The sequence below is a fragment of the Megalobrama amblycephala genome, linkage group LG14 (assembly GCF_018812025.1).
Source record: "Megalobrama amblycephala isolate DHTTF-2021 linkage group LG14, ASM1881202v1, whole genome shotgun sequence".
NCBI classification, from domain to species: domain Eukaryota; kingdom Metazoa; phylum Chordata; class Actinopteri; order Cypriniformes; family Xenocyprididae; genus Megalobrama; species Megalobrama amblycephala.
Window position 1 is genome coordinate 4345277 of NC_063057.1, and position 121896 is coordinate 4467172.

A 121896-nucleotide genomic window follows, 5' to 3' on the forward strand; every position below is an offset into this window, starting at 1 on the left:
ATCCAGAATAGTGCTGAAACGATTAGTCGATATTATCAACATTAAATAAAAAAATTGTTGACAAGTATTTTTGATCTCATATGACCTATATGAAGGGCCTGCAGTAACGCGGTTTGACCAGTGGGGCGCTGTAGCGCAATACTGTAATGCAGCTCTCCCGGACCCAGTCCAATAGAAGAAGACACGGCGCTTCGGAGTGCATAGTACAAAGTACGATGTCGAACCTGTAAAATGTGGGAGTTTAACATAACAAACATAACGTTTAGCATAACTACAAAAACTGCTGTCATGCAGGGCCACCAACTCTCATTCAAACTCACTGTTCTCACGCCACACGTCCATTTTCTCTCGCAGTGAAAGATACATAGAGCAAAGAGGACAGACAACACCCCGACAGACAAGACAGATCAGGTTACTTTTGATATAAAACAAAGTCTCAGCTTTTAAATTCTGTCAATTTTACTACAGGATTCAAACAATAACGTACATGTGGTTTTGGCTCTCTTTAATGTGACAGATCGCTGTAGCGCCTCAAGTCAAGCGGCACGTGAACCTGTTATCTCTTCCTCTTTTTTTGCTATTACAGCACGAAATAAACATGAATGAACATCAAAAAGTATGTTGAAAGATACAGTACAACTTACTGAAATTAAGCCATCTCTAATGTTATCACTTAATCAGAGTGAGTCAACCGCAGAAAGACGTCAATTAAACAGCTTGCAAATGTTACATTTACCTCAGGAAAGCCTTTCAATGACTATAAACTCTAAAATAGAAGAAAGAGAGAATTTAGAGAGGAACTATTACATATTCATATTTTTACTCTTATTAAAAAGTTATTACAATTCTCAGATTATATAAAAACACATTGTAACACTTGGACTGTTGATTACGGAAGAGGATTAGGGCCAAGCAATAATAAAAAAAAATAAAACCATCTCGAGATTAAAGTTGTTCAATTTCGAGAAAAAAACTCAATAAATTTCAAGAAAAAAGTCGAAATAAAATGTTGAGAATAAACTCATTAAATTACGAATTTGTTCTCATAATTTAACAACTTTTTTCTCATAATTTAATGAGTTTATTCTCAACATTTTATCTTGACTTTTTTCTCGAAATTTAACGATTTTTTTCTCGTAATTTAATGTTTATTCTCAACATTTTATCTCGACTTTTTTCTCGAAATGTAACGACTTTTTTCTCATAATTTAACGAATTTGTTCTCATAATTTAACGACTTTTTTCTCATAATTTAATGAGTTTATTCTCAACATTTTATCTCGACTTTTTTCTCGAAATTTAACGATTTTTTTCTCGTAATTTAATGAGTTTATTCTCAACATTTTATCTCGACTTTTTTCTCGAAATTTAACAGCTTTTTTCTCATAATTTAACGAATTTGTTCTCATAATTTAACGACTTTTTTCTCATAATTTAATGAGTTTATTCTCAACATTTTATTTCGACTTTTTTCTCGAAATTTAACGACTTTTTTCTCATAATTTAACGAATTTGTTCTCATAATTTAATGACTTTTTTCTCATAATTTAATGAGTTTATTCTCAACATTTTATTTCGACTTTTTTCTCGAAATTTAACTAGTTTTTTCTCGAAATTGAACAACTTTAATCTCGAGATGGTTTTAGTTTTTTATTATTGCTTGGCCCTAATCCTCTTCCGTAATCAACAGTCCAAGTGTTGCAGTCTCATATGTAGTTGATGACTGCTGTGGAGGAAAGGAAACATGAAGGTTTATTCAGTTGGCTCAAAATTCATTAAAAACACTTTCAAAAGCTGAAGTGAGTTTCTTGTTTTATTTATTAAAGTATAGCTCAATATTTTAACTAATTGCTAAAGTGGAATAATCAAACAAAGCATACTGCTTAACCAGTGTAATAATCAGGTCGATTAATCGTTCTAATAACCATTCGATTAATCGATTCTCAAAATAATCGTTTGTTGCAGCCCTAATCCAGAATCGTGCAGCTCTAGTACATGATATATGAAGCTTCAGTTCAGTTAATTTATTTATAAATCACTACTAAAACAACAGAGCATTGACCAAAGTGCTTAACAATAAAGAAATTCTTCATAAAGAAAAGAAAATCTATATAAATAACATCATTAACTTATGAAATAAAGTTATAGGCATAGTTAAAAATGACAGATCACAGATTCATTAAATTTGTGCCTGTGCACTGACAATAAAATCACTTTGACAGTGTCTATTATTTCTTTAAAATAATATAAAATTAAATAAACAATCAGCTGCAGAACTATCAGTGAAAAAAGTGGGCTATACACTTATGACCACTAGATGGCCACACCGTATTGAAAAGCTTAAAGTAATGAACCTTTTGCAATATAGTTGAGTATGCTTTGGCAGGTTTTTAATTTTGTGCCCCAGATTGGGAACACATATACCCGTTTCTTCATATTCTCCATCCGGCACTGTAGACAGCTAGCTATTGAAAATAAATAACACATTTGATTGATGCAGAATCTTGCAAGAATATCTGTTTTAGACCAATTACGTCCAGTGATGGGAAAATCCTACACTCAAGATTTATTGAATTATTTCACGCTGTCTTGTTATTTGGTGTGAAATTTAGTTGGGTGGCGTGAGAGTGCGAGACCAAATATGTGAGAGTTGGCAACCCTGATCTGTGAGATATACAGTGTCTATTATCACCGATAATGAACTTCTCAGTTTTCTGTTCTGCAGACTCTCTTCATTGTGACGCTGCTCTCTAGTGACACCTGGAATATGAACCAGCAGCAGGTGAGTGATCCTATGATCTTTTCTTGTCTACATTAAATGTGTGTACTTTACAAGTTACTGTTCCAGGTAACCCTGTGCAGAAAGACTGATCTGTAGTTGTATTCCTGTCCAGTTTGTTTTTGCCCAGTATCAAGAGACAGAAACACAGAGGCCATAACCTCAACTTCAATAGCATGGATTCATTGACACTGAATGATAATATATTTAGTAATAATGTTTTTACATTGTACAGCTTTAGAAATATTTTTTCTATGTGTAATGTGTTTATTCAATGTCAGTCACTCATTTATCTTTGTAGTGCACATGATCATTAGATCAAGTTCATCCTGATTATCCAGCTCTATAGCATATTTGTCAACTTACATGTATTAATATGAGTTTCCTAGTTAAAAATTGGACATGAGTATTTACCACTGGGAAGCTCAGAGATAATTTTGATACCCAAGTTGCTGAGTTGGACGAGCCATAAACGTTAAACATGATGGAGGGGTGAACGATTGCTGCTGTGACTGATAGTCTTTATTAGTTTTTTCCGTAACAGCCACATCTCCTTGTCTTGCTGTTAAAGTAGTGCATATTTACATATATGAATAGTCATTTGAAGCATATTGTATGTTTTATACACAGCAAAAACAGCCTATATTTGACTGAAATTCCTAGATAGTGCGGTGAATGTTTATATGGTTGCCAAAAAATAGGCAAGAATATTTGTCCTCCATGACTCCTGTTCTTTCTGACAGCAAAGCACTTGAATGCGACAAGCTTGTAATCACGACATGAGAAATGGGAAGTAGGAAATTTTTGATAGCATGTGAAGGCAGCATAAATATTATTATTTAAACTAGCTTTTATATTCTGACATTTTTGGTATACAATATGAAGTAATGTGTGTGTCTGTATCCTACAGAATAAGGGATGTTTGGACACCCAGTCATCAGAAGCAGAGCTGTAGGAAGTGTGGACAGACATTGACTGTAATGATGGACTTCTGCTGATGGACAGGTAAGGCTTGTAATGTGTGTTTTTGGCTTGTAAATGTGTAGGTTACTATAATTTTCTTTTTGAGGGGTGGTCCCTTTGAAAAGCAAATGATGGTAACCTAAGTAGGTGGGGAAGGGACGGGGGATGAAAATTTTTATACAGCTAATTTTTTCTTTTTCAGACAGAAAAGTATAACCCCTGTCGGACATCGTACCGGGGCTCGGGGGGGGGGACCCGACTCATCCCCGCCCCTTCACACTCACTCATATCGCTGAGATCTGGCTGGGATCGAACCAGCAACCTCTGAACCCGTGAGGCAGCGCTCTTAACCTGTGAGCCACAGATCTCATGTCTGAACATGTGCAGGAACTTATATTTCACTGTTTCCTGACCTGTGATTTACAATAAACTACTTCAAGTTCTCTGGTGTGTATTTGTCCTGATTGAGGTGGGATTTGAACCCAAGCCTCCATTACAGTCTCACCACCAGAGAACGTGTGTTTAGTCACTCACACCACTGTGACTTTCACACTGAATGCAGGTGTTTGGCCCACTTTATTGGAACTAATGCCAACAATTTAATGATAGCAATAGTAGGATTTGAACCCAAGCCTCCGTCACAGTCTCACCACCAGAGAACGTGTGTTTAGCCACTTGTGCCACTGTGAGTTTCACATTGAGCTCTGGCATTTGGGCCATTTTGTTGGATATAATGCCAACAATTTAATATAGGCAATAGTGGGGTTTGAACCCAAGCCTCCGTCACAGTCTCACCACCAGAGAACGTGTGTTTAGCCACTTGTGCCACTGTGACTTTCACACTGAGCTCTGGCATTTGGGCCATTTTGTTGGAAATAATGTCAACAATTTCACATAAGCAATAGTGGGATTTGATCTCAGGACGTTCTCATACAATCAGCAGTTAATCGTCCACTGAGCCACTGAGCCTGTGACGATCATGAGAAGTTATTCATGGATTTAATTATCATTAGCACTTTTTTATGTGTAATGCAGATGGTGTATTTGTGTTCTTGGCTTTGTCAGATTTTACTGGCTCAAGAACATGAATCACTTCATAATTTCCACCACATTATCTGAGTGAAATGAGTGACTGTATGTAAATATAATGTACACACACTCATGGGAATTTTCATTAAGATCTTTATTCATTCTTTACATGTCAAACTCAAACTGAAACACACACATGACTAGTAAACAGCATTTATTTATTCAGGTAAATAGATTTGATATGAATTAGAAACACAGAGATCATCACACCTGCCTGGAAGTTTCTAGTAAAGCTGAAGACCTTGATTAGCTGCTGCAGGTGTTTGTAATGAGGTTGGAGCTAAACTCAGGAAAGTGGATCACCAGGAACAGGATTAGACAGACAGTCCTGCTTTATTTCTTTTCTTCATATATGAATGCAGATATACTTATCGTCCACAAGGGGGAGACACTCTGATCTCAGAGGACACTTGTATTTTCAGGAAATCATGCGTTTCTATGGATATTTGTCATTTAATTAAATAAAGAAATAAAGAAATAAATAAGAAAGCCAGAATATTTAGCATAGTCCGATGGCTATATGTTTCTTTCAGTAAGTTAGATTTAATAAGTTCATGCTATAGTTTTCTGTTCATTCTCTCATACTGCTGTGGTTCATGCAGATGCACTTATTGTCCACAAGACGGCGCTGAAACACTGATCTGAAACTTTGAAATGTACGTGCCTGTTATATTAATGAGTAAAACACTGCTTTTAAACATTAAATGTTTAGTCGTTATATCATTAACTGTGAACAAACGTGATAAATATCACTTAAAACAGATAAAAACAAATATATTTGACACAAATACAAACTAAATGAATCTCAGCTCTTTCGTCTCGTGTGTTGTGTTTACGCTCGAGGCCTGTGACTTTCAGCAGATCATTTTATCTGTCTTACCCCATCAGATGAGAGCTGATCTGACTCAGATCCTGACAAAACATTGATTAGTTTTCAAATATATGAAAATTAAACTTCAGCTCTCTCACCCAGACCACAAATTCACTCGCCCAGAACACTAGCTTGACACTACAGCACTGAAATCAGTGACAGAAACTCGAGCGCAGTTTACCATCCGCTCCACTAGGGGGCGCGAGCGTGTTTCACTGTCAGCGCGACACCTTTGGGTCCTTGACAACAACGACGCTTGATGACAGTCGCTACGACACGTGCAGATGACAGCTATTATCACACAACTGCACATATTCCAGCAAATAAACCGACTCACAGCGCGATAAAATGCGGGAATCGAGTGTCATTAACTCCTCGGTAAGTAACTTTACACATAAACTGAATTTCTCTAGTAATGATCCTTGTTTAGTTTGATTGTGTTTGTACTGAAACATGGTTCTGTTGATGTCACAGCAGGGCTTGTCAGGTTCATTTTCTCAGTGTCTTTAAACTCAATCTTGTTGTTTAAATGCTGCTTGTTATTATATGAAGGCAGTCGCGTCTTCTGTGAAAGTTTCTCAGTTTGTTTACATGCTGTTCTCTCACTGAACTCACACTCACACCTTCAGAAGAACAGATGAATTGTAGTTGTTGCGTTTCCTTTATAATCTTTGAATGAATCGCCATCTGATATTCATATTATAAGGCAGAATAATAAGGAATTGTGTTTTTATCATTGCTGTTGTAGTCTTACTGAAGAATAATCTACTGGATTGATGTTTGTTATTAGAGTCAGTTGGAGTGTGAAGCTCTGATGTTCTGCTGCTTCATGCTTTAGTAGAGCTGCAGTGTTCAATATTTTATACTTGTTTAACTGGCAGTATTTTAATCTTAGATTTATGAGCTATTATTTCGACTTTAAAATCTGATGTTTTAGATATGCAGTATGGAGTAATGTGTGTGTTTATTATGTGTTTCTCTACAGAATAAGGGATGTTTGGACACCCAGTCATCAGAAGCAGAGCTGTAGGAAGTGTGGACAGACATTGACTGTAATGATGGACTTCTGCTGATGGACAGGTAAGGCTTGTAATGTGTGTTTTTGGCTTGTAAATGTGTAGGTTACTATCATTTTCTTTTTGAGGGGTCATCCCTTTGAAAAGCAAATGATGGTAATCTAAGTAGGTGGGGAAGGGATGGGGGATGAAAATTTTTATACAGCTAATTTTCTTTTTCAGACAGAAAAGTATAACCCCTGCTGGACATCTTACCGGGGCTCGGGGGGGGGACCCGACTCATCCCCGCCCCTTCACGCTCACACCATTCACTCATATCGCTGAGATCTGGCTGGGATTGAACCAGCAACCTCTGAACCCCTGAGGCAGCGCTCTTAACCTGTGAGCCACAGATCTCATGTCTGAACATGTGCAGGAACTTATATTTCACTGTTTCCTGACCTGTGATTTACAATAAACTAGTTCAAGTTCTCTGGTGTGTGTTTGTCCTGATTGAGGTGGGATTTGAACCCAAGCCTCCATCGCAGTCTCACCACCAGAGAACGTGTGTTTAGTCACTCACACCACTGTGACTTTCACACTGAGTGCTGGTGTTTGGGCCATTTTGTTGGAAATAATGCCAACAATTTAATGTTAGCAGTAGTGGGATTTGAACCCAAGTCTCCATCGCGGTCTCATCACCAGAGAACGTGTGTTTAGCCACTTGCGCCACTGTGACTTTCACTCTGAATTCTGGCATTTGGCCCACTTTATTGGAACTAATGCCAACAATTTAATGATAGTAATAGTGGGATTTGAACCCAAGCCTCTGTCACAGTCTCACCACCAGAGAACGTGTTTAGCCACTGTGAGTTTCACACTGAGCGTTGGCGTTTGGGCCTCTTTGTTGGATATAATGCCAACAATTTAATATAGGCAATAGTGGGGTTTGAACCCAAACCTCCGTCACAGTCTCGTCACCAGAGAACATGTGTTTAGCCACTTGTGCCACTGTGACTTTCACACTGAGTGCTGGTGTTTGGGCCATTTTGTTGGAAATAATGCCAACAATTTCACATAAGCAATAGTGGGATTTGATCTCAGGTCGTTCTCATACAATCAGCAGTTAATCGTCCACTGAGCCACTGAGCCTGTGACAATCATGAGAAGTTATTCATAGATTTAATTACCTTTAGCACTTTTTTTATGTGTAATGCAGATGGTGTATTTGTGTTCTTGGCTTTGTCAGATTTTACTGGCTCAAGAACATGAATCACTTCATAATTTCCACCACATTATCTGAGTGAAATGAGTGACTGTATGTAAATATAATGTACACACACTCATGGGAATTTTCATTAAGATCTTTATTCATTCTTTACATGTCAAACTCAAACTGAAACACACACATGACTAGTAAACAGCATTTATTTATTCAGGTAAATAGATTTGATATGAATTAGAAACACAGAGATCATCACACCTGCCTGGAAGTTTCTAGTAAAGCTGAAGACCTTGATTAGCTGCTTCAGGTGTTTGTAATGAGGTTGGAGCTAAACTCAGGAAAGTGGATCACCAGGAGCAGGATTGGACAGACAGTCCTGCTTTATTTCTTTTCTTCATATATGAATGCAGGTACACTTATCGTCCACAAGGCGGCGCTGACACTGATCTGATCTCATGTGTGTGCCTGTTATATTAATGAGTAAAAACACCATTAAATGTTTTAGCAGATACATAATTGGTTTAACTGTGAACGATAAACATCACTTAAAGACAAAAACAAATGAACCTGACACAGACAAACGGATCTTTTGTCATGCGTATTTTGTTTATGCTTGAGGCCAGTGCCTTTCAGCAGATCTGTCTTACCCATCAGATGAGAGCTGATCTGACTCAGATCCTGGGAAAATCATTAGTTTTCAAAAATATGAGAATTAACTTTCTCACGTATGTCTGGCCACAAAGTTGACTTGACCAGAACACATTTAGGTAGGTTAGCTTGACACTACAATGCATGCAGCGGACAAATGCGACCTCCAGAGGGTGCAGCCTTCGAAAAGAGACACAGATACTGACATCAAATGTGTTTTCTGAAAAGGTTGGAGCTAAACTCAGGAAGGTGGACCTCAAGGAGCAGGAAGACCTTTCATGTCATTAAACATTTGTGCCTCCAGAGGGATGATCCACATAACCCTGGTGTGTCCATTACTGCATTTGCAAGGATCTTCCTTATCCTCAAACTCAAAGGAAATATATTTGATGCTATGGTTTATTCAAACTCAAAGGAATCATAGACTGTGCTGTGTATTATGTGGTAATGTGAGTGCTGATTGGCTGTGGCAGACGAATATTTAATTAGCTGTCTATTTGAGATGTTTATGAAACGTATATATTTATTTGTAGTTAATATGGGTTGATGTTTTTGAAAGATGGATATAGTTATTTGTAGTTAATATGGGTTAAAGTTCTGTTTAGTGTTGATTATGTGGGTCTAGTGGGTTTAGTGTTACCCTTGTGGAGAAACAGTGTTCCTTTGAACTACCTGTGACTTGCTTCAAGCAGTGTGTTTTGTCTTGGGTTTTAATTGATCAGATTTTAGGTTACTATTTTACTCTCTTTTAATTTGTCAATGTTCGGTGTTACCAAATGCTTTCAATTAAAAGTAGCTAAAACTGGTAGCTAAATGTCAGTACATGATGTCGTAATGACAATGATGATATAGATCATCATTGATTTATATAAATATGAAGATAAATCAGTGGGCAAAATAAGAATCTAGATAAGGTTTGTCCAAGAAGTTGCTAGATTTGCCCTTAAACTTTTGAAAAAAGTGTCAAAAGGGGCGGGGAAGTCACTAACTCTAATGACAAAATTGCTAAATTGGCAACACTGTCCATGTTGAAGACAGAAAATGTTAAAATTTCCAAAAGCAAACTGACCAAATGAAGCTCAGTGACTTAAGCCATAAAAGCTTGTGGATTATATACATGGTGCCCTGGTTCAGATTCTGCCTTTGCTTAACTTTAAGTTCTTGATATAATCAATGTTATAGCTTAATTTCAAAGATAAATGACCAACCAGGTTCAGTGGCTCAGGTGATAAAACATTGTGTGTTAATCATGGAGACCTGAGTTCAAATCCCTCTATTGCTAACATTAAATTGTTGGCATTAGCTTCAACAAAGTGGCCCAAACGCCAGTACTCAATGTGAAAGTCACAGTGGCACAAGTGGCTAAACACACGTTCTCTGGTGATGAGGCTGCTATAGAGACTTGGGTTCAAAGCCCACTATTGCTATCATTAAATTGTTGGCATTATATCCAACAAAGTGGGCCAAACACCTGCATTCAGTGTAAAAGTCACAGTGGTGTGAGTGACTAAACACACGTTCTCTGGTGACGAGACTGTGACGGAGGCTTGGGTTCAAACCCCACTATTGCCTATATTAAATTGTTGGCATTATATCCAACAAAGTGGCCCAAACGCCAGCACTCAGTGTGAAACTCACAGTGGCACAAGTGGCTAAACACACGTTCTCTGGTGGTGAGACTGCGATGGAGACTTGGGTTCAAATCCCACTATTACTATCATTAAATTGTTGGCATTAGTTCCAATAAAGTGGGCCAAATGCCAGAATTCAGTGTGAAAGTCACAGTGGTGTGAGTGACTAAACACACGTTCTCTGGTGGTGAGACTGTAATGGAGGCTTGGGTTCAAATCCCACCTCAATCAGGACAAACACACACCAGAGAACTTGAACTAGTTTATTGTAAATCACAGGTAAGGAAACAGTGAAATATAAGTTCCTGCACATGTTCAGACATGAGATCTGTGGCTCACAGGTTAAGAGCGCTGCCTCAGGGGTTCAGAGGTTGCTGGTTCGATCCCAGCCAGATCTCAGCGATATGAGTGAATGGTGTGAGCGTGAAGGGGCGGGGATGAGTTGGGTCCCCCCCCGAGCCCCAGTACGATGTCCAGCAGGGGTTATACTTTTCTGTCTGAAAAAGAAAATTAGCTGTATAAAAATTTTCATCCCCCGTCCCTTCCCCACCTACTTAGATTACCATCATTTGCTTTTCAAAGGGACCACCCCTCAAAAAGAAAATGATAATAACCTACACATTTACAAGCAAAAAACACACATTACAAGCCTTACCTGTCCATCAGCAGAAGTCCATCATTACAGTCAATGTCTGTCCACACTTCCTACAGCTCTGCTTCTGATGACTGGGTGTCCAAACATCCCTTATTCTGTAGAGAAACACATAATAAACACACACATTACTCCATATTGCATATCTAAAACATCAGATTTTAAAGTCGAAATAATAGCTCATAAATCTAAGATTAAAATACTGCCAGTTAAACAAGTATAAAATATTGAACACTGCAGCTCTACTAAAGCATGAAGCAGCAGAACATCAGAGCTTCACACTCCAACTGACTCTAATAACAAACATCAATCCAGTAGATTATTCTTCAGTAAGACTACAACAACAGCAATGACAAAAACACCATTCCTTATTATTCTGCCTTATAATATGAATATCAGATGGCGATTCATTCAAAGATTATAAAGGAAACGCAACAACTACAATTCATCTGTTCTTCTGAAGGTGTGAGTGTGAGTTCAGTGAGAGAACAGCATGTAAACAAACTGAGACACTTTCACAGAAGACGCGACTGCCTTCATATAATAACAAGCAGCATTTAAACAACAAGATTGAGTTTAAAGACACTGAGAAAATGAACCTGACAAGCCCTGCTGTGACATCAACAGAACCATGTTTCAGTACAAACACAATCAAACTAAACAAGAATCATTACTAGAGAAATTCAGTTTATGTGTAAAGTTACTTACCGAGGAGTTAATGACACTCGATTCCCGCATTTTATCGCACTGTGAGTCGGTTTATTTGCTGGAATATGTGCAGTTGTGTGATAATAGCTGTCATCTGCACGTGTCGTAGCGACTGTCATCAAGCGTCGTTGTTGTCAAGGACCCAAAGGTGTCGCGCTGACAGTGAAACACGCTCGCGCCCCCTAGTGGAGCGGATGGTAAACTGCGCTCGAGTTTCTGTCACTTATTTCAGTGCTGTAGTGTCAAGCTAGTGTTCTGGGCGAGTGAATTTGTGGTCTGGGTGAGAGAGCTGAAGTTTAATTTTCATATATTTGAAAACTAATCAATGTTTTGCCAGGATCTGAGTCAGATCAGCTCTCATCTGATGGGGTAAGACAGATAAAATGATCTGCTGAAAGTCACAGGCCTCGAGCGTAAACACAACACACGAGACGAAAGAGCTGAGATTAATTTAGTTTGTATTTGTGTCAAATATATTTGTTTTTATCTGTTTTAAGTGATATTTATCACGTTTGTTCACAGTTAATGATATAACGACTAAACATTTAATGTTTAAAAGCAGTGTTTTACTCATTAATATAACAGACACGTACATTTCAAAGTTTCAGATCAGTGTTTCAGCGCCGTCTTGTGGACAATAAGTGCATCTGCATGAACCACAGCGGTATGAAAGAATGAACAGAAAACTATAGCATGAACTTATTAAATCTAACTTACTGAAAGAAACATATAGCCATCGGACTATGCTAAATATTCTGGCTTTCTTATTTATTTATTTCTTTATTTATTTCTTTATTTCTTTATTTAATTAAATGACAAATATCCATAGAAACGCATGATTTCCTGAAAATACAAGTGTCCTCTGAGATCAGAGTGTCTCCCCCTTGTGGACGATAAGTGTATCTGCATTCATATATGAAGAAAAGAAATAAAGCAGGACTGTCTGTCTAATCCTGTTCCTGGTGATCCACTTTCCTGAGTTTAGCTCCAACCTCATTACAAACACCTGCAGCAGCTAATCAAGGTCTTCAGCTTTACTAGAAACTTCCAGGCAGGTGTGATGATCTCTGTGTTTCTAATTCATATCAAATCTATTTACCTGAATAAATAAATGCTGTTTACTAGTCATGTGTGTGTTTCAGTTTGAGTTTGACATGTAAAGAATGAATAAAGATCTTAATGAAAATTCCCATGAGTGTGTGTACATTATATTTACATACAGTCACTCATTTCACTCAGATAATGTGGTGGAAATTATGAAGTGATTCATGTTCTTGAGCCAGTAAAATCTGACAAAGCCAAGAACACAAATACACCATCTGCATTACACATAAAAAAGTGCTAAAGATAATTAAATCCATGAATAACTTCTCATGATCGTCACAGGCTCAGTGGCTCAGTGGACGATTAACTGCTGATTGTATGAGAACGTCCTGAGATCAAATCCCACTATTGCTTATGTGAAATTGTTGGCATTATTTCCAACAAAATGGCCCAAATGCCAAAGCTCAGTGTGAAAGTCACAGTGGTGTGAGTGAATAAACACATGTTCTCTGGTGGTGAGACTGTGACGGAGACTTGGGTTCAAACCCCACTATTGCCTATATTAAATTGTTGGCATTATATCCAACAAAGTGGCCCAAACGCCAACGCTCAATGTGAAACTCACAGTGGCACAAGTGGCTAAACACACGTTCTCTGGTGGTGAGACTGTGACAGAGGCTTGGGTTCAAATCCTACTATTGCTATCATTAAATTGTTGGCATTAGTTCCAATAAAGTGGGCCAAACACCTGCATTCAGTGTGAAAGTCACAGTGGTGTGAGTGACTAAACACATGTTCTCTGGTGGTGAGACTATAATGGAGGCTTGGGTTCAAATCCCACCTCAATCAGGACAAACACACACCAGAGAACTTGAACTAGTTTATTGTAAATCACAGGTAAGGAAACAGTGAAATATAAGTTCCTGCACATGTTCAGACATGAGATCTGTGGCTCACAGGTTAAGAGCGCTGCCTCACGGGTTCAGAGGTTGCTGGTTCGATCCCAGCCAGATCTCAGCGATATGAGTGAATGGTGTGAGCGTGAAGGGGCGGGGATGAGTCGGGTCCCCCCCCCGAGCCCCGGTACGATGTCCAGCAAGGGTTATACTTTTCTGCCTGAAAAAGAAAAATTAGCTGTATAAAAATTTTCATCCCCCGTCCCTTCCCCACCTACTTAGGTTACCATCATTTGCTTTTCAAAGGGACCACCCCTCAAAAAGAAAATGATAGTAACCTACACATTTACAAGCCAAAAACACACATTACAAGCCTTACCTGTCCATCAGCAGAAGTCCATCATTACAGTCAATGTCTGTCCACACTTCCTACAGCTCTGCTTCTGATGACTGGGTGTCCAAACATCCCTTATTCTGTAGAGAAACACATAATAAACACACACATTACTCCATATCTATATCTAAAACATCTGATTTTAAAGTCGAAATAATAGCTCATAAATCTAAGATTAAAATACTGCCAGTTAAACAAGTATAAAATATTGAACACTGCAGCTCTACTAAAGCATGAAGCAGCAGAACATCAGAGCTTCACACTCCAACTGACTCTAATAACAAACATCAATCCAGTAGATTATTCTTCAGTAAGACTACAACAACAGCAATGACAAAAAAACCATTCCTTATTATTCTGCCTTATAATATGAATATCAGATGGCGATTCATTCAAAGATTATAAAGGAAACGCAACAACTACAATTCATCTGTTCTTCTGAAGGTGTGAGTGTGAGTTCAGTGAGAGAACAGCATGTAAACAAACTGAGAAACTTTCACAGAAGACGCGACTGCCTTCATATAATAACAAGCAGCATTTAAACAACAAGATTGAGTTTAAAGACACTGAGAAAATGAACCTGACAAACCCTGCTGTGACATCAACAGAACCATGTTTCAGTACAAACACAATCAAACTAAACAAGAATCATTACTAGAGAAATTCAGTTTATGTGTAAAGTTACTTACCGAGGAGTTAATGACACTCGATTCCCGCATTTTATCGCACTGTGAGTCGGTTTATTTGCTGGAATATGTGCAGTTGTGTGATAATAGCTGTCATCTGCACGTGTCGAAGCGACTGTCATCAAGCATCATTGTTGTCAAGGACCCAAAGGTGTCGCGCTGACAGTGAAACACGCTCGCGCCCCCTAGTGGAGCGGATGGTAAACTGCGCTCGAGTTTCTGTCACTGATTTCAGTGAGACTCTTCAAAATCACTGGGCAGCTTTCTTGTGTCTCGAGCTAAGTTCCATGCCATGTACTTTATTCTGTATATTTATTGGAGAAAAGAGTAGAAATTTCTTGTACACATGAGTTTATTACAGAACATTACTTTTGACTTATCATATAAAGGGATATAGTGGATCCTTCATACCAAGATATGCTCTTTTTTAACACTAAACTTCATGATACTGAAACTCCTCATTTTTTGTTCTAAGCCCTGAGACTGAAACCTCCAAGACATTAAAAAGCCAAGCTTTGGCCAATGAGAGAAACATTCTGCACATTAATCCATTTGCTAAAGTTGTGAGATGCAGGTTTGCATCCAAGCACTAAGCTGAAGCACAGAAACACTGCCTGCACATAAGGAGGTCAGAGAGCAGCATTTTAGCCATCAATTTTCAGATCTTTGGCCACCAGCATCGCTGTGACAGGGTGCAGTGCTCCACGGTGCTCCTTAAAAGTCTTCACTGCCTCGTCGCTGTACTTGCAGAAGTTGTAAACTTCCCTAAAAAAGAGAGAGAGAGAGAGAGAGAGAGAGAGAAGGAGGTCAGAAAGTGCACACTAAGACTTTGAAATGGTCTTGAAGAGCTCTGGACCATTAAAAACAGAAGTTTGTTGGGTCAAAGTCAATAAAATGTTTGGTTGCTCACGGCAGCAAGGAAATTACAAAACTCTCTGTAACATCCTGTTCATTTTTTTTCCTTTTGCTCCATTTTCAACAAGTGGCCCCATTAAATGTTGTTGCTGTTATTGGTCCAATCATAGATTGCTCAGAACAAGTTAATGAGTTTACTTAAAGAGCGGGCGAGTGAATTTCATTCTGCCCTGTTCGGTAGCCATCTTCAGCGCCAGGGGAACGGCTTCCTCCCAATGTGCCCTCACACAGACACGCAACCACCTGCATAAACAAACAATTTAACATGAAACACTGAAAAACTGTACATAATAATCAGATAATTCAAAGAAACAGGTCGGCTGCTTACCTGAAGCGAACCTCTGCATTTTTAACACTGTTCAGCTGGTAGACCTCCTGCATCTTCTTCACATGGGACAGAGGAAGGGGCTCCTGATACAGACAATACATGGAGGAAACAGACAGACGCATTTCAAAAAATTCTGCTTTCTGTTCCTCTATGTCTTTTGATCTGAAGTGCTGAATGTGTTTGATTTGGTGCAGCATTATTTAAGTCTGCATCATATATATATATATACATGATTTTCACAGGATATATGCATGCATATATTCAAGTACATAATGTATTAGTATATGTATATATGTATAATATATGTAATATATGTATATGTATATTAACTTAATAAATATTATAAGAAAATGTGAAGGATTTTAATCCTGCAGCAAAATTACAAAATCAGCAATGTTTTGAGAGCTGCAGTGTTAACTCTTGGCTTACATAAAGTAGTTTTGGCACATTAAACTGGAAGAGGAGAAAGTATTTTGTGTGTAACCCTCCCAACAGTACCTCATGCACATTTGGGTAGGTTTGTGAGGACATTAGTCACCCCAAACTATTTCACCTTTAAAAGGACAACAGTGACTTCATTTACCAGTAAATTACAACAGGAAGTTGCCAAAAAAACATTTATATATTTATCTTATGTCTCAAAAACATAACTGCTAGGTCAAAAATATAGTCGACAGCATATAAATGCAAAGCAATTTGCACGACTTTTTAAAATTAATTTTGTTCATCAGCCATAATTTCCTGTGAGGGTCAGATAACAGCAGATCACAATATTTCTGTGGGACGTCTATCTGCATATGCCGAGAATTATTATTTCTCAGTTTTTCTGTATATGTGACTTACAGACTCTTGAAGTATCATAGTTTTTATTCATATATTTTAGGCGTATTATTGTCAGGGAGGATACTGTCAAGCTTAACAACCCCATCACTAGAAATAAGATAGAAAATTATTTTTTAATCCATAAGTATGGGTACTTATTTCATTGCTGACATATATTGTCTACTTTCCTACACTACAAGAGGAGCAGTGGCCATTTTGTGCAAAAAACCTTAACTCCGTCACATATCTATATATTTCATTGTTTCGGGGTTGAAATTTTTGTGACAGGGTTGAGTTTTTCACCTCATTTTTGAATAATTTTAATAATAATAATAATAATAATACAAATGGTTTTGGTAAGATATACTTAATATGAGAGACAGACAAAATTATAAACATAAAATTGAAGGCAATAGCTCCCTTCAAACCTGTTGCAGTCTTTAACTATTCTCAACTATTCTTTTGGGGAAAAAATAGGGAAGACGATTAAAAATGAAGGCATTTCTTGATTGTTATGAGGGACACATGAGCTGTAGGTAGATGTTTGTTTTGTGTAAAATCCGTTTTGTCCGTTTTTAAATCTGAGAAGGAAAAAAAAATGAAAAAAATAAAAGGTCCTTAATGTCTGAGGTGGAAAAATATGATTTGTTGGAGTTTGTTTGATGCGTGTTAATCATATGTAGTTTAAAAATAAAAATCCAGGATGAAATATCACCAAACCTCAGGAATTACCAATTAATTGTTTGAATTTTGTAATAAAATTGACAGAATTTAAGTTGAGACTTTGTTTTATATTAAAAGTCACCTGCTTGTCTGTTGGTCTCTTTGCTTCATGATTTTTCATTGCGTGGGAAAATGGATGTGTGGTGTGAGAGTGTGACAAAAAATTTGTCAGTTGCGTGACTCACACTGAATGCGTGAGAGTTGGCAGCCCTGGAAATGAAAAACACTTCTAATGAAGGAAACACTTGGTAGTGATACGTTTAAAAAGTCTATATATGGTAGATCTATCAATGATAATGTCAAGTGGGTTGTGAAGTGGTCTGAAACTCTTGATAAAAGATTTTTTTTAATAACATAGTGGTTTGTAGTGCAAGATTGCCCAAATGATGGTATTTCAAGCAAATTGCACCCGAACCACACATCTTCACACACACATGCATTACAAGGCGAGGAGGTACCTGGCACTGGCTGAAAATGTATGGATGTTTCTTCCCAGCAGTCTGTTTGGGGGGTCAGCCACTGCAGAGCTCTGGCACTAGGAGACGTCTCATATTCAATCTCCACAATCACGTGCTGCCCACTAAAACACACAGATAATTGCAGTACAACTTAAAATAGTCAAAATTTTTCAACCCCCTTAACCTGCAAGACATTTTGCTGCTGAGAACAAAATTTTATGAAAACAATTAATCAAAGGTAAGCTATTACACAAAGTGTTTTTAATACACATTTGAGTGATTCTGAGAATGTAAAGTTGATGAAAAATGAAAAAAATAAAACTGCTCTAAACATTCATGTACAAAATGATTCAACCCCCAAAAGTCAAATTTTGTGCAGAATCTTTTATTCTTTATAACACTGAACTGCCTTGAGCTTAATAATGACACTATTGGCTTGTTAGAGCCGCTTTTCAGGAGAATTTGAATTTGTTACTATTGTGAAGCTGCTTTGAAACAGTCTGTATTATACACCGATCAGGCATAACTTTATGACCACCGACAGGTAAAGTGAATAGCACTGATTCTCTTCATCACGGCACCTGTTAGTGGCTGGGATATATATCATTTAATGCAAGTCAATGGCTACCATCACTTTGAGAGAGAAAAAAAACATACACAGGCAAAAAAATTAATACAAAACAGATATTTTTCAGAAACAAAAAGGCACATGCATTTGGAATGGCATGAGTTTATGAAAATTTTGGTTGGATATTTCGAAGTCTAAAGATTGCTAAAGAGATAGTACACCAAAAAAAATAAAACCATCCCATAATTTACTCACCCTCAAGCCATCCTAGGTGTATATGTCTTTCTTCTTTCAGCCAAACACACATTTTTGGGAGCGCAACCCCTTTGTTGAGGATATTAATATTCATCCCTTTAATGAGGATATATTCATATTATCTATTAACAATTATTATATATAGTTTATAGAAATAAAGGACCCCACAAAGTCAAAGATTCTGTATCCTTCGTACTTTGTGAAGTCATCTGGGGTCACTCAAAGATTAGGTATTTGAGTTAATGATTTCGCTAAGTAGGCCTCAAGTACCACTTTTAGTGTGTAACCATTATAAAAACTACTGGAATCACTGAACTCTAGCGGCTGAGGGTGTTTGTACACTTTAACAAAAACCCTTGATGTCTGTCGTCAGCAAGGCCGTTGTATGTATAGGTATGGTGGATGTTTGTAATGACATGTCCAGGAGCTTGTTTACGTTTGTTATGGTTTCGTCCTCCACTAGGTGGCAAATAATGAACAGACATTTTAAATCTCAGCGTGTGAACATCTCAAGTGGACAGATTCAGCACTCACCAAATATGCCATACAGCATCAGTAAAAAAAACACCAAAACAGATTCGTGCTAAAGAATTTAAAGAAGCGGTTAAGAGACTGGTAGTGTGTGTGTGTGTGTGTGTTTTGAAGGATCAGATATCAGGAAGGTTGGCTATCGTGAGTGGCTCAAACGGAGGGCTTTGAAGTGCCCTCAGGACAATGGACAGGCTAGTGCAGATTTTATTGCTTCTGGATATCTAAAACATTTACAGTAAAATGTTCTTTTTGAGGAATGTACTTACAGGTGTCACACGACACCCAGTTCTTGCACTTTATCGCAGTTTGTTTTCGGTTTTGTTTGCAGACTGGTTGTTTTCCCTGTTGATAAAAACAGCATATGCTGGTTAGGTTAGTCATGAGCTGGTTTAAGCTGGTCCAGTTGGAGCTAGTTGCTTAGGACCAGTTTAGGACCAGCACTTGACCAGCTTAAACCAGCTCATGACCAGCTAAGGACCAGCATAAACCAGCTCAAACCAGCTTCCATGGTTCAAAACATACCTAACCATCATATGCTGTTTTTTTCAACAGGGATATGACATTAAATGCCTGTCACTTAGCTGTCAACTGCAGGATCTGTACTTTCATGCCACTGTGATCAAGCGTCATTGTTCAGCATAGATGTGTAAAATACATAGACACCTCATTGGCCGCTGGATTGTATCTGGGGGTGCGTCTCAATCAGCTCCCTAGTTCAGTAGTCAGGGCACTGGTCAGGGAATCAGCCACATTCATTTTCATGATATACTGATTCACGACCTAGGGAGCTAGGGAGCTGATTGAGACGCAGGGAAAGTCCCTTTAAGACAGACAAGTCATTTCACTCGGCGGCCATCTTTGAAACGCCTCTCGGGCATCCTGGGCATCATGCAATCTCTTTGAATGGGGAAACAAAATTCTCCAAAACTGTTCGCCAACCTTACGATTAAATTTCATATTTGAAATCACTAATGAAATCTAACAACAACCGGCTCATAAATTTAGTTTGTAAATGCTCGAATCATGACAAAAAAACTATTTTTCAGGCTGGATCAAGCTAATGCGCATGCGCAGACCTAAATGCGCGTCTCTTCGGAGGCGCGAGTCTGACTGTTTCTATAGAAACCGGTGATTCTAACCGTGAGTTCACACCGCCGCCGGCGAGAGCGTCAACAGTCGCCTTGGCCGCCCTGCCAACAACGCTGTACTGTTCGTTCAAACCGCCGCCGACGGGTCAAAGTAAATGACAAGTCGCGTCAACCAATCGGAAGCCTCTCAAGCGAGGACCTCTACATTCCAATTGGTTGCCGCCGAACCGCGTCATAGCTCATTACCATAAAGTTAACCTGATTTCAACTCTCCTCGACGCTCTCACCGTCCAAGACGCGCCGCGCCGCTCTCGCCGGAGCTCGCCGCCGGCTCTCATTGAAAATGAATGATTAGCGTCACTTTGACGCTCTCGCCGCCGGCGGTGTGAACACACACTAACGGCCGCTGAAGTGACGCGATGACTTTACCAGCAGTCGGCGATTGGGTCTTAATTAGAAGGCGGGACTTATTCCGCCATATTGCGCGTTACACTTTCTCCCATTCAAAACAATACGAGTGGCACATCTTGTGTTATTCTATAGTCTTTGGTTGTATGTCAACAGCGCCACCATATTAGTCTGGGCAATTTGCCATAACTCTAATAAGGCCCTGTCCCAAATTGCACCCTAAACACTTGCGGTCTTCCTATGAGTCTGCACTTTCTACAAAAGTGTGCATTGAGGGTGTATATCAACTGCAAAGGGGGTGCTCACAAGCAACCTTTTGAAACCTAAAATGACAAATGGGGTGCTCTACAGTCTCATGGACTTAACGCACCACCAACGAACAGGGCAGCCATTGTAAGTCCACAAGACCGTAAGTGCATATAAAGGCTGTGTCCCAATTCAAAGGCTGCATCCTCTGTAGGACTTGAATTGCAAAAGCGACGCCTTCGAAGGCCTTGAAGTTCAGACTGAGAGTTGTTAAATGGGATGGTATAACCTACGGAGGACTGTTCTTGTCGCCTAGCAATTGTGACATCTGCTGTTGTCGAGCTGCAGTAACGTTTGTACAGGACTTTTTTTTCTTATATTATTTTTACATTTGTATCATTAGGTTATATACATTAGATTATTAAAAGTGTAATTCGGCAATTTCTCTCAAAAAAAAAAAATCCTGTCGTCACCAACTCGTTCACAATATTGGCTGTTCCAACTCCAGAGAGAATAAGGTCAATTCTGTGGGCGGCAAAGCATTTTCAGGTTGGCCGCACTCAGCACCACATTGCTCTCCTGAGACTCTTGGGGAAGCTCACCGCAGCATCAACAGTAGTACAACTGGGACTGTTGTGGCTCAGACCATTCCAACAATGGCTCATTCAAAAACGTACGAGACAAATGCACAAAAATCAAGAGTCACACATCATTGCATGCAAGCCTTAACACCTTGGTCAAAGGAGTTTTTCCTCAGAGGAGTACCACTGGGACCTCCACCTGCACGGTGGGAGGTCAAACGGATGGCTGCATGTTTGGCAACATCCTGGGCAGCGTTTAGAGGAGTGTTGCTTTCTGAAATTTGTGCTGCAATAACTTGGGGTTCAGCCTGCACATTTTCACATTTCTGCAGATTGAATGTGACTCCCTTGCCAGTGGTGTGCGCTGCAGTGCTTTCTGCTTGCACAAATGTTTTGCAAAGGGGCTCCATGTGACTGCATAAGCATTCATCTTCCACTAGTGCTTTCAGCACTGCATCTGGCAGTCTGGAGCGAAAGGAAATAGAAGCCTGGTTACGAACATAACTGTGGTTCTATGACTAAGTGGAAGACCGCCAGAGTCTCTGTTCACTCGGCATCTAGAGATCGAGTTGACGTGTTGTTATAGCTGAAGACACATCATGAGTATTGAGAAGCACTCCCAATTGAAAAGCACTCCCAATGGTCTTGTAGACTAAAGGGGTATGCGGACATTGCGCCAATTTGTAAGTCCACAAGAGCACATGAAGTGTGCCATTTGGGACAGGGCCTTTAGCTTCAACTTTAGTTAACTGCACCTGAAACAACTAATCAAGGTCTTCAGGATTGTTGGACTAAATCATTTCAGAATATGTATTTGATGTCAGCATCTTGTTTATCATTTGTTCCACCAAGGATTCCTTATAAGACACAAAATAAACCAAGAATCCCCTGAAGAATTGTTAAAAAAGGCTACCTTATTGAAATGTGCAACCTGAAAGACAGTTTCAAAAGAAAAACATATGCATGTTGAGCTTATGTACATATGACATACATACGTTTAGGTGCCATGCGCCTTATTCAGCATCAACACGATTTTTATTGGAGAAAAGAGTAGAAATTTCTTGTACACATGAGTTTATTACAGAACATTACTTTTGACTTATCATATAAAGGGATATAGTGGATCCTTCATACCAAGATATGCTCTTTTTTAACACTAAACTTCATGATACTGAAACTCCTCGTTTTTTGTTCTAAGCCCTGAGACTGAAACCTCCAAGACATTAAAAAGCCAAGCTTTGGCCAATGAGAGAAACATTCTGCACATTAATCCATTTGCTAAAGTTGTGAGATGCAGGTTTGCATCCAAGCACTAAGCTGAAGCACAGAAACACTGCCTGCACATAAGGAGGTCAGAGAGCAGCATTTTAGCCATCAATTTTCAGATCTTTGGCCACCAGCATCGCTGTGACAGGGTGCAGTGCTCCACGGTGCTCCTTAAAAGTCTTCACTGCCTCGTCGCTGTACTTGGAGAAGTTGTAAACTTCCCTAAAAAAGAGAGAAAGAGAGAGAGAAGGAGGTCAGAAAGTGCACACTAAGACTTTGAAATGGTCTTGAAGAGCTCTGGACCATTAAAAACAGAAGTTTGTTGGGTCAAAGTCAATAAAATGTTTGGTTGCTCACGGCAGCAAGGAAATTACAAAACTCTCTGTAACATCCTGTTCATTTTTTTTCCTTTTGCTCCATTTTCAACAAGTGGCCCCATTAAATGTTGTTGCTGTTATTGGTCCAATCATAGATTGCTCAGAACAAGTTAATGAGTTTACTTAAAGAGCGGGCGAGTGAATTTCATTCTGCCCTGTTCGGTAGCCATCTTCAGCGCCAGGGGAACGGCTTCCTCCCAATGTGCCCTCACACAGACACGCAACCACCTGCATAAACAAACAATTTAACATGAAACACTGAAAAACTGTACATAATAATCAGATAATTCAAAGAAACAGGTCGGCTGCTTACCTGAAGCGAACCTCTGCATTTTTAACACTGTTCAGCTGGTAGACCTCCTGCATCTTCTTCACATGGGACAGAGGAAGGGGCTCCTGATACAGGCAATACATGGAGGAAACAGACAGACGCATTTCAAAAAATTCTGCTTTCTGTTCCTCTATGTCTTTTGATCTGAAGTGCTGAATGTGTTTGATTTGGTGCAGCATTATATAAGTCTGCATTAACATACTGGGACATTATAGACTAAATTAGATCTTTAAAATGTAATTAAAAAACTTAATGAAAATTATATATATATATATATATATATATATATATATATATATATATATATATATATATATATATATATATATATATATATATATATATATATATATAAATATAATGCACGGGGTATGAGTTTCGTCTCGGTGCTCTTTGGAAAAGAATCTGGGTGTTGTAGTGAGTTACAGGAATATGTTTGAGCAGTTTCAGTGCTCTTTAGATTCATAAAGATAATGGATAAGCTTGGACAGATATTGCAGACAGACACAGACATATTTGCTAATAGTTAGTATCTGGCGGTCATGCGTTACATAACTTCGTGTTAACTGCAGTACAAGGTGACTAGAGGACCGGAGTTATATTTTTAAGCAAATCTGTGAAAAGTGAACATAATTTGATACATGGGCTAATTTCTGTATAATAAAAAAATGCTGAAATAAAAATTACGATGAATAGAAATAAAAAAAAGATAATTTATTAAATTTATAATTAAAAATAGTTAAGTAAATAATTTAAAAAATCTATTAAAATTAAACAATTATATATATATATATATATATATATATATATATATATATATATATATATATATATATATATATATACACAGTACAGTCCAAAAGTTTGGAACCACTAAGATTTTTAATGTTTTTAAAAGAAGTTTCGTCTGCTCACCAAGGCTACATTTATTAAATTAAAAATACAGTAAAAAACAGTAATATTGTGAAATATTATTACAATTTAAAATAACTGTGTACTATTTAAATATATTTGACAAAGTAATTTATTCGTGTGATGCAAAGCTGAATTTTCAGCATCGTTACTCCAGTCTTCAGTGTCACATGATCCTTCAGAAATCATTCTAATATGCTGATTTGCTGCTCAATAAACATTTATGATTATTTTCAATGTTGAAAACAGTTGTGTACTTTTTTTTTTCAGGATTCCTTGATGAATAGAAAGTTCAAAAGAACAGCATTTATCTGAAATACAAAGCTTCTGTAGCATTATACACTACCGTTCAAAAGTTTGGGGTCAGTAAGAATTTTTATTTTTATTTTTTTGAAAAGAAATTAAAGAAATGAATACTTTTATTCAGCAAGGATGCATTAAATCAATCAAAAGTGGCAGTAAAGACATTTATAATGTTACAAAAGATTAGATTTCAGATAAACACTGTTCTTTTGAACTTTCTATTCATCAAATAATCCTGAAAAAAAAATATTGTACACAAATATTTTGTACAACTGTACACAATAAATGTTTCTTGAGCAGCAGATCAGCATATTAGAATGATTTCTGAAGGATCATGTGACACTGAAGACTGGAGTAATGATGCTGAAAATTCAGCTTTGCATCACAGGAATAAATTACTTTGTGAAATATATTCAAATAGAAAACAGTTATTTTAAATTGTAATAATATTTCACAATATTACTGTTTTTACTGTATGTTTAATTAAATAAATGTAGCCTTGGTGAGCAGATTTTAAACATTAAAAATCTTAGTGGTTCCAAACTTTTGGACTGTACTGTATATATATGTATATATATATATATATATATATATATATATATATATATATATATATATATATATATATATATATATATATATATATATATATATATATATATATATATATATATATATATATATATATATATATAATGCACGGGGTATGAGTTTCGTCTCGGTGCTCTTTGGGTGCAAGGGATAGTTCAACTCGTAAAATTAAGAATGGTCCAAGGCGCTTGAATCTTATAGAGAAGTTGTTTAAAATGTTTTATTTTATCATGGCTAAATATTATAACAGGTGACAAGTGCACAGTCTGCACACCTACACTTTGCGGCTGATTTTGCCTTCATCAGGATGTGAGTAACAAACACCTCTCACCCTGACAGAGGCAAAATCAGCCGCAACAAGTAGGTGTGCAGACTGCACTTGTTACCCGTTTTAATATTTATCTATTGCTATGCAGTCTATAAATATATAAACAGACACATTTCAAAACCTACTTCTGCTTTTTGTTCCTCTATGTCTAATATGATATGAAGTGCTGAATGTGTTTGATTTGGCACAGCATTACTCAAGTCTGCATCAACAGATTGGGGAATTACAGACTAAATTAGATCTTTGAAACGTAATTAAATAATTAAAAATAAATATTTTATATTTTATATATTTAAATATATAAAAATAAATTAAAAATGTGAAATGTGAACTGTTGTTGCTTGTGCAAAAGTCACCAAGTGCTATTGCTATGCAGTGTATATATATATATATATATATATATATATATATATATATATATATATATATATATATATATATATATACACACACACGTTTACATAAAAAAATGCGAACAAACTCACAAACCCAAGACAAAACAGGCCAAACAAGATATTGTGGTCCCGAGATATGATCAGGTACCTACACCAATGGGATTTTTCACCCGTTTTAACTTATTTAGTACCTCTTGGAGCAACAAAGCCATAAACTCAATGAGCTGAGGAGAGTTTAATTGTTTCACATCTGCCTCAGTGAAACTCGTAAGATCCCCTTCTTTTGCCTAAAAATGCATAAACATACAGAGAAAGAGGAAGAGAGGGGTTAGTCTTAAACTCTGTAATTTAGAAAAAGCTTGAAAACTGTGAAAGGCTTGTAGTTTAAAGGTAAGGTAGGCAATGTTTTTCATAAACACTTTTTGTTATACTGGTTGAAACTCTCTTCACATCCTGATAATCAATAATAGAAGTGGTCAATATATATATAAAGTACCTGCGGAAGTCTCAGGACCATAAACGCAATGACAGGATGTCCTACCTGCCGGTCAACATGTATTTCCATACCCCCAAAACAACGAGCTTATGCTGCGTTTACGCCAGAACTACTGTAATTACACAATGGCAACCCATGACGTTCTACTCGGAGCTGTTCATGTCCTCAGAATTATGTGTTTTATTGGAAACACCATCAACACCAAAATTACTGAAAACACACTGAAGGGAGGGTGATTCTCATACTTTCAAAGCTAGCTTGCTATTGCTAACCTCTCTGAAGTTGCCTACCCTACCTTTAACTGGAGAAAGACTCACCTTCACCCATTTCTGGCACAGAGCAGTGCAGGCATCGGCCATAGTGGTGTCATACCTGTGCACAAAAGAGGCCAAGTTCAATTCAAATCGCACACACAAACATGTCAGGTTTGCATGTTTTCCATATTCTAATAGACAATGATTCAAACTGATTTCTGGCATTGCTATCCATGTGGGGATATTTTGTCCCAACAACATAGGGAATAGCTGAACGACACACACACACACACGTGTGCTCCAGTGCTCACTGTGGTTTGACGGGAGGCATTCCTGGAGTGTGCATCCATGCATTCCAGTCCACTTTATTCAAGATGTCCACCTGACAAAGAGACAGATAGATACATTTACACAGTACATGGAGCACAAAACAATTTACTGTATTGATAGTACATTATATTTGATTTTCACAGGATATTAGTTTGATTTCATCATGAATGGTTCCAAATGATGAGATCAAATCATTTTTTTTACAAAAATGATGCATGTATATGTATATTCAAGTACATAATGTATTAGTTCTCACCTTGTCTTTGAAGTAAGTGAACAGATAGTTCTTCCATTCCTCTGTGGTTACACTGCCATAGGCAAACAGCTGAATGTAGGACTTTACGAATCCCATGAAGACCTCTATAATAATATTATTTTTAATATTATTATTTTATTATAATATTATTTTTTTATTACTGGTTGTGTATAATGAACCTTTATAATAATTTAATAAAGATTACAATAAAATGTGAAGGATTTCAATTCTGCAGCAGAATTACAAAAACAGCAATGTTTTGAAAGCCGCAGTGTTAACTCTCGGCACATTAAACTGGAAGAGGAGAAAGTATTTTGTGTGTGTACCTGGACCTCCCAACAGTTCCTCCAGATGATAAAGCAGAGCGAATCCTTTCTCATAAGGCACAGAGGAGAAGGCTTCATCCGTGTCCACTTCATGCAGATTTGGGACCAGGTTTGTGAGGACATTAGTCGCCCCAAACTGTTTCACCTTCAAAACGATACAACAGTGACTTACTTTACCAGTAAATTGCAACAGGAAGTTGCCAGACAGACTTTTTTTTTCTTTTTCACACATTTTGTTCATCAGCCATAATTTCCTGTGAGGGTCAGATAACAGCAGATCTAATATTTCTGTGGGATGTCTATCTGCATATGCCGAGAACATTTTTTCTGTATGTGTGACTTACAGACTCTTGAAGTTCTTTCCATCCTCCGATGCCTTTGAACTGCCTGAGCTGTTCACTCTCCATACACCTGGCAATCATTCTCTCAATATACACCGTATGACCCTCGTTCAACCTGCAGAGAGTTACAGATTAAAGGGTCATATGTTATAGAAAACAAGATCTAGCCATTTTGAAATAAATTAAATTGTCCAATCATTACAACCAAAAGAACATCATGGGAGGTGGAGCCTTGTGTGCCTATTTTGCATATTCTAATCTGCATATTCAGTGAAAGCTCAATGTGTTGGACTGACCAGAAATGCTCCCAGGTCTTATTGGTCACCAGGTTCCCAGTCCAACTGTGGGAAATCTCATGAGCGATGACCTGCAGCAAAACCATAAGCACAGAGGATATTCAGACAAGTAGTTTCGAACAAATCCTCATTAAAATGGTTTTAATCACTTTTTGTAAATGCACACAACTGACTTACGCCAGCGAGGGACCTGTCTCCAGCCTGAAAAAGAGCACAAGAATACAACTGATGTCACAAAAAAAACTTTTATAACATTATAAAATGTTTTTACTGTCATTTTTCATTGTAATTGCTGAATAATTATTAAAAATATCTTACTGGCACAAACTTTTGAACAATGGTTTATACAATATTTATTTTTTTATACGAACGTTTTTTTTTTACAAGATGTAATATAAGTCTAAGGTGTCCCCTGAATGTGTCTGTGAAGTTTCAGCTCAAAATACTCCATAGATTTTTTTTAATTAACTGCCTATTTTGGGGCATAATTAGAAATGCACCGATTCAGGCTGCGGCCCCTTTAATTGCTCGTGCTCTCCGCCCCCTCCCGAGCTCTCGACTCTATCATTGCATAAACAAAGTTCACACAGCTAATATAACCTTCAAAATGGATCTTTACAAAGTGTTTGTCATGCATGCGGCATGCATGCTTCGGATCATGTGAATATAGTATTTATTTTGATGTTTACATTTGATTCTGAATGAATTTGAGGCTGTGCTCCGTGGCTAACGGCTAATGCTACACTGTTGGAGAGATTTATAAAGAATGAACTTGTGTTTATGAATTATACAGAGTGCAAGTGTTTAATAATGAAAATAACGACGGCTCGTCTCAGTAAGAAACGATGGTAACTTTAACCACATTTAACAGCACATTACCAACACGCTAACGAAACATTTAGAAAGACAATTCACAAATATCACTAAAAATATCATGTTATCATGAATCATGTCAGTTATTATCGCTCCATCTGCCATTTTTCGCTATTGTCCTTGCTTGCTTACCTAGTCTGATGATTCAGCTGTGCACATCCAGACGTTAATACTGGCTGCCCTTGTGTAATGCCTTGAACATAGGTTGGCATATGCAAATATTGGGGGCGTACATATTAATGAGCCCGACTGTTACGTAACAGTCGGTGTTATGTTAAGATTCGCCTGTTTTTCGGAGGTATTTTAAACAAATGAGATTTACATAAGAAGGAGGAAACAATGGAGTTTGAGACTCACTGTATGTCATTTCCATGTACTGAACTCTTGTTATTTCACTATGCCAAGGTAAATTCAATTTTTAATTCTAGGGCACCTTTAATACATTTCTCTCTGTTTTATAAACTTCTTGTGCAGACAAAGTAGAAGTGGACACCATGCAGCATCCTTATAGACTGTGGATGACAACCTGTGACATTCAGTTTGTGAATGTGGCATTGCATGTCTGTGTGAATGCATCTATCTACAGAAGTCTAGAGAGGTATAAGTGCATACAGTATGAAGGGGAATGATACAGACCAGTACAGTGGGGGTGACAAATGTGAGGCAGGGATTCTCCATGCCCCCATACGGAAAAGATGGAGGCAGCACCAGGACATCATACTGGCCCCACACATACGGTCCTGCTAGACTCTCAGCCGTCTTCAACATGGTCTCAGTCTAATGAAGCAAAAGAGTAAAGAGTGTTATCTTCATTGTGTGTTAGCCACATCACATAGCAAAAAATAATAAGCCGGAAATGAATGTGGTCATGTAAACACAGGTGCAGTGAGTGATTTCTGAGAAATATGAAATTAACCCAGACCCCCCCCCCCCCCCTTAATTTCTCCACCCCCAAAATGCATGAACATGCAATGCAAGAGTGGATGACTCTTCATCACAGCTGAAGCGAAGCAAAATAATGCTTCATGAAAAATAAAGTGACAAGAAAGAACAAAAAAAGTGAACATACAGTACACAAGAGTATACTAGCAAGAGTTTGTTGTTAGTCGCCAGCAGCTCCTACAACAACAGCATAATTTGGTTCTGTGAAACAACAAAACCAATGTTACTCACATATGGAGCAGAAACAACACAACCTCTGCATCCATTTCCAGGCCTTCCCTCTCAGGTCTCTCTAGCGCTGGAAAGCTTTCCTAATATTAACGTGGGTCCTAAAGCTCTTGCTTGATCATAACCCTTCTTTTTCCAATGATATTCCTCTGATCTTTTCTCTTTTGTAATGTCTCTCAGCCATTTCTCTTTCTACAGTCTTTCTTCAAACCTCCATCTCTCCTCCCCCATAATGAGTGGATACGCCCCCTACTGCTGACTGGCTACAAGTGTGTTGTGGTGCTCGGTCTCATCCACTTTCAAAGTTTCTCAGAAATTGCTTACTGCACCTTTAACCCATTTTGTTTATTGGAGTAAATTCATAAATGGCTTAAAAGGATTAGTTCACCCAAAGATTAAAATTCTGTCACTAATTACTCACCCTCATGTCGTTCCAAACCCGTAAGACCTTCGTTCATCTTCGGAACACAAATTAAGATATTTAGGCATCTGACTCGTCCATGGAAATTATGAAGTCTTTAGTACCTTTCTGGACCTTGAAAGTGGTGGTTAAATTGCTGTCTACGGAGGAGTCAGAGAGCTCTCGGATTTCATCAAAAATATCTTAATTTGTGTTCCGAAAATGAATGAAAGTCTTACAGGTGTGGAACGACATGAGGGTGAGTAATTTTTTTGAGTGAACTAACCCTTTAAGCATAGACTGATCAACACCACGAGATTACCTCGATTTCAGCCAGCATGTAAACACATTAACCTGCATTCTGTCAGCTTATTGAAGTGCGCATGTGATATGTAACAGGAAGACGGCCTTACTGCGGATTTAGGTGCAACCAGATAGCATCTCAAACTCTGAATCCCAAAAAATGTTAGTATGAGCAGCCAAAGTAGAAGTGGTTCAGTCAAAATACTGCTTATTTAACCTCACATCTCACACAACAAATAGTGTACTCACTCTCAGATACACAAATAATTAGATTTACCAGGTTATACATTTAATAAAGTCCTGTGAACGCAGTTTTACCTGCCTTTCTGTGTCATTGGTTTGCATGTAAACCAGAAAAATGAGTTATCAGCATATTGGTATGCATGTAAACATGCTCAACGTGTTTATCACAATCTCCCTATGTGCTGAAAACTCAGTCTAGCACATGGGTGTCCAAACTCGGTCCTGGAGGGCCAGTGTCCTGGAGAGTTTAGCTCCAACTTGCCTCAATGCACCTGTCTGGAAGTTTCTAGTATGCCTAGCAAGACCTTGATTAGCTGTTCAGGTGTGTTTAATTGGGGTTGGAGCACTCCAGGAGCAGGATTGGACACCTCTGGTCTAGCACATCAAAACCGAATCTTCATCTCACCTCTGAAAACTCAAACGTTGCCTCTTCCACATACTCCTTCTCAGACCAAACTCTGGACCGGGGACCGATTTCCCTGAAAGCCACAAGCAATGATTATTTACACCTGATATGGAAGGCATGCACATAAAATGTAAAAACAGAGAAGTTATGAATATGAGAAAATAATGTGTGATTTCTGTAAGCCACAGGCTGGTGTGATGTTCTTCTCACTTCTCAAAAATGAAACATTCATTTGCCACATTGCAAATGGCCATATTCAAGTCATCTTATAATGTAGATCAAGGTTTACTACACCAAATTCCACCCTTTTATGGCCCTTAAAATTGTACCTTGCTGTACCTTTAATACATCTTTATGTAAATGGCCTCTTATGATTGGCTAACCTCTTTGGATGTGAAATAAGTAACAATAGTCACAACTAAATGCTGAGCACTGAATATGTAAACGTGGTGGTCATATGCAAATAGAAGCATGGTTGTGACATCAGGAAGAGCAAAAGGAAAAGGATCACCTGCTTTCCAAAGCGCCAACCACAAGGGCAATGAGGTAAGATGGCATAGGGACCTGCAAGAAAGAAAAACTGATATATATTTTGTGACGTACTTTCATTTGGAAACCAACTCTCCATTGAAGAAAAGGAAGAGACACTGACCGGCTGTCTGAAGCGATAGATGACTCGGCTGCTGTCGCTCGGATCCGGTTCCTGACCATCACGCAATGCACTCATCAAAGCCACCAGCTCTTTGGGGACAGACACCTGAGGCACAGTACAATATACCCAGTGTTACCGGCAGAACAACTGTGGATTTTAATTAGTATGATTTTCCTTTCAGTTTAGCACTTAGTACTTTGAGCTATTCGTGTATGTTACCTGGGCATAGTAAGTGTGCTTCACTGATGGAGTGTCCTGACAAGGCACCATGGTCCTACAGTGAGTGGCCTGATTTGAATAGAAACAGAGTACATAAAAATGGAAAACAAGCAAACAATGGTTTAAAACTGAAAATTTGTGATTGCGGTGAATGTTTCTGGAATAGAACCCCAAATAAGGGGAAATCCCATGTAGTTTACTTATAAACTGACAACCAAAACCATAAAATATCATATGAAAAGTCTGGAATGTTTTAGGACTAAAATTTAATTAAAACAATGATATTTTAGTATCACTGAGCTACTATTATAATATTTAGATTTTATGTTTATATTTTCCATTTTCAAAGTTTTAGTGATATTAATGTGCGTAGTTTTTATTCATTTTTGTTTCAGTTTTAGTTTTATGTTTTTATTTTATTACAAGTAACAATTATTTTTGATGGTTTTAGTTTTAGTTTTTCAAAACTAATCAAACAGCAGTGATAAGTTTAAAACATTATCATTATCTACCAATGATAGTGTCAGATGGATTGTGAAATGAAGTAGCTCTTGATATACTGATAAGCTGGGGAAGAAGAAGCACGCTTTGTGGTTTGTATGGCAAGACTGCACAAATGATAATATTTCAAGGAAACAGACTACTTGCACTGAGCTTTGAGACACACTTATGTTTTGAAATAGAACTTATTTCAACTAGTTGACCAAACGCCAATCACCCGACCAAAGCGGATCTGAGAAAGCAGCAGCTGGTAAACATACATACATACTATATATGATTATTTCACCACAGGTTGAAAAAAAACTAGTGACCACTATGCAGAAGCAGTAGAAGTTTTAACATTAAGTGACATGGCATCTGATGCACAGAAGCCAATGGCACATGTTTTGCTTAGTGCTTAGTGACACATCCGGTGACACATCCATCTTCACTGGCATGTGTCAGTGCATATAGGCATGTGTCACTTAAAGCTTGTGGCAGTGGATAGTGGCATGTACCACTGACACCGTCGTGAAACATGTCGCTGAACGTTGTGACTGTAAACCTTTATTTTTGCATGGTGCTGCATGCATGCCGATAAGTGTCAGTGTGGCTTTAATATTTAAATTCCTTCCAAAAAGAGTAAAAAAAAAATAAAAAAAAATGGAAAATGGAAAATCTTGAAAATTTTTGAAAATTTTGAATATTTTTGAAAATCATGTTACTTATCCAAAATAGATTACATTTTATATAACTTAAATCTTCTTTATTTATACAAGTACAAAAAAGTGCTCAGTGCATTTTAATTAGTTAGTTACATTTGCTTATACCGACACCTACCAAAGTGTGTGCAGCACCATGCAAAAATAAAGGTTTACATTAACGGATGTGACTGGTAATGCATTATTTGCAGTGACTCATGATAGATTTGTCTTTCCTAGAATTAGCAGTTTGCCACTTGCGTGATAAACTACATAGCACTGGTTTTACAAAACATGCATCTATTATGCCCCTTTTCACAAGATGTAATATAAGTCTCTGCTGTCCCCAGAATGTGTCTGCAAAGTTTCAGCTCAAAATACCCCACAGATCATTAATATAGCTTGTCAAATTTTCCACTATTTGGGTGTGAGCAAAAACACGCCGTTTTTGTGTGTGTCCCTTTAAATGAAAATGAGCTGCTGCTCCCGGCCCACTTTCCAAAAGAGGGTGGAGCTTTAACAGCTCGCGCTTCGGTTGCTCAACAACAACAAAGCTAGAGAATCTCACGCAGCCAAAATGAGGATTGTCAGTAACGGTGTTCAGCCTTACATTGTTCAACTGGAGATTATAGCACTTAAACAAGGAAAAAGTCAGATTTTTATGATACGTTTATTTATTTGTATTAAATATTTTAATCACTATTATACTATTATACTATACTATTATATTTCATTATCAATCATTTCACTGTATGTAATTTACATGTTTATGCCAAAATTATTAATTAATATTACAGGTGACTAGAGCTCTCATTCTCCTCTATACTGTGTGCATTATTGTTTAAGATTAATTAAATATTTAACTGTTGTAATACTAAATATTTAATACATTTATTTAAGGCACGTACCGTGCATTCATTCATTCTACTATTTTAAAGCAGAACTAAGTAACTTTTTTTACCTTCATAAATAGTTTTCTAAGTCCTTACGATGGTTAATTGACTTGTAGTGGTGTGTTTGAGGCGAGCACTAACCCCCTCTGGCACGTCTACGCCAGAATACAGCACTTGCAACTTGAGCTGCACCGACCCGAAACAATCTCGCCTCATGTTCACGTTCACGGGAGAGTGACAAAATGCTTTACGGTAATTCAAAAACAATGTATATATTATGACTTTATTAGACAATTTCGAAAATTACCCACCTCCATCGAGTGTACTTTATTTGCAAATTACCCACCTCCTCTTTCTTGTACTATATTTGCAAAACTACTGCGCCGGTGAGCGTTGTAGTCGTTGTAGTCCAGAGCTGCGCTTGAAGTATTTACGACAGTGTGATTCGCTGAAGGAAACTGTAGGGGGAGCTTCGCAAATCTTACTTAGTTCTGCTTTAAAAGACTGGAATAAGAGTGCCAACGTGTGCAGCAATCCTTTTTATCGGTCAAACTCAACAGGTTTGAAATATGATCAGTAAGAGCAAAACACTGTTAAATGAGAATACGAGCACTAGACTGCTGCAGGTTAATGGGAAATATATTTCATTATTATTCAGAATGCACAGCTGGAAAGAAAATATGTTTATAGGAAAATTTTAGCAGGCTCAAGTTAATTCATGTTGACGCAGAAAACAGGATTCATTGTTGTAATCAAATGACAGCCACAAAATAATAATATGCGTTCAGAGTAACTGTCTGAACACGCTGAAACTCCCGAGTATGCGGAAGTAGTTGTGTGGTTCAGGTGCTACATGCACATCTTCACACACACATGCAGGGTTTTTGTGGAAAGATGAGAGAGGGCAAGGAGGTACCTGGCACTGGCTGAAAATGTATGGATGTTTCTTCCCAGCAGTCTGTTTGGGGGTCAGCCACTGCAGAGCTCTGGCACTAGGAGACGTCTCATATTCAATCTCCACAATCACGTGCTGCCCACTAAAACACACAGATAATTGCAATACAACTTAAAATGAAGATGAAAAACTTTGTGCTGAAATTAATAGGGCTGTCAAAGTTAATATGATAACATTTAAGAATATTTATATACATTTAAAGCCATTAAAAACACTAACTGACTGCAGGAAAATTGCTGCAGGCTAATTGCAAATATATATATATATATAAAACTGACATTTAAACTGAATGCACAATTAATTCTTGCATTTTTTTTGTAGTAATATAATTTAATTTACTTAAAAATTAAATAATTCAATATTTCTTTCCTTTAAGGAAAATAGATTTTGTCATATTTAGCTCACAACTTTGTTCACAAAGTATAGCATGCATTTGTATGCATGTTTAAAGCAGCATATATGTTGGCAGTGAATCACATATCAGAAACAACTTAAATGTTTGAGAAAGAAAAAAACAAACAAACAGGAATCTCTTAGTACAGAACAAGTTTGTGGCTTTACCGGGACAGTTCAAAAGGCAGGGTGATCTCCAAAGGGGATCCTTTAAATTTATGCTTAGTCCCCAATGCAAATTGTGCAGCCTGGCCATTTGCAGAAACCTTAAAGATCTTCAGGTCATTTGAGTCCAGAGTCTAGAAAGAAAGAGAGGGAGAGAGAACACAGGATATATGCCTTTATCCGTTAGAAAAATATGACATTTAATGAAATAATGACACAAACTGTCCATTTACTGTCTGCTAACACAACACCTGAATATTATACCTGTATATTATGTTTCTGTAAACTATATGCTTTCAACAAACAGGCATGCTTTAAGGCATTTGATAGCAGATAGTATATTGTGCATGTCTCATCTTGAAAATCATTTATGTCATATTTGTTTGAACTGCACACCAGTGAAACTCAAAGCAGTTAAGCAAGTTTATATTTATCTCAAATCTTCTGACAAGTTGCACCAGGTAAAAAGTCGATCAGTGTGATCTGACAGCTCCTGAAATCAAAGTTCAGGTCAGGTGCAGTAAACCAGGTACACAGTCCGTGACTAATACAACTCATTATCGATGATGATGAGATATATTTGACATAATTGGCAATATATGACAAATCAAAGCAGCATATGCGCATGCATTTACAGAAGATGATGGTTGAATGAACGTATCAAATACATAAAACAAGAAACTTTGAATGCAAGTTATCAGGTTACGTTACGGATATCATCATTATTGTATCAAGTTCAGGTAAATATGTAACCTAGTCCTGATCCACAGCTGAAACTACTGTTACTGCATGACAGGCAGTTTTAACGACTAACATCTATTTTTAAATGACTGGTATCACTAAATCAGTAGCAACTAGCATCTTTTTCGGTTAGACTAGTAAAAATCTATTATATAATCCACTTAATCAGAATGAATCAAAGCATCAAATCGTGAAAGCATACAGCACACTGAATCTTCCTCATGCAGATGTGTGTCTGTGACCTGTAGTGATTAAGTCAAGCAAACACAATGACAGATTTGATGGATAAAATGAAAACTGTACCAGAGAAGAGAATTTATCCTCCAGAACTTCCACAGTCAGGGCGACTTTGCCTTTGAGCACATGCCTGTCAAAGTCAACATGGTAAGTGAGATTTAAGTGCTTGGTAGAGCACTTGGAGATGGAAGAGAACGAGCTGGGGTCTGACACTGGAGTCATGGTTGAGACAGAGAACAGTCAGCTCGCGCTGCGAAAGGATTTTAACCCACACACAGTCACGTGACACCGGCGGGCTAAGCGGCATTATTGGAGTTGTAGTTTTATATCCTTCTCTGCAAGAACGATGAATTACTGTCCTCTAGCGGCTGAGGGTGTTTGTACAACAAAAAACATTGATGTCTGTCGTCAGCAGGGCCGGAACCGGTGTAATGTATACTTATGGTGGATCATTTAAAAAGATTTTTAAAAGAATGGTGAATCTGAAAAAGAAAAAAGAAAATCTTTTAATAAAGAAAATTATATTTTCTAGATCATAATGCCGTTCTATATAATAATAATAATAATTATTATTATTATTATCTCAACATTTAGGGCACAATATGTAGGCTACAATGCTGTTTTATCATATTAGATGCATTTGTGTGTTGAAAGTTGTTATAATGCTACTCTGAGCGTTTGCTCGGTGGCTACTATAAGACACTTGACATTTGACTTGACATTTGATATTCAACAGTATTCTTGACATTTATTCAACAGTGCTTTGATCTGCCTGCATTGACACTATTCTTTAAGAGCTGCTGTGCAGCAAAAATTATGTACCAGTTATCAATGTAAAGCTGCTTTGACACAATCTGCATTGTAAAAAGCGCTATATAAATAAAGGTGACTTGACTTGACACTTGTTGCACACTTCAACTAGATCGATATTAGTCGGTAAAACATGGTAGGCCTACTTGCGGTAAATCAAGAAAACAAGATTTAAACAATAAGACTTACTGTGTTGAGCTATATAACATGATTCGTTTTCAAACAGTTGTTCCCTTGTCTAATAAAACACATAATATATTAAAGCGTCTTTGGTGTTTCCATGCTTTTTACAAAATAAAAACAAAGGTAACGCGGGTATGATGTCATGTCCTCATTAAAATTGCTTATTTCTGTGGATTTAAATATTCTTGGAAGCATTTGGGATAATGTAAGTACACAAGTAAAAATAGGCTAACGTTATTCTAGTGGTTGTTTGGATATTTTAAAGGTGGTAAAGAGGATGTTTTGTTTTATACATTTTTGCAATATTACTTGAAACTGTGTTTAGTAAGTGATAAAAGACTATTTATTAGGTGCACTGAAAGGAATATTATTAATATACATCATCTGTGCACGAGGTAGGGCCTTAAAAACATCAGCCAATCGTTTACGCGATCATCGCGTAAACGATTGGCCCTCAGGCTTGTCAATCACTGCCATTGTGAGAGACGTGCGCGGATTGGCCCTCTGGCTTGTCAATCACTGCCATGACGTTCCTTGTGAGAGACGCGCGGCTGCGCGCTCTAGTAACTTTCCACACTACATGCGCCGCATGCAATGTTTTTGTCAGGAGACAGGAGTAACAACTGCAGATTATGAGGTGAGTCCGACATAATGAATCCACTAAGTGTGTGCGCGGCTTAACGATTGTAAGGCCGATTATGAATGTAAATTGATACTTATGACTGATCGCGCTCAAACGCGTCCAGTCAGAGCCAGTTGCGTTCAGTCTGTGATTACAGTCGGTGTTCAAATTCCATGTGAAAGTATATAAATCTGCTTCAGGAGCAGGAAACTATCGCTGTATGTTGAGCACAGTCAGAATGTTTTAGCAAGTCGTAAAATGTGTATCATTTCAAACGCTCATTTCAAAAACTCAGTCGACGAAAACATCCTCTATACCACCTTTAATGCAAAAATCTTACATATTGTGCCTTTAATTTTAACTCAAAGATTTTTTTTTTTTTTTTTTATGAAAATAGAACAATTTACAAACAGAGCATAAGACAGTGCAATGCAAAGTGTGACATTAATTAGTAACAGGAGATCTGAAAATAAAATCATAATATTTTAAGCATGTTAATGACTTTTTAACAATTTCAGAGAAGATATAAAACAATCAAATTCCACTAAAAATACCTTAAACATTGGGGATGAATTTAAGCATTTTTGTTTATGTATATAAAATTTTGCCAGCAATATGAGTAAATTAACAATGCATTCAAGACCTTTGTTAACATTGTTTTCCACAATAATATCCTTTAAAGAAAAACAGTATTTATCCTTTACTAGATTAAAAATAAATTCTGCCATTTCCTTCCAAAAATGTTGGGTAATTTTACAATCAAAAAATAAATGTGTTAACACTTCTTTCTCATGCAGCCAAAAATCATCAATATCAGAGTATCTTGAAATTATTTATTTAATAGGGTAGATGGTATGCACAATTTTAAAATGTATTTCTTTAGTTTTGTTATTGATACATTATTAAAAGGGGGTTAACCAGCAGCCTTCCAATTAATATGATCAATAATAGAGTTCCAAAAGAATTTTCCTCTTTTTATTTTGTTTTTGGAAAATGGTATAAATATGTTTGTTCTTGCATTTTTTAATCAATCAGTTCAATACCATTTAAAATTAATTTTGGTTTTGTCAATATTGTAGAGTTATAATGAATATGACTTTTAACAAGATGAACAAGAATAAGAGGAATAATTTTAACTCAAAGATCGGCTGCCGTCAGTTTTTGTAATGACGTGTACATGCGCTTGTTGTAATGTCTTCATCCTCCACTAGATGGCAGATAATGAACAGATATTTTAAAAACAGGGTACTTGCTAAGATCATAATTGATTTCATATGCCCCTTAAATTGTGTGAACATCTCAAGTGGACAGATTTAGGCCTATTGACTAATATCAGCACTCAACTAAATTAAAGATACAGCATCAGATGAATGGTGCTAAAGACAGAATTTAAAGAAGAGGTTAAACGACTCTGTGTGTGTGCGTGTGCGTGTGCGTGTGTGTGCGTGTGCGTGTGCGTGTGCGTGTGCGTGTGTGTGTGTGTGTGTGTGTGTGTGTGTGTTGAAGAATCCGGCTTCCTGTCAGTGAATATCCCTCCAGGAAATCGGAAGATGGTTCCACCCCCTTGTGGAGCCCCATGCCACTCATTTACTTAGAGAGAGAGAGAGATTTATTTGTTGTACAGAGATATACTGTATACTTTTATATGCACTTTATACATTTTACATGTTACATTTTTTTATTTGCACTGTTGTTACTTGTATTGAAGTATTGAATATGATGCTGCGTTGCATGTCTTTTGTATATGCTAATAAAGCATACTTGACAAGTGATATTTATTTATTTATTTATGTTGTGGTTTGTCCCCATCTCTGTTTCCAAGAAAGTATGTTAATACAAACAAAATATATGCAAAAAAAGTAGATATTTGTGGGGAAATAACCTTAAATTGCCTTTTCAAGGAGCTTTGCATAAGGCTGACAGTACAACTTGTAACTGTTCTGCAGACATAATCATATCCCCAGTACATATTAAAAGGTATTAAGATGGCACAATGTAAATTATTACCACTTTAACACGTTTTTGTTTGACAGTATGTTTAAAATGTATACTTGAAAATCACCATTTCAAAAGGGAAAAGCAACCCATTTCATAGAATGACCTATATATTCTCTTTAAGAATATTTTTTCCAGATTCCAGATTTAGTTATGAGGAAATTTTCTAGCAATTTGATCCCCGCACGTCAGAATCACACACACACACACACACACACACACACACACACACACACACACACACACACACACACACACACACACCAACACACACACACAAAATGTGTGTGGAGGAAGGAACACGGGCTCCTCCCGGCGGGTCCCGGGCAGGAAGAGGGTGACGTCAGTGTGCTCCTCTCGCAGCAGATTCAGGTTACAGTACACTGCTTGTGCGCGCGTCCGCAGCCGCGTGCGCGTGTGTGTGCTCGTGTTCTTGAATATCGGATGGTGGCTGGAGGAGGAAAAGCGTGTTTACACAGACGGGCCGAGCGCCTGGGGAATAGCGCACGGCGAGAGGAAGTGAGCCGGCTCGCTGTCTGCCTGCACCAACTTCCTGCTCAGAGAGAGAGAGCGAGAGAGAGAGAAAGAGAGAGAGAGAAAACAGTCGGGATCCCATTACAGTCCGACTGAGAGCTGCCGAGACGGCCGACAGCATGGAAAAACAGCGCATTATACGGAATTCTTTTTAATAAAGTGAAAAAGGACCCGACCATTAAGCACAGGTATGTGAATAATCCATCCAAACTATCTGAATGTGTTAAAAATGTTTACAAATGTGTAATTACCTCACAATAACAATAAAAGGAAGAAAGCTTCCAAAGTACAGGACTGAAACTTGATATCCTCAAAAAAAGAATGAACCTATCCAAATGAAGGAGCTGTTTGAAATGTTCAGAAGTGATGTTTAAGACTTTAATGTATACAACCGAAAGACTTTTCTGTACTAAAACCAACGAATCTCTTCTATCAATAATAGACACTTCAAGTGTCCACCGTTCCCGTTACTTACGCGCAATTTACGCACCGTTTACGCACGACTGTTGAAAGTTTGAATACCTGTTGAGCTCACGAGTTCGTGATGTATAATTTAAACATTTGAAAGCAGGGCTGTTAGAAAGGGCTGAAATGTGGCTCCTGGCGCTTTAAACGCACTAGTAGAGTTTCTGGTTTGTCTGGAAACAGCAGCAGACTAATTGCCATGCGCTTCCGGATTGAAACTGGCAGCAGACAGCATCTTGAAAATGAGTCATTGGGGCAAACAAAGAAACTTCAGTTCAGCCCTATAGAGCTGATGTTACCCCTACATCTGGATACGCTGGGGATGATCGATGTTTGTGACCGAGAAAAAAGTCTTTGGACACGTACTGTAAGTCACTCTTACGTGAATGGAGTAGCAGATGATGCTAGAGCTTTCCTAAATCAAGGTGTGCTCAAGTTCACCGCTTATGAACATGTTCATCTATGACGACCAGAAAGTGTCCAGATACTGATACTTCTAAAAATGATGTTTTTGCTTTAATAATGTGCTTGTGTCATCTTCCTTTAAAACAAATGTCACTTTCGAGGCCGTTTCCTTCTGTTTTGGAGTTTTGGACACCGTCACTGTCACACTGTGTGTAAAGTTCCTCCTATCTACTTCCTGTATGGTTAGATTGGTTGGAGAGATTTGCACTTATGCAGGTTTTGGTGTCACCAATTAGCATTTAAAAACAAGTTCTGTGTATTTCGTTATTTTTTTAGCTTTAATGTTTCTGTATTTTCCCTGAAATATTCTAAAAGAGGAACCATCATCATTTCGATCAAACAGCCAATTAGATTCAATGCAGTAAACAAACCCTTTCTGATATTTTGCTATCAAATGCGGTGCCGTTTGAAGCATCCACGCTCCACTGTTTGGACACAGACACACATTCTCAGATCAGTCTGCGTAATTTCAAGATCTGCAGCTCTCTCTGGAGAAATGTGGTCGTGGAGAGAAGTCCTTCATGGCTCTCTTTTCTCCCTCTCTTCAGTAGGAGCTCCCTGAATTTTCCACTGCAGTCTGTGTGCGCAGGAAGAGCGCACATTTAGTCATGGCGAAGTAATGTCTGCGCACACCAACTAATCTCATTACGAGTTTCCGCTGGCGCTACAGTGGAGGGGTTTGTGAGCACGACGGCAAGTTTGGTGTTTAAAAGCTGTCTAGGGGCCATTCAAAACACTGTGCTTGGGGTTTTGGGTCCAGACGGTCTGTTGCATGAGTCTTGAAGGCTGTGAGCGTGTCACTTTGTGCTGGAGAGCACACCTTCTCCTCCCATACACACATACACACACCGGCAATGTGTGAAAGTTTAAAAAACAGCTTCATCAGGCATTATATGTTGCCTGATAAGCCACTTAACGTACTAGACTGCTGCTTTCTTTTTCGGACACACTCTGTGTAAAGTCTACAGTCATGTTCCTCCTTTCTACTTCCTGTATGGTTAGATGGTTTGGATAGATTTGATGTTTTTTTTTCTTGGTGTTTTAAATTGACTCTTTGAACTTAAGTGCTGTAAGAAGTGAACGATCTGTGGTGTTGAGAAAAGATTATTGCTTGATGCAGATATCATTTTCAGCCATCTGAGAGAAAAAAAAGTCTGGCTGTTTTTCGTAGTACATTTTGAAAAAATTACTTTGCAACGTAATATTGAGTAAGGTGAGTGTAAATATAAACTCAGCAGAAGTTGCAACAGTCCTTTCTTCCCTATTGCGACGTATATAAGAGTGAAACGCCTTTTTGAACAAGAAAAAATGTCGGACGGGAGTTGATTTTGTCCATTGGGAGTCGATTGGATGGTTGTGGTTCGCTATTGGTCGATCTCATGTGAGTGACAGGTTGTCCCGCCCCGTAAACACGTCATCAATTTTGATTTCATGGTGACTTTAATCAACTTGCAATTCGGATGTAGCTGCATTTAAAATGATAAAAATAAGTAGAATTTAAATTAACAATGAATATACATGAACACTAAACAGGTTTCGGAAAGTAACTCAAATCAATGGATAATCTTTGAGTAGAAATTGAACTGGTTGCATAAACTGCTTAGACTAGTCTTAAAAGTTAGTCATCTAATTTTTTTCTTCAAGAATAACCCTAACTATTTAAAATAATTTATATAATATTGGTCTAATTTGAATCAGAATAGTGTCTAACTGCTAGTTGGTCAAACTAGTTAAGACATCTTAAAGGTGCCTAGATTGTTTTTTTACAAGATGTAATATAAGTCCTAGGTGTCCCCTGAATGTGTCTGTGAAGTTTCAGCTCAAAATACCCCATAGATTGTTTTTTATTAATTTTTTTAGCTGCCTATTTTGGGGCATCATTAACTATGCACTGATTTTTTCAGCGCGCCGCCCCTTTAAGAGATGCGCTCTCTCTGCCCCACGAGCTCTCGACTATATATACATCGCATAAACAAAGTTCACACAGCTAATATAACCCTCAAATGGATCTTTACAAGATGTTCGTCATGCATGCTGTATGCATGCTTCGAATTATGTGAGTAAAGTATTTATTTAGATGGTTACGTTTGATTCTGTGTGAGTTTGAGGCTATGCTCTGTGGCTAAAGCTAACATTACACACTGTTGGAGAGATTTATAAAGAATGAAGTTGTGTTTATGCATTATACAGACTGCACGCGTTTAAAAATGAAAATAGCAACGACTCTCGTCTCCGTGAATACAGTAAGAAACGATGGTAACTTTAACCTCATTTAACAGTATATTAGCAACATGCTAATGAAACATTTAGAAAGACAATTTACAAATATCACTAAAAATATCATGATATCATGGATCATGTCAGTTATTATTGCTCCATCTGCCATTTTTCGCTGTTGTTCTTGCTTGCTTACCTTGTCTGTGCACAGATCCAGCCGTTAATACTGCCTTTCCTTGTGTAATGCATCGAATGGGCTGGCATTATGCAAATATTGGGGTCATACATATTAATGATCCCGACTGTTACGTAACAGTCTGTGTTATGTTGAGATCCGAGTGTTTTCCGGAAGTCTTTCAAACAAATGAGATTTACATAAGAAAGAGGAAGCAATGGGGTTTGAAACTCAATGTATGTCTTTTCCATGTACTGAACTCTTGTTATTCAACTATGCCAAGATAAATTCAATTTTTCATTCGAGGGCACCTTTAACATAAAGGCTAAGTTTATGCAAAAAAAAAAAAGTGAATAATTATTATAAATTAATAATTCCCCAGTGGATTACGGGAATTCTGCATTGTAAAGATAAGTAGGTTTTACTCTTTTAAATTTGTTCTACTTTGAAATGAATACATGAGAGATTATAAATAAATCAAACAAGTGAATATTTGAGTAGAATTGAGTACAAATTACTATTTTTTTAGTTCAGATTATTAATTGCAGATAATAATGAATCTTCTCTGCTGTATTTACTTCCCAACAAAATAATTTTTTTCCAGTGTGATGTCCTATGGCATGAAGTCAAAATGAGAGAGCTTGTCTGGGGTATCTAAGCATTTAATGTAGTAAAACAGTGTGTTTTCTTACTGATGTTTAGGCCCAGATAGTATCTTTGGACTTTTTTCACATTTTCTGCACTATTTGATAGGAAAAATTGTCATGTGTGTAAATGTCTAAGGCCGCATTTACACACCAATTTTGATTTTTTTGACTATATGCGACAACCAGCTTACACCTTCTTTTAAAAGTGACCCATATCCGATATCTGCATTTACACTATAATTTTAGCGAAACAACCCAAGATAGATGTACTGACCCGGAAAAGCTTAGGCCGAAAAGGAAGTAAAATGATTTGCAATGGACGCAGATGAAATGATAATAAAAGCTTTGCTTTAAGCACCATCTTTAAAGGTCAGCAAAACATTGAGTTGAGCTCTCGTCCTCCATTGCGCCATTGAAAAGAGTCATGTGATCGTGGTTGGTGTCCACCTGAGTTGACGTCATTCGCCACTGTTGCTTTTCAATACAACATACGACTCGCATTGATGGGAATATCCAGTCTGTCCACTTACATGGCAGATGCAAATGCACATATCCGGTTTATTTCCACATATGCATGAGGCCTGAAACCAATCTGAGAATATCGGAATCCATGTGTTTTTTCCTGCTTACACGTTTGTGGGTCATATCCGATCTGTGCCACATTGGAGGAAAAAAAAGTGGAAATTGGTTCACCTGAACCATGTAATAATGTAAACACAGCCTAAAAAGTACTACTCTTAGGGTACGTTTACACAACAACAATGTACTAAAAGCAGAAAAGTTTTTACTTTGCGTTTTTCGCATACAGTCAACAATGTTGTCAAAACGATCCCCGTTCACATGGATCCGCGAAAACTACTAAAAACGCTGTATTGTGCTGCCAGGCCAGTAGATGGCGATGTCACTTTGTAAACAAACACTACACGCCGTGATACACGTATGCATGACCCCACCGTTTCACAAATTCACTTTCAGGCCCCTAATAAGCCATCGTTGTGTAAATTAATGAGCAAAATGCATAAAAAAGGTCTCCATTTTTAGTTGGAATTGGTGTCGTTATTGTTAAAATATCTCATAAACAAACATGACTGGCATGGGGATGTGTAGAAGTTTGTGAAAGAATCCATGTGGAGTAATGCCTCACCAAGTAACTGTAAAAACAATGTATGATTCATTTATTTCATGAAATGTGTTAAAACAGCCTTAAAGCCAATGACCATGAAGCTGATGCATGCCAGACAGCGGCGTAACAACAGAGCCAAGGCGGTGCAGACAATCTATGTTTGAGTGTGTTTTTTTGTTTAGCGCACACTGTCTATTATTTATTTGTGTGTCATGGGGTCTCTCATCCTCTCTACATGCCTAAATGCAATTTTGTATCAAACTGTCTTTGAAAATGTTTTGCTAAGGATTCAAACTTTACTTCTGCATGGTTTATTTCATTGCTGACATTGCAAGACAATAAAGAGACAAAAACTCCAGATTTGCACATGCAAATCACATTTGTACACAGCAGCGGTGCTTAAAAGGGAGACATTTTTTCCCCTCTTGCAATAATCTAACAATGACTTTTACAGCCACGTTCCATGCAGGCACTTCTCCAAATGGCCAAGAGCTTTTGAAATCAGCTTCTTGTGTTTATTCCCTTTGATTAGGGAAGTAAATCTTGGAATCCATGAGTCTGTTCTTCAGGCTCTCGCATGCAATATGTCAGTCTATAGACGTCCATATGGGCGAGAACTTTGTGCCAGCACGAAAAGAGAAGAGGAAACCTCCCATTCGTGCCTTGTGTCCGTGTGGTCCCCTCGTTCCTGTGTTTGCTCCCCGCAGCAGGAATTCCTACCTTTCAGTTCGGGATCGGCATTCCCAGGAAGACGCCCTTCAAAGGAGAATTGAAGGAAGTCCTGATATAGACAGTTTTACGGTCGTTTAACGCAGATGCTCCGCTCAGAGGATGCTGGAGCAGGAAATGGTTGCATTTCGCTTCTTTGGGGGTTTGGAAAAAAATAAATGGGTGACAGTGTGTGGCGTACGGTGAGCTTTTATGTTGTGCCCAAGTGTGGAGTACGAGATCTAACTGTAAATTGCTGTATGTATAATGAGATCTGTCTCACATATGTAGAAGAGTAATGAATGAGTGTGTGTGTTTCTTTTTGGTTCAGACCAAGAGAACCGACCTACAAGTGTGAACACACCCTAAGTGGTTTAGGTTTCATTTTAGCCTGTCCTGTTTGCTACTTTAGGCTCGATATTCAATCAATTCCTTGATGACTTCCAGAGCCGTCTGTCTGATGAGCAAAAACCAGGGTGAAAGTTTAATCTTGTGTGTCTTTGTCAAAACTATGACAAAGACTTTCCCAAAATAAGGCAGTCTGCAACCAGGGAGTTCCTCTTGGCCAATAAAACATGCTCCGTGTCAGAGCTATCCACACTAGTGAGCGAGCCAGCATCGTTTCTCCATCTAGCGCGCCGTCTCGTCCGTTCCCTCCATCCATCGTGCCGTCTTGGGAGAGTGCTGGCTCAGACAGCAGGAAGGCCGCAGTAAACGCCAACCCGCCCTGTTTGACTGACTTACAGTTACCAAAGGGTATGATGTAACGCTACTTAAAACCGAGGAGTGTGTATAAACGTTTGTGTACACTCTCTCTTGTGCACACACACATTTGACAGCTTTGAATTCTAGTCAAACTGGTTTCCGACGGTTGTCAGACCTCAACCTGAGGTCATTTCTGTCACTCCACCCAGGTCTTCCTGCACTCTATCCGTCTCCTGCACTTAAAATATGAAAAAATAAAAAATAAGCAGACACTCTATTCTACAATATAATAAGTTTATGCAGGGTGTCTTAAATGGATATTTCACCTAAAAATGAAAAGTCTGTGGTCACTTACTCACCCTCATGTTGTTCTAAAGCCAGTTAACTTTCTTTCCTCTGTGAAACACAAAAGGAAAAAATTCATATAATGAAAGCATAAAACACTAATGTTTATGTCTGTTGACATAATATTAAAGGTTACAGTTAACAACAGAGCCCAAACTAATACATTTAGTTGCTATTTATTTTTAGATATAATCATCAACACTCAAATAAAAAAACATGTAAAGTGCACATAAGGCAATTTAAAAATTCATTTTTGAAATATAATCATTTACACAGTTACTGTCATAACTTGTTTTCATGACAAATATATTTAACCATTAAATAATTAACACATTACTAACAAGTAAATATAATATGTTGACTAAATATATATATATATATATATATATATATATATATATATATATATATATACAGTCCAAAAGTTTAGAACCACTAAGATTTTTAATGTTTTTAAAAGAAGTTTCGTCTGCTCACCAAGGCTACATTTATTTAATTAAAAATACAGTAAAAAACAGTAATATTGTGAAATATTATTACAATTTAAAATAACTGTGTACTATTTAAATATATTTGACAAAGTAATTTATTCCTGTAATGCAAAGCTGAATTTTCAGCATCGTTACTCCAGTCTTCAGTGTCACATGATCCTTCAGAAATCATTCTAATATGCTGATTTGCTGCTCAATAAACATTTATGATTATTTTCAATGTTGAAAACAGTTGTGTACTTTTTTTTTTCAGGATTCCTTGATGAATAGAAAGTTCAAAAGAACAGCATTTATCTGAAATACAAAGCTTCTGTAGCATTATACACTACCGTTCAAAAGTTTGGGGTCAGTAAGAATTTTTATTTTTATTTTTTTGAAAAGAAATTAAAGAAATGAATACTTTTATTCAGCAAGGATGCATTAAATCAATCAGAAGTGGCAGTAAAGACATTTATAATGTTACAAAAGATTAGATTTCAGATAAACACTGTTCTTTTGAACTTTCTATTCATCAAATAATCCTGAAAAAAAATATTGTACACAAATATTTTGTACAACTGTACACATTAAATGTTTCTTGAGCAGCAGATCAGCATATTAGAATGATTTCTGAAGGATCATGTGACACTGAAGACTGGAGTAATGATGCTGAAAATTCAGCTTTGCATCACAGGAATAAATTACTTTGTGAAATATATTCAAATAGAAAACAGTTATTTTAAATTGTAATAATATTTCACAATATTACTGTTTTTACTGTATTTTTAATTAAATAAATGTAGCCTTGGTGAGCAGACGAAACTTCTTTTAAAAACATTAAAAATCTTAGTGGTTCCAAACTTTTGGACTGTACTGTGTATATATATATATATATATATATATATATATATATATATATATATATATATATAATGAATATATTCAATATATCCTAATAAATACATAAGCTAATATAGTGCATATATTTAGTGAAATGCTCCCCTCTATAGTTGTATGCTGTGGACACTAAATGACTTACCTGAGGTAAATGTAATGCTGCGTGAGATATTCTCAAGCTGTTTTATTGATGTTTTTCCACGGTTGAAACACCGGTTGAGAGATTACACCCATATCTAGATAATCTGTTCTTCTTCTGCACTTTTTCCTGTTGTGGCAGTTAGCATATAGTGTTGCATTACCACACGCGCCCCCTTCTGGATTGGAGTGTGGATCACCTGTGACTGTCTGTATTCGTTGTCTAACTGCATGAACCGAACCGTAATGTCCGTACCGTATGGTTCAGGAGGAATACATGTACCGTTACATATATATATATATATATATATATATATATATATATATATATATATATATATACACATACATATATATATATATATATACATACATATATATATACATACATACATATATACATATATATATATACATACATATATACATATATATATACATACATATATACATACATATATACATATATACATACATATATACATATATACATATATACATATATACATATATATATATATATATATATATATATATATATATATATATATATACACACATATATGTTTCAGCCTATTGTCAAAGTGTACATGTTTCATAATGGATATATAGTTCTTTATATTTCCCAAAATGTAACCAGGGATGAAGAGCAAAAGGTTATGAGAGTACAATAAGGTTAAGTGTGTGGCTTAATGGCATGACGACAGCGGTCACAGGAAACGGCCTGAGCAAGATTTAAACTTCCTGTACTGTTGGGCTTTTAACATTGAACCACTTTGCCTTCCTGATGGAGTTAATCCCAGACCACATGCATGAAGGAACTCACTCCTGTTGACTAGAAAATCCTTATCTTACACCCAATGGATCCACTTCCATATTGACTGCAACTTTGTTGTCTAAATCAGAGTGCGCTGGGAAAAAAAGTATAATTTTTCTTTTTGAAATATCAGTGATCTGAGATGTCTAGTGGAGGACAATTTAAAAATCATGTTGTCCAAACTATAAATGTCACAACTCTGCACGTGTCTAAGGTTTCTTGAAGGAATGTGAGCAGATATCTTTATGCACATCCTGTTTTGTGAGATCGCAGCTTCCTGTCTGTGTCCAACCACAGCACCAAAGTATAAAGAGCACTTCTAGGTCTTATTCTGCTCTGAAACCCATTCACAAAAACTGGACGATCTAACCTTCCTTATTGAGTATGTGAATCTTTGCATGTCGGACTACTTTTGTCAGTATTAAGGTCTGATAATGACGGTTTGGGTGATTGTTCACTGACAATAATATATAGGGAAGTGTTTGACTTCGTGGTTTTTTCCTATGTTATTCAGGATGAGTCAGTATTTTGATAAAACAGAACTCATACATTAGTGTTTAAAAGTTTAATTTTTTTATGTTTTGAAAGAAGTCTCTTCTGCTCACCACGGCTAATCAAAAATACAGTTATAACTGTAATATTATGAAATATGAATACAATTTAAGCCGTTTTCTATTTTAATGTTTAATGTTAAACTGTAATTTATTCCTGTCATGCAAAACTGATTTTTTTTAGCATCATTACTCCACTCTTCAGTGTCACATGATCCTTCAGAAATCATTCTAATATGCTGATATGCTGCTTGAGAAACATTCTTATTATTATCAATGTTGAAAACAGTTGTGTTGCTTAATTTTGTGTAAACCGTGATGCATTTTTTTCAGTCTTTATTGTAACTTTTGATCAATTTAATACATCCTTGGTGAATAAAAGTGTTTTAAACAATGGACTGAACCCAAACTTTTGAACAGTAGTGTAAATGATAGAACTGGATTTTCATTTTTGGGTGACCTATAACTAAAAATTCCCTTAAAAATGCTTGATGTAGGTTTTCACTCTGGGTTTGGGATGTTTGAACCATTTTGTGCCCCTTTAACCCCCTTATCTCTACCTGGTCCCTTTAATCCATGTTATAAACAGGGTCTTGTGGACAAACTCCATGTTTGCCTTGTTAGTAATCTCTGTTCGCAAGTGGGTGTATCTGCCAGCCTTTGAGCGGACACCTCCATCCCAAAGAGGGACGGTCGATGCTGGAACACGTTGCTTGTTTGCGAGCCGTTCCTGTGTCAGTCTTTCTGGCTGATAGCCCTTTGTTGTTTATGAGCCTGTGCGTTAATGTACAACAGAACAGGAAATGCTTGCAGAGTTTGTGGGAGGGCACCCAGGAATGACGTTTTTTGTTAATGCGAGAGATGAAGAGTGCAGAGGGAAAAGGGGAAATTGATGGATTCAGGAGCACGAACGCGGCGTTCTTTAATGTGGCTGTGTTTATAAGACTGATGCTCCGGCCTCTCCTACTTCACCACTTCCTGTGAGAAACCTGCATGGATGGTTAAAGGAAAGTTTTTATCAAAGCAAACACAATCACTCCTGGAAGGATGTCTATCAGATCAAGGTGCCGGTCCGAGCACATCCACAGACACAAACTAAATTTGGCTTAGCGGTACCACAGGATCTTCCTTAGATCCTAAAACCTTGTTAGGGTCATTAAAAGTGTCCTCATGTCACCTTTTCTTGCCCAATAAACAAGCAGTACAGGCATAGTGTAATCTTGGCTAATTTAAATTAGATAGACGCTTAATGAAATTACGCCAAACTCTCACCTCGTTCACAATGATCCACATTGCTTTAAATCAGTACAAGAAACAACAGCTGTGTTACAAAATCTTGCAAGCTACCTACCTAAACAGCATTTTAAGGTGCTATTGCTTATGCTACCTTTTGATATACCCAATTTTAGCAAAGACAGCAAGATATCAAACTAGCTTTTGGAAAAGAATGTCAGCCTGATTATGATTTTTTAAAGGGACATTTCACCCAAAAATGAAAATTCTGTCGTTAATTACTCACCCTCATGTCATTCCAAACCCGTAAGACTTTCATTCATCTTTGGAACACAAATGAAGATCTTTTTAATGAAATCTGAGAGCTTTCTGTCCCTCCATAAACAACCTATTCAATTACCACTTTCAAGGTCCAGAAAGTAGTAAAGACATCATTAAAGTAATCCATGCGACTCCAGTGGTTTTACTTCAATTTTATGAAGCATGTTGGAGATTAATATTTTGTAAATATAGCGGTGAATTATGTTTTTTTTTGCACAAACAAGGCACTCGTGTCACTTTATTAAAATTGAGGTAAAACCACTGGAGTCACATGGATTACTTTAATGATGTCTTTACTACCTTTTTGAGGCTTAAAAGTGGTAGTTGTGTAGCTGTCAATGGAGGGACAGAAATATCTTCATTTGTTCACAAGTTTGTAACGACATGAGGGTGAGTAATTAATGACAGAAATTTCATTTTTGGGTGAACTAACCTTTTAAAATATAAATATACTGTTAATCTTAATAATTTTATTTCTCTCGTCTAACAGATATGGAGAGTGCCATCACGCTGTGGCAGTTTCTGCTGCAGCTACTGCTGGACCAGAGCCATAAGCACCTGATTTGCTGGACGTCCAACGACGGCGAGTTCAAGCTGCTCAAATCGGAAGAAGTCGCCAAACTTTGGGGCCTGCGCAAAAACAAGACTAACATGAACTATGACAAACTCAGCAGAGCACTACGCTACTACTATGACAAGGTTGCACAAGCTCACATTTCAAACATCTGACCAGTGATAATCATAGATCCGATGTCATGAGAAAACGTAACTATTTTACGTGATTTCCTGTGAATTCATACGAAAATTGTACGAAAAAAATTTAAGACCTTCATGATCCGAACAGTTATTGGGGTGTAAGCAGATCGTACCAAAACATATGATTGAGATCATACGAATTGGCCACCAAACGTAAAATAGTTACGAACTGCACTGAGAGCGTGTTGTAATCATCCTCTGTCTTTTGCAGAATATCATAAAGAAGGTGATTGGTCAGAAGTTTGTGTATAAGTTCGTCTCATTCCCTGATATTCTGAAGATGGATCCCCAAGCAGTGGAGCTCGGTCGGGATGGGGGTCACGTCGCAGGGGGCGTCATGTTACAGGAGGTGGAGTCTGATTGCGGCGAGGGGGAGGAGTCTCCGAAGCTGTCGCTGTCATCGCTGAGAAGTCCCGCCTGTAGGAACGAGTATCTTCACTCTGGTCTGTACTCATCCTTCACAGTCAGTTCCCTCCAAAGCCCGCCTCCGCTGCTGCGTCCGATCAAAGTCGAGAAGCAGCGAGGTGGCGAACGTGAGGAGGAGGGACAAACAGTGATTCGGTTTGTCACTAATCGATCAGAGAAAGTCGTTCACCTTGCTTCCTCGCCACCACCTGCATCCGCGGAGGTTTTCTTCACTTCAAAATCCTCCCCCTGCTCGTCCCGTAGCCCCTCCCCCACTCATAGCCCTGTCTATACGCTGCGGCCGGGGCGGAGCCCAGAGGCTCGCATAGACGAATCAGAGCAGATCGCTCAGCCTCTAAATTTATCATCCGGCCACAGGGAGCGAGCCCAGAATCAGGCCACGCCTCCCGAGAGGAGGACCGGTAGCAACGGACTGCCTCCCAAAGCTCGGAAACCCAAAGGGCTGGAAATCTCCGCCCCTTCCATACTGCTTTCAGGAAGTGACTTGGGCTCCATCGCCCTCAACAGCCCAGCACTGCCCTCAGGGTCCCTTACACCAGCCTTTTTCACTGCACAGGTACCAAACTATGTTCTTGTATTTTTATGTTCACACAGCCAATACACACATCTGTTCCAAAACCTATAGTGAGCTGCCTATCTATACAGCATTTTAAGGAATAAAATGCAAAGCATAGTCAGAATACATAATGCCTTCTTATAACGACTAATAGCTGATAAGCCCAGATTGCAACCAACTTTCATATAAAATCTGTCTATTTTATACAACATTATAGTATTATGTAGTTAGCTTAACAACATACTAATGTAAAGCTCTGTTGGAATTAACTGTTTAAAGGCAAGGTAAACATTGTGACAACTGGTCAAAGACAAAATGTCATTTCATTTAATACCAAACATTTGATAAAGACTGTTGAAATTTAAATAAAAAGTTCTATTTTTCTAAGTTCCATTAGAATATTGTGCCAGTAGCTTAGCAACATGCTAATGTGAAGCTCTATTGGAATCAATTGTGAAAAAGCAAGCTAAGCAATAGATGAAAATAGGCAATATCGGCTTGATTATGAAAACAGAAAAAGTCAGTGACAACAAGGCTGATTTTAAGCACTCTATTACATTAGAAATATACTTATATTTACCAAAAGTGTTAATAAAAATAGTCTAAGTAAAGGTGGACTGTACCTTATAAATGCTATGTATTTTTATGCTTGGTGGAATGTCATGTTGTTAACTTAGCAAGATGCTAATTTTGCCCTATTTTGTGTGAGACAGTGTTTCTGCCTATGTAGATCTTTCTAATCAGGTTTCATTTTTTAGTTGTAGGCAGCTTTTTAGGTTTTGGAACAGAGCTATAAATAAACACAATAACATCCTCTCCGGCACTGTTTATAGGCCTTCGACAGGTAACAAATAGACAGGACACACACCTATACTGGTAATACAGCTATTCTGTGAGACGTCTCGATCTTTACAGGGCGTGTAGGGAGAATTGTGTGGCAGGCAGACGGGTTTTTAAAAAAAGAGGTAGAGTGAGACAGGAAGAGGGAAAAGACAGACAGAAGGGCATAAGCGAGAGAAGAGAAACCTGTAAGTAAAGCCATATGTCCGTAATCTCGCACACTACAGCATAGTGACACAGGACAGAGAAAAACAGAGCGAGAACGAGAAATTGATTTCACATGCTGCCCTATAGCCACAACCTGGTGATCCAAAGTCCATGACCCATGGGAAGCTACATAATTCTCTCTCACTTTCTCTCTTAAAGGGACAGTTCACCTAAAAATGTATTTTCAGTCATCATTTTCACCCTCATGTCTTTCCAAACCCATACGACTTCAGTGCTGACGTGAACGCTAATGCTTACGAACTCTTACAGACGAACGCATAATCTTTCAAAGTATACTCCATTTGATAGTGTACGCTATCTCGCTTTTGAGCAACGGAAATGTCTTTGTACTCTTATAAACTAGAGCGGGTATCTCTCAACACCCTCACACAAGAGTTTGTCAATGTGGGCATCTGTTGTTGTCGCCGTCTCCAGTACTTTGTTGTTCTGTCGCATTCGCTTTTTTACGACTCTGAACAACAGGTTGGGGAAGTGTTGCCACCTTGTGGTCAAACTAATTAGTGCAAGAAAATTTCACGGTGCATGTGCAAACACAGAAAAATTCTTGCTGCGCACAAGGCGCTTACTATGCTGATGATTAAATTTACGCCACATGCAGTACGCATAGACTAACGTACTTGAGGGGATTAAATCTTATTCATATTGTAGGACTTCAGACAACTTGGACTAATTTTATGGTGCCTTTTTGCAGTTTGACATCCCCTGGGCCCTGTTTACACCTGGTATTAAGATGCCTTTTGGTCGACTGGATCACAAGTCGATGGCGCTAAATACAGGTTTAAACGGGGTCTAAAATGTTTTGAGCTTGACCACTTTCGACCATGCATTTGACCGGATTGCTTTCAGAGTGTAAACGCTCATGTGGTCAAATGTGTTCAAACAGCCACAAAAGACCGTCTACTGACCTAATGCCTAAACATTATGGGAAGCACACTAACCAGATGGGAATTAAACTTTGTCGGCTGAAGACCCAAATTTGGATTGAAGATGAAAAATGTACCAAGCACAATGTTCTCTCACCATTCCTGATATCTAAGGCCATGTTTACACCTGGTATTAAGATGCGTTTTGGTTGATCGGATCACAAATGGGCAACGCTAAATACAGGTGTAAATGGGGTCTAAAACGTTTTGAGCTTGTCCACTTTCGACCACTTCCAGAGGTAGTCAAAAACTCATTCGACCGCATTGCTTTCGTAGTGTAATGTGGTCAAATGCATTCGAACAGCCACAAAAGACAACCTACTCTCTGCCTACTGACCTAACACATAAACATTATGAGACGGGATTTAATCTTTGTTGGCTGAAGACCCGAGTTTGGTTTGAAGATGAAAAATGTACCAAGCACAATGTTCTCTCACCATTTCTGGTTTCTAACACACACTCACTACATTTGGCTAGCAGAAATGAAAACTGATGCTCTCCGCGTCGACTCCGGTCGCATTTATATGTAAATTGCGCAAGCTTATTTTGTCCATTTGATTGAAAGATCTGAAAAAACCCATACATTTACCCACCTACAGACCCTCCCCTCGAAAAAATCAGGACAAAAGTGGTCGAAAGTGGACAAAAGACACGGATTAAAACACCAGGTGTAAACAGGAATCTGTCTCCCTCATTTATTTGTGATCCGGTCGACCAAAACGCATCCTAATACCAGGTGTAAACAGGGCCCTAGTGACCATCCTCTTTTGTTGTATAGAAAAGTGCATTAGGCAAATTAGTCCGCAGAAGAAAAATGTTAAACGGGTTTTGAATGACATGAGGTTGAGCACATGACAGAAGTTTAATTTGGGGAGAACTGTTGCTTTAAACATCCTGAAACATCTACAACAGACAGTTATTTCATAACCCCAGATTGAGCAAAGACTGCACAGACAGAGACAGTTGAATACCACTTCGAGGCATTGCATACCCTTAACGCTCCAAATTTGTCCTGTTCACATAAAAAAAAATCTGGCAACATTTTTAAAGGGGCGCTCAGGCTTCTTATGCACGACAGGCTTCACATGCTATCGCCTGCTAACCGACGCAAAGACGTGCTTGGACATGCAGAGACTCACATTCGTCTTTCCAAAGTTTCGGGATTTGATGATCCATGACTTCAGTGACTAATACAAATAACATCTCATGTTCCTGTTCCCCCCTTTCACAATACCTCCTCTACTCGACTTTTTTCAGACTCCCTCTGGTTTGCTGTTGACGCCCAGTCCTCTCCTGTCCTCCATTCATTTCTGGAGCAGCCTGAGTCCCGTAGCGCCTCTCAGCCCCGCCAGGCTACAAGGCCACGGCTCACTCTTTCAGGTACGCACAAAACATTCCCAAAACCTTCACCTATAAAAAGAGGGATCCGAATATGAATGTGGTCGTTCATTTATTTTGGTTTAGCAGGGACATGCGAGTGTGTTTTAGAAAGTGATTTGCTTGTGTTTTGCTAGCGTGCGTTTGTGTTTGGTGTCGTGTTTCAGTCTTCATGTGAGCGAGAGGGGAAATCCTGTGGATACTTCCTGTTCTGACCCGAGGGAGAGTGTGTAGGGAGGTGTGTGTGAGCGAGAGAAAGAGACAAAGCAAACTGTATATTTATGCTCATCTTGCTTTCTGAGGGCAGCGTCCAGTCTTTTCTGTAAACATCGCTAGGCAGCAGGAAAACATTACGGTAATCACGGCGACTGCTTGACTCTGCCTTTACGGGAATAGTGACAGTTCTTGATGTGCACTTTTACTACCACACACACACACATGCACAGGCAGACTCGTACACTCACTCCCCCACTCTCACTTCCTCCCTGGGCGGCCGTAGTGGGAGTTTTCTGGTTGGTCACATGACTGTCGTTCCTGCCGTTATTGGCTGCGGTGGGAAAATCTTGCGGCTCGTTTGTTTTTTGTCATTTAAAATGCCACTCTTCTTCTTTTTTATTATTTTCTATACCTGTAAAATATAGAAGTGAAAAAACGATGCTTTTAAGATGTTTGAGTCACTTCGGGAAACGGATTTACTGGTGTATGAGTGTGTGTGTGTGTGTGTATTAGGGTTTGGAAATAAGCTACAGATGTTTCCTCTCTGCATTGGATATGGGGGAAAAACAGCTTCCTGTTAAAAAAGGGAGGGGGTGATAACTGAAAAAGACTCTGTCTGTGTGTATAGTCAGCTCTCACATAACAGGAAGTTCCTCTCCTAGCAGTACCATGATGCCTTAGTGAGGACTATGAGTGTTTTTTTTTTTTTTTTGTGAACCACAAAGACAATTTGTTTGTTTTTGTTTTTTTTTGTGTGGGGAGAGATTTCACAGAGGTGTATTATAGGGAGATGTTTACAGAAACTTAAATACTCAGGGCAAATTTCAGCTAAAAATCAAAAGAAATTGTTTTAACTACACATTTTGTTGCACTGAATTTAATTCATGGTATATTTAGAAATAAAATAATATAGTGAATAATTTAATCATTACATTATGGAAGAGGATTAGGGCCAAGCAATAATAAAAAAAATAAAACAATCTCGAGATTAAAGTTGTTAAATTTAGAGAAAAAAGTAAATAAAATGTTGAGAATAAACTCGTTAAATTACGAGAAAAAAGTAGTTAAATTATGAGAACAAATTCGTAATTTAACAAATTTGTTCTCGTAATTTAACGACTTTCTCAACATTTTATCTCGACTTTTTTTCTCAATTTAACGACATTTTTCTCATAATTTAACGAATTTGTTCTCATAATTTAACGATTTTTTTCTTGTAATTTAATGACTTTATTCTCAACATTTTATCTCGACTTTTTTCTCGTAATTTAACAAGTTTATTCTCAACATTTTATCTCGACTTTTTTCTTGAAATTTAATGAGTTTTTTCTCGTAATTTAATGTTTATTCTCAACATTTTATCTCAACCTTTTTCTCGAAATTTAACGAGTTTTTTCTCATAATTTAACGAGTTTATTCTCAACATTTTATTTCGAGTTTTTTCTCGAAATTTAACAACTTTAATCTTGAGATGTTTTTTTTTTTTTTTTTTATCATTGCTTGGCCCTAATCCTCTTCCATATTAAATCATTTAATTTTTTGGTTTCTTTATATATAAACCTTTATATAAAAATGTTTTTCTTTATCTTTATATCATTATATAGCATTTCTTTATTAGGTTCAACCTAAAAATGTCAACATTCAAACAAACAATAAATAAATTATTTAAAAAAAAAATATATATATATATATACAGTTAAGGACAGGTCCTGGTAGTATTTAACCTCTAAATAAATAAATAAATAAATGTGCAGATAGTATTTAGCCTCAAATTAAAAAGTATTATTATTGTTATTGTTATTAATAATAATAAATATGCATAAAATGATATGTCTGGGTAGCATTTAGTATCAACATAATAAACAAACAAACAGGTAGTATTTATCCTCAAAATCTAAATTAAAAAGTATTATTATGGTTAGTATTATTAATTATATTCATAAAATGATATATCGGGGTAGCATTTAACTCCAACTAAATAAATAAATAAATAAATATGGTGGTAGTATTTAGCCTCAAAATCTAACTTAAAAAGTAGTATTATTATTATTCATAATAATAAATATTCATAAAATGATGTCCAGGTAGCACTTAATCTCATCATAAATAAGTAAAATAAAATAAATTATTATTATTATTATTATTATTATTATTATTTATAGTAATAATACATTTTCATAAAATATGTCCGGGTAGCATTTAACCTCAACATCAAAAATAAATACATAAATACATACATATATTGAAATGTACAGGTACTTAGCCTCTAAATCTAAATTTATAAAGAATGATTATTATTATATATTAATATAAACAATATAATATATTAATACATATTATATTTTACTATTATTAACTAACCAAATAAATGGAAATTTTGGATAATCTTTAACTTCAAAATCAAAATAAATAAATAATAATAAATATACATATAATGAAATGTGTAGGTAGTATTTAGCCTCAAAATCTAGATTAAAAAGATTAATAATAATAATAAATATTCATAAAATGACATGTCCAACTAACTAACTAAATAAAAAGAAAAGTACAGTAGTATTGGGTAGTATTTAACCTGATAATGATAATAATAATATATTTCCCATTCAAAACTACATGGACATTTCTTGATAAGATTTGCCCAATAACATGTGAACTATTATTTGGCCCAGTCAAGTTGCCTTAACTATTCACAATTAGATGACATTTCCTGGTAAAATCATTTGCATGTCTTTTTTAAACACTATAAAGCATTTGCTGTGCAGTTACTAAACACAGCATATGAAGACATTGTGATTCAGTGTTTCCTCAATATTCTGTTTGCTTTCTGACTCTCACAGTTCCCCACCCTGCTGAACGGGCCGCTCCCGGTACCCCTGCCCAACCTGGACTCCTCTTCATCATCACCATCCCCTCTCCTCATGTCCTCCAGCGCACAGAAATCCTGATTTCTGGACACTTTGTATATCCACCCCCCAGAATTATACCTTTACTCTTACACTAAGAAGGAATAATGGACCTTCATGTCATTTTTTTTGAGCCAGACTGCACTTCACCCTCTTGTGGCCACCTGCACCTATAGCACCCTTCAGTTCTGTTGAGTTTTGGACCAGCAAACTTTTGTGTTTTCTTTTTTTTAACTCAGGCTGCAATCCAAAACAGCTCACCAAATTCCTCCGCAAGCTCTTAAAATAGGGAATTATTATGAGGTAATGCCAAAGAACATGAAGTGTCCTTTTGAGAAGATGGTGAGTCATTGGAAAGGGAGCCTTAGAGAATCTGTAGTCTCATTTTATTGGAGAACATGTTCAAGACTGGCCTTTGGCAGGTTATTTTTCAGAGCCTCTTTGACACTTTTAAATGGAGACAAACGATGCTGGACGAGGTAAAACACGTTCAAATCTGCGTAGACTTTCTGTACATCCTCAAACCATGAAAACTTCAGCGTTCACAACAGTTCTCCATTCCCAAGGTGCTTCAACTGGAAAGATCTCCAAGGAAACATTTAAACCATATTAAAGGAATCTCATTAGCATTTAAGTCTTTTTTTTTATTTTTCCGAGGCTGTGAACCGGGTTTGTCTGATATTGTATTGTATAATATGGCGTTGTATGCACTGTGCTTCAAATGTACTACCGGCTGTGCCTTTTGTGTAAGAATTGTGTATTTGTATTATTTCCCTGCTTAAAAACATTTTGTAATAGACGAAATTCCACTTCAATATTGGAAAGAAAAGCTTTGTAATAGCTTCCGGTTATTTTTTTCATTAATGAATTGATTAAAAAAAGTGTATTCTCGTATTAATTTTATATTTTTTTTGCTTTTCAAGAGTCAAGAAAATGTGCCTTGTGTTTTTAAATAAAAACAAGCATTGAATGCGACGCAACATCCTCCCGTCTGAACAAACACCTCGCACCATTTCAGGATGAATTGAAATACACACAAACACACACACACACACACACAAATATAATAAACAGACGACAGAGAGTTCGCTGTATGAAACAGACCATGTTTACTTCACTGATTAAGAGAAATAAATATCTGCAGTACAAAGAGTTAAACGGTCAATTCAACCGACAGCCGGTGTTCTGAAAGCGTCAGTGTTTCACGGAGGCGGAGCATACAGGACAACACGCATTCCATGCGTCACGTATACACGTAATCACGCACGCACACACTCGCGCACGCATTCTCCAGAAACAATCGACTCCGGTTTCACAATATTAATTAACATCTGTCAGTTCAGAAAAACAAAAAAAACAAAGAGTCATTTAAAATCTGATATCTTCTGCGTTCTTCATGTTTATAAATGCTGGGAAAAAGAAACATTGGTCCAACGCTGCTGTCAAAAAGTTTTTTTGTTGTCGTCGTTACTTTTTCTTTTTACACACACAATATCTTTTTTTCTCTTCTGAGTAAAATCAAGCACACATGTGGGACAGTCGAACTCCAACATGCCACTTTAAGATACCATTATTCACAGAAGAGTCAATATGTAACATTAAAAAAATCTCTTAATACTGTTAATGAAACTAGCTCATCTTCATAGCCATCACTTGCATGGGGCTCTGTACAGTTACTAATCTCCATATTCACACATTTCTCAAGCGTCTCACACACTCGGAAGCTACAGAGGAGCTCTATTAATAGGAGAAAGTCATTTGCAACTGGTTTTGTGAATGTATCAGGAACTTTCAGAAATTAAAAATCTGACAAACAAGCACTTCAGTTCCGACAGGAAGTTATCACTGTGAATGAATGCAAAAGAGGGGAAAGTTAAAGAGAGATGGTCCGGTTCTCAGTTCAAAACTGTGAGGTCACAAAGTTCCTGCTGGTCCAGTGTTTGTTTTTTCCACCCTCGTTTTGCGGCTTTCTGAAGCCCACCTGGTTGAGATGGTCCCTGGTTGAGCAGGCCGTCCACGTGACGCGGCCTTTGAGGAACATATCCACTCTTTTTTTCTTGAAATGATGCTTTAAAGTTTGAGGAATTAATATTTGGGAAGGAAATGGGGGGGGGGGGGGGTTCAGTACATTTGGTTTGTCTTGAAGCGAAATCACCATGCCAGGAAAAGCAAAAGTAAATTCAAAACACTCGTATACGGCATTCCACCTCTGTCAAACAAACACAACAACAAAGGGACAGCTGCGATATCAACATTTTGACAAAATTCGAATGGTTCTTTAAAAAAAAGAATTAAAAAAAAATAAACAAACGTATAGACGTGGGACTGATGTGTCCGAGACAACCAGGAGGGTCGCGCAAGAGTGAGGAAGTTACAAAGAGACAGTAGTCAATTAGCAGCAAAACAACTCCTCCGTCAATAAATATATACACGTTCACACACCCTAAGCGTCACACGGGGGTCCAGATGAGGGGGCCGATGGGCGTTCTGGCTCAAGGCTGCATGCTGGAGGCGGGACACTGGGGGGGGGAGAGACAGCGGGTTCATCTGATCCCCTTTACCACGCATGCACACACAACAAACACCCTCTTCTCAGAGAGCGAGGGGGACTAGTCAGTTAGTCTATACAACACAGTCACGGATTAAGAGCCATCGACCTGATCCGTCCAGTGTGTGTGTGTGTTTGTGTGTTTGCTTGTGTGAGAGTGTGTGTCTGTGATGGGCAAGAGTGTGAGGGAACGCAGATTAAAACAGCATGCTCTGCCGTCTGTTCTTGCCGTTTCCTAGAGGGAGAGACAGAAGGAAGAGGAGAATGAATAAATTATAAATGTTTAAATGAATATGTAAAAAATAAATTACACCCACACTGTATATATAGTTATTAAATGTATTAGTTATATAATTATCATTATATATATATATATATATATATATATATATATATATATATATATATATATATATATATATATATATATATATATAAATAATTTAAATTAAAATTTATAATTTATAAAAAGTTATTAGATGAGAGAACAAGGTGCACAAAGGTACAAAATAATTCTAAAAATAATAAATGCATAAATAAAAAAATATAAATATATAGATAGATATATCTATCTATCTATAGAAAATACATTTATTAAATGTATTATATTGTTAGAGAGAACAAGGTGTACAATGTTACAAAATAATTCAAAGCATAAATATTTAGAAAATATTCAACAGAATATGAATATATTAAAATGATATATATAAATTTAAAATATATATATTTAGTTATTAAATGTATATTATTAGATGAGAGAACAAGGTGCACAAAGGTATAAAATCATACAAAATATGACTTAAATATTTAAAAATGTTAAAGGTATGAAATTATTATATTTTAGGATATTAGTTTGTTACAAATTAAAATAATAAATTTAATAAAAAATGTAAAAATATATATTTAAAGACATTAATTTTGATAAAAAAAGGAACATTTATTTTATACAATAGTTATTGTACTGTAACTGCAAGCAGCACAGCTATCAGTTAATCTTAAATTTTAAAATAATCGCCTATTAATTGACCTGGTCAATATATATTGGTCTTTTAAGATCAGTGCCTCCTAGTGTTAGTTCAAGAAACTACTTACACATATGACATTGAGTATTAGCCCCTGACCCATACTGGTTCACCACTATAACAGTTTGTGAATATGTATGCAGAGCACTGATCAAAGCAAACACACACCTGTCTCTGGGTACGAGGAGTTCCGGTAACCGGGGTCCCTCTGAAGCTGCACTTCCTTCAGTGTAAATATGGATATGTCTGCAGAACCACAGCACAGCATGAGAATGAGGATTTACGAGTGATTATGGGATGTGTGTGTGTGTGTGTGTGTGTGTGTGTGTGTGTGTGTGTGTGTGTGTGTGTGTGTGTGTGTGTGTGTGTGTGTGTGTGTGTGTGTGTGTGTGTGTGTGTGTGTGTGTGTGTGTGTGAGGGCACTCACTCTCTGGCAGTGTGTGCACACGCATGCCCAGACTCTTGAAGTAGGAGTGTTTCATCGATTCATCTGCAGAGATCCTCTTCTTGGACTCATACTATGGAGAAAACATGAAAATAAAGGAGGATGGCTCTGTTAGACTGATAAAGGGTTGAGTTTATTAATATCATTCATGATTAATTCATGAATATAATTATATGTTTTACAATTTTAAATAACCTGGCCATGTCAAAATCAGATTGCAGGAATTATTAGCTCTGAATGAAAAATGTCACTGACCCTTATATAATTGTTTGATATAATAAGTGTATAATTAATGCAATCCATTGTTCTGGCACATTCTTACCCTTAGAAAGGACAATAACAGCTCTATTCCTTCAGTATCCAACCTGTAGATGGGAAGAGAGAGAGAGAGAGAGAGGGAGATGTGACCATTGCCAGTTTGACAAATCAGACTGGCAAACGTAAGGAAGGAAGCAAACGGCCTCAGAAATTCCACAGGATATCCTGCTTTACTGGCACGCACACGGGTTTCTAACATACACCAGAACGTACACACACTTTCCCACAGCAGCATCAGCACACTCACACACAGGCTTTGAGGTCATGGTCATTTGCTCTGTGTGGCAAGACAAACACACTGAAGCCACAGCAAAGTCATTGAGTACACCAACTCTTAACAAACACACTGTATGAAACAGCAACGAAGCACCTGTACACAACCACCCACCCACACACACACACACACACACACACAGTGCAAGTACCTGGGTGCATGATTGATGAAGGGCTGAGGCTTGTATTTGGGGAAGTTGTAGGATTTGAACTCTTCAATGGACGAGATGCCGGGCCAGTTGTCCTCTGTCGGTGTACCTGATCACACAAACACTTTTTACTTTAGACTCTGCCTGCATTTTAGCACTACTTGAAAAACATGGCTAACACTTTCTAAACAGAACTCATTTATGTTGCTATGGCTGATAACTGATATGATGGCCTATGTTATGGGGACAAAACGTCCCCACAAAGATAGCAGTATCCAAAATGCTTGTCCTTATGGGGACATGTTTTGGTCCCTATGAGGAAAACAGTTTATAAATCATACTAAGTGATGTGTTTTGAAAAGTTTTCTGTGATGGGTAGTTTAAGGGTTATGGGGTAGAATATACAGTTTGTATAGTATAAAAGTATATATATATATATATTTATTTTATATATATATATAAAGAATAAATATATACTTTTATACTATATATAAATAAAAAATATATATATATATATGATATATTGTGTATCCATACCAATTCAGAGTTGATGAAGATACTTTTTAGATTTTACATTATACTTAAATTCAGGGATCAAAATACAATTTTATAGATATTGCAAAGAGCCAATCTCTAGCAAAATAAATTTGCGATAACAGGGAAAAGTGTATATTTACTATAGAAATTTCCAGAATTTTTAAGATTCTAATAATAATTTCCATTACTTTTCCAGGACTGAAAACCTGGGTTATTGTCGTTGTAACTAATGTTAAAACTATTAAAAAGATTTCAGTTAATTGAAATAAAGCTGAAATAAGAATAAAATATAAATATAAGTTGAAAAACAAAAATTAAAATTAAAATTATTAACTGAAAATAAATAAATAACTAAAACTAAAACCCTTTAAATCAAGCCAATAACCTTGGCATTGCTAGTGCCATACTCTAAAATAAAACTAAAAAACTAAAATAAAACTAAAATAATAATAAAAAAAAACATATATGGCCATTTGAAAACTATTTAAAAACTTGATAGTTTTATTAAAACTATTTCCACACCAAAATGAGCAGTGGAAAGCATCAGGTGAAAGTCATCCGGACAGGATTTCAGCTGAACTGTGGTAACCTACCATGTGATCTCACAGTTTCCATGCTAAAGTGTGTGTGTTTGTGTATAAGACGCATAGCAGCTCAGATGGTTGTAGTTTGTTTTTAAAGCAGGTGAGAAGCATTTCTGAGTCTCAGCACTATGACTCGTCTGGTGTGAGTGTGCGTGTGTGTGTGTTTAGTGTCGTAATGTCTGGAGTTGAAGTGTGCGTTTCATCACACAGGCTCTGAATTGAATCATTTAGTTGGAGAGCTGGATGTGAGCGTGTGTGTGTGTATGCGTGTCTGCTCACCCAGTAATCTGAAGATTAGATGCAGCTCATCTTCAACGGTGGATCCTGGGAACAGTGGCCGACCTGCAGCCATTTCATAAAATATACATCCAACACCCCTGAGACAGACAGGGATAAAGAGAGAGGATAAGAGAGAGCGATTCTCTGCAGACATACAGGAGAAGACTGAATGTAAATGAGCACTACAACACACAAACACACACCACATATCGATCTGTGTGGAATACTCTGAGGATCCCAGGAGTACATCAGGAGGTCTGTACCATAAGGTCACCACCTCATTAGAGTAGGTCTTCGTGGGAACAGACTTGGCTCGTGCTAGACCTACAAACACACACAAACAAAGAGCAAAGAAATATTATTTTACTTATATATAAATATATTAATTATTAGGGATGTGCCTGAAGCCTATATCTGAATCAAAAAGGCATGGAAAATGAAAAACGCATTGGGCAGAGCCCCTAAAGGGACATGGTCAGGCTTGCTGCAGTAGATTTCACTTATGAGACATGCTGTAGGGATGTGCAACGATTAATTGTGATTAATCGTTTCCAAAATAAAAGTGTGTGTTTACATAATATATGTGTGTGTTCTGTGTATAATAGTTATGTATATATAAATACAGACACATACATGTATATACTTAAGAAAAATTTTAGATTTATATATATATACAATATTTATATTTATATGTACTATAAAATATATATAAATATATATATTTATTTAAACATGCATATATTTCTTAAATGTATACATGTATGTCTATGTATTTATATATTCATAATTATTATACACAGACCATGCACATATATTATGTAAGCACAGACTTTTATTTTGCTACATCCCTAGACAAGAGTGAGGCGAGATGACTGACAGGACAATGGCGGAAGATTTGGTGCGTAACAGATCCTGAGGAATCAATGACAAATATCTTATAAAATGTGTGGTCAGTACCACTCCTCCCTATACACAGAGTATGTGTGATCATGAATTTGCGAGCGAGCGCGCATTCAAAAGCCATTTTAATACCTCGCATATGTATAGCGGCTACGTGATGCCTGCAAATTATATACAATATGATTACCCAACTATATAATTGCGAGAGAACGTAAATGCATTAAAATGTATTTTTTTCCTCCCATTTCATATTTTCATATTCCGTAGAGCATGTAATTTCCTTTCCGGACATAGTATTGGGCTTCGGGCACATCCCTACAAATTATATGTAATATTTATTTGATAGCACTGTGCTAAACATACCAAAGTCAGCCAGTTTGAGTTCACCCCTCTCATTGATGAGCAGGTTCTGTGGTTTCAGGTCCCGGTGCAGAACCTTACGTCTATGGCAGTACGCCAGCCCTCGCAAGATCTGGAACAGGAAGATCTAGAACCACACATGGACTACAGGTTAAAGACCACAAACAGAATCTGCTCTAATACACAACAGTTTGCTTTGTTAAATCCATTTGGAGCAAAATAAAAAGCTTGATAACTGCAAGCAGACATGGGACAAACCTTAACGTTGTGCATACTCATGATGTTTCCACAATCGTCCATGTACTGCTTCAGATCTTTATCCTACAGGAAGCCATTGGAAAACAAATGAATAAATAGAACGAGAAGCACATGAAACAGAATGGCACACAGCAACAAAGAGGAGCAGTATGAGACATTCGCTCACCAGGTACTCAAAAACGAGAGTGAGGGATTTGTCCGTGTGGACAATATCATGAAGCGTGACGATATTGGCGTGCTTTAAATCCTTCAATAATGACACTGAAAGAGAGAAAATGGCAGGATAGATCAGAGCAATATTAATATTACTATCTTAGAGACAGAGAGAGAGAGAGAGATTCCTCACCCTCTCTAATAGCTGTGCATGGAGCGCCCTCCTCATGTTCCAATCGGATCTCCTTCAGAGCTACCAGGTTGTCCGTCAGTTTGCTCCGCCCCTTGAATACAGTGGCATACGTCCCCTATAATACAATTACAGCCATGATTAGATTTCAATATACACAGTGTTTTGTGGACAGTTTTGGTTAGCATAAAATATTTAAGGATCATTAAGGATTTTTCACCAAGTTTTACACTAGGGATGTAGTTAATATATTAACCATTTACTGACAAGTATTAACTAATGTTACCGATTTAAATAAATTAAACATTTTTGTACACAAAAAAAATAGTACTTTGAAAAATTGTTACACTAGGGATTTAGTTAACAGATTAACCATTTACTGACAATCATCAACTAATGTCAGTTTAAAAAAATAAATAAATAGATAAATATTACATCAATATCGTACAACTAAAACTTTTACACTAGGGATGTAGTTAACAGTTTAACCATTTAATAATAAGTTCAAACCAACAATTATGTCCCTATTGTACAACTAACAAAAGAAACAAATACTTTGGGTTGCACTTTATTTTGTTCCCCTTATTACAATGTAATTATAGATTAAAGTACTGCATAATAATTAACATGCTTACTAAAGGGTTAGACAAGTTTTGGTTTAGGGTCAGTTGCATGTAATTATAAATAATTTACTGTTATTACTATAGTAAGTACAACTAATGTGTAACAAGAACATGGTAAAATAAAGCGTTAGCAAACTTTGAAAAATATCTTATGTAGTCACATGATATGGAGACTGCCATCAGTGACCAAAACCATCTCAATAACCCCCTTATTATGAATACGTTCAGTTATATGATTATCATTTATTGCACTTTTAAAGACTATTTCTGAGAGCGAAATAATGAAATGTCAGTATTAGACTGTACCTCTCCCAACTTGTCCAGTTTGATGTAGGTCTCCAGTTTCCCAAAGCCGATTTCTGACTATAAAAAGAGAAAATGACAGGGATTGCTTCATTAATGAGATCTGGTTAATGCTGAACAGTCTGCATGTGTTCAACAGACCTTATCAGTGAGAAACACGTGTCTGGAGTGTTGCTCGCCGTCTCTGATATCTGCAGCCAAAATCACTTCCCAGACAAAGCCATTAATCACACACACACTGTATCCAGACTCCCACGGGCACCAGGGGGCACCAGAACAACAACATAAACCCCCTCTACTTTACACACATGGAAGGTTGGAGGTGGGGACGACATAGATGGATGACAGCTAAGAACAATGGATGCCAAGTAAACCCAGACGCAAAAGCAGGGAGCTTTTCACATGCAAAACCCCCTATGTATGCGGCCAACAGACAAAGAACATGGTATGCGTCTTTGTGCTCAATTGGAGAGTACGACACAATGTTCGTAGCGACACACTGGGTTTCTCGTTCATGGGCCGGGTTTATCTGCAGCAGGCCATGTTGTTTTGAAAAGCTTGCTGTGGACAGTGTACTCATTAACTCAAGCTTAAAATTCTTCAGACGTAATCTTTTACTCTTAAAAGAGTGGCTCAAACAAGCAAAAATGTCCTTTACTCGGCCTCATGTCAGGCCAAATTTGTTGGACTTTCATCTATGGAACATAAAAGTTCTTCACGATTGTATTTTGTATACAATAAAGTATGTACAATGAGATTTCAAACAACTAAAAAGCAGTTTAAAAGTAGCCCATACAGTTTGTGCATTATATTTCAATGAGTCTTATAAAGGGCTTATGATAGTTTTCTCAGTGCTTCTGAAATCTCATTTGATCAGATCACATTTTGTAACCAATCGTGATGGACAAAAGTTAGAACTATAGAATGATAGATAGAAATGACAGATAGAACGATCGATAGATAGAGCTGCTCAGCTCACAGTGATGATTGGATGGATTGATGGGAAAAGAGCTGCTAGAATGATAGAATGATAGAATGATAGAATGATTGAATGAACGAACAATCAATCGATCAATTAATATAGATCAAAAGAGTTTGGATGGATGGATGGATGGATGGATGGATGGATGGATGGATGGATGGATGGATGGGTTAGTCAGTGGATGGATGGATGGATGGATGGATGGATGGATGGATGGATGGATGGATGGATGGATGGATGGGTTAGTCAGTGGATGGATGGGTTGGTCAGTGGATGGATTGATGGATGGATGGATGGATGGATGGATGGATGGGTTAGTCAGTGGATGGATGGATGGATGGATGGATGGGTTAGTCAGTGGATGGATGGATGGGTCAGTGGATGGATGGGAAAATAGCTAAAACAACAGAACGATAGATGAAACGATAGAACAATAGATTGAACGATATAGCTGCTCAGCTCACAGTGATGGATGGATTGATGGGGAAAAAAGCTGCTAGAAAGATAGACTAAACAAACAAACGATCAATCGATAGAGAAATTAATAGAGCTACTTGGTTCAGAGTGACGGATGGATGGATGGATGGATGGATGGATGGATGGATGGATGGATGAATGAATGGGAAAAGAGCTACTAGAATGATATAACGATAGAACAAACAAACGATCAATTGATAGATAAATTAATAGAGCTACTCAGCTCAGAGTGACAGATGGATGGATGAATGGATGGATGGGAAAAGAGCTGTTAGAATGATAGAACGATAGAACAAAAACAAACAAACGAATGATCGATCAATCGATCGATAGAGATAGAATTTTGGGGTGAAATATGACCTGCACATGTCAATGACATTCAACCAGAAAAATCCTTGTATACAAAAGCATTACACGTTTAACAGATCATATATTAGAAACCCAGAATAGGACTAAAAATAGTGCTTTCTGGAGCTTAACAGCTCCTAGTTATTGTATGATTCCATTGCACTGATGACTAAAAGCATCTTATAGATTGTGCAAAGCATCTCCTGTTGTGTTTCACAGAAGAATGAATGTCAAACAGGTTTTGATACAACATGAGGACGAGTAAATGCTGAAACAATCATCATTTCCAGGTGAACCATCCATTTAAACGGATCTAAAACACACCATTAGCGTCACTCAGAAAGCACTTGTTTTTAAAAGTATCTTTCTCAATGTTTAAACCATTTTCTCTCAGCGTGACAATGGCTTGCTGTTTGACAGCCATGTAATCGTTTTAACCCGGCCAGACTGAATAATCTGCGTAAATCCCACGTTGTGTTTGAAACAATAAGGTTTATTAATCTTGAACACCAAGATCTCACAGCCATTCATGTCAATGGGGAAACCTAAGATAGAGTTGTGTTGCTATGCAGCATGGTTGCTAGGTAGACATCCCATCATGCTCTGCTCCCGATATGCTCAACAAAGAGATACACGGCATATTGCCAAACCTAAGATACAGTGATTCATTTACTTCTGAGATAAAATGAGGAGATTTCCCATGTTTAAGTGGTTTAGAGTAAGCACAAAAACATATTTGAGACTAATAGGGAGCAAATATGACATTATAAAGATGACCTAAGGGTTTATGCAAACAAACTTACCAGTGAGGCTCTACGCGATCGTCGACTGAGGGGTTGGTCAAACGGCGGGCTGCTCAACTGTAGCTTTTCCAGGTAACCGTCAGGAATCCGGATATCAGCAGGCAAAGACAAGCGTTTATTCAGGTCCTGAAAAATCACACACACACATATGCAAACAAGTCAGTCGCAAAGGACAAAATTAGCTGGGATCATATCAAAGTTGGAATCAGATTAAAAATTGATGCTTGGTGACTAATTTTCATTTGATACGTGCATCTCGTCTGAAAGCATTGAGTGTGTGTTTTAAATAAGATAGCGTGACTTCATAAAGCCGTTCTCAAACCAAAGCATTAGCATCTTCCATAAATAACCCTCCATCAGGCTTTGAATCTCCTCCATTTGCATCTCTCTCACATGTCTTTTTCTCCACCCACAGGCTCCTTATAAAGAAGCGTGCAGCATGAAATAAACTCACTGGGCAGCACATTAGTCCATTACTTGTGTACTAGTACAGGCTGAATGAGGGGTGAATCATTTCACCCCAAAATCAAAAGAAACTCATAACAGCCTGGATTATTTTTTTTAATAATCTTAAATTAAGAACATTCCCTCCTCGATTCTTATTACTGTAATGCAAAAGAAAACAATTTGAGCTATTATTTATAGGCTCTAGACAGGATGATTTTCATAACTGCCACTGTAATGAGAATCAATCATCAATGACATCAAAAACTCAAAAGTAAAAAGGGATTAAAGTATTAAAGGGATAGTTGGGATATGTTGTTCCATACCTGTATTAGTTTCTTTCTTCTGTTGAACACAAAATAAGATATTTTAAAGAATGTTTGTAACCATACTAATGTTTTGACACCCACTGACTTCCATAGTATTTTTTTTTTTTCCCCACTCTGGAAGTCAGTGTGTGTCGTCAACTGTCTGGTTATCAACAATAACTCATACAGGTTTGGAACAACTTGAGGGCAAGTTAACGACAAAATTTTCATTTTTGGGTGAACTATCCCTTTAAGGGGAAATGACAAAAATCTTACAAACATGTATGTAAAGGTCTTTATAACAATATTTACATGCATGTTGCATGCATTTACTATAGTAATAACAGTATAACAATAATAAAATGTGTAATTACTGATTACCATAATGCCATAATTTTAATCAAAAGCAGTGTAACAAATGCTATTACGACATTAAATACTTTAAATGGATATTTTATAATACTTATTATTTATTAACAATAAATATTATGGATGTTTATTATTAGTTTTATATTACATACATTATCTATTTCCATGATAAAGTAACGAGATTTTGGGGGTAAAACGAGCTCAAATGCCCTGAAAATGAGATAAATGTCAAATTTGAAAAAGATAATAGTACAATATTTTCTTTATGAAATTTCTTTGCTCTCTTACTTTTTAAGGGGTAAAATATGACCTGAACACCTCTTCATGAGATTCACCATATAAATATACACATTGTTAAACAATATCTACTTATTTATTGGCATTTGTAAACGGTGCATTTAGCCACAGTAACCCAATTCACACAGCAGGGGGCAACAGAACCCCGGAGACAGAGAGAGTGAGGAACACATGGTCAAATAACTAGTTCAGACTGAGGTTTGCAATTAAAACCCCAGAATAAGAAGCTTTAAATACTGTATGTAGCAAGAGTGTGATGTGAACGTCTTGATGCATTCAGGTTAATTCTGACAGAAAAGAAAAGTTTTTCTATTTCAAAATCCTCTAAAAGTGCAGAGGTATTTAAACTTTCTTTTTAACATTGTAAGAGAATATAGACTGGAAATAATAAAGAAAAGAAGAGAGAGTGAGGGAAAAAAAAGAGGCAGAATCCATTCCTTTCAGATCCTTGTGTGCGGGAACAGAGGAAGCCAGTATTTAATATCAAACAGCGGCCCAAACCTCAACAGACAGACACACATGCATATGATTTGAAAATCACACTCTTACACAGTCTTAACCAAATGCGACACCTGTTTCCACTTTTTTCATGATTTTTCATACAGAAAGTGAAAACGCTACACGATGCATCATAAATCACAGCCAATCAGAAAATACTTGATGTTTGCTACATAGGAGGAGTCGGATTTCGGACCAGTGGGTGTGTCTACATAGTGCTTTTTACCAAATCATTTTAACTAAACCCGTTCTGGTTAACAAAGTGCCCTGTTACTTGTTGTGGCTGGTTAAAGAGGACCTATTATGCCCCTTTTCACAAGATGTAATATAAGTCTCTGGTGTCCCCAGAATGTGTCTTTGAAGTTTCAGCTCAAAATACCCCACAGATCATTTATTATAGCTTGTCAAATTGACCCTATTGGGGTGTGAGCAAAAACACACCGTTTCTGTGTGTGTCCCTTTAAATGCTAATGAGCTGCTGCTCCCGGCCCCCTTTCCAGAAGAGGGCGGAGCTTTAACAACTCGCGCTTCAGTTGTTCAACAACAACAAAACTGGAGAATCTCACGCAGCCGAAATGAGGATTGTCAGTAACGGTGTTCAGCCTTACATTGTTCAAACCGGAGTCGACACTGATGGAGAGACTCAGGAAGAAGTTACAACTTTTAGAATGAAACTGGACGTTTCTGAACGGTTAGTGGATACATTTATGTAGTTGTTGTGGAGTTGATTCAACTCATCGCCTAGCATGTGCCGTCATGTTAATCTTTTGTTGAATTGACCCTCGTTTGTGAAGCAGTCCGGTGTAAAATTATGGCATGTCAACAACACTCTACTACAACAACTCTTCCTCTTCCTCTTCTCTAAAGCAGCCCAACATGGCCTCACCCCCTTTGTTAAGTGTTCTCAGGAGCAGGGTTTATGTAAATTTTGTGGTTTTTGATGTCACCAACCCAGGAAGAAGCTTGTTGAAGTCCTTAAACAGCGAATTCCCTTTGCTTTGAACTTTGATTGTCGTAACATTGCAGATGTTGTTTATGCTCAAACAGCAACATTACACACTAACTAAAGTTAAAAAAGTGAAATCATAATCAATCACCCCTTTAAGACAACTAGTTTTGCAATGTCATGTCTGATCTAAGATCTCAGATCTTCAAAACCGAGGTTGGTAATTGACGTTTAACACCTGAGAGCTTTCAAACTGCAGAAGTTCCTCTTATACCATCTGCACCTGCCCACAAAACCTCTAGATTTCTTTAGATCGTCTCATTAAAGAATCATTGCGGAGGAAGAGAGAAGCCGACTAACAGGGTGTGGGAGAAAATAGGAAAGGATGAAAAAAAAAAGACAACAGAGGAATCCCTCCACCTACCCAAGGCCAAAAATAAAGCTCTTAGTAGTGACACATCAGCCAGTCAGAAGCTTTCAGGGTAACGCACGCAGGGTTTCTGCCTCCTCCTGTGAATAAGTGAGCGCGTGGCAAGTTTGTGTTGCTGATTAATTTATGGCCACACGTGGTCTGTCTTACCTCCATGGATATGCGCCGATGACTTCTGTTGCGGAGACACACGCCGGTGGGCGACTGCACTTCGTCCGAGGACGTCCCTGATGCCTGATCGCTCTCTCCATCCGATCCCATCTTCAGATTCTCATGAACAATGTCTGGGAGAGAAGAAGAGGAGGTTAGGAAATGAAAATGCGTGATATGTGGCGTGAGATCTGCTGCTGCTCTAACGGTTTCTGGGAGGTTTTACTAGAGTATACACATGTATATGGCTGAATCCCAATAGTTCCTATACTACTTACAGTACTTAGTTAAATGTGAAAAATAAATGTGAATGAATTATTACTTTTAAAAACAATAATTTAGAAAAAAGAAAGCATTTACCAAATCTTTTCTTAATCCAAACGAGTTAGAAAAAGTCAGTTACAAGGAAACAGTTTTTAGACCCCTGACACACTTTACAGGCATTACTATTACATTATCTTATTGTTAAAGGTGATAGAGAGGATTTTTTCGTCGTTAGTGAGTTTTTGAAATGAGCGCATGCGTAAGAACAACCCCCCTCCTTCACAGCTGATTTCAAAGGAATGCCTCCCAAAACTCGTGCACGAGTATTGGAACACGAGTGTTTACCACCGGCATTCGCTGTGTCGTGTTAGTGGATTCATTATGTCGGACTCACTGCAGGTAACTCATAATCTGCAGTTGTTACTCCTGTCTCCTGACAAAAACATTGCATGCGGCGCCTGTGACGTGTGGAAAGTTACTGGAGCGCGCAGCCGTGCACGTCTCTCACAAGGAACGGCATAGCAGTGATTGACAAGCCAGAGGGCCAATCGCGTAAACGATTGGCTGATGTTTTTAAGGCCCTACCTCGTGCACAGATGATGTATATTAATATTATTCCTTTCAGTGCACCTAATAAATAGTCTTTTATCAGTTAGTAAAGACAGTTTTAAGTAATATTGCAAAAATTTATAAAACAAAACATCCTTTTTAGCACCTTTAACTTGGAAAAGTACATTTGGCAAACTATTTTTAACATACTGTAATTTGGGACACACTAATCTCGCATACAATGTAGAATAGATAGTGATTCATGAATCAACCTAATATGTGTGTGTGTGTGTGTGTGTGTGTGTGTGTGTGTGTGTGTGTGTGTGTGTGTGTGTGTGTGTGTGTGTGTGTGTGTGTGTGTGTGTGTGTGTTGGAAAAGCAACATGTGATTCCTCTATTTCAGTGAAAGACCTTATTCATCCTCTTTCCCTTTAAACACAGACACACTCATACCTGTGTACATAAAGCAGTGTACGCACAGCACATTAGGCTACACGTCTGTCAATAATTCCCCTGCAGTTCTTCATAATCATAAAAACCAGTCAAACATGACATGGACACACATGCTCTATTCACATTCACCTATGGCCTGATTCTAGAGAAAGACACAAGGATTATACAGAAAACAAGGAAACTGTGAAAGGATATGTGCTGTTCCATGTGCTTTTTGTTTACAGTAAGTGTTTGTGTGTGAACTATGTCCTCAACTCTTCTCGATTACATAAAAGAATGATCCAGCTTATCTGAGCTGGCCTATGAGCCAAATCATGATGTAATCGGGCTAAATAAAAGAAAAAAAAGAAAAAAACATCACACACACACACACACACACACACACAAATTGAAAAGCAGCGGCCAGGAATTAAGAGTCCCATCCAGTCAACACGTGTTTATGTACATGTGGATGCAAGTGCAGTCTTTTAGTACTTGGAAAATGAGTGGACTAAAAGCAACGGAAAATAAAAGCTGTTCCGGAAGAAGAGAGATAATATTCCCGCATAAAAGAGTGCTGGTAACTAGAAAAAGAGTGTAAAGATGTGGTCGTGGCCCTGTAGTTTTATGGCAGGCTGTTTGCTGCCTCATGGCCCCCTCCTCCCTCACCTCATAAGGCGGCGTCCCCCAAGGGTGACATATCGGCCCGCTCTTTTATCTGGCCGAAGCAGTAAAAAGTATCTAACCTGAGGCCCATCCATTATGGCACACAGCTGTCTGCTGTCCCTTTGCTCCGATATCTTCAGACAAGAGGGACAGAGGTGAATCTTGCGATCATTTTATGGAATATTTATATTTCACTGCAAAACTAAGATAAATGCAGTTTGCATAAATATACAGAATTTAATTTATTCTGAAAATAAAATAAAACAATAAAATAAATAAATAATTCTTTTAATTGAAATAATGTCAATGCAAAAATAAGGTCTCATTTGTAAACATTAATTCATGTATTAACTAACAATAAGCAATACATTTGTTACAATATTTATTCATCTTTGTTAACATTAGTAAATAAAAATACAATATTGTTTGTTCATGTTAGTTCACAGTGCATTGACTAATGTTAACAAATGAAACCTTTTATTAAAGGTGCCCTAGATTCAAAATTTGAATTTACCTTGGCCTAGCTGAATAACAAGAGTTCAGTACATGGAAAAGACATACATTGAGTTTTTAAACCCCATTGCTTCCTCTTTCTTATGTAAATCTCATTTGTTTAAAAGACTTCCGGAAAACACGCAGATCTCAACATAACACCGACTGTTACGTAATAGTTGGGGTGTACGCCCCAATATTTGCATATGCCAGCCCATGTTCCCAACATTATGAAAGGCATTAGACAAGGGCAGCCAGTAACGTCTGGATCTGCACAGGTGAATCAACAGACTAGGTAAGCAAGAACAACAGTGAAAATGGCAGATGGAGCAATAATAACTGACATGATCCATGATAGCGTGATATTTTTAGTGATATTTGTAATTTGTCTCTCTAAATGTTTCGTTAGCATGTTGCTAATGTACTGTTAAATGTGGTTAAAGTTACCATCGTTTCTTACTGAATTCACGGAGACAAGAGCCGTCGCTATTTTCATTTTTAAACACTTGCAGTCTGTATAATTCATAAACACAACTTCATTCTTTATAAATCTCTCCAACAGTGTAGCATTAGCCGTTAGCCACAGAGTATATAGCCTCAAACTCATAGAGAATCAAATATAAACATCAAAATAAATACTTTACTCACATAATTCGAAGCATGCATACAGCATGCATGACGAACATCTTGTAAAGATCCATTTGAGGGTTATATTAGCTGTGTGAACTTTGTAAATGTGCTGTAATATAATCGAGAGCTCGTATGGCAGGGAGCATGCGAATTAAAGGGGCGGCGCGCTGAAAAAAATCAGTGCATAGTTAATGATGCCCCAAAATAGGCAGTTAAAAAAATTAATTTAAAGAAATCTATGGGGTATTTTGAGCTGAAACTTCACAGACACATTCAGGGGACACCTTAGACTTATATTACATCTTGTGAAAAAGCATTCTTGGGCACCTTTAAAGATTTACCAAAAATGCTTCTAAAAATAGGCTTCATACAATAAAATAAAATATTTATATCCAGATTTAATGTAGTTAACTAATGTTAACAAATGATACCTTATAGGCTTCATTAAAAATAATAATAATAATAATAATAATAATAATAATAAAATAAAATAAAATAAAAAATATTTTGGGGAACATGCTTAATTATCGCAAATGAAATAACGCGAAATATTTTTTTTTTGCAGTGCTCCTACAAATAGGCTTCATGGTTTATGCCAAATCAAATTGGCTTTTTATCCTTCGTCTTTGGGGTGAAATATGACCTGGACATTTCTTAGAGAGAGATGAGGAGAGATCCAGCTTCATGAAATGGCTTTTTGACTGGTAACCTGCGGCCACATTTCTGCATCCCGTCACGCAGATGAAGTCTTTGAAACGGTGAGACGGTGTGTGTGTGTGTGGAAGTTTGACAGTGTGCACAGTCGCAGGTAATGTGGCCTATTTTTTTTTATCTGACATACCGCGAGGTATAACGAGTTGCTCTGGCAGATCACCCCATTTCCCTCCATTCACTCTCCCTTTCCTGTCTTTCATCTCTTTCTACCTCCTCAACATCACAAGCGTTGTGCTCTTTCATTCCGTCATGCCCGAGTCAACCTCACTAGTAATTTTGACGCATATCATCAGTCTGCCGCACCCTATCGCTCCGTCTTCTGCTTTCCTCCAGCCGTCTTTTACATACAGATGATATGAAAGTCTAGAAAGCGCAGTGTTCTACTTTTCCCAAAAAAAGGGGGGAAAAAAAGTGTGGCACGGAAAAATCTTGCAAGAACGAAAGTGGGTCAAACTTTAATAAACTCCAGGCTGTCCTGAGCTGCCTGACATCACTCCGACTTGGAATGCATCCTATTCGAGGAAATGCAAGATGATAATTTATCAAACACATTTACATCACAGCTTACAAATTCCACAATCTGTGCCAAATAAACAAACGATCGCTCTCTGACATCGCTGTTGACTGATGAGAATGTGGGACGGACACGTCTGGACTTGTGTCTGAGATGCTGGTAAATAACCTCACGTATGGGAAGCACCAAGCATGAACACACACTCACTCCGAGAGCAGCCCGGACAGAACAGCTCAACTGTGACACACACTTCTTGCTCGGTCGCCTCCTACTAACCTTCCCCTGACTCACTTCCTGCCAGTGTGAGCGCATTCTCTGTGTGAACACCCACACGCGCAGTTGCACGCATGCACGCCGGGGTTAGACATGACTGCTCCCATGACAACAGGGAGATAAGGTTGATCGACCCATATTCATCACACCTGATTTTTTTACATGGCAGATCATTCATCTAATGTGTGTTGTCCATTAAGCACTTTCAGAGAGGAGACATGCTAGTCAAACAGAAGTAATAAATAAAGTGAAAGTGGGTGTGGTCAAATTTTGGGATTGGTTGAAGGTGAGTATGACATGAGTCATTCACAAGGGTCACGTATGCTTCATCCGCACCATGTTTCACAAAAATTATATAAAAAAAATATTTTTAATGTAAAATTATTCCTGCCATGAATTGTAAATGAATAAATAATATTAAAAGTAACCATGAAAAACTGGAACATTAAAAGGTTTAAATTAAAATAAAATGATAATTGAAAATAATTAAAAATTAATTAAAAGTAAATGTTATATTAATGTTATATTAAAATATAAAAATTAAACTAATACTTATTAATTATTATTATTATTAATAGTTGAAGTAATTATTTCTGAAAAAAGAGAAAATAAAAAGTTTATATTAAAATTGTAGCTAAATAATATAATAATAAAATACATTCTATTAAAATTATTTAAATTCTGTAAAAACCTTTAAAAAAAGAAATTATATATTTTTTTAAATATGTTAAAACAAACATACATATACACACATATATAAATATTTTAATTAAAAATATTTTTCATATAAAATTTATTTTTGCCATGAATTGTAAATAAATAAATAATTCTACAATTAATCATGAAAAAGTGAAACATTAAAAGGTTTATATTAAAATTAAATGATAATTGAACATAAATCCTAATTAAGGAAATACAATTTTATTCAAATTGTTAAATTCAGTTAAAAATAACATTAAATATGAAATTAAGTTATGATTACAATAAAATAAAAAATGAATTATAATAAAATAATTATATTAATATATTAATATTATATTAATATATAATATATTATATTATTAAATAGTTGAAGTAATAATAATAATAATAATAATAATAAAAAACATTATTCTTGAAAAAAGTGGGGGGAAGAATTATTAAATTAAAATATAATAAATATAATAACATTTTATTAGTATTATTAAAATGAACAACTTTTAAAATAAGAAATTAAATTATATTACAATTATTAAAAATAAGTTAACACACACATACATGTACATATACAAATAGTAAAAAATATTTTTTAAAATTAGTAAAAAAAAAAAAAAAAAAAAAAAAAAATTAATGCTGAATCCTTTTTAAATAGGTCTTTAAATGGTGACTCTTCAAACCAGTCTTTACGTCTGTGTGGTCACTCACCGAGACGGCTGCCGTTTCGAGGCATGGCCATGAAGGACCCCAGACTTCCCCCGATGACACTGTGAGGTCGACGCAGAGGAGGCTTCTTAAAGGAGCCCGTGTACTGGTGCAAGAACGAGTGCATGCTGTGGGAGGAGGGCGGCCGGCCATTCCTAACGATGGGCTCTGAAATAACAATGACACACACACAGCATCAGTGTAATTGCATGAATAGATTTATATTCTCACAATATATTCTCTATACTATATTCTCTAAACTATATTCTCACAGTGAGGCAGTCATTAAAATTATTACTTGACTACCTGAGGTTACACTGAGGTCAAAGGTAAGCTACAGCAATAAAGGGAAACCGGCAACTATCTAGAAACTGTTTATGTCTTGACAGTCACCCATATCTTTCACTTCCCATCATGCTGAGCGATGCTGGGAAGGCAACACCTGCTGAGCTTTTCACTTTTAATCGAAAGGCGAGCCAATCATTGCAAAGGTGTTGCTATGGCAATGTATAAACCCATAGGAAAGCAGCTGTAATCATTTGAGCCAATCAACACAAGCCATGCAAAAGCATCAATTAAACAAATTCTGACATTCGACACTCAAGTAGAAACATTTTACCCAAAATGGCAACATATCAACCAATAGAAGCATAGCTGATAATAATGGAATAATACTGGAGTAAAAGTTGGTACATTTCTACCATTATAAACCAACTATTTGACACTCGACACCCATGTGAATTTAAATAAATAAAAAATTCATGAATATATTAACTTTAATCAACATTGGTAGAGGTTATATGACCATCACACAGTATGTGAGTGTGTGTACTCCTCAGTTCACCTGTCCCTCCCACCTGTTTCTGCTCTCACACCACCTGTCCAGTCAACCAACCCCTCCTTAAGCTCGCACACACAGCCACATACACACACAAAACAACACAGAGCACCGCAGTGGTATTGCATTACATAAGGAGATAAAGTGCTGCTCTCTGGGACACTGTAATCTAAAAGCCATTCTTCCTCAGCATGCTCAGACATTCAAACACACAAATAGCGAGACTCTGTGTCTCTAAACAACCCAAGCAAAAACGTCTCTCTTATATTTAACCTGCCCAACATCCTATGAAACTGCACCTGCCTAGTTCAAATTGGACCCCTTGGTCAAATATAGCATAAAGCATTAAAACCCTGAATTCTTGATTGTGATTCCTGATTGTCTTGAAAGGGTTAAAGGCTCCCTAATAGAATGTCCCAAAGTTACTTTATTATAAAGAAAATATTGAACATTAAAGTTAAAAATTGAGTTAAACTTTAATTATTATTTAATTGATTAGTTAAAAAAAAAAAAAACATTCACAACTTGGCAAAAATATTGTTCTAGTTTATTTTAGTAACTTTTTTATAAAGTCTTATAGTATAATATAGAGAAAAGTATGTGTCAAGGAATAAATGAAATTGTAAAACAATTCTGGGTCCAATTTTATTAAAGCTGAGTTCAGACTGCACGTTTTTGGCTCGCCGACAGGTTTTGAGAAAACACAGACAAATGCCCGAAATCACAGGCAAATCGGTGCTCGTTCACGCGAGTGACAATCATGCAGTGTGAATGAGCAAAGACGCGATCTGAGAATCACAGACGAGTCGCCGACGCCCGTGAGATATTTGGCATGCTAAATATCTGGACCTGTCGCCGATTCAAAATGTGTGAAAAGTGTTCTGACTGAAAAGTACATCGGCGATGACCGACAGCCAATGAGAGAGCAAGATACAGAGCAGCGGGGAGTTCGGGGAGGAGTTATAGACCACTCTCGTTGCAGAACACACAATCCTTGTTCCTCGTGTCTCCCCAACCATTTCCTCCTCCATTTTCTTCTTTTCTTTTTTTCTTTTTCTCGTTTTCACTGCAAATCAGTGCACAGGCAATTGGTATTGCAAGCTTCTTGCGGGCTACCATTTTTAATAATAATCCCAGTTTCACATGAGAACTCCGGTCTTGCACGAGAGATATCGCATTGTTTCCTTGTCACATCTTGCGTGTGTTTGGTTGTGAAACGTAGTTTGCGTGCCAGACAGAGTTGTCGGCAATTCTTCCTATTGTAAAGTCATGCAGTCTGAAACCTTCTGTTGCTGATTCATCGTGCAGTGTGAACACAGCAGCGACTGAATGCTGGCCAAGATAGTCATGCAGTGTGAAAAGAATAGTGACCCGACTACTTTGAAAATCGTGCGGTCTGAACTCGGCTTAATGGATTTATGAACATCAAATTTAAATAAACACCAGATGGAAAAAGATTGAAGATGGAAAAAATTTGGAAAAAGTGAAGTGAAGTGTGAATTGTGAAGTGAAGTGTGAAGTGTAAAGTGAAGTGTGAAGTGTAAAGTGAAGTGTGAAGTGAAGTGTGAAGTGTAAAGTGTAAAGTGTAAAGTGTAAAGTGAAGTGTGAAGTGTAAAGTGAAGTGTGAAGTGAAGTGTAAAGTGTAAAGTGTAAAGTGAAGTGTGAAGTGTGAAGTGTAAAGTGAAGTGCGAAGTGTGAAGTGTAAAGTGAATTGTGAAGTGAAGTGTGAAGTGTAGTGTGAAGTGAAGTGTGAAGTGTGAAGTGTAAAGTGTAAAGTGAAGTGTGAAGTGTGAAGTGTAAAGTGAAGTGTGAAGTGTAAAGTGAAGTGAAGTGTGAAGTGAAGTGTGAAGTGAAAAGTGAATTGTGAAGTGAAGTGTGAAGTGAAGTGTAAAGTGAATTGTGAAGTGAAAAGTGAATTGTGAAGTGTAGTGTGAAGTGTAGTGTGAAGTGTAAAGTGAAGTGTGAAGTGTAGTGTGAAGTGAAGTGTGAAGTGTGAAGTGTAAAGTGAAGTGTGAAGTGTAAAGTGAAGTGAAGTGTGAAGTGAAGTGTGAAGTGAAGTGTAAATTGAAGTGTGAAGTGTAAAGTGAAGTGAAGTGTGAAGTGAAGTGTGAAGTGAAAAGTGAATTGTGAAGTGAAGTGTGAAGTGAAGTGTAAAGTGAATTGTGAAGTGAAAAGTGAATTGTGAAGTGTAGTGTGAAGTGTAGTGTGAAGTGTAAAGTGAAGTGTGAAGTGTAGTGTGAAGTGAAGTGTGAATTGTGAAGTGAAGTGTGAAGTGTAAAGTGAAGTGTGAAGTGTAAAGTGAAGTGTGAAGTGTAAAGTGAAGTGTGAAGTGAAGTGTGAAGTGTAAAGTGTAAAGTGAAGTGTGAAGTGTAAAGTGAAGTGCGAAGTGTGAAGTGTAAAGTGAATTGTGAAGTGAAGTGTGAAGTGTAGTGTGAAGTGAAGTGTGAAGTGTGAAGTGTAAAGTGAAGTGTGAAGTGTGAAGTGTAAAGTGAAGTGTGAAGTGTGAAGTGTAAAGTGAAGTGTGAAGTGTAAAGTGTAAAGTGAAGTGTGAAGTGTGAAGTGTAAAGTGAAGTGTGAAGTGTGAAGTGAAGTGTGAAGTGTGAAGTGTAAAGTGAAGTGTGAAGTGTGAAGTGTAAAGTGAAGTGTGAAGTGTAAAGTGTAAAGTGAAGTGTGAAGTGTGAAGTGTAAAGTGAAGTGTGAAGTGTGAAGTGTAAAGTGAAGTGTGAAGTGTAAAGTGAAGTGAAGTGTGAAGTGAAGTGTGAAGTGAAGTGTAAATTGAAGTGTGAAGTGTAAAGTGAAGTGAAGTGTGAAGTGAAGTGTGAAGTGAAAAGTGAATTGTGAAGTGAAGTGTGAAGTGAAGTGTAAAGTGAATTGTGAAGTGAAAAGTGAATTGTGAAGTGTAGTGTGAAGTGTAGTGTGAAGTGTAAAGTGAAGTGTGAAGTGTAGTGTGAAGTGAAGTGTGAAGTGTGAAGTGTAAAGTGAAGTGTGAAGTGTAAAGTGAAGTGAAGTGTGAAGTGAAGTGTAAATTGAAGTGTAAATTGAAGTGAAGTGTGAAGTGAAGTGTGAAGTGAAAAGTGAATTGTGAAGTGAAGTGTGAAGTGAAGTGTAAAGTGAATTGTGAAGTGAAAAGTGAATTGTGAAGTGTAGTGTGAAGTGTAGTGTGAAGTGTAAAGTGAAGTGTGAAGTGTAGTGTGAAGTGAAGTGTGAAGTGTAAATTGAAGTGTGAAGTGTAAAGTGAAGTGAAGTGTGAAGTGAAGTGTGAAGTGAAGTGTGAAGTGAAAAGTGAATTGTGAAGTGAAGTGTGAAGTGAAGTGTAAAGTGAATTGTGAAGTGAAAAGTGAATTGTGAAGTGTAGTGTGAAGTGTAGTGTGAAGTGTAAAGTGAAGTGTGAAGTGTAGTGTGAAGTGAAGTGTGAAGTGTGAAGTGTAAAGTGAAGTGTGAAGTGTAAAGTGAAGTGAAGTGTGAAGTGAAGTGTGAAGTGAAGTGTAAATTGAAATGTGAAGTGTAAAGTGAAGTGAAGTGTGAAGTGAAGTGTGAAGTGAAAAGTGAATTGTGAAGTGAAGTGTGAAGTGAAGTGTAAAGTGAATTGTGAAGTGAAAAGTGAATTGTGAAGTGTAGTGTGAAGTGTAGTGTGAAGTGTAAAGTGAAGTGTGAAGTGTGAAGTGTAGTGTGAAGTGAAGTGTTAAGTGTGAAGTGTAAAGTGAAGTGTGAAGTAAAAAGTGTAAAGTGAAGTGCGTGAAGTGAAATGCAAGACTAAAACAAAAACAGGCTAGATTTTATTCTTTGCGATTTGACTTTATTGTGAAAACTGTTTTCTTTATAAAATTTGGAGGGTACTGGGAGGGCTTGATGATGTCAGCATAAATGGAAAGACATTTCATAGGCAGAGCAAGTTATTACATTGTGATGAAAGATTACGAAGGCAATATTTTTTTTTCTTTGCAACAACATGTAATGATAAATTGTTCCCAAGCAGATAAACAGGATCAATTATGATTTTGCATTGACCTTGCATTGTTTTTTTGATGGTTGAACATGAAATGCTGATGGTGTAGTATCCGCATTTATTCAGAGAGCATTCTCTTTTTCGCTGTGGTCGCTCTCTCTCTCATATCTTCCCACACCACAGCTGTGTCTCTCATTACAACAGGCCTTTCAACTTGCTTACTAAGGGCAATCCAACAAAACACCAGGTTCACACACACCCACCCACACACACACCCCACAAAACAGTCCAGGCTCAGTGTGGCGCAGGTCTGAACCATCCGAACCCATGTGGTAAAGTTCCACTCGCAGCCAGCCAGCTGCGCACAGGGACCTTATTTCCATATAAGCATCATGGAAACTCTGGAATGTTCCACAGCCAACGCCATGGTAACGCTCAACAGGTCGGGCCGTGACAATACGTCATGCTGTCAAATGCAGGAACGTCCCACCGACAGCATCAGTAGGTGTGGAGTTACAACAAAATAGTGGAATTTGGACAGACGAGAACACCAAACAGCCACAAACACAGAGCTATTTTTCCCGCTACTGAGAAAATATCATGAACATTTTTTCACATTCAGTGCATAAGTATATAAAATGTAAACTCTACGTCTATCCTGTCTTGTTGCTAAGCAACAGCGCTCCTGAGGAAAATACTTCATGTCAGCAGAAGCTCTTGGGCCCAAAGCAAGGCTGGGTCTACGGTTGCCGTGTCGACAGTCTCAGGTGACAGGCTCTTAGGGGTCTTTGTGCGGCACCCTAACATCCATTCCTGGTGCCAAAATGTACACAGGCAGACATAAATTCAGTCTATTGAGACAAAGGATGTCTTCAGAGAGGCCAAATAAACACAAAACCACACGCATGACTAAAACAAGTTTAGCAAGGCAGATGGTGCACATGACTGTCCTGTTCTAGCACCACCAGACCACAAACAAAAAAAACAAAAAAAAACAAAAACAAAGACTGTCTGAAATTTAAGGAAGCAGCACAAAAAAACAACCATCTATCCTCTTTTTCATGTACTATTCATGTCTTTCCTGTGGGCAAAACAGAGGATTAACAGACCAGTAGCTGATATTTAAAGTTAGTTATGTTAAAGGCACAATATGTAAGATTTTTGGATTAAAATATCCAAAAACCACTAGAACAATGATATATATTTTGTTGACTTGTACATTATCCCAAATGTTTCCATGAATGTTTAAATCCAGAGAAATAAGCAATTTTAATCAGGATATGGACCACCTTTCAATCATACCCACGTTACCCTCGATTTCCGAAACCATGGAAACACCAAAGACGCTTTAATATATCTTCGACTATCTTCGAAGAAAAACATTCGATTGTGACAATTTTTCTGTGTCCTTGTAGACATTTCAGGTATTTTCATAAGTATAAGTAATGCAGTGTTAATCGACATAGCCTTATCACTGAAATATGATACTATAAAAATAATAGCATATATACCATACCATATGGTATATATATGCTATTATATATAGCAAATATATACCATAACCATAAACCATATGGTGTGTGTGTGTGTGTGTGTGTGTGTGTGTGTGTGTGTGTGTGTGTGTGTGTGTGTGTGTGTGTGTATATATATATATATATATGCTATAATTTTCACAATCGAATGTTTTTCTTAATTTTTTAATCAGTCAAAGCATCTATCTGTTTCATTCTGCTAATGATAGCTGAAGGCGTTTGTCCATATAAGGGGTTTCCTGGAACGTCAAGGTTTATGACTTCTATGAGTCTCACTTGTGGACTTTCTGCACTAGGGCGCCCTCCATCTACAAGTATGAATAAAGACATTATACATGTGTGTACTCACTAATGCTCACAGTCAAAACCCCCTACTTTGGGTTAAAAAAAAGAGAAAAATAATACTTTTTAAATAGTTTTTTCTTTCTGTGGATGAATAAGATTTCCTTGACAGGCATGACAGATTTAATATTTTAGACCTTTCTAATGAGCTATAGAAAAATGAAGTGGTATTTTCAAGTGACCAACCAAAATGGATGGATGTTTTTTGGATTGTGATTAGTGATATTGGGCTATGTAAACAAAATTGACTTAAATGTTAATCAAGAGGTGTTATGTTCCTGCAGTCTGCCATTTTTGGCAAAATAAGAAAATGTTTGTCTGGAAAAATTTCTTGTTAAGGTTTGTATTTTGTGCCCTGTATAGAACATAATGTCCTTTATCAGTCACATGCCTGTTTAAGTGTTGAAATGCACTACTTGTGGTTATTCTCAGAGATGGTAAAAGACGTTTGTGTGGCCGCAATTGTGTGGCCTGTGCATTTTCAACCTCTGTGCTATGTGCAAAAAAAGTTAACATAAAGCCCTGACTATATAATATACACTATATATATATATATATATATATATATATATATATATATATATATATATATATATATATATATATATATATATATATATATATATATATATATATATATATATAAAAACATATACTCATGCACACACAAATATTTACATATATGAATGAATGTGTAAAAGTTCTAAAAATGTGTGTGGTAATTTGCACACTTGCAAATATTTCAAATAAATAAAAAATCATTTAGAGGATCAGGATTTGATTTCCTTCATGCTAAACCATGTCCCCTGTATTAGATGTGTTGCTGACTGCATCTACAATTGCAGATTAAAAGGTTAGATCCTAAAAATTAGATCTGAAACCTAAAAGCAGTGTGTAATTTCCTTCCGAACAGTCTTCAACGTTAATGAGACAAAAACGTCCATTCAATTACTCTCATTTCCATATTGCATGCACATCTTTCCTGAGGATAAAGTGAGACTATAAATCAAATGGCTCATTTAATGTATAATTAACACAGAACCTTTAAATCTTTACATTAGATGATTCTTTCAGGTGTCCCAACAAACCTAATTAAAAAATAACTCTAGCACAGAAGGTTGTTATTCTTTTAAAATAATGATAATTAAATAAAACGGACATCAGCTTACATCGAACAGCAATCACAGTGCATAATATTCCTCTGAACGTTAATCCAGATGGGCTGCACTGACTGAGGATTTACCCTGCGCAGTGGCACAAGTTAGAAACCCTTGCTAATGTGCAGATTAAAGGAAAGAGAAGAGAGCGCCATAAGATCTTTACGTAATGGCAGGGTCTTCATAAAACATTCATCAGTCTGACTTAAAACGGCTGGGTCAACACCACTGCCATTCCCCACATTCAACACACAGACCTAAAAACAGCCACACTGAGAATGCGTGTATGCATAGCTGAGTGGGCATATTTAAAGCGTTGTGCACATATCAGTGAAAGTGTACTTGTGAAAGCGCGAAACATGCGTGCAAAAAAACCAAAGACACGTTCTGTGTGCATGGCCCCTAAGGCGGCAAAAAAATATCTTATAAGTGACTAAATATAAATGTAAAGGCTCGCTATTATGCGCAAATAGTTTTCTTAGATGGAACATAAAAAAAAAAATCATTGAATGCTCACGGCTGATTTTGATTTAATTTATTCTAAATATGTTGCAATGCAAAATATTCACCTAAAATTGGGTGATGGTCTGCCATCTTGGATGGAAGAATGTCATATGAACTTCACTCAATGCACTAAGGGACTGCCTATAATTGAGAAGAGCATGCAATACTAACCTTACATTTTGGTTAAAATGAGATATGAGGTTGTAAAGATTATGGACAACACAGTCGTGGCATAATGGTTAGAGAGTCAGACTGGTAACCTGAAGGTTGTGGGATTGATTCTCAATGCCCTTGAGCAACACCCCCAATCATTTCTCAGGTGCCACAGCAAAAATGGCTGCCCACTGCTCTGGGTGTGTGTCTCCACGGTTTGCAGTGTGTCTTCACTACTCACTACTTCTAATGTGAGTGCACTAACTTGGATGGGTTAAATGCAGATGACAAATTCTGAGTATGGGTTACCATACTTGGCCTCATTCGCATGACTTCATACAATCTGTTTATGCCCATTTACGGTTAGGTTTAGGTATGAATCTTAATGCCTTTTTATAAAAATAAAAAAAAACATCAAACTGCACAAATTTGCTATCTCAAAAAAAAAAAAGTTTTGTTTTCTCATGAGATCGGGTTGGGTTTCAATCAGAGCCTTACATAAAATTCATGCTCAGATATAAACTGCAAGTTCACTCTATGATTATGCTTGATTCAGCATGAAGTTAGAGGTAAAAGGTTTTGAAAGCCATTTCTGAACTCAGTTACCCTACATTCAAGAACATTTTCACCACATTTCGCATTTACATTCTCCTTAAAGTGCCCATATTATACTTTTTCGGATATTGCCTTTCATGTAGAGCGTAAAATAGCCGATTCTTAAAAGATCTGCAAAGTTTCAAAGATCAAAGTGCACGATAAATGGAGTCATTGTCTCCCAAAAGATTCCATTCTTACTTCTAGCTTGAACCTCAGAGGTTTGTAACAAATTTGCATCATGCCAGTCTATGGTCTTCACTGGCTGCCCGCAAACAACATCTACTTCGTACCACCCTCAAACACTGTAGTTGTAGCTGAGGCCTGGAAGAGTTTGGTTCGCGTTGTCGACATGTTGAAGACGCTGTTTTCTGCACTGCAAAAGCAATTTCTCTTCACAAGCACTTTCAAAGGATGAAGACTCAGGCTCAAAACCGACAACATCGCACTGTTTATATCACTGTGTATATAAGCACTGAGGAAGCTTCCGGAGCTGAAATTCAGATAAGGTAATGGGTGTTTTGTTTCCAACACGCTCTATAAGTGATAGACCAATCACAACAGACTGGGTCATCTGACCAATCAGAGCAGAGCAGGCTCTATGAAAGGAGGGATTTAGAGAGACCGAATCCTTTATCAAACCGTTTCAAACACATGAGAAAAGAGGTGATGCTGCAATGTATATTATGAGAAAATTAAAGTGTTTTTGCCCTTGGATGCATGTAAACCTATTGTAGAAGACCTCCAAAACAAAATGAGAAGCCTTTAAAATAGCATAAGAGGGGCATTTTAAAACCCTCATGTTCTGATAAGGACATGGAACTTGACCATCCGGTCTTGGCCCCCCCCAAAAAAAAAAAAAAAAAAAAAAAAACATGTTAGTTGAATTTGTGCTTTTGATAAGTGTGGTTACTGTTTTACCTCAGTCGAGCATGCAACGCAGCCCATGGGTTCACTGGGGACGGAAGGTAAGCAGGAACGCAGCGGAATTCACACCACACTTAGTTTACAGAGTCTCATTGTACGGTCTGAATCAGTCTGTGTGATTCTAGTCCATCCATCAGGTTTGCCCGAAGGCAACGGAGCTAATTTAGCCCAACTCTCACAAGCTGTCACATGCTCCCTTCCTCTCATTCTCCTCACAGGGGTGTCATTGCTGTTACGTAATTACTAACTAGCTGACAAACAAGAGCGAGGAGAAGAAAAAGCACTTTGAGGAAGAGGACAGGGAGTGTTTTGCTTTGTAAAATTTCCATTCAACTGAAATTGCACTGCTTTAGGCATTCAAGCTGACTGGAAGAATGACAGCAGACCTCTTTCATATCAGTCCTGGTTCAGCACTGTTTATGGTCACAAAAATGGCACAGACTTCAGTTATGACAGATCAGAATGGCAGCTTGACAGCTTTTCAAGTAAGCTTGAAATGCTTCTGTCAGGGTAACTAACCCGTGCTAACGTGATCAATACAGGTGACCCGTAGAAAATAGAATACTCTGGGTGTAAATACAGCGAACAAAAGGCATTTGAAATAAAATTCAACAAGATAAACAAGGCATTATGTAACATCTGTCGTTTCTTCTTTTTCTTAAAAAAAAGTCTGGGTTACAGTGAGAGACTTACAGTGGAAGTAAATGGGACATTCCACAAACAATAAAATACTCTAACAATATATGATTTTAAAGGGAGGGGGAAAAAAGGGAGTGTAAAGCTCAATTTTACAACTTTCTTGACAATGTAATGCCTAAAGCCCTAAAATGAGTGTAAAAATCACTTTTGATTTTAAAAGCATTACAGCTCAAATAAATACAGACAAACACAAAAATTGTCTTTTCACTTCCATTGTAAGTACAATATCTGCCTTTTTTTTAAAAAATAAGGAACAAATCAAAAATGATGTGTTAATAATCATTATGCAACAAACGCTATTAATTGAGCTTAACTTGACTTCCTTTAAAGGGTTAGTTCACCCAAAAATTAAAATTCTGTCATTTATTACTTACCCTCATGCCGTTCCACACCCGTAAGACCTTCGTTCATCTTCAGAACACAAATTAAGATATTTTAGTTGAAATCCGATGGCTCTGTGAGGCCTCCATAGGGAGCAATGGACACTTCCTCTGTCAAGATCCATAAACGTACTAAAAACATATTTAAATCGGTTCATGTGAGTACAGTGGTTCAATATTAATATTATAAAGCGACGAGAATATTTTTGGAGCGCCAAAAAAAACAAAATAACGACTTATTTAGTGATGGCCGATTTCAAAACACTGCTTCAGGAAGCATCGGAGCACAAATGAATCAGTGTATCGAATCATGATTCAGATCGCGTGTCAAACTGCCAACGGCTGAAATCACGTGACTTTGGCGCTCCGAACAGCAGATTCGACACACTGATTCATCTGAGCTCCGATGCTTCCTGAAGCATTGTTTTGAAATCGGCCATCACTAAATAAGTCGTTATTTAGTTTTTTTGGCGCTCCAAAAATATTCTCGTCGCTTTATAATATTAATATTGAACCACTGTACTCACATGAACCGATTTAAATATGTTTTTAGTACCTTTATTGATCTTGAGAGAGGAAGTGTCAATTGCTCCCTATGGAGGCCTCACGGAGCTATCGGATTTCAACTAAAATATCTTAATTTGTGTTCCGAAGATTAACGAAGGTATACAGGTGTGGAACGGAATGAAGGTAAGTAATAAATGACAGAATTTTAATTTTTGGGTGAACTAACCCTTTAACATAAAATTTTTTTAAAAAGAATAAAGCATCCAAAGAAAATAGAGAAGTAATATAAGAGTTCAGGCTTGACATTTGTGTTTTACACACCAGAATGGCTTGATGGGTCAAAGTAAGTTATATTGAACCAGAAGTAGTTATGAAACAACTAAGTACATATTCCAAGTTATTTTAAGAGATTCAATTAAATGCCCTGGATTTATTCCTATAAATTTTAGAAAGAAATACAGGGGTCCAGTAACTACCCGAGTGAGACTCTCAGAAGTCAGGCCAGAGTAAACATGCAGCCGTCTTCACTTTACTACAAAAATGCATAATATTTGTGGTCTTCAAATATTAGTGTAGCGACATACGTTGACAAAGCAATATATAAGGGAAATAATTCTGAAAGATGAAAATGTGGAAAAAATGTGAATGTTAAAATGGTGCTACCTCATATAATAAACTTTACTGAAAATACTTTAGCTTCAAAATCTGACAATCAGTTTATAATGCGTCCTGATCTGTTACACGAGGCCCTTTTTTCCGCTCCCGTGGACATTTTCCAGCTTTCCACAGTCCTTATTCCACAAGCTAATCAAAGTACTAATAAATCAGTCTCTAATCTGTACTACTTAACACTAACAGTGACCCTGCACATACAATATAGACAGCAAACAATAGGTACACACTCACCGCTGTCCTTGCTGCTGTTCTCCTCGATGGTCATCTGTTCCGCCAGCTCCGAGAGCGACTCATCGATCGTCTGGCTTCCACGCAGGGTGAGTGACAAACGTCTCTTAAACCTCTTCATCCTCTCCATAGGCCTCTGAGGCAGGGGGGGCCTGCGGGAACACACACACACACACAGAGTGTGTTAATAATCATCGGCCTGCGAATATCTGCAGGTCATGCAGCATACAAAGACTTCCTTCCTTTAAAAATAATACTTAATATACTTCATAAAATAATTAATAAAATTAATTTATATTGTTCAGTAGCTTTGTGGGTTGAGTGCAGCCTAAAAAGAAGAATATGCATTTCATAGAGAGAGTAAATCATGCTTTTATTCACTTCAACAAAGTTTTTGAGTACTTTGTATTTGTTTTAGCTGTTAGAGACGGTTTTGGCTAGTTCATGGAAATGACAATTTAAAGGGACAGTTCACCCAAAAATGAAAATTCTGTCATTAATTACTCACTCTCATGTCGTTCCAAACCAGTAAGACTTTCCTTCTTTGGAACACAAATGAAGATCTTTTTGATGAAATCTGAGAGATTTCTGTCCCTCCATTGACAGCTACACAACTACCACTTTGACACTTCCAAGAGATTGTAAAACTAATCCATATGAATTGAGTGGTTTAGTCCAAATTTTCTGAACAGACTCAATCGCTTTATATGATGAACAGATTGAATTTAGGCTTTTATTCACATATAAACATTGATCAGCGAACATGAACAGAAGCTCAACAGAACCTGCTTGTTGCACGAGAACAAACCTCTTTCTGAAGCTCAATCGTGCTGCGTAACAAACGAGAATGAATCTCATTGGTTCTTGCACATCAAGGGAACATGGTTGAGCCTCCGTTTACCTTAACTGATGTGTGAGATAATGAATGTTTATATGTGAATAAAAGCCTAAATTCAATCAGTTCATCATATAAAGCGATCGAGTCTCTTCAAAATTTGGACTAAACCGCTCAATACATATGGATTAGTTTTACAATCTCTTTAATGATGAACTTTTTGAAGCGTCAAAGTTTCACTTGTGTAGCTGTTAACAGAAGGACAGAAAGCTCATCAAAAAGATCTTCATTTGTGGTACGAAGATGAACCACAAGTCTTACGGGTTTCGAACAACATGAAAGTGAGTAATTAATGACAGAATTTTCATTTTTGGGTGAACTAACCCTTTAAATCAAAATTGGAGTTCTGCAGCTTTTAGTGCATGTCAATTAAAATTTACTGTACTTCTCTTCCAGGAAAACAGACCAAAATAGTGATGACTCATCTAGTACACACAGGCGTATTCCAATAAAATGTTCACTAGAAAGAGAACATCCCATCCCCCTAATGCTCATCTCTGACTAGCAAAAGAAAATAAATTACGGCTTGCCAGTGCATCTTCGACATTAATAACGCTTGTACTTTCCCATTAACTTTCCCAACTGATGGTTTCAGGAATTAAACAAAGTCTTTATTTCTTTCAATGTAGTTTTACCAAGATTTGACATACTGGCTAATGACAATTCAGAGTCCTTCAAGATTTCCCCGCCTCAACTTCCTGTTTAAAAAGGGGAAAAAATGCTTGTCAGACCATTTCATGGAGTCTTAAGTATGAAGATCAATGTGGAGGCCTCATTTACTTGTTCCAGTGGGACAGTTTTTAAATCTACACAGGACTTTAAAACTCACACGTGACAAGTATAAACAAAAAAGTAAAAAATAAAAAATAAAAACCTAAAAAAAAACCATATCATTAATAATCAAAAGGCTTTTAATCAAATATTCATGGAGACTGTATTCTGTTTTTATAGGCACTTCCACACATGCTTGTGCATTATTAAAACACTCCCACATGCGCCAAAACTCCCTTTACACCAATGCATTTTCTCAAAATAAAATGACAGCGATGAGACACAAGGTTTATATTAACAGTAAAACATGCAATAAAAAATAAAAGAGGTACATTTCTGACTGAATGAGGGTTTGAAGGCAAAGGTAGTTTGAATGTAAAAATTGGAGAAATTATCATGCAAAAATAAATGTATTTATAAATAAATTGAAATAATACATGTATAAATAATAAATAAATAATTTATAATACATTTTAAATTAATAAATGCATTTAAAAATAAATCAGTCATCCCTAATTAATTATTAAAAATACATTTTGTATTTGGTGTTGCCATTTTATAAAAGCAATAAACTACTCAAGGGCATGCATAACGGTGATAAAGTGGTAAGCATTTTGCATTGTGCATAATAACACCCCTTAAACGTACAATCACTCATACATGGCTTCTCTAAAGATTTTTTATATACACCTTTAATGTGTGTGTGTGCTTGTGTATTTCTCTCAATACATGCTGACTTCGCACCGTTTTAGGCAGGAAACACCTTGCTATGGGAGGCAGCGGGACTCTTTCTGTCTATTGTATTACCACCACCAGACTCTACACACCCAAATTCACACAGGACTTGAAGGTTCGTTGCGTTCACAAAGCGAAGTGAACGAAGCAAAGTACAAATGAAACCCTCCAAGGTTCTCCTGGTCTACCAAAAGTACAGCATATACTGATAACATTCGGCCCCTATGAAGAGCCGGGTCACTGTAATCATACACAGAGATGCACAAAAGACTATCAGGTTACAGTGACATGGCTTTTCTCAGGTGGTGTCTGATTTCAGGACGCTGCAAAGTGGGAAATGTGCATGCAAAGACCACACTACAGGAAACGGCCGGTCGGAGCATCTGCGATTGGTTCCTCTCGAATACAGTCACGCATACCCATGCGCGCCATCTGTCTATCCGACACAGACTAAAGGAAGGGGGGGCTGACTGAGCCCCCATATGAGGGATTAGACTACCGATACAGGCTGATATAACGCCGACAGATAGTTTAATGTGCACGCTGACAGAGCACATCTTCTCAAACAGCTGGTATCTCATTCTGCTACGAAGGACAGCAGGGTCCGGACACACCCTGAGGCCACAAGCGTGTGTTTTTTCATGGGCTTGTGTTTGAACAGTTGGCATTCCTGTTTAAGACCTGCTAGGACAGGGCAAAACCAGCCTGAACACACACATACAGGCGCATTTACACTCTGTGAAATCACTGTCCTGTTCATTCAAGACATGCAGACGTGATTTCCCATCATGCAACGTCAGACTTCGGCTGTGTCTGCATTCATCTGGATACATCTGAAAACTGCATTTGGGTCCGTGTCAAATCAACCAAATTTCGGAAACATGGTTGAACATGGAGCTGCTTTGAGATCCCCATATCTATGGGTCTTGAAAATTCATATTTCAAAAGAAAAGTTTAAGACTACTTAAGTATTAAGAATACTTTTTAAGAGTTACAGGCATGCAAACTTTGGAAAATGACTATTTATGGCACCCAGACAGGTATGTTGTATGCAATTAAGTTGATGGAAAATAGGAGATATATTTCTAGTTTTGTTCTTTAGATATTCCTCTTTAAAAGAAAAAGTATGAGCTGTATGCAAAGTGACCCACATTTGGTTTTTGACCACTGAAAATGTATACAATTTACTCTTGGAGCCACATTAACATGCCCATATCTCTGGGATTACACCATTGAGGGCCTTTAAAAAGATACCAAAAGGAAAGTTTGTTACGAAACAGAATCTAAAAGGATATTAAGATATCTTTAATACTTCTGGATTTACAGAAATGCAAACTTGAGGCAAAAAACAAGAAGTGCTTTTTGCCATTTCTGAACTGTCACTGTTGGCTTATAATGAAACAAAGATTGCTCAAGTCAACAGATTTTACTAATAGTCCTAACAATTTCTGTGTAAAATTAAAATAATGGCTGCTGCCATCTTTCTCATTTTTACACCCCTCTAATTCGGCTCCAAATCTCAGGTGAAAATTGTCATTTTGACCCCCTCTACAAAATAGTGTATTATTCAGTAAATATAGATCTGTGACATTTAATATTTTGGCTTTCATCAAAATTTATGTTGGTCTTTCTGCAGAAAAAATATAAACAAAATCAGAAATTTTCATAGTCGCCACTACAATTCGAAAACGGCATTTTCAAAAGTATCCACTTTGGAGAGCGTCTTCAAAAAGCTTGTTTTTGCAAAACAAAAACACTGTTTCAGACAGAAGGCCAAAGCAAGAGAAAAAGATGCTTTTTCAATTTTTTTTTGATTTAATGTAGACACAGCCTTTAATGTTGGCCTACAGGGACTTTCTGATGAGCCTTTGACTCGTCTCGAGTCTGGCTCATTAAAACAACTACAAACGCATCGCTAAGTGGGCGTACAGGCAGTTTTCTCTTTTGGTTTGTACACTTCTTTTTTCAGGGTAGGACACCAACACTGTTGTTTCGGTGACAAGCCGCATTCTTAGCCAATGAGCGAAGAGCATTGGTGACAGTGCTGTCTATTGTCACCCCGCCCCCTCCTGTCATTAACCCCCCGATCTGGTGCAACATCCGTCTCCAGACAGCAGCTCTCCCGGGATCACGCTGATAGGAAAATGGGCTGCTGGAGGGGGTAGAGAAGGCCGCAAAAATATGCAAATATGGTTACAGGTCATTTAATATGCATGTTGTAGGCGGGGCTTGTGGTCTATGGTGATTATATTATGTAGATTAAGTGTAATCATATTTTGGTTCAAAATGAAGCTGTGAACTTACACATTGTGAAATTATTACAAATTAAATTAACTGTTTACTATTTGAATATATTTTAAAATGTAATTTATTCCTGTGATGCAAAGCTGAATTTTCAGCATCATTACTCCAGTCTTCAGACTCAGAGTCTTGATCATGATCCTTCAGAAATCATATGCTGATTTGGTGCTCAAGAAACATTTCTTATTATTAATGCTGAAAACACTTAGTATTTTTGTAGACACCATGACACATTTTTTTCCAGGATTCTTTGATAAACAGAACATTATCCAACAAATCTAATACAAGTCTGGTTTTCTATATTGATTGTTTTTACCTATAAACCCAAGTCAAAGCAATGCTATGGTGTTTTGGTCACTAACTAACCCTAGTCAAAAGAGCCAAATTCCCAAGTCTTAAAAAAAAAACAAAAAAACAACATTTACATGAACTTTAAAAAGTCAGACTAAAGCAATAATTAGTCTATTCTTAGTCCATTCTTTATTCCAAATGAAATGAGCAATAATAATAGTAACGTTTGACTTAGCAGTCATTAATAATATAAATAGCAAGTTCAAGATCCACATAGAGACAAAAGAATCCATTAGTAAAGCACAGCATGTCAGAAACAGCTAAGTCTACAGATCTATTGTCTCTTTTGCTCTTTTCATCTTTCTGTGTGTCTCCATATTAGTAGTTTCACAGTCGGCCAATCATAAGCAAGTATGTGAATCAAACGCCGGGAGAGAATCTGTTTACATCCCCCAGGCCAGGATTTGCCCACCTCCTCTGTACACGTTCCTCTTGAGAGATAAGGGGTCTTTGTGTGGCAATGAGAGGGCGCATTACCCACACCATAACAAAACCCTCATGTGCCTCGTGTGGGCTGGGGGAGGCACGGGAGCAGATAATACATCCCAAACTCACAGTGGCACAAACACAAGCACTGCAGAGACACAGAAACAAAACACCAGCAGCACCGAGAACTGCCGCTGCCCTCAGCTCCAGCTGAATGCTGGGACGACCCCTGCAGCCGGGTGGCACCACAGGCCGAGGGTTATTAAAGCAGGAAAGCCTGACATCAAACATCACACTAGCCACCAGCCAGAAGCATCAAACAGCAGGCTAATTAACCACAGCCTGGAGAGACAGAAACTGAGTTGGCCAGCTCCAAGATATACAAAAAGCATTAAACCTGACGCACCGTTTGTGATGCAGACACCTCAAATCAAACTTATTAGAGAGTTTTACTTTTCTAAGCAACTGGACTCAAAAATCCACTCAGAATACCTTTGCAACTGCACTGCAATGTAAATCTAGCTAGATCATTTTGCCCGTTTTACTTTTAAGCTACTTTTCAAATGTCATGTGTAGATATTTATGTGCCGTTTTTTAAAAGAAACGAATGCTTTTATTGAGCAAGGATTCATTAAATTATGGAAGCTTGTTTCCACCATGAAATAAAAAATATAAAAGGTAATTGACGTTTTCCTCACAATTCTGACTTTTTTCTCAGAATTGCGAGTTATAAAGTCAGAATTGCGTGATATGAAGTGAAAAGTGCATGATGTACAGTCAGAATTTGCAAGTATTAAGTCAGAATTGTGAGATATAAACTCGTTTTATAATATTGTGAGGGGGAAAAAGACTGGCATTTTTCTCAAAATTGTGAGTTTACATCTCACAATTCTGAGAAAAAAAGTCAGAATTGCGTGAAAAAACTCGCAATTGAGAAAAAAAGTCAGAATTGTGAGATACAAAAAACAAGCTTCAATATTAAATTGATCAGAAGTGTCTGTAAAGACATTTTTTAATGTTACAAAATGTTTCTTTTTTTATATAAATGCTGCTTTTTAAACTCAATATTCATTAAAGAATCCTGAAAAATGGTTAAAATTTAAGGTAAATATCATTTGGATGTTTTTAATCTGGGATGTCCAAAATGTCAAATTATGAATAAAGTATAAAAATACTATTTAATTATGCATGTTTGTTATACAAAAAAAAATCTAGTTATGAAAATAGCCTTAGAAAGAAAAATTAAGAAAAAAAAAAAAAAAAAAAAGTTTAAAATGTCATTTCCATAAACCCTGGAAAAATGAGCCTTGATATTATTTGCATACAATATCAGACTGATGATAATAATAATAATAAAAAACAAACATCAATATTGGTTCATACTGATATGGTCATGCATCCTAAAAGGAAAAAGCCCCAAAGTTCAACCTAAAAAGTCTATATTCATGTAGTACACCCTCCAAAACCTACCAAAATGTTTTACTTTTATATCACTCATATATCAGAAGGGAAGTCTGGAAAGCACATCTCAAATCTACAAATGAATATTGGAGGAATCTCGGGTAAGATTGGCATTTTCACATTCTCTTTCTATCTCTTCCCACATACACACAAACAAAAAGCCCATTCCCATTGCCATGGCAACACGTCTTTCCTGGGACTTCTCAGCATCTTCTTTCTCACAGATCAGAATCTGTAATTTACCCCTTCGCACGCCCAAAGACAGAGAGAGAGAAAGACGGAGCGGGTGACGGAGTGGGTGAGCGAGCACAAAACAGAAGAGAGCGAATGAGAGAGAGAAAGAGACATAGAAGAAGCAGAATGATGTCTTTGTGTTTGATTACAAAGCATGAGATCTCCACGGCAACTCTGCTCGTCTGCGCCAAACTGCAGGCAAGTGAGACTAAAATGACCAAAAAAAGGGCAAACACAAGAGAGAAAGATAAAGAGAGACAGCTAGCAAGCTTAACAGCGAGTGAAATTAGGCATATTACACGCATGACTGTACAAGTGGCTTCATAACCATCCGTTTGAATCAAGCAGGTCTATAATACCAGGAGAAAGCCATCTGTTAGCAGCAAAAATGTGAACTTCACCTCTAAAAGCGAGGCTCTAGGATCAGATACTGACATCAGAAAGGTATCGAGGCCTGTTGACATGTTGGCATCGATCTGTGGCGTGTTAGCGTGCATTAGCACATCTGCCATCCGCCCAACACAGGACATCAAAGATGCATCATCGCCGTCGTTTACATAACGTAACGTAATTAGAGCCATAGAAATGGACAGATCTGGCAGTCCTGAGGTTCTTTCATCTGCCGGTCCACTCGACGATGCTTAAAGCACTTCAGCGTGTCATTAGCACTCTCTTCAAAATCACTCTCGCCCCCCAGCAGCAAACAAAAAGCATGTAAAGACCAATGTTCTTTCGATGACTGATGGGAAGATGGAGGGAATAAATGAAGACCGCCTGCAGGTCGCAATGACAAACGCTAAAGACGTATCTTTTGTGAGTGAGAGTAGAAGTGTAGAAAATTTCCAGTAGTTTCGTTCAGGTAGGATTTGGTTTCATGTAGAGATTGTTTATTAAGTGTTTTAAAGGGGACCTATTATGGAGACCCCTTTTTACAAGATCTAAAATAAGTCTCTGATGTCCCTAGAGTGTGTATGTGAAGTTTTAGCTCAAAATACCCCACAGATCATTTTTATAGCATGTTAAAAGGTTTTGGGGGTGAGCAAAAACACGCCATTTTTGTGTGCGCCCCTTTAAATGCAAATGAGAGGGCGGAGCTTCAAGAGCTCATGCTCCGGCATACTGACAACAAAACAGGACAATCTCATGTACTGAAGATGTCAGAAATGATGCTAAAAATTCAGCTTTGCATCACAGGAACAAATTACATTTTAAAACATTAAAATTGAAAACGGTTATTTAAAATTGTAATAATATTTCACAATATTACCGTTTTTACCGTACTTTTGATCAAATAAATGCAGCCTTGGTGAGCAGATGAGGCTTCCTTCAAAAAACAATAAAAAAAAAAAAAAAAACATCTCACCAATCCCAAACTTCTGAACGGTAGTGTAATTTATTTTATTTTTTTTACATGTTGAAGCCATGAATTTTGCAAACTTTGCCAAATACATTTATGCACAATATATAAGTAAAATTATTTTTATTATTTAATGACAATACCTGAGTATTTATTCCTGATTTTGTTCCCCAAGGTCCATTTAACACTGGAAGTGTCAATATGCAGAGTCGCAGTTTATTAAATGAAACGATCACACAAACACTCAAGCGCATTAGCCAGCTTACAGCATCAACCACAATGGATCGTGTTTATCTTACATAAACTCATTCACTTCGACACAAACACTGAAATATTCAGCTGGAAAACCTCAAAGAAAGCCCTCCATCAGGACAGACCCAAATCAAGATTAATTTGCTATGGAGACAGGGTCCTGACGCAGACATCTTCTCAAATTCTGAGCATCACTGGCCTCGGCTCTCGCCAGAAGCTCAAACGCCTTCCTGAATTTAAATGTCATCAGAAGATCTTCAGCAAGCAAACTTAATTACTCTCGCGTCAGAAATTAGAAGAGAAAAACAAACAATCATTAAGAGTCGCAACAGACTCTCTGTGTGTGAAGTACCATCCTCCATTCCGGCCGCTTCTTTTCTCACACAAACACAAACAAAAATCCTTGAGACAGGAATGTGGCGATACACAGATAATGCCGTCTGTCAGCCTAAAGTAAACACAAACACATATGATCTCAAAAATCAAAACATCTCGGCTGCAGGACCGAACGAGAAGAGACTCTGAGGTCAGAGGACGACAGACGATCTTTGTCCTTTTGTCAGCAAATACTTACACCGATAAAAGCGAGTAGAGATGGAATCACAAAGGAATTTAAAGAGTGATTTTCACGTCCGTAAACTCTCAGGTGTCTGAGGAAGCATCTCTAGGTGCAAATATCCAGATTAACTACACAGATACCATTCAATCATTGTCTTTTCATACTGTACACTAACTTATGGCAAATATAGGAGATTGTGTATATAAACATGAATGAAAATACACACAGACTTCCCCCAACACCCACTCACAGCAGTCTAGAAAGTATTGCCATGTTCTTATTATGCTCATAAGTGTGTGTCTGCATGTGTTTGTGTCTGAGAGCGATAAGAGGATGATCACACACAATCCCCCATGACGAATGAAGCACTGAGCAGCACTGACTCCAGCAGGGAACTGCCTGTTCTCCATCTCTGATACACACACATATACACACACACACACACACACACACACACACACACACACACACACGACCGTGTCAATGGAAGGTCAAACTGATATTACAGTCTGTGCCCACATGACCAACAGGGATGAAAGTTTGAAAGGAGCATATAGAGATGGGAATACAATGGTGTTGATTACACATTCATACACCAAGGCATTTGCACAGTACTCCAAGCTAATTCACAAAATTCCATGCAATTACTATGGTATATGTATGTATGTATAAATAAATAAATTATCATTTGGGAGTGGGTATTGCGCATAATTTTACTCCTTTCCATAGGTTTCGCACTCACGCCCAAAGCCGCTTCTTAAACAGCTTGCGAGTACCAAATTTAGTTCTTTTCTGCGGCTTATTATGCTTCAACTGTCAAATACACATACAATTCTGTCAAAATGCCCATCTTGGCGAGTATTCATGTAAACACAGTTGGTTATGTCTAAAGTGAATGAAACAGTTGGGAAAGAAAATACATGTGTAACAGTACATTGGATCCGTGCATTCGCTCTTAAAGTGACAGCAGCCTAATAAACCAGCTGCTGTCTCCGTCATTAATATAAAGCAAGAAAAACTAAAGAAAAAGAAAAATCACTCACTGCTCTTGACTAAATAATAGGGCTGGACGATTATGGCCTAAAATCAAAACCTCGATTAATTGAACATTTTACCTCGATTACGATTAATGAACGATTATTTTATTTCTGATTTTTTTTTTTTTATTCCCTCATAGTTCACTGACAAGGTTTGTACAGTAAATAGCCTATGATTGACTATTAAGGTGGGATATTTTTTTTCCTGTTGAAAGAGTGATCTGACATCATAGCTCACTATCAGCAGTTATTTTATCTATGGTTTGTAACATTTCTTACAGGTTTCTGCTCGTTGTAAATCAGATAAAGATAAATTAGCACAGTACCAGTAGTGATTGCGTGTGTGAATTAGTCATACCGTCTCTCTATTAATTGTGAAGCTGTGGGTTGTAAATAGTTCCTTCAAAAGTAGAAAAAATAGATGCTATAACTTTTGAGTTTCTAAGCTATTTTAGTGATAAATCACAGGACAGCGCTGACAACAAGTTTCTGCGTTCCTCTGTGTGCGCGCGATCTTCACGTTTTGCGCAGCTGTTTGTATGAGTGTTCGTGCCACATGCAGCTGCGCGAGCGCGGCATAGATATATGTATATATCTATGCGAGCGCGGTAGCTCGATATAATAATACACATCCGATCGTCTAATCGCTTGAATGTCCAAACCATAAAACAAATACAACTGACAAAGTTTAGTCAAGACGCAAGGCTCACCGCTCACGCGCCATCACTATGTGTTGAACCGGCGTTCACCTCCGTGTTTTGCTTTTATGCCACTGACTGGACTGGGCGGAGTCACGTGGCTACACACGCAGTTATGTTTTTAAGGGGGAAGTATTAACAGGATTAAAAAACCGAAATAACCGACATGGGAAAATTACGTCGGTTAGAGGTTCTGAATTTCGGTTTCGATTACTTTTCGATTAATCGTCCAGCCCTACTAAATAACTTCTGTAACTGTAATTTTAAGTATTATTCTGTATTTAATTTTTATAATGAAGACTATCCAGTGTTATTTTACATTTGATTACTTTGTTCAATTTCTGTAGTATTTCTGTATCTCAATACTACTCTTAGACCAAACTGAAAAACTTTCATTTGTATCTTGATTCTATTGTATTTATTTGTGCTACCGTTTGTAATTTGTTTTTTTCATTCAAAGTTTGAAATCAAGCTCCTTTGTGCTGTGTGTAAGCTAGTGCACAACAAAAATACCTCATTGTAAAAACACAACTACATTGAGTGAGCAGGTGAGACTATTGTAATGGTAATTGATGAATGTTTGTATGTGAATAAGTCCAGATCTGTTCATCATATGGATTACCGTTACGATATGTCATGTACTTTTTGAAGCTTGAAAATATTGATTGCCTAGAATTTCAAAGAAATGGACAACAAAATAATGAAATAATATTAAAAATATCTATACTGCAGCTTTTCCCTGTGGTATCAAAAATGGTATGGAATTAGGGCTGCACGATTTATCGCTCAGATAAAATCAGTTAAAATTGCACGCGAAATGACAAAGGCTGTGATTATTTAATGCGTGGCTTGTCAGAGCTTTACGGCTCTGTGATCAGTAGTAAATGCTTCTCCGTCTGAAGGCTAGAGGGCGCTCTTGCGCAGAAAATCAAAATATGCCCTGCAGCAGAAGAAGATAACACGCATCATATCGCTGTAGCTTAATAAACAGAAGATTGAAACGCTTTGATTAATTAAACATGACTAAAAAAAACACGACTGCCTTATTCTGTGTAAGAAGTCACATCATCTCACAGAAGGACGTTCAACTGTCATTATGAAGTGAGTTCAACATGTAAAAACATGTTATTAAATGTTGTCTTTTGTTGGACAAGATGTTAATAAATGCTTATCGTGTCTGAAAAGATGTTTGACGCATGTTGCCTTTTCAAATGCACATTATAAGCGACTCAAACTCGCAGTGCTTTCAGATGGATTAGCATTTGGAGCAATAGTTCATGGACAAGCTGCGCAAAAAAAAAAAAAATAATAGCAGCCTTTGCGATTTCATAATCGCACTAAGAATCGCGTTTAAGCAATAATCGCATTCAAGTTCAATGTTATTTTTCATATCGTGCGATATATCGTGCAGCCCTAGAATATCATTATTTTTCAAGGCATTGTATCGAAGTTAGAAATTACATTCTACATTCCAAATTTAAAAAAATTACCATGGTACATCTTTAAAAGCACATAGTATAATCATGATACATGTTCAAAAAAAAAGTATTGGCATGGTATATGTCCAAAAAACATGTAATTAAATAAGAAAACACAAAACAAGGTATGTGTCCAAACGAAGCATGATAAAATCAATATACAGCTATTGTTTTTCCCTCACAATATTGCATGGCTATTGATCCTTTACATTTTTAAATGTACTAATGTGTGCATTCATATAACCAAAAGCAGGTCATCTAAATGAGTAGAAACTCATTAATTTGGGTGGTCAAAACCACTTTTATGAGATACTTTACTGGACAGAAAAAAAATGAAATGAATAATCACATTTAAAAGTCATGTGTATCGTATTGTGCTGTAATAGTACTAACATTGTACTTTCGGTTATTAAACTGGTGAGCGAGGAAGTTTAAGGAGGGCAAGTACTAACAGGTCAGTGAATAAGAACATCCATCCCTCAGTGTCCCATAAGCATCTGCATTGTCCCACATTCAGTCTCTCTCTCCGCCTGAAAGATGCTCCATTACTCCACTTAGCCTTATATTTTTAGCCTGTAGCACAGGCCAGCTTCCCTCCATCGCCCAGATGTGTCACTTCACCACTCCATCAGCCCAGCTTCAGCCACAAACCTTTCAGCAAAATATACTGAAAGACGCAGAGGTCAAAATCAACACCACTGCAACAGGAAGTGCACATCTGGCACTTCGACGGAGCTCTCAGCTGATATTGAGAGACTCCAGATATGGGGCGGCAGTTTATCTGTGGCTGACCATCCTGACACCTGACTGGCAGGAGGCTGCTAATCCCACGATCCTCTTTAACGGCGTGTAGCCATGTCGACCGCAAACTTCCTGTCATTGTCCCCACAGCAGGTGAGTGGCATTCCAGAGCAGAATCACAAACAAATATCACAATAGGGGCAACAAAAGCATGTGGTGAGATGTCTTGGCCCTCTGGGTATTGTTACGTACTGCCACAATGATTTCGCTACATAGACGTAATGTTCTGGAGTATAAAAATAATACGCAAATATAAATAAATACAAAGCTTAAAAAACAAAAAAAAAAACAAAAAAAAAACACCTACACATATTGGTTTGATGCTATAAATATATTAAAGAACTGGGAAAAATCAGCATGTGGGAATAAAAGTAGGTCAATTTATGTGGAATGGTGCACCGCAATGCGCTAGCTGGTTTCAGCGTGTGATGTAACCTAACCAAACTTTGGACAGGGAGTTTAACGCCCATCTGACTCAAAGTTAATCATTCCCTACTTTCTCCTGCTCTCAGATAATAACCAGAAAGAGTGTGCGTGTTTTCCACACTGTCAATAACAAACCGGTTTAGTTGGCAAACTCAAATAACGCATTTAAATAAACAGACCAATAAACTTCTGCATAGACACCGCCGTACAATTAATCATTTAATTAATCTTATTTCAGTATTTTTAGTACTAGAACTTTGATTTGCATTGCTTTATTACATATTAACATTTTTAGAGATTTTATTCTGCTTTGAATATGACCAAAAGAAAAAAAATGCTGATATTCATGATGTATTTTTTTCACTATGCATGTGCTTCGCTTTTAAACCACATGTAGCTAATGTAAGCCAAGAAAGTTTAAAGACTTCCTGTGGTGAAAATCAAGTTCTTAATGTTGTTTATATGTCTTATGTGGTGTTTTAATGCAAATTCATCAGTCATTCTCCTTAAAACTGCAGTCTCAAAAACGTGGTCTGACTGAAACCACCATTTCCTACCGTCACAAACATGTAACCAATTCTATCAATGTGTGGGTGGGGCTTTTCTTCACTTACTTTCTATAATGTTCAAAGCATTTCTAAGGATGCTGATTTTTAGAAGGACTCTGACTCTGAGATGGTGAACGGGAACATGGTTTGTGTAACATTAACAACACATTATTAGTTTGATAACGCAGTCAGGCCAAAGGCTAATCATATCAATTACCATTATGTGTCCAACATTGTAGAGCGCTACATAAAACGCATTACCATTCTGATACATCAACTTGTAGACGACCCTCTATAATTCACTCTCTCTCTTCTTCTTCTGAATCAGTTTATGGTTCAAACATATATGGGTGAATTAAACCAATATTTCCACTTGCCATTGTGTAGCGTTTACTACAGTTGACCCAAGTGGATCAGGTAGTCCGAGTGATTGAGTGGAGGCGGGGACTAATTTGCATATTCATGATTCCACATATACTAAATAAGGCCAGGGTGTAGAGCTACATTTAAGCTATTTTAAGGCAAGAAAAAATAATTTGCACAGGAAAAAAGTTTAAATATGTCATTTTGATTATCAACGATGAGTATTGACTGCAGGGGAACTTTTAGATAGCCTACACATTTTAAAATGCACAGTATTTTTCTTTTTGGGAAAATGGACCGCAAATATTGATAACTCACCTTGTACTACACAAGTTTTTGTCCAATCTAATTCTCTCTAAAATGACAAGCAAAGCTCCAAATGCATAACAAATAATGGCTTTAACAAGCTGTGCTAAAAAAAAGAAGAGCTTCGATATGAAGGAAATGCATTGTCAAAAAGTAACCCACGCTGACCCACTAATGGAGGGGGTTGGTCTGTATCCACTGACCTACTCTTTACCCAGTACAACAGCCGACTTTACAAACCACAGTGCTAACTACTTGCTTTGGACTCGATGCTAACCAGTATTCGCACCTTAAAGCCATCTCCACAAATCACAAATCTAAGGCTGTCTACCTCGTGGTGCACACTAAGGGTCCTTTGACTCTGCACAACACAGCGCCGTGATAAAACCCCCACGGCCCCTTCTGTTCCCATGACAGATCATGTGCACAGATATTTCCAGACATCAGCTAAATCACTCAAGACCTGGGGAATAAAACAAAAATGAACTAGTGTGATCAATCACATCTGAAGGAAACCGTGAGGACAGCCCAGGGTAAACAGAACATGCTTTAAAAGCAGACCTTGCACAAGAGGGAATTATGGGACTGAGATGTTAAAAATGGGAAGGGGAAATTAAAATGGATTAATTTTTATCAGGTTTACCACAAGGTAAGCATGCTTTTTTTTTCCCCAAAGAAAAATTTGAACTTTGCAAAAAAATATTTTTTTTTAAGTTTATCCATCTAAACATTTTTTTTCTTCGCAACTCAAATAGCAAATTTTCTATAAAAAGAATCAAGGTCATTATAATTAACTAAATCTGAAACTAAAACCATTAAAATTCACTTGAATTTAAATACATTTTAACTGACATTTTTTAAAACAAATGACCAAAAAACAAACAAAACCAAATTACCAACTAAAATGAAAGCAGAAAATAGAAAAATAGAAATATTAAAAATATTAATTAAAATGATAATAATACCTCAATGATGCTAAACTAACACAGAATAGAATTATCTATTCATTCTCCAAATCACTTGTCCTGTGTAGCGTTGTCGACAAATAAAATCAATATAAAAATTAAAGGTGCCATCGAATTGAAAATTGAATTTACCTCGGCATAGTTGAATAACAAGAGTTCAGTACATGGAAATGACATACAGTGAGTCTCAAACTCCATTGTTTCCTCCTTCTTATATAAATCTCATTTGATTAAAAGACCTCCGAAGAACAGGCGAATCTCAACATAACACCGACTGTTACGTAACAGTCGGGGTGTACGCCCCCAATATTTGCATATGCCAGCCCATGTTCAAGGCATTACACAAGGGCAGCCAGTATTAACGTCTGGATCTGTGCACAGCTGAATCATCAGACTAGGTAAGCAAGCAAGAACAATAGCGAAAAATGGCAGATGGAGCAATAATAACTGACATGATCCATGATAACATGATATTTTTAGTGATATTTGTAAATTGTCTTTCTAAATGTTTCGTTAGCATGTTGCTAATGTACTGTTAAATGTAGTTAAAGTTACCATCGTTTCTTACTGTATTCACGGAGACCAGAGCGTTGCTATTTTCATTTTTAAACACTTGCAGTCTGTATAATTCATAAACACAACTTCATTCTTTATAAATCTCTCCAACAGTGTAGCATTAGCCGTTAGCCACAGAGCACTATCAAACTCATTCAGAATCAAATGTAAACATCCAAATAAATACCATACTTACGCAATTAGACATGTTGCATGACGAACACTTTGTAAAGATCCATTTTGAGGGTTATATTAGCTGTGTGAACTTTGTTTATGCAATGATAGAGTCGAGAGCTCGGGAGGGGGTGGAGAGTGCGCGATTTAAGGGGCCGCAGCCTGAATCGGCACATTTCTAATTATGCCTCAAAATAAGCAGTTAAAAAAATTAATTAAAAAAAATCTATGGGGTATTTTGAGCTGCAACTTCACAGACACATTCAGGGGACACCTTAGACTTATATTACATCTGGTAAAAAAACGTTCGATGGCACCTTTAAATTAAAATCAATAAGCACTTTTTAGCCTCATAGACTTTACTTTCTGTGATAGCATGTCAGAATGTAGTACTAAAAACCAGAACATTCCTTTAACACAGATTTAAAATAATGTATTTTCTTTATTCATTCAAACATGAGATGTATGAGATCACAGATGGTGCACAATTATTCATAACAGTAAAAAAATTAACTCTGACTCACAGATGACAAACTCAGGTAACATTATCAACTTCTATCCACAAGTACAAAGTGTGCTTCACTGCAGAAAATGAGAAAAAAAAGATGAGTGCAGAGATCTGTGACGCTCAGCTGTCGCTTAGAGACGCTGGAATGTAAACACCATGTGAGAGGCAGTGAGATCACTGTGGGCAACACACACACACACACACAGACGCTCGTTCAGTCGAATGTGAGTGACACCAAAGTGTCTGTTCCCTATCGATGTGCCTTGCCATAAATATTTTAAAAGGTAGAAGGATGAAAGAAGTCTCACAAGACACACTCTCACTCAGTCGGAGTTGCACAGACAGAATTTTTGGAACCGCATCCTTAGGCCGTTCACAGAATGCGTTCTTGCGCTCCAAAACAGCTAGAATGAAACAGAGCGCGGGGGTCTCCAGGCGCATTTTTCAAAGCTGAACTTTTTATAACACGGTGGCTTAAAAATGGCACATTCATACTGTGAGATTGTCCATCTGATGTCTGTGCATGTTGCAGTGCTTCCCCAATCTACAAGCTATTTATAACGTAAAGTAGTACAAGTTAAACTACTACAATCCAATAATAAAAAAATTGGAACACTTTTGATAGATACTGACCACTGCAGACCAGGAACACCCCAACAAGAGCTGCAGTTTTGGAGATGCTCTGACCTAATCGTCTAGCCATCACAATTTGGTCCTTGTCAAACTCGCTCAAATCCTTACGCTTGCCCATTTTTCCTGCTTCTAACACACCAACTTTGAGGACAAAATGTTCACTTGCTGTCAAATATATCCAGCCCACTAACAGGTGCCGTGATGAAAAGATAATCAGTGTTATTCACTTCACCTGTCAGTGCTCATAATGTTATGCCTGATCGGTGTATCTCAAATGAATCACCAAACTGCACTAGAATTTAAATAGTTAAAATTAATTTAAAATAAATAAATAAATAAAGTTACTCCCTAGAACAACATCAGTCCAAAGCCATTGCAAACAGCATTGAAAACAAGTTTACATCAAAATATCACTTCACGGGAAGTGGAGAGGGAATTTTTCCCACCAGTCATTGCACAAGTTTTGTCATGCAGTACTACACAAAGCTCAATCAGCTCCCTAGTTCAGTAGTCAGGGGACACTGATCAGGGAGTCGGACATTTTAAGCGCTATGTCACTCGCAAAATCCTACCAGTGCACTGAAATGTTCGCTCCTTAAAAAATGCCAGGAAGCATCGATGCTCCCAGACGTTCCCTTACTGGAAGTGGCAAACAAATCACGTGAGCCAACTCACTACACATAATGACACCAAAGATATTTTTTAAAATACAAACCATTATTTAATTATATATTTTAGTTTAAACATACATCGCTAGACAGGTAATGAACCTGTCTAGCGATGTAACAACCTTTGGTTGTCAACCAAATTTTAATTAGTCACAGAAAAAAAAAAAAAACATTCCACAGGAAGTGGCAAAGTCACGTAGTCAATGACGGACTGTTAACATAGCTGGTCAATGTGGTAATTAAAGTATGTCGGGCAGGAAATCCAAACATTCTCCTATCATTCACCGACCTCAAATATGGCTTATCATTTGTTAGTGGTGGCCTAATGTTTGCCACTTTACATGCCTGCTCGCTCTAATGCTAACCTAGATAAACGTGTGCTATTATTTGGCACATATCCTAGCATTAATGTTGCGATCACTTGCCTTTTTTCCTCATAACAGCGAAAAGAACTTAAAAAACATTTTTGGTCATAGAGATAAGAGTATGATTTGAAACTTTAAAGGGTCTATTTTTACTTACGTACACCCACAATAACAACAAAACTTGTGCTTTTGTAAAATAAAGATGCGCTTTCTGCCGTCTCGATTGCCGTGAACTTCTTTCTGGAGCATGTCACAAATCAACAGAAACTCATACAAGCATATAGCCCTACTTGCCTCACAGACATTCTACATGTCAATAAGAAAGCCTGAAATGTCTTTTCAATGAACCAATTAAATTCGAAAACACATTCTCTGATTATGACATCTGCATGCATTTCTCTCATTTCTGATGGCGAGACAGCATCGTCAACTTCATCTCTACAGCTGAGACTGACTCAGAAAACGCTAGTTTGCCAATAAATTACTAAAATGTTCAATAAGTCTCCTTCCTCCTTTCTGATACATCCATAATCATTACTTTTCCCGGTGTGCTGCGGAAAATGTTACGAGTGTGTTTGAAGGCTAATTTATGTTTTAAAGGCTTATTATTAGGGATGCACCAATATGAACATTTTGGCCAATACCGATAATTCTTTATATATGAAAGCCGATAACCAATATATTGGAGTCTAAATCCAAATTTTTTTATAATTTTTGAGAGCATGATTATAAAGACAAAAGTTTCACCATTATAAGCAATGTCCTAAGCACACAATTATAATGTTCTCATTACAATGTTATGTAGCCTATAAAACAGACTTGTGCTGCACTTAACTGTATTTTCCTTTTTGAAGTGATTCCAATCATATTTCAAGCAATTCAAAACCATCATGGTGAACAGTGCACATCTGAAGTGTCTAAGCTGAAGGAAATAATCCATTATTTATCGGCTTTAATACATCAGCCAAATTTTCTCATTGGGCCGATAACAATAACATTAAAAATGAACATATCAGCCGATACTGATATGGCGGACGATTTACAGTGCATTCATAATTATTATGGTTTAGTATTCTTTGTAATGTAGAACAATGTTAGCAATGTTACTTATATCCTTCTCAGCCAGCAGCCTTGTGTCCTGTGTGAAAGCCTGATGCAGATCCAAAGAGATTATCAACCAATCAGAGCGCAACACATACAGACTGACACACATGGCACAAATGGTGTCAAAGCGATGATGACAGAGGAAAGTAGGCCACTATATGGTGCAGAGAGCAAGTGTAGCACAGTTGGACCGAATGTGAGATGGGCACTAGATGGTACTGTAGGAATTTTGTGTGTGTGTGTATTTGTGGGATGTAGAAGCAGTCTGGCTCAGTGCGGCACTATACAAAGAAACCTTTCAGTATGGTGAGAGAGAGAAGAGAACCAGGAACAGGCTAACACACACAGACAAGAAACATACACTCACATTACATGCTAAATGTACTGGTACATTTACACTACATTTACATGGGCAGACACCTTTATCCAAAACTGCTTACAGTGCATTCAATGCCCTTGCCATTGCCATGCACTAGTTTCAGGAACTGAGTTATCAACATGACCGATACTCAATAGAGGTGCCCGATAATCATTTAAAGATCGCAAACTCAATTCAAACACCCACACAATCTCATTCCTAAATGACAACGATTCTCCTGTGTTTATTAAATCTTTGACAAAAATCACACCAGAACATTCAAATATGTGTTGGTGCTGCAGCTGACCTAGAGAAAACAGTTGTCATGTAGGCTGTAGGTATGAAACAGTTTCACTAACAGCTTTTTCAACCACACAGTATCGTTATTTCGGTTTACATAAACTCAAATTATCACACAAGTGCTGGGATAAAAGTTTATAGTTCGGATATAAACACTGATGTCTACGGAAGCGATCAAAACAGAGCATCACTTTTTGAAAATGACTTGACGCTTCAAATACCGATTGTATCGATTACATCGTTACACCAGTAGGTGGCGACAGGTGACTGTTAAAAATGCATTTGTCATTGAATCATTCATTCAAGAGATTTGTTCAAAAACGCTGTTCATCCAGTAATAAAACTAGTGAAGTATTTATGAGTGAGTTATTGAATCATTCATTCAAACTTTTTCTTTCATAAATAATTTAGATCAATTAAACATTTTAAATAGACTGCAGCAATTAAGATTTTGTCAGAACCTCTAGTAAATTTTATGTTATTTTGTTTAGTTGTCTATTCAGAATCGTGATCTCCGTTTGATTCTCAATTTATCAAGAATCGTGTAGCTACTCTTTTTTCTTTTTTAAATGACAGATCCAAATTGTAATGGAGTATTTAATTAGCAGTAGTATTAGTATCAACTAGTGTTGTCAAAAATACCGACTTCGATACCAAGTCGGTACTGAAATTTTAAAAAAAATGTGACAATACCAGCATTTGCCCCTTAGTACCAAAGTTGGTACTTTTGACAACACTAGTATTGATCCATCATCAAAATAATATTTCTTTGGAAAAAAAACAAAAAAACTGACTTTTATCTGTATATTTGACAACAACTAATAACCATTTAAGTAGAAAATAGTCAAATTGATTAGTGATCCATCTTTAGTTAATAGTCTTTTTCTGGAAACCAAACCAGGGCTTGAGGGAAATGACAAAAAGCACACAAATAAACACACACACACGTACATTCCTTGCATGTCTGAAATATCTTTCATTGTGATGGGTGTCGGGTCCAGGGCTACAGGCAACAGTTTTCCTCTCATAACACTCAGATCACACAACAACAGAGTTTGCCCTCATTTTGGTCCCGTATTACACACCTCTCTTCCTGTGTTCGGTAACTGGTTGTTCTTCCTGAAAGGTTAACATTGTTCAAATAGCCAACGGCGGTTTACAGAACTTTTTGGAGACTAAGTTTCCGCATGACTTGGCAAAAGCTTAATATCAGTCACAGAGTCCTGAATCGCAATCAGCAGCACAACATGACAGCAATATGATGTCATTACAGTGACGAGAGGGACATGCATGAACTCTATAATTAGGTCATTTCCTATAAGGTTCACCACTTCCTCTTCAAGGAAGCCAGAAGAGAAGGTTCTGAACAATCTGTGCTCACTGAGTATTATCAATAATATAAATGCTGAACAACAACAACAACAACAAAAAAATTGTAAATCACAACTGGAACAATCACTGTCAATAAAGAAAATGTGATGGCACCTGATCTGGGTCGCAACCTTGAGAATGAGAATTCGAGAGAGAACCAGAGCAGCACAATGAGGAAGAGAAAAATGGGGAGAGTTCTGGTTGCCAATAGCAACATGCCCTTTCTAAAAGTTTAAACAATACTAACAGGGTCCAAAATGTGTGAACCACTTCAAGAATGTGAACTACAACTTAGCATGGAGGGGGGAAAAATGCTGAAAAACAACTTTCATCTCAGTTTCAAATTGTTTACACCTGTGCCAAAAATAAAAATCACATGAATTATATATATATATATATATATATTATGTATATGTATATATTATATTATGACGAATCACAATGGTCGTTACTTATAATTACGCATAATTTACTGTTATCACTATAGTACATGTAGTAATGTGTAACTACGTCACCTTAAAATAAAGTGTTACCAAATCCAATTCATCAGCTAGTCATTCAGGCAACCAAAAACCATTTCAGAAGCAATCCGGAAGATAGTGGACGATGTTCTGGGTGGCTTACATGAGAAAGACGGTCTTATCAAGAACAAAGACCAGACCAGAGACCAACACATGAAACAACGCTGACTTCTGTATCTGGTTCGTGTGACTAGACTTGTATGAAAAGTTTGTGGTTGGAGGAAGCTTGTGGGTGTGCAGAGATGTCTGTACTGTATGCAGAGCATCAGCTGTTCTTCAACAAATTAAAGGCATCCCATCACGTCCTTGACCTACTGAATGTACAAGAACCCCACTGCAAAGAGAACCAGAGACATTGGTTCTCACATAACAACCCAATGCCTCACTGTGAGCAGCTATGTACAGGTCAAGTAACATTCATGCCTGCAACAATGTGTTTCCTCCGTCCCACTTACACCTTACCCACAAACACACAAGAAATCATGAACAATCGTTCTACAAAAACACCAGGAGATCAAATCAATGCATAAATCTAGATTATGAAACACACTGCCTACTTAATTTTCTCACTTTTACACTCAATTTGTTTCTTGCATCATGTCTCTTTCCCAGAAAGCTTTTACGTTTATTTCAATGAGACGGATTGAGTATTGGTGACTACTACTACTACTACTACTACTACTACTACTACTACTACTACAACAACAACAACAACAACATCATCATCTGCCGGGAAAAGAAGAATATCTAAAGTTAAAAAATAACATGGAAACGGAATAAAAGAAGCACAATGGCTTCTCTCAAGACTAGTTTCTTCATGATGACTATTAGGATACGTTTACACGACAACAATGTACTAAAAACAGAAAAGTTTTTCCATTGCGTTTTTTCGTGTACAGACGACACCACTGTCAAAATGATTCCTGTTCACACAGATTCGTGAAAACGACTAAAAACGCTGTATAAGGGGCCGTTCACATATCGTGTCTAAAAATGCGTGGAAAGCGCTGCTGCTCCTTCTTTCCAAAGCGCTTGCGCTCCCGTGGCGTCCGTCATTGCTATGCAACCATGAACGGCGCACTCCACGAGGAGTAGGAAGTTTCAGCAAGGGATAAATTGATTTCTAGCCCTTGCAATAGCTTTACTAGCGCGTGAACACAATTGCCAATCAGAGGAGTTTACAAATACGCTCAACATTGCTCAAAGCATCATATTTTTAAAATTTCAGTACCGACTTGGTATCGCGGTTGGTGCTTTTGACAACACTATATCTATATGGCAGTTTTTTTTGACATGGTATCGATGACAAATTTGTGAAAATGCTGAGTGGTTAGTAGCTTTGGAAAACCACTAGCCATTCCTCAATGATACTTAAAATCATACGGCTAGGTGTGCAATGATATTTTAAAGGTGCCCTAGAACCAGTTTTTACAAGATGTAATATAAGTCTAAGGTGTCCCCTGAATGTGTCTGTGAAGTTTCAGCTCAAAATACCCCATAGTTTTTTAATTAATTAATTATTTTAACTGCCTATTTTGGGGCATCATTAACTATGCACCGATTCAGGCTGCGGCCCCTTTAAATTGCTTGCTTACCTAGTCTGATGATTCAGCTGTGCACAGATCCAGACGTTAATACTGGCTGCCCTTGTGTAATGCCTTGAACATGGGCTGGCATATGCAAATATTGGGGGCGTACATATTAATGATCCCGACTGTTACGTAACAGTCGGTGTTATGTTGAGATTCGCCTGTTTTTCAGAGGTCTTTTAAACAAATGAGATTTATATAAGGAGGAGGAAACAATGGAGTTTGAAACTCAATGCATGTCTTTTCCATGTACTGAACTCTTGTTATTCAACTATGCCAAGGTAAATTCAATTTTTGATTCTAGGGCACCTTTAAAGAAGTCAGACCTCAAATCTTTAAGCCTGATGTTCTATATAACAAGGCTAAACAAACCCACAGATCTACTTTGAAGGAGCGACCAGACTTTTGATGGACACTTTTAACTTTGGCCAGCAAGCAACCCCTTAGCAACACCCTGCTAACAATCAACAACACCCGAGCACATCATGCAATGGGTTCTGCAAATGTATTTTACTGAAAATGTAAAATCTAGTCCAGCAGTTCACTAATTCAATACACTAGCCAAGCAGTTTGTCAATCTAAAAACCATCAGTGTCCAGTTTCTAAGGATCGTATCACTTCCATTCCAGATTTTTAGAGCTTGGAACACTGTTTTGAAGATTCCAAAACACCCAATTACCAAGCAAACAACAAAGCATCTCATCCGTACAAAAAGACGTTTACACTTCACGCTATCAGCAAACACATTACACAACCACATACACTGAAGAAGCTGGAGGGAGGGATGAAATATGGGTATGAAGAACAGTTTTTTAAGAAGACAAAAATAAAAGCGTAAAGTGCGCGTGGGTGTGTGGGAAAGCGAGAACAAGAGTGAGAGACACTTTTTTTCGTGACGCCTTTTTATGGGCCATGCATAATCAGCATGATCCGCCACCACAATAAAGACAGTGAAGTACAAAAGACCTAGAAGCGACAAAGGCCATGTAACCCTGCTCCTCTGTCACAACACACTAACACAACGTGAAACTGTATCATGAGCTTCATCTGGGTGAGGCATGGACCCATTGTCCTCATGTTACATTCACTATCATCATCAAAACCACAACTGGAGCACATAGAGAAACAACGGCATGCCTATATCTTATATACCCAACCCAACATTCATCATCATCATCATCACCATGTGGGTCACATTACATGCAGCCTCCCCACACTGAGAACAGCCAAGCCACAGTCCCCAATTTGGGTCATCCATGCAACAGCTGCATGCCAGGCTGTGGAACGCACCCTCATTTCCATCTCAAGAGCCCCTGATTGAGAAATAGGCATCATCCCTGTGCTGGCAAACCCCTAAATTGGCCAGCAGCCCATGATTACATCCAAACAGGGCAAATGTATTCATATCCATGCATACATGTCTGCTCATTTGCGGCATTCAATGCACGCACGATTTCATCTGCTGCATTCGCAAAAATAGCCTGGGCATAACGGAGGGCATATGAAGTTGGCACCACACTGATGTTCTCCACACTCAAGTATTTTAACGCAACCCCCTCTGCTCTGTTGGAGGGCAGGAATACATTTGTCCATGTTCACGATTCATTAAACCCATCAACACATTTCCCAGCGTTACGAAGTCACCTGCGGTTTGCCTTGAGAATGTGTGGACGACGACTGAATTGGCGGTATTAACCCGTTTAAAAATAGTGATTAATAATGTTAAATATTGATGTTTAAAGGGTCTACACAGATTGTCAAGTATAAATATAAATTGTCAGTTTGATAAACTGATTTAAACACGATCACCATTGTTGTTTGGTTTTATAAATATGTATAGACCACAAACATGTCAGAGACTTGAATTGTATTGTTTGTTTTTTTTTTAATGGTCATTTCAATTTACTTATTTCTTCCTATAATGATATTGTTCATTTGTAAATAAGTATATTATTTAAAGTTTATTCACCATTTTATATTTTTATTTATTTATTATTATTACGATTATCATCGTCTTAATATTTTATGTATTATTTTGGAGGAAGGGGTTATTATGGGGAAAAAAGTTATAAATTAAATTGTGTTAATCTTTCTGTTAATGCTTTGGAAAAGCTATAAAAAAATATATATATAAATTGTCTTCATTTCATATGAACATTTTATGTCAAATTACAGATTAAACAAATGCAATAATATTTAAATAGTCTGTTATTAATTAATAAAATATTAGACACTATCATATAAACCATGATCATAAAGTAAACATGTCATTGATAACACAAATTACCTTTCTGAATAAGTAACTGATTGATATTCATTGTAAAATTTTATGTTAGGCTTACATACTATTACATTATAAAGTAAAAGACATTATAATTGATGATTACCATTCCCACCAATATACACACACATATACATATATCTCCAGTTAAACTAACATGCACTCTAAGTTTTGGAAACTTTTCCAGGGAATAAAATTCAATTTAAGTGGACAAATATGGGATTAAACGGTTTAAGAGGCAATTGTCGATCAGTCTTTGTATGTTAGTCCATTGACAAGCATAACAACTGATTCAAATGAACAGCTTTTAATAAATATTCAACACAACAATTGAAGTTCAATGCAATGATTCTAACTGTGGAAAGACAAACGTAAATCAGAAGTACAAAAACAAATCTACAAAGACTGTCAAGATTGTTATTTAACCAGGTGGTGGAATTCGGTACTAGTCAAAGCTTAAATAAACACTTCTGAGCAACGGGTTTTCTTTCCTTTTATAGATAAACCAACAACAACAACAACACTTAAACACGACATATAGTTCGTGTTGACAAAACAACCGTCGATTAAACAACATTTAATGAGATTACTCGACCCAAACACTCCTCAAAACCTGGCAGTTTTGTTTGTTAAACATAAGTGACAAACATTGCATTAGCGTCGCGTCTATCTTCCCCTTAAGCGAAAATGATTGTTACAAGTAACGCAACGCCACACTTACCAGAGACGGTAAACGTTGTTTGGACGCGAGTCCCTGCCCTCGCCTGCTTCTCGGAGGCCGGATGCCGTCTTTCCACTCTCCGCCAACACACAAGCCGCCTTTTTGACGAAAAACACACAGCTTCACCCGACCTATATCGGTCAAACTTGAGCTGATATCCTCAGAAGAACGGCTCGGAGGAGCTTCGCGTGTGGTTCACTATGGCGATCGTTTCCCTGGAGCGTACGGTGCTCGAGGCCGGGAGGGGTGCTGCTGCTGCCCGTCTACTGACGCCTCCGCCTAGGGGTGACATCGGAGGAAGAGGAAAACCTTCTTGCACAATTATTTGAACATCGCACTGATATGTAACTTGACAAACAGCGCCACCTGCAGTCAAATGGGCGCTATGAAGCATCTTCTCTGTTTGTGGCGCAACCAAAAGGTTCATAAAGTTGATTTAAAAAGAAAATTAATAATTTGGTTCATTCTTAAATATTCAAACTTTTTAATTTTGGGTTCATTTTTAATTTTTTGGTTTGCATCTCTGGTAACTGATTACAATATTGGATAAAGTAACTAATTGCATTACTTGGTTACTTTTTATGGAAAGT

At 37.4% G+C, this 121896-nt stretch overlaps 4 protein-coding genes and 3 long non-coding RNA genes across 9 annotated transcripts; 3 read left to right on the forward strand and 4 right to left on the reverse strand.

Annotated features, from left to right (window-relative positions):
- The first annotated feature begins 3335 nt into the window (after positions 1-3335).
- Positions 3336-4182, forward strand: LOC125245391. Its single transcript, XR_007179516.1, has 2 exons — positions 3336-3784; positions 3945-4182. It is a non-coding gene; the product is annotated as an uncharacterized LOC125245391 (long non-coding RNA).
- Positions 4183-5824: 1642 nt separating this feature from the next.
- LOC125245390 lies at positions 5825-8736 on the forward strand. Its single transcript, XR_007179515.1, has 3 exons — positions 5825-6080; positions 6688-6782; positions 6941-8736. It is a non-coding gene; the product is annotated as an uncharacterized LOC125245390 (long non-coding RNA).
- A 6179-nt stretch (positions 8737-14915) lies between these two features.
- On the reverse strand, positions 14916-15956 carry LOC125245389 (leukotriene A-4 hydrolase-like). Its single transcript, XM_048155957.1, has 3 exons — positions 15825-15956; positions 15635-15739; positions 14916-15346 (listed from the first exon to the last, which is right to left on the reverse strand). Exons 1-3 carry the CDS (start codon positions 15944-15946, stop codon positions 15226-15228), a joined length of 348 nt encoding a protein of 115 aa, XP_048011914.1. The 5' UTR covers positions 15947-15956; the 3' UTR covers positions 14916-15225.
- Positions 15957-22500: 6544 nt separating this feature from the next.
- Positions 22501-37411, reverse strand: lta4h (leukotriene A4 hydrolase). The gene is made up of 19 exons (XM_048156073.1): positions 37204-37411; positions 36163-36293; positions 35563-35683; positions 32573-32641; positions 32354-32458; positions 32213-32265; positions 31702-31774; positions 29816-29956; positions 28484-28507; positions 28307-28377; positions 28014-28125; positions 27670-27814; positions 27344-27447; positions 27069-27139; positions 26821-26875; positions 26199-26294; positions 23461-23543; positions 23271-23375; positions 22501-22992 (listed from the first exon to the last, which is right to left on the reverse strand). Exons 1-19 carry the CDS (start codon positions 37357-37359, stop codon positions 22872-22874), a joined length of 1836 nt encoding a protein of 611 aa, XP_048012030.1. The 5' UTR covers positions 37360-37411; the 3' UTR covers positions 22501-22871.
- A 3685-nt stretch (positions 37412-41096) lies between these two features.
- On the forward strand, positions 41097-61677 carry elk3 (ETS transcription factor ELK3). The gene is made up of 5 exons (XM_048156424.1): positions 41097-41469; positions 53049-53257; positions 53526-54296; positions 57545-57667; positions 60718-61677. The coding sequence occupies exons 2-5, from the start codon at positions 53051-53053 to the stop codon at positions 60823-60825; spliced, it is 1209 nt and encodes a 402-aa protein (XP_048012381.1). The 5' UTR covers positions 41097-41469; positions 53049-53050; the 3' UTR covers positions 60826-61677.
- LOC125245708 lies at positions 46641-57660 on the reverse strand. 3 transcript variants are annotated; one of them, XR_007179590.1, is made up of 3 exons: positions 57522-57660; positions 48146-48182; positions 46641-48019 (listed from the first exon to the last, which is right to left on the reverse strand). It is a non-coding gene; the product is annotated as an uncharacterized LOC125245708 (long non-coding RNA). The 3 variants fall into 3 exon arrangements; XR_007179592.1 differs by having other exon boundaries at positions 46641-48024; XR_007179591.1 differs by lacking the exon at positions 57522-57660 and adding an exon at positions 49641-49951 and having other exon boundaries at positions 46641-48024.
- A 196-nt stretch (positions 61678-61873) lies between the features above and the next one.
- Positions 61874-121611, reverse strand: cdk17 (cyclin-dependent kinase 17). Its single transcript, XM_048156423.1, has 17 exons — positions 121307-121611; positions 94198-94346; positions 81716-81880; positions 75778-75911; positions 72336-72461; positions 69729-69785; positions 68803-68917; positions 68623-68717; positions 68457-68519; positions 68202-68325; positions 67142-67262; positions 66939-67036; positions 65542-65647; positions 65121-65163; positions 64781-64871; positions 64522-64599; positions 61874-63566 (listed from the first exon to the last, which is right to left on the reverse strand). The coding sequence occupies exons 2-17, from the start codon at positions 94322-94324 to the stop codon at positions 63529-63531; spliced, it is 1581 nt and encodes a 526-aa protein (XP_048012380.1). The 5' UTR covers positions 94325-94346; positions 121307-121611; the 3' UTR covers positions 61874-63528.
- Positions 121612-121896: the final 285 nt, after the last annotated feature.

Bases quoted from the DNA above. Each gene is read 5' to 3' on its own strand.
- LOC125245389 (XM_048155957.1), bottom strand. From the start codon at position 15,946: ATGCGTCTGTCTGTTTCCTCCATGTATTGTCTGTATCAGGAGCCCCTT. The intron at 15,740-15,824 runs GTAAGCAGCCGA...TTGTTTATGCAG, and splicing joins AATGCAGAGGTTCGCTTCAG to GTGGTTGCGTGTCTGTGTGA. The intron at 15,347-15,634 runs GTAAACTCATTA...TCTCTTTTTTAG, and splicing joins TTCACTCGCCCGCTCTTTAA to GGAAGTTTACAACTTCTGCA.
- lta4h (XM_048156073.1), bottom strand. From the start codon at position 37,359: ATGACTCCAGTGTCAGACCCCAGCTCGTTCTCTTCCATCTCCAAGTGC. The intron at 29,957-31,701 runs GTGAGATGAAGA...TTGCTTCATTAG, and splicing joins CAACGTTTGAGTTTTCAGAG to ACTGAGACCATGTTGAAGAC. The intron at 28,378-28,483 runs GTAAGTCAGTTG...GTTTTGCTGCAG, and splicing joins GAGACAGGTCCCTCGCTGGC to GTCATCGCTCATGAGATTTC.
- elk3 (XM_048156424.1), top strand. From the start codon at position 53,051: ATGGAGAGTGCCATCACGCTGTGGCAGTTTCTGCTGCAGCTACTGCTG. The intron at 53,258-53,525 runs GTTGCACAAGCT...TGTCTTTTGCAG, and splicing joins TACGCTACTACTATGACAAG to AATATCATAAAGAAGGTGAT. The intron at 54,297-57,544 runs GTACCAAACTAT...GACTTTTTTCAG, and splicing joins CAGCCTTTTTCACTGCACAG to ACTCCCTCTGGTTTGCTGTT.
- cdk17 (XM_048156423.1), bottom strand. From the start codon at position 94,324: ATGGAGAGGATGAAGAGGTTTAAGAGACGTTTGTCACTCACCCTGCGT. The intron at 68,718-68,802 runs GTGAGGAATCTC...TCTCTCTTTCAG, and splicing joins ATGCACAGCTATTAGAGAGG to TGTCATTATTGAAGGATTTA. The intron at 64,872-65,120 runs GTAAGAATGTGC...TTTTCTCCATAG, and splicing joins TGTTATTGTCCTTTCTAAGG to TATGAGTCCAAGAAGAGGAT.